The following is a 144,179-nucleotide window of genomic DNA, read 5'->3' on the forward strand; positions in this document are numbered from 1 at the left end:
CTGTACTACAACCACATGACTCCAAGCTCTGACAGAAGGGGTATATTGTTTCCTTATTGATTCCAAATACTGTTCCACAACCAACAATTGCCAATTTGCTTTGCAAAAAAAAAAATGACACTAAAATGAATATATAAATTACTTTTACATTAATAAAAAATATTGCATTGGAAGCTCAGGCAATAGTCCTATCTCATTGACAGGCATCGCGTCGGCTGCTGAATCGTACATGTTGCAGGTAGTGACATCATTTCCCCACTGTTTGGATCCCTGTAGTAACCACAGGGATTTACAACCTTGAAAACATCATTAATCGTTTCCTGAATGTAGAAAACAAGACTTCTGGGGCTGGTTTCTATATTAGTGAGGCTTCAGGCAATGTGCAGCTCTGGTAATTGGAGTCATTTCCTGAACACTATCTGCTGATCTGAACCTGTGAATAAGCAGAGGTGGCTGGATTCTAATTAGGAGCACATATTCCACGTACTGTAATTATATGGGCAGAGAAGAGAATTCGCAGTTATGTGGCTGCACAGTCAGATAATGCAAAATATCCAACTGTGTTTAACTTCCTTCGGTAATGTTCAAATAACTTAATTACAACTATAAGGCCCCATACATCTGCTGACCGTTTTATCAATTCCCGATCCGACAAGAACCGCTGGTTCGCTGATCACTGTCTATCGATGATCGCCAAGCTGTTGGGGAATCGGTGAAATTCTTCATGATAAGTATCCCTGATTTGTTGATCACGATCATATTTTGATCGTGATCTGCAAATCAGTGAAATCCAACATGTTGTATTTCACGGCTGCCCCAACCCCAGCGGATGGGGATCGGGGATTGGCATAATACATCGGCAGTGCGCATGCGCAAATCACGGGAAAATGGCGCCATGCCATTTTCACAGTGATTTCAGTCTGCATAACTGGCTGATGCGGGACTCTGGAGAGGTAAGTATTCTAATTAAATGGGTGTAGGGTGTGGGCCTGTGTGGACTGCCCATCCTGCACCCATTATATATACACCAATGCTCACAGCTAAACCTAGAATCAAATTTTATCCAACATTTCCTGCATCAGATGTTTGCAACCGCAGGTATCAAAGTTCAAATTATACCCCTTTTACACCAGAGCAAAAACCTGGGTTATTGCTGATTCTACCCGGGTCGCAGCTCAGTGTAAAAGGGTCCCTGAAAAATAACCTGGGTCGAGTGACCCTGCAATCCAACCCAGGTAGCTACCAGGGATGGACACAGGTAATGGTGCAGTGTAAACGGATTGGTGGATGTCGAGCATTCACCTCCCACTTTTTATGACCTCACAGGTTTAGCAGGGCAGACCTGAGTTCAGTGTGAACAGGGCTGACCTGGGAGTAACCCAGATCAAAGGTGCAGTGTAAATGGGACTGACCAGGGTTGGAACCATGTCCAATAACCCAGGTTGGACCTGGGTTTTTGGTGGAAAAGAGTCTCTCTTCTCTCTTCTCTCTTCTCTCTTCTCTCTTCTCTCTTCTCTCTTCTCTCTCTCCCTCTCCTCCCCCCGCAAGGGCACATGTTGTTTGGTCATTAGGGTTGCCAGATCATCAGGATCAAGGATGTATGACATACAGCAAGAGTCTTCAACCTTTAAGACAGTGTGGGCCACATTAAAAAATTCAACAAAGCCAGAGGGCCACTAAGCTACACAACGGTATTTAGACTCTGCCCCCTCCTCACACAATTATGTCTCATAACTACCCCTTCCTACAATTTTAATTAGGTCCCCCCTCCTTCCAAAATTATAATTATGCCCCATAACTGTCCCTCCTCCATCAATTATATCAGATAGTTGCCCTCATACTCAAACAATTATGTCCCATAACTGTCCCCCTCTGCAGTGTCCCTTATATAATGCCCCCAGTAGTAGTCCTACCACCTCCTATGCAGTACCTCCAGTAGTGGTCCTCCCTATACAGTGCCCCTTATATAGTCCCCCCTATGCAGTGCCCTCACCCCTATGCAGTGCCCCTTACATATATAGGAACAAAAAAACCCACCTGAATGCCTGCGCCTGCCGGTGTCCACTTCTCCATCCTCCCTCATGACTGAGCTCCAGCCTGGCTCCGGCCGTGGGTGCAGCAGCCAATGAGAGTCTGTCTGACTCTCATTGGCTGCTAAAACAAACACACTGCCGCCTGGTAGTATGAGTGGGAATGTATTCAGGAAGCCGGCGGTCGAAATGCCGACCACCGGCTTCCCGACAGTGAAATCCCGGCACGGGACTAATGATAGGCGTCTAAATACCGACGCCTATCATTATCCCACGCCAAAATCCCGATGCCCGGCAGGGCCGTAGCTAGGGTAGTGCGGCCGGTGCCATCGCACAGGGCACCGCAGGGCAGGGGGCGTTGTTTGGGCCTGTCACATTTCTATTTATTATCATTCTCACTTGTAGCTTCCTCTAATTTCATCCCCAGCATCTCCTGGCTGCCCCTGGCCCTTCCCCATGAGGCCATTCCCCTTTTTTGGGTGCATTATGTCCCTTTGAAAAATGAGGGGGGTGGCAATGCTCTTTCTGGCACAGGGCATCAAAAAGTCTAGCTACGGCTCTGACGCCCAGCATACCGAATGTAGGTAAGCCGGGCGTCGGGAGGTGATAGCCGCTGGGGGGAGGGTTAGGTTTAGGGACTCCCAGGGGGGTCTTAAGATTAGGCTCCCCCCGGAAGGGTTAGTGTCTGGCTAGGGGAAGGGGAGGCTAGCGTCAGGCCCCGGGAGGGTAAGGTTTAGGGTGCGGGGGGGGGGGTTAGGTTTAGGCACCCCTAAGGGAGGGTTAGGGGTCTTCATGTGCCGGTAATTCATACCGATTCCGTACGAGTGTACTACCCGGCGCCGGCAGCAGTGTTTGTTTCTGTGTAGTGCGGACCGCACTTACTAACCACCAACGGGCCACAGGTTGAAGACCCCTGACATACAGTAAACATGTTGTGTTGTAGTTCAGTTCGGATGAGTGACACTTGTCTGTGTATTAAAAGCTTAAGGTGGAGAATGTACCTTTAGTAATTCATTCTATTTTAATTGCACAATTCCTGCAACGATAAGCCCCACGGCTAACTAGTGGTAAGGCAAAGATTCTGTGTTAAGTGCCTGAAGCTATGTCATTACTGTGCGCAGTAAGCCCCCGATAAGCCCTGAGGGTGCACTTAGGGGGTCTATGTACTAAGCCTTGGAGAGTGATAAAGTACCAACCAATCAGCTCCTATCTGTCATTTTTCAAACAGGCTGTAATGTGACAGTTATGAGCTGATTGGTTGGTACTTTATCTCCATCCACTCTATCTTACATAGACTCCTTAATGCGGATTTTCTGTTCGCACACTCCTGTGGTGCGAACACAAATCTGTGTTAAGTGGGGCTTATCGCAGGCAGTAATTGAATAACTACAGGCTCTAAACCCCGCAGCAAAAAATCTGTGGTAAGTCTCGCAGCTAATTGAATTTCCCTCTTATAGGTATCAGGCTGAAGGCTTAGAAACCATCAATGGTCTGATTGTGATGGTTAATGGTTTTGATAGCGAATATCTGTGGCTGATCCCCACCAATCCACCGGTTGGAAAAGCCTACCGTCGAACCATCGATGATCGGGGCTACGTAACGCGATTCAGTGCAAATTGTGTCATCTGCCACTCAGACCTCCCACTTCACCAGGTAAGTAGGTGGTTGGGGGTGGATAACGCAGGCTCTGGATTACTTGCCCACTTTTCCGAGCAGTCGGGAGCGCCACCTGATTTTCAGGAGCCTCCTGGCCACTGCTGGAGAGTAGGCAAGTATGACTATAGATTAGTGGTTCTTAAACTCGGTCCTCAGGACCCCTCACAGGTCACGTTCTCAAAGTCACCCAGCAGGTGCACAGGTGTAGTCATTACTCACTGACACATTTTAAAAGATTCACAGGTGGAACTAATTATTCAACTTGTGATTCTGAGGAAACCTAGAAAACATGCACTGTTTGGGGTATTGAGGACCGAGTTTGAGAACCTGTGCTATAGATGGTCTATAGCATAGGTTCTCAAACTCGGTCCCCAGGACCCCATACAGTGCATGTTTTCCAGGTTCCCTCACAGAATCACAAGTGAAATAATTATCTCCACCTGTGGATCTTTTAAAATGTATCAGTGAGTAATGAATACACTTGTGCACCTGCTGGGTGACCTGAAAAACGTGACCTGTGTGGGGTCCTGAGGACCGAGTTTGAGAACCACTGGTCTATAGCATTGTTTCCCAAACTCAGTCCTCAGGGACCACTAACAGGGCATGTTTTGCAGGTCTCCTCAAAGAATAAAAAGTGAAATAATTAGCTCCACCAGTCAATCTTTTCAAATATGTCAGTGACTAATGAGTACATCTGTGCACCTGCTGGGTGACCTGGAAAATGTGACCTGTGTGGGACCCTGAGGACCGAGTTTGAGAACCACTGATCTAATATAATATCTGATTTTTATTGACATTTCTATTTTTCCCTGATGGACTGTTCATAATATGTATTAATGATGTGAATGATAGAGATCTGGAATAATAAAACTCAAAAAGCTGTACATAGATGACGTGTGTATGACCAGCATCACATATATTTCCTGTAATGATGAGGGAATACAGGTGATTGACAGGCAGTACCAAATACTACCCCAGAGGCAGGAGAGAGGCAGAAGCCGCTGATTGGCTATGCGCTCTGAAGGCGGGTGTATTGTTGCTATGGAGACGGCCGGGTCGTGTAGTGCAGTCGTTGTCAGTGATCAGAACTGAATATACTCCCTGGCTCAGCCTCAGTCAGTGGTGCTGCTGCAGCAGAAGAGCCTGTCAGGACTGTGCAGGTAAGAGGCTGGCATATCCCTGGTATATACCATATACAGTACATGCACTGCTGTGCTATCTATAATAACCTATCATTGCAAACTACATTCTGTGTTAGGTCATTTCCTTAGTATGACCATATGCTTTTAGTGCATGCATGCATACTGGTGTGTGCAATAATAACCCTCCAGTCATAGCCATGCTACATAGTGTTCCATAGACCTGGTGCTGCTGATCAATACATTATTAAGATACCTATTACATTTTCCGATAAAAGCCAATATGTACATCAGTCTAATGCTAATAACTCAATTATGTATCATCTCAGTGTTGCCAAATAATAGAATACTTTCATTGTATTCTGTGATCTTCGTTCATAACAATGAATGCATTATATTATTATTGTATGTGTATTTTAATACAGGTCACACATGCTACTCTAATATATTTTCTAAACTCACTCTTAAAACTTAGAGAATGGGCAGATTGAGTCTCTATTAGTAATTGTAGTGAGGCTAAACATTTGTCAGTCTGACACAAATAGAAATCGGTAAGAAAGTGAATTCCTCATACATTACAATATTACATAGTACCTCAATGATTTTTGTCCTATATTACTGTACTTTCTGTCCTGTGTTTGCTGTATAATTCTGAAGAACACAACGATGTCAGTACAAATATTCAGGTTGTCGGAGACCGTTTATAAGATTAACTGACTGTGAAATGATTGCACGATGTTTGGTGACCCTTGTTGTTTTGTTAAGTGCGGCAGAGGGCAAACCTGATATTTATTGTACTATGGCAGAGGGAATATTTGCATTACAGCGAAAGAGGGCATCGCACAATCATTTGCATTACAGTGACAGAGGGCACTGCACATGGCACAATCATTTGCATTACAGTGACAGAGGGCACTGCACATGGCACAATCATTTGCATTACAGTGAAAGAGGGCACTGCACATGGCACAATCATTTGCGTTACAGTGAAAGAGGGCACTGCACATGGCACAGTCATTTGCGTTACAGTGAAAGAGGGCACTGCACATGGCATAATGAAGATTCTATGTAATTTATCGCTGTATATATTGCATTACATATTTCTTTCATGCCATTTATTTTTAAAGAAAATATAGGGGTATCATCCTGTGAATGAACGGTTAAGGGCAGCTCATATTTAAGGGGATGGTGTATGTAGAAGACACCTAAAACTATTTTGAGACATGTGCCATCATTATTACTATGTACAATTTTAAAATAAATTTTTGGCTTAAAGATTGAAAGAATAGCTAAAATTTTACAACCAAAAAAGAGAAGTGTAGAAATTGACAGTGAATGAACGCCCAATAGAGGCGATTCAATCCAGCGCGATTTGCATAGCGTTGGGAAGGAGTCCTCGGGGCTATTCAATTCACCAAGCTGTTCCCAGCAATTAGTTGGGAGATGCTGGTTACCGCGCCATCAGCTGGGTGTTAAGTTGCGGCAAATGGTATACTCCAACTTAAGCGCCGGCTGTAAAGCTGTTAGCATAGGCGCTAAGCCGGAAACCAGCATTGAGGACCAAGTTTAGTCTGATTTCTGCTCGTGCCTCATTAGGGTGCGAGCAGAAATCCTCTGGTCGGTAGATCTCAGCGCAGTCAATTGAATAACTCTGGAAAATCCTTCCTGGAGCTATTCAACGCCACGCTAAATTGAATCGCATCAATAAAACCATAGTCAATAGATCTAATGTAATGCCGCGTACACACTAGATGATATTTTGAATGGTAACGATATCGTTCAATCGTTGTTGATTGCTGTAAAGAAAATCAAAATCAAACTATTTCTCTCTCTAGAAAAGTATGGACACTCCGCAATGGTATTAAAATCAAGCTTCCATTAGAATAAAATACAAAATGCAAAAATAACAAGGCACTCTGGAAGTGATGCAATAAAGCAACAGGTTTATTACATCACTACTACAGTACCTTTTGTTATCTTTCATGTAAATACATACCATATCCTGATGAAACCAATGTGACATGCATGTTGGAGATGGGTTATTAACCGTGTATCGTGGCTGACTTGTATTTTTTCACTATGCCTGATCAAAGTACAGTGCGGCAAGAGGTCCAGCATTTTTTCTGACTTATTTGTTTTTGACCGTGTCTGCTACAACCTTGCAGTCTATTATACTGATACTGCTGTTGATATGAAATGTTCAATTGCAATTAGCATAATAGCTTCATAGTTACATATAGGGGTCAATCCAATTATACGTGATGCACTTGCGGGTGCAAGTCATCGTGACAACGGCCGCACTTGACGGCAGCCTGAACTCGCTCAAAACTGTGCACAGCCCCATAGGGCTACGTACAAAATTGAGTGAGTTCAAAAACGCACCCCTCGTCGGACGCCTGTCTTAAGTCCCTTGTCAGGATTTAGATGTCTGTATTGAGACGAGCGGCATCGCGGCCGCCGGTCTCATAACTACATCCCATTATGTATAATACTGTGACAAATATACTATAACATCTAGAACCCAGTGTAAAAAAAGAAAAATCAATATATAACAACAAAAGTACAATGTGCAGAGAGAATAAATAATATCTTGGGATAGATAATGCACTTAAATTTCTGCAAAATAACAGCACCTATAAATATATATAAATAAACATTTCATAGGACTAAAAAAATGTATAACAGCAAGTTTTATTAAGACAAAATCTAAACACAAAGTGATGTGCACATATAATCCACATATGCATATAATAAATAGTATTTTTGTTAAACTATACAAAATACATAAAAACATCACATGAGATAATAAAACGGCTTATGTGGTTAAAAAATGGTAAGTTCATGACAGGTAGAGCGAGAAGAGCCCCCAATGCGTTTCGTCTGGTTCTCAGACTTCTTCAAGTCTTCACTAGTTAACAGCCCATCAATATGATGGGGGCATTGTCCCGCCCGCGAAAAGTCCAGTTTGAGCGCTGTAACGTGTGACCTTTCCATCATTTCTGATCGCCAGGGCGCTGCGTGCCCAAATGGAGCAACAAATTAAATTGCTACGTCGGGCACCATCTAGTACCCGCCGACTCACAACTCCTCATAGAGATGAGAAGAACAATTCATTTTTTCTCTGTCTCTCTGTGTCTCTCTCTCTGTCTCTCTCTCTGTCTCTCTCTCTGTCTCTCTCTCTGTCTCTCTCTCTGTCTCTCTCTCTGTCTCTCTCTCTGTCTCTCTCTCTGTCTCTCTCTCTGTCTCTCTCTCTCTCTCTGTCTCTCTCTCTCTCTCTGTCTCTCTCTCTCTCTCTGTCTCCGTCTCTCTCTCTCTGTCTCTCTCTCTCTCTGTCCTCTCTCTCTCTCTCTGTCTCTCTCTCTCTCTCTGTCTCTCTCTCTCTCTGTCTCTCTCTCTCTCTCTCTCTCTCTCTCTCTCTCTCTCTCTCTCTCTCTCTCTCTCTCTCTCTCTCTCTCTCTCTCATGTAATTTAAATTCCTCTTGTGCTGACAAAGTTTATAAATCTGTATAGAATATTGGAGTGACTGAAAGATTGCAGGACAGTGATCACCATATCAGACTGATCTTGTTACCTGGATATCTTCCCTTTATCAGATTAGTGAGCCAGAAAAAAGCCCAAGTGTCTGTGCTGATCATCCCTTTCTGCTGTCCTGCCCAGACTGTGTAATGCGCTTGTGTTGACAGGTTGCTGATTGAGAACTGGTTGCTTGGCAGGTGCAGTCACTATGCATTTAATGTCGGACAAGTGTCCTGGCTCAATAACCAAATCCATTGCCTTCGGGTAGAGGGGTTATAAACTGTGAGTGTAATCACCCATACTCTTGTCAGTAGCTGTAATTTGTCCCTTCTGAAGTGTTTTCTTGTTCAGGGCTATACTGACAATTTATAAGCAACTCCTATAACTTGCTTGCTCCCAACATTAATCGCTATCCCTGTAGCTCTCCCGGGCGGGTAGAATTCACAGACTGAGGTGCAGTGCTTTGCACTTTTTGTTCACCAAGGGACTGATTCAGTAAGGATCGCTATTGCGAACGCAATAGGGGGATCTCACTGAGAAGATAGGCTCTGACGGCATTGCAGTCATTAGCATATCATAAGGACGCCCCCTTTATCCTACACACATTTGTAATACTTAGCAAGACTGCAAAACCATCGGTAACATCGAGTACAATCGCAGCCTCATTCACACTGTCTGACCTTACTCGGGAATTGCTAACCTCATCGCACACAGTGAAAGCCAAAGTTGCGTATGGCATCGCAGTGGCTAATTTATGCATGCCCCTGTAACGTCGTTCAAACTCACTGCCACGTCTCCATTTCACCGACCCTCCCCCCTATCACCACCCCCAAAATGGTCACTTCCTGTCAATCACTCTGCGATGGGTCTGCGTAGTCACAGTGGAGTGTTTGCGCACTGTGATACATGTGCAGACCGCAAAAATCGACCGATTGCGTGCCTAATGTCCCTTACAACACATTATGCCACAATAATGCCCCTTATTCATTATGCCACAGTAATGCCCCCTTTACATTATGCCACAGTAATGCCCCCTTTACATTATGCCACAGTAAGGCTCCTTACACATTATGCCACAGTAAGGCTTCTTTTACATTAAGCCACAGTAAGGCCCCATCTCCCTTCTCTTACCTGCCAGGACCGTGCGGTGTGTGCTCAGCGTGGCGCTGGATGGGGCTGCCACACGCTGGGGAACTGTCAGTACTGCCGTCATTGTAATGTGGCGCCACTCATGAACCAATTGGAGCTCATGGACCAGCAGCCTCTGCTGATTGGCTGCCGGTCCGCGAGCACTGATTGGCTTGCGACCGGCACCACATGGTGAAGGTGTCTCTGTGCCTCTCAAGGCCGGAATGCGGCTCCAACCCACAAGAGCAGCAACCTAGCCTCCCGGCAGCCTCTCCCCGGCACCCCCTCAATTCCAGCACCCGGGTCACATGCCCCCTTAGCCTCCCTTAGTTGCGGCCCTGCGAATGGCTGCTCTACAGATGACGCTAGGGCCAAGAGTAGTCTCCTGCTGACGTAGATGACGCCATTGCATACTTGCCTACCCTCCCGATTTGGCCGGGAGCCTCCCGAAAATCGGGTGCCGCTCCCGACCTCCTGGGAAGGCAGGCAATCCTCCTGGCCCTGGCGATGTGACCGCACCCCCCCGTGCTTTTAAAAAAAAAAAAACCCGGCAACAGGGGGGCTGGTAACGCGATTCGCGCTGAATCGCGTCATTGTGGCTCTGCCCCGGATGCACAATGCCATTAATGAAGGCATTGTGAAGAGGGGGCGGAGCCACGGTGAGGCGATTGCGCTGTCACGCCCCATGCACCGCCCTCCAATGCCGCGTCAGGTGCCGGGCCCCGCCCCCTTTGGCCGTGTCACGCCCCCAGCCCTGTAAGCCCGACAGCTCCCTCCCGGAAGGAGGGAGCTAAATGTCGGCAAGCCTGCGCCATTGTATTGCATCTCCCATATAGATGTTTAATTTGTAAAATACTCCAATGAACTGAACCAAAAGTATAAGATGAAATATGTATGTGAGCATGGCCAGATTAAGGACCACATGGACTGAAAATGATCAAGGGCCTACTGAGGACTTACCAACATTTCCTTTCTCCTCTCCGCGAAAAGCCCGATGACGAGATGCAGCTGACCACATCAGGGGTGGGTCCAGGCTAATTAGGCCCTGCCCCATCACAATAAATTTGTGCGTCCATAGGGAGGGGCTGGGGTAAAATGACACGATACATGTAATCTTAACCCCTCCCCTGCTGACAGTCCTGTGATTCCTGGTATTATCTACCCATTTTGCCCACTTCACTAGGAATTGGATGGGATGCAACAGATCCACATACTGCCTGGGGGACTACCTGAAAATCCTGGAGTCTCCTGCACCTACCAGGAGAGTAAGTAAGCATGGAGGAGCTGTGACCAGTGCAGTGTGGTGTGGTCACTGCCATGTGAGTGTACAGTTTGTACATACCATCAGCCCCAATGTCTCCCTAAGGGCGGGATGCATCAAGCATCACATTTTGGATGCCATGCTTTCCACCACTGATCGCATGCATATAGCAACGCCATGTGCATGAACATTTAAGCCAAGGACAGCTCTTCGATAAGAGCTGTCCATTGCGGTGTGGGGTTTATTACCCAGAAGTCCATCTGGTGTCCTTCTGCGCATGCTCTGCCGTTGTCCAGCGCAGGCGTGAGCCGTGGGGGACCCTGGGAGGGATCCAGTTGGTTCCCTCTCGGAGAAAAGTCCAAAAAATAAGTCCATAGGCTTCTGTAGATGGCATTGCCTACTGGGACCAGGCTCCGGAAGGTTTCACTTCCCGGACCTTGGTGCATATGTGAAATGCCGAAAAAACAAAAAAGGTTTTGACCGCATTTTTGCCTTTTATATTTCCCGCCCTAAATGGGTAAAAGTAGAAAAATTGCATAATTTTTGGGGAGATGTATCAAACTTTGGAGAGACATTGGGGGGAATTCAATTCAATGTGCTATTGAATAGCGACGGGAGGGATTTCCGAAGCTATTCAATACACTGCGCTGTTTGGGCGCGCTAAGGATTTCTTCTCTCACCCCCCTGGGGATGCAAAGAGTAATCAGACCAAAGTGCCGGGTGCGCGGCTATTTTTCTAAATAGCGCGGCGATAACAACCTCGCGCCCGGCATTTTGGTCAGAGAATGCTGGTTACCATGCCTTAACACCCTTGTTAAGACGCGATAACCGGCATTCTCCAACCACACAGCGCACTGAATGGAATAACTCTGGGAGCTCGCTCCTGGCGCTATTCAATTCGCGTTGAATTAAATCGCCCCCAAGAATACCAACCAATCTGCTTCTAAATTGCCATTTTACAGGCTACGGGGGAAATTTATCAAATCTTAGAGAGAGATAATTTGGAGAGCGATAAGGCACTTACCAATAAGCTTCTGTCATTTAAATTTTATAGGCTGTGTTTGAAAAATTAATGTTAGGAGCTGATTGGTTGGTACTTTATATCTCTCCAAGCTTGATACATCTCCCCCAAATGTAAAGAAAATAGAAATACAATTTTAACTGTTATGATTTATGGCGGACTGTGTGGTGTGACCAGCTGGAATTACTGGTCATCATCATAAAGTCATGGCAATGGGCCTATTTTTATGTGGAGGCCTGGGGCTGTAGTCCCATATAGAGCCAGATTATGGGGCAGTTGGAAGTATATAATATACTGTGTCCTGGGTCGCTAGTCTTTCTCCCTCACCCGGCCGCGATCTCTGAAGGGTGACCTGCCCCAACCATCCCAGCAGTTGCAGAGTTGCCCTGCCACCCACACCCCATGAGGAAGACGGGGCAGCTATTCTGATCAATGCATAGACATGTTCACTGCAGTGCTCTTCATTAAATAGCATTTAGATATTAGATCATTTCCATAAGCACATAAATAAATTCACGTTAGGAATAAATATGTACTATAATGTCATATTCTTTTACATTATGTAAGCGTATGTCTACTCTTAAGCATAATTTGTGTTGTATAAAACAAAAAAATGACAGTGACCTGCGGCTATACTGTGCTACAAACAGATTTAAGGAATAAAAAAAAAAGGAAACAAAAAAAGAAAGTGAGAGGAAACTAGAAGCGCAGTGTACAAAGTCGGGGCGTATCGGGTCACCAGCGAGAGAGCGTCTAATGTCACCGCTGGAGCCGGATGGTCTGCAGCCTGCAAGAGTCCCAAGGCCTCTGTTTGTTCTGAAGCATTAAATTACACCTCAGCTTCACGCTCTGACAATGAGCCAGTAACCCAGGGGAAAGAGATCCTACTTTATATACGGAGGTCTGCCCCAGGGAAAGTAGCCATGAAATCCTGAGACAGCCATCTTGCAGTGTACAGCACAGTGCACATCATGTTACATCGTCCTCTATGGTCATTGCAGCCTATTGCAGGCCGGCGATCTGTCTTTTGCTGCTTGTTTTGGATTATATATTCGCTACATCTTAATATAAATTATGATGCTGCATAACCAGTACAGTTACATTAATAATATATACATATACTTGCATAATGTATGTATGGAAAGAAGTTACATAAATAGTCTTCGGGACATATTTCAGTTTATTTTGGTTATTTAATCAGTCATTTCATTATTTTTGAAAGTGGAATGATTTATGAAAAACTGTTCTGTGTGTATGTATATATCTGTGTCTCTCGCTCTCGCTCTCGCTCTCGCTCTCGCTCTCGCTCTCTCTCTCTCTTCCCCCCCCCGGCGGTAAGTATGAGGGTTAGGGGTTGGTGTTAGTATACTGTCATACATGACTACCCTCCCGGAATTCGCGGGCCCCTGATTTTTCGGGTAATCCCCCGCACCCCTGGAAGGGTAGGTACTTCTCCTGCATTCTGCCCACTTCCTAGTGAACTGGGCAGAATTTCCGCGGCGATCGCGGGTCCCCGTGTAGGGGGCGGAGCTTAATAACACCATTCTCCATTAATCAAGTAATTTAGCCATGCCCCCTATTTAAATTAGCAGCGGCTAACATTAGCGGCCGCTCATTGGCTGGGACCCACGTGGGCTTAGCCAATGAGCGGCTCCTCCACGTGGGTCCCAGCCAATGAGCGCCCGCTAATGTTAACCGCTGCTGATTGGCCGGCGGCCCGGGACTGAAGTCTGCTCGTTCCCACGAGCAGACAGTAGCGCAGTGTAACAGCATGCAGTAACATGCTGTTACATTGTATCTGGGGCCCCTCTTGGATTTCTGTGGAGAACATCGTGGGACAAAAAGGTGAGTATTGGATCTTTTTTTACAGGTATTTCGAAGGGATACTTTACGTTGACAAGTGGACGTGAACATCTGGAAACAGGTGAGTATGTATGTATGTAATAAAGCTTTATTTTCCAGGTGTGTTGTGTTTTTTTTAACCATTTCTTTACAGGTGAAGTACAGGTACCAGCGGGCCCTTAATGCCCGCGATTGCTGGTACTTGTGGTTCGCCAAGTACCAGCTTGCGGGGGAGGCTTGCTGGGACCTGTAGACAATGATGATAAATCTATTTTATTACACTACACCAAACACTATCAGCCCGCCACCCACCACCCTGGGGTGGCGGGGATAGCCCCGGGCTATCAGCCTAGGCCACGGGTGCCCTGGAGAGGGTGACCCTTTATTGGGGGGGTCACCAACTCCCCAGGGATCCCTGGCCTGGGCTGACTAACGGTCAGGGATGATGCTGTGGCTGGGGGGCCCGGTGAAAGGGCACCCCTGGCTGTGGCATCAGTCCCCCATTAGAAAGGGTCCAGGGCTGGTTTTAAATATACGGTGGAACTCATGTAATTTATTTTCTCCGTATATTTAAAACCAGCTCTGTCCCTGCTGCCTTTAGCTGGTTCTTAAATTACAGGAGATCCCTACACATTTTTTTTCCCTGTAATGTTAAGAACCTGGACAGGCTGGCAAGCCCGAGGCTGGTTAGTGGTTTTGGGGGGGACCTCACGTCTTTTTTTTTTTTTCTTTTTCTTTTTACAAATTATCCCTATTTTTTCCAGTTACAGAAAGAATCATACACAAGTCACAATGATTTGTGTATGTTTCTGATCATCTCGCAGCTCAGGGGATTGAGAGTTTGAAAAGTGATTTTGACAGAGAGTTTGCTCCTATCTCACCCGAGCTTGTCATCCCGATTTTTGGTAAATTTGAGAGATGTATGTTTTAGGTGAAAAGTACTTCCGATTTGGCCCGATGGTGATAAGATTCGAGATTGCTATCTCACCCAAGTTTTACGAGTGAGATGAGAGAAATCTCTCTCTAACTCACCCGACTTTGCCTTTAGTAAATTTGTAAGCAGGGAAAAAATCAATAAATCACCCGAGATGGTCATCTCGACCTATCTCGATTCTTAGTAATTTTACCCCCTACTTTTATATAATGATGTCAGGGGCAGTTCTTAGAACGATTCCAATCCTGGCTGCCTGAAGTAACTGCGTTCTTGGAATCACTTGGAGAAAGTCCATCTCAGCTGCATGATGCTACAGTTATAACAGATTTAACCAGTCACTGCAATGCATTCAACCTTGAACTTCTGGGCAAGGATAAAAGCATTATCCAATGAATTAGTTACATAAATGCTTTTGAATTAAAATTGCAGTTTATAAACTCAAAGCTCATAAAGGGAATTTTGAGAAACTTCCCAGATTTTTAAATAGTGATAGAGTATCTTGACAGCAGCGGCATCTATGATACATTCTGTGCTGAAATACAAAATATTTTTTCAGGATATTAAGCAGCCTGAGCCAATCTTAGCCTTCATGACCTTTCACCTTGCTGATGTTGATAATGCTGAAATGTCTGCTAATATATATTCTATATTCAATATGAAAACTTCAGATTCAGTGGCGCAGAGTTGGTGAGGGGAGCGAGTACTAATTACTCAGGCTTTGCGGCTAAGCAAATACTTTTTCTTTATTTCTACTGTAAGGAGGCGTGGCAACACTACTTACATTAGGCCACGCCCCCTTACATTACCGGGGCTAAGCCCATCTCTCTACGACCCTGATCAGATTGAGGAAGAAATATTAACGCTGCAATCTGATATCCCTCTAAAAGCAAAAGTGTCTGACATTCATTTCTGGAAATGACCCTGTAAAGAACTGTGCCCAGACTTGAGGTCAGTAGCTCTTCATTGGACAGCATTTTTTGGATGAACCTACTGTATCTTTTGTAAATCCACAAACAAGAATTGGAAGTGACACCTTGTGCCAATTTTGTCACTATACCTACACAAACAACTTTGCCCCCATAATTTGAGTTGCTGTTATGTTTCACTGGTGGCCTTTTACACTTGGCAAGGCAATACAGTAATGCTATGCAAGCACAGTGGGTTGTGCCCGATTTTTGTCTTGCGATACATGTTCAGGTATATTTTTGCTTATACTTTGTTATGATCAACTCTTAGGGGGGAATTCAATGTTTTTTTTGGGTGCCCAGCGGAGCTATTGCATTGTTTCGATGAGACGTGAGCGCCCGTTATCTCTGCTTGCTCCCTCCAGAGGTAAATTCTCCAGAACGTTTGAATTCCCCCTTAGTCAGACACTTATTTATAGACTCTGTACTGAAATTGTATGCGGGTCATAGGGATCCACAGGGATACCATGGGGGATATTATGGTTGGAAGACCAGACACCAAACAGTTAAAGCTTTGTCTCCCAGAATGCCCTGGGGCCTCCTCCATATATATGCCCCGCTCCTAGCTATAGGACTTCAGTTTGTTGTTTGGTGCGGCAGGATTCAGACACATTTTTGTAACAGGGGACTGCACAGGCAGTCCTAAGCTTTTTATTTTATGTTTTATTTAACTTAAAAATGTTTCAGTTGGCAGTACCAAGCGTCTGTAATAAGACTCATGTACTGCGACTCCATCTACATCCCCTGGGCAGCAACATCAGTAATTGTGCTGGTGATTTCGGCGGGTCATGGCTGAGCTTAGCTAGCAGCGAGGCTGCGACCTGGACTGCACCGCATGCTCGGAAATTTCAGATAAGGCGATTCCTCGCTCACGGGGAATCGCACATGGCAGTCCTTGCTCCAGGTGTCAGAGACGCACCAGAAGCCGCCGCTGTAAGGACCAGGGATTGTCCGCATCCTTACTACGCCAGCCGGGGCCCTATCGTCTGACGCCGGGGATCGGCGGCAGACGCATATCTGCTGCCATGAGGCCAGCTTACCCGGTTGGTTAATGCAGGTTAGGGGCGGTAGGTGCTCCATCTGCAAATCCTCCCCCGACCCATACGCAGTCCCTACGAAGAGTTTTGCGCATCTGGGTTGCTCTGCCCACCCTCCACGTGTATATGAGACTTTCACGGTCCAAGCTGTAGCTCTGTAGCTGTTGGTCTCAGAAGGGTCTGGGTCAGTCTCCCTGTATACCTCTTCCTTAGTTAAGGTATACGGTGCTCTATGTCCTACCATTCGTTTTGCGTTGCTGTAGTTGATTTAGAGACAATTGTAATTATATTACATGTGCATTGTATGTGACTGTTTGCTAGCTGCTGACTGATACTGTTGTGTTTTTTATTTTTTTTATTTCTATCTGTCAATTATAACTATCACTGTTATTTCTTTCTGAGTACTTCACATTCATTGAGATTTTTTGAAGGCTGTCACATAACTTTGTGATTTTGCCATTACTTTGAATATGTCAAAAGATAAAGGGAGACAGGAGGGGGAGCGACCTGTGCTGGTTTAATTTATATCATGTACGACTTGTGTGTCCTCACCGGACATAAAAGAGGGTTTGTGTGTTGACTGTTATAAAGTGCCACCTTACGTGAACGCGCAGCAACCCGGGTTACTGTGCAGTGCGAAAGGGCCTGGTCACGAGCAGGGTTGAACGCGGGTTCAACCCGGCTCGCGATGCAGTGTGAACGGGTAACCTGGGTTGATGCGTCCCATTCACAGCATTGGAAGAGCCAGCTCAGCACATGATGTCGGTTACGTCCTTGACCCGGCAAAAAGCTGGGTCGGGCCACCAGTCTGAATGGGGTCTCAGCCGGGTCGCACCTAGGATGGACCTATGTACAAAATCCCATGTGCGATCCGGCATTGTGATGTGAAAGGGGTATTATTTAGATCCTGGTTGCAAAACTTGCATTGCGATCTGCTGGTTGGAAAAATTTCTTGATATGCGATAATTAATTTTTTTCCTATTATGTAAATTGCATGGTTTGAAAACTGCATAAAGGATACATTTTAAAATGGGGTTTTGGGCACATAAAATGCATTTTTATTAATTATACGCCTTGTTTCCATTTCAATATAGTATCAACTCTTTTATGCAATACTTTTGGCTTTTTATATACTTGGGTGTTATTACTGCAGTTCATTTGCAACAAAGACAAATAATATAGACACTACACATGATTGTATACAGTTCAGCCATTTATGGGACGATTCTGAATAAAAGTTTACATGTGCCTTTTTATTTATTTTTGTTCTCTAACATCCTATTTCCAACTCCTTTATTATGTCTCCCGCTGCTCTAATTGCCGATCTGAGAGTTCATAAGCATAGGCTGTACACTTCCAGCCTATAGTCTATTGTGCAAACCTACGGCATGAATCACATCGAATGCGGTTAACAGAAAATGAAATGTAAATTCTTTTAAAAACTCTGCTGGGAAAAATCTACCGAAACAACAAATTTGATCTATTTCTGCTGAAAAATAACCACTTTTAACTAAATCTTTATATCACACTAGACTTTATATCACACTACACTTTATTATCCTTCTAACTAGAACTGTTCTCAGTCATTAAAGGGTCGTTCTTCTCTCTGTACTTTTGTTACTCAATTTACCGATGGTCTGCAGGCCTCTCCAGTGAATAGCGTGCCATTGACATAAATTATCCCATTACATCACGCCCTCCTCTATCTGTGCATTGGGTATTCAAACCAAAGCCTACTCTAACGGGAACGGGTTTGTTTCGTTTCTAGGTGTTACCCAAAATAAACTCCACATTGGCGTTTGGAGAAAGAATCGGATTTCGTAGATCTGCGTCTTATGCTCAGGCCTGAGCCTCGAAGCATTTGATTAAAGGTCGATCTAACCAGACGCTGTCTTCATGGACAAATATGAGAAGATCGGGAAAATAGGGGAAGGTTCCTACGGAATTGTCTTCAAATGCCGGAATAGAGACACGGGGCAGATTGTGGCAATTAAGAAATACTTGGAATCTGAAGATGATCCAGTCATTAAGAAAATTGCGCTGCGTGAGATTCGCATGCTTAAGGTATTTGCCGATTTATAGATATGTATAATGGTTTCTTACAAGGAACAAGTTTGCCTGTTTCCTCTTTAGAACTTACCTCTAACCATTCTATATTCTGCCTGCAAATGCATACTACTAAACTAGCAGACTAAAATAAGACACCCAATGCCTATTTGTAAAACTACCTACCCAAATGTATTTATTATTTAGTGCCAACATATTACTCGGCACTTTGACGATAATGTTTTACATTTGCCCCTGCTCCAGTGGAGTTTGCAGTTTATATTCTCTTCCACACACCGTCACGAACGTTAACCTACCAGAGGCATTATGAGTGGAAATCCCATAAAACATGGGTAGAACATACAAACTCCACACACTCTCTGGTCAGAGGAGATCCCAGTGCAACGCTGATCACTTCAGCACTGTGCAGCCCCCCCATGCCCCATTTTGACACCACCATGACAAGTGCTGTCTAGATGAGGGACAGAATGCTGTTAGAACTTTTCAGTGATTGTCTCCACCCTCTATGAATTTCACTGCAGGGTCTATTCTTCTTTAAAGGCGTGAAACCTTGCAGAATAGTTAAAGAGGAGAACATTCCCAGTGGCATCTGCTGCTCCGATGAGCCAGACCTGACAAACGGCAGAGACTTTAGCCTTTTTAAGATTCTTATTGTATTTATTTTTTTTTCCTTTAAAGCCGTTTCCAAATTCAGACAAATTTTTTTTTTAACCTCGTATTTTACAAGCTAGTACTTTAGCTGGTGTCCCTACACTGTGATCCCTACTAATTCAGCAGGGTTCCAGAGTGTACAGCTAGTTGGAAACCCATACTGTCTACTTCGTGACCTCTGTAACGATCTCTGAGAGTCCGTGATAAAGGGTCCAATGCACGGATAAAAACGATAGCCGGCTCGTGGCTGGAAGACCATGTTAGCCATATACTGAGAAACCCATTGTCACTTTACCCGTGTTCAGAATTAATATCAAGTCTCCGTGAATTAACATTTTCTCAAGCAAACATAATCGGATAGCTACAGGTGTCTCCTGTTACACATTTATTCTAAAAGTCCTGACTTGTTTAGTCAGCATGTAGTTTTGATGTAGCATTGGACTGTAAATATTCACTCCTTACTGGCTAGATTTTGCGGTCAGAGACTTCCATACTTACCTACGTCTTCATAAAGATCTGTATATTTGTAAACAATAGATGACCATTAATAAACTCTAAGTGCAAATTGTAAATAAATCTGGTGTACCTGAACACACACCCTATGTAGCAGCCCTTGTATTATCTTGGTTGGTACACTTTTAAGTTTACACCTGTTTTATAGGGATCCTACGTATCTAACAAGAGTTGTAGCTCCCCTTAAATAAGGTCTTTGTTACATAAAGGATAAGATATGCTTCCATATTTTTTTAAACACCCCCTCCCCAGCCATTCGTTTTTCTTCTATAATTTATTTTATTTTTTAATTGTACAGCATTACTATTTATAACTCAAACGTCTTTTTTTTTTTGTATCTTTAAATTGTTTATTTTGTTACTTATAACAATGGATGACCCACATTGTTCAGGTGAGAGTAAAACTGGGTACACACTATACAGTGTATCACCCAATTACAAGCTTTCCGATTGTACACAGTGTATAGTGCGTATGCCCAATCCGTTGTTCACTGCTTCGTTCATTGCATTACCCCATCTGGTGTGCTGCACGTCAGAAGGAACGGTGCAATGAAAGATGTGGTGCACATTGTATAGTGTGGACACACAATAGCCTGACCAAGCAATATATTGGTCCAGTCTTTCCTCTGAAGACCTCACCTGAACTGTGATTAAGCTACACGATGATTGCATAGTGTGTACAGGAGAAACGATTAGTTGGATACAATCCTCTGACATGATAGATCGTGTTATCGTTCGGAAGATTGCATAGTGTGTACACTCTCTTTATTTTTGTGTGAAATTGGGATGACAGCATACCTGCCGACATTCTGGCTGCTCCTTCCGGGAGGGAGCAACCAGATCGGCAGGACGGGGTGGGCGTGGCTGAGACAAGGGGGAGTGACCGGAGTGACGTCACTTGTGGGCGTGGCGGGGGCGGAGTCACACAATCGCTTCAGTTTGGCCCCGCCCCCGCTACGCAATGACGATAAAATAGGGGGGCGGGGCCAAAATGAGGCGAATCGCGTCACCGCCCCCCCCCCGCTGCGGGGGTTATAGGGGTTATAGTGGGGGGGATAGGAGGGGTGAGCGGCAGCCGGGAGAATTGCCTGCCTTCCCGGGAGGTCGGGAGGAAATGTTGGTAAGTCCTCAGTAGGCCCTTGATCATTTTCAGTCCATGTGGTCCTTAATCTGGCCATGCTCACATACATATTTAATTTTATATTTTTGGTTCAGTTCATTGGAGTATTTTACAAATTAAACATCTATATGGGAGATGCAATACAATGGCGCAGGCTTGCCGACATTTAGCTCCCTCCTTCCGGGAGGGAGCTGTCGGGCTTACAGGGCTGGGGGCATGACACGGCCAAAGGGGGCAGGGCCCGGCACCTGACGCGGCATTGGAGGGCGGAGCATGGGGCGTGACAGCGCAATCGCCTCACCGTGGCTCCGCCCCCTCTTCACAATGCCTTGATCAATGGCATTGTGCAGCCGTGGCGAATCGCGTTACCAGCCCCCCTGTTGCCGTTTTTTTTTAAAAAAGCGCGGGGGGGGGGTGCGGTCACATCGCCAGGGCCAGGAGGATTGCCTGCCTTCCCAGGAGGTCGGGAGCGGCACCCGATTTTCGGGAGGCTCCCGACCAAATCGGGAGGGTAGGCAAGTATGGATGACAGTCACGTCATTTGTTACGTTGTACAGTGCAGGGGTGGGGAACCTTTTTTCTTCAGAAGGCCATTTTGTTATAACATTATTTGTGAGTCCAGTGCAGGCCACGCCCCCTCCAAATGATGTCACACAGGGCGGGGCCACAATCGCCAGTGGTTACAGCAATGCCTGGAGAATCCTGTGGCTGCTCCATGGAGCTGTAAGGGCAGTGGTGTGACCGTCTGAAGCATCCTGGCTGCACTGCTGTATAGATTCTGGCTGCGGGGTGCCATTCTAGGCTAGCAGAAAAAATCTCTTAGGGCCAGACCAAATGATTCTGAGGGCCTTATACGGCCCCCGGGCCTGAGGTTCCCTATCCCTGGTATTGTGTGTACCCAGCTAAGTTTACATTAAGTTCGTCTAATAGTGATAGTAAAATATATCCTTTATTTATCAACTGATGAAAAAGATAAGAAAGACTAAGGAGCATATTTAATTGGACGCAGAAAAAGATGCGGGTATCACAATCAATTTTAAATTACCGCGGGTATGTGACCTCCTAATACCCGTGGTATTTAGTTGAAAAAAATAAATAAATTGGTGGCATATTTTATTTGTTGCCAAAAACCATGAAATGTAAAAAAAAATAAAAAAATAAATAAAAAAAAAACTCTTGTAACCTTTCTCTTATGCGAATATTCTACTTAAAAATTGTTCCTACATACAACATAACTACTAATTACAGTACTTAAAAAAACTTACACACTTTGACACTGATGCAGGGGTCTGTTTGTGGAGTGTAGTGCGTGTTTTTTGCACTACGCATGCAGTTGAGGGTGCACTAGTCTGGGCGATGCAGAGTCGCAGGCTATTCATTTGTAGCTACACTTAAAACTGAAGAGGTATAGCTGCACCGCAATGGGGCGTTCCCACGTAGGCCATGTTCATTGAGGACGTGTCTTTGCAGCTGCAGGCTGTGCACAGTTTGACTCAAGAGCATGATGTGTATAGGCTGATGCAAGCGGGTACTGGTGATGACGATGACTGGTATTGAACCAAGTGTATGGCAGAGGAGGCGATGCACCGCAAATGTGCACACGGGCGAATATGCACGTTTATTTTCATGGTAGCATCTTTTGGCGATTTTCTTTCAACTCTGCATAATGCCCTTTTATGTTCCGGACAATTATTTTACTTTTTTCCCAATTATCTTCATAGAGAAAAAATGTATATTAAGCTGCGACTGCACATTGTAGTATTTATCATACTGACACATTGGCTCATTGTTGTAAACAGACCTCTGTCCTGTCCAAAATGTACACAACCCTGGCACAGTTTCAGGACGAATTTGAGGACCTGAATATTAATAGTGAATATTTGATGAGTCGTGGAACCCTGCCAACGTAAAGCCTTACAAGTATCTAATACCCCTTTCAGACATACGACCCAGGAAATTTCCTACTCAGACCTGGGAATTTCTCCTGTGCAAATTCCCGGGTATTTGGTCGAGACCTCCCTTTCACACTACAGTGTCTACCCAGGAAATTCCCAGGTAGACCCCTTTCAGACTTAAGCCATTTTTTTCTGCTTACCTGCCTCTCCTCTTCCGTCTGCTCCTCCTAGCCTACCTTCCTACCCTCTCCGGCTGCTGCTGATTGTCATCGATGTCATCATTGGGCTGCCGGAAGCCGGCCAATCAAAATGCTGGATTTTCTTTATTTAATTATTTGTTTTAATTCTTTTATTGCCCTGGTGGTCCCAGCAGGAGTGCGGGTGGCCCGCTATTGCTGAGACCAGTCGGTGGTCTCCAGCGCATGTGGGTTTCTCCAGCGTCCGGTTGGGGTCCTGTGTCGCTGACTACAGCGACACAGCCACCGGCACGGGGGGGTGGTGAGAGGCAGCGCTGAGCGTCCTATAGGACGCTCAGCGCTGCCAACTCAATGTAAAAGCTGCTTGGTGCAGCCCGGGAGTAGTAAATTCCTGGGTAGCACCATTCAGACATGAGCAGGGTAATTTCCCGGGACTTAAGTCCCGGGAAAAACCCTGGTCGATTGAAGGGTCGGCTACCCGGGAAGGTAGCTTTCAGACATACGCGGCTACCCGGGAATTTGGCTGAGACAGGCCAAATTCCCGGGATTCTCGATATGCCTGAAAGGGTTATAAGACACTACTACCACGACTCAAACTCTGTATTTCTCTGCCTGTGTTCATGCAGTTATTATGTATTATTATTGTGCTTATTATTTTATTAATTTACAGTAGATTTTTTAAGGCAGCAAAGTGCTCTGCAGTGTTGGACACTGGGGACAGGAGGACACACCTAAACCTCTTTCGTACAGTAACAGATAATTTCCTTGCTCAGCTCACTCTCTTATGGCCAGTCCACTCAATCCAACCACAAAACAACAACGTTTCAATTGAAGGAGCTTTTGTGAACCAATACATAGGCAATAATGAGGCCCAGTTTAACCGAAATATCCAAATGAGGGATTAAACTTCTTTCTCTGTTGGTTGATGTGTCATTGGGATATGGATGATGATATAAGCATGTAAAACAGAGATCTCCTATATATCGTACTACGGTCACTACAAGAAAGGAACACCCAGTGAGGACAACAAATATAGTATGATCTGCTTTCTTTTCCCAGAGATGGTACGTGACTGGTAAGTGTAACATTTCCGGGGGATTACCCCTCCTAGTAGTACACTTACTAGATTTTATATAAAGATAGGATGATCAGGTTCTCTTTATCCCCCTTATATGACCTCCCCCCCCACCCCTTCTGGCTGGTGGTCTACACTGGTATTAAATGACAATATCACCTAGATATCACTTAAAGATAGGCTCCTCAATATGTCTTTTTCTTTCCTTGTTGAAAGATATATAAAAACTCCATAGAGTAATACCATTAAAAACATCCAAAAATGGATATCGGCAGTAAACACATAAATGGTAAAAGTGGCTGCTTACTAGATGTTGAAGAATAATGCACGTTATACAAGTGGTGCAGACCCCACAGAGGAAACAAGCCCGGTCAGACGCAGGAAACCAGAAGCCACAAGTAGTAGGAGGTCAGCTCGCAGTTTACCATCAGACACGCGTTTCGATCAGTTTGGCCTGTTTCATTGTCTTCTCTTTCCTGAATTTCACACGGCTGACCATCACTTAGCTTTGCAAATGTTTATTTCCCTTGATACCTGTGATATTTCCCTCTTGTTTTTTTGCCAACTCGTGTATCTGATTATTCTGGATGTAGTTTGTTTTTCTAAAATTTTGAATGCAACATTCCATCCTAGTAATGGCTTAGTAGTCTTTCATTTACTATTTTGCACTGTGAATTAGGACCCTCAGTGGGGCCCCTAAATCTGTTTGAGTGTCCAATAGGCAGGTTGTTGTATTGTAAACACTTATTTTGGTTCCCAAACATTGCACATGAGCAATCAGTACTTCTGTCCCATCAGTATTCAAATGAGGCAGATTACACATTACAATTGGACCACTGTTAATAATATTATACAGTAAATTCCAGTTATTCTTTTTGATTAAATGTTTCCTTTAAATGCATTTTATACCATACTTTCCAAATCTCCCTCATTGTCAGAGACTCCCTGAAATAGTAGCATTCTCTCTGTCTCCCTGAAGAGTCTAGCAATCTCCCTCATTTCATCCTTACCCCCATTATTAAGCTGTTATATAAAAAAAAACAGAGATATATATACATTCAAATGGGATCATTAGTATAATTTCCCTGCATTGGTTATAAGGTACAATGATCCCTATGGCTACATGTATTATCTGAAGAGTATCAGTGTGTTTTCATCAACAAGTAGATCTTACTAACTGCTTTGGGATCATTTACATTTGGATGTAAGTCAGGTTTATGACACGCCTCTCAGATGTAGCAGGACACGCCCACTTTACTGCCACGCTCATAGGTGCTGCTTTCACAATTTCCCTGAAATGCTTTTTCAAAAGTAGGCAAGTATGGTTTATATTATCAGGGCTTTGGAGTTGGTAAGCGAAACTTTCAACTCTGACTCCACAGACCTGCATATTATCAGTTTATTTTGGGCATCTAAATCTGATTGTACTGGATTAATTGTCTCTAATGATTAAAAAAAAAATCAGACTGTAACGCACACGGTTAGTTTTAGAGTAATTCCTTACCACAGGTATAGAACCTAGGGCTCGATTCAAAGCCGCTCGCAAGCGACTCGATGTTAACGCTACGGGGCTCGCTACAAGACGGGGCGGCTGTCGATGTTGATTGACAGCTCGCCCCATTTTGTGGGTGGGTAGGGGGGTGGCCAGACAAACGCAGGCGTTCCCTTAGGAATGCCTGGCGTTTGTTGGGAGGTGTTACTGACATCACTAGTGATGTTAGTAGAGGACTTCCTGCTCTATTAGAGCAGGAAGTCCACTTGGGCTTGCGGTAGCTAGAGCCTACCCCAGGTTCTCGTCGCGACGGTCTCCTGGCCGCTCGCACAAGTTGTGGGTGGCCTCCCACAGCTTAGCAAGCAGCTGGAAAACAAACAAACAAGAAAATGCCCACATTCAGAGCAAGCGGCTCTGAATGAGGTCCTTAATACGATATAATCGAAGCACTTTTTTTTTTTTTACTGTTTTTGGCAGTAATTGTTTGGTGCTCTCGTTAATTGGCCAATTAATTGAAGTGAGGAAGTCTAGGGCTTCACAATATGCGTGAAATGTGTGTGACACAGCTTTAATAATTCCCAATGCAAGAAAGTACAGCCAGTCTTTAGAGATTAATAAAGCAGATCAGAGTTACCAGGTCTGTTTCTCAAGGGTCCTCCACAATCCGATTATAAATTATCTCACTGCTCAGCTGTGTACATGAAGGTATCCAGCACTTTTAATTAACTCATCAGGGATTCATCTCCTTTTTGAAAGGCTTTAAGATACAAGATTGTACATGTCTGACTCAAACTGAATGTCAAACTAATATGTATTTTTACTTAATAGCTTTTGCAAACATTAAATATACTGGTGCACAGTTGTGTGTGCTTTTTTTTTTTTTATATAAATGGCGCACATGTAACATTTTACCCTTTGGGAAGGGATGGCATGTTGGAGCTAGTGGAAAGAATGATGGTGACATAAAGGATGATGGCATTGGATGTAAAAACAATAATGATGGGGATATTGGAAGGATGATGGCATTGGAAGGATGATGACATTGGATGTAGAGACAATAATGATGGGAGATTGGAAGGATGATGACATTGGATGTAGAGACAATAATGATGGGGAGATTGGAAGGATGATGGCATTGGATGTAGAGACAATAATGATGGGAGATTGGAAGGATGATGACATTGGATGTAGAGACAATAATAATGGGAGATTGGAAGGATGATTACATTGGATGTAGAGACAATAATGATGGGGAGATTGGAAGGATGATGGCATTGGATGTAGAGACAATAATGATGGGGAGATTGGAAGGATGATGACATTGGATGTAGAGACAATAATGATGGGGAGATTGGAAGGATGATGGCATTGGATGTAGAAACAATAATGATGGGAGATTGGAAGGATGATGACATTGGATGTAGAGACAATAATGATAGTAGATTGGAAGGATGACATTGGATGTAGAGACAATAATGATGGGATATTGGAAGGATGATGGCATTGGATGTAGAAACAATTATGATGGGGAGATTGGAAGGATGATGGCATTGGATGTAGAAACAATAATGGTGGGAGATTGGAAGGATGATGGCATTGGATGTAGAAACAATAATGATGGGATATTGGAAGGTGTTACGGTTGTCTGGGGGTCCAGATGACCAGAATACCTTAAGGAGAGAGACACCAGGAGACGTAGGATGAAATCAAAGTAAGTTACTTTATTGTCACAAAAAACAGGCAAGAACATATAAAGCATAGTCCAAAGTACGAATGGTGCGGCTAAGGAGCCGATGGTGCAGCTAAGGTGCCATTATTGCGGAAAGGTGCCGATGATGTAGCTGGATAGCCAGTAGAGTGGCCAGTGTCACTGGTGTTGGTGCGCCGTATAGCGTACTAACGTCACTGGAGTGCGGTCTGTACCGCCGGGTTGACACGAGCAGCTGAGATGGTCTTGGCAGGATCCTAAACAGGAGGCAGCGAGGTGGAAAACACTGCAGGTAACAAGCTGAATGCAGACAGACAGGACTGCAGTATAATAGTGCAGGACTGAATGGAGACAGGATACAGATTCATTAACAGAAGAACTCAGTAGACCGGCAAGCACTTAGGAACTGAACACAGCAAACATACACTGGTAATGATACAGTATAACCAACATGGAGTGAAGGGCTGGCTGTAACTTAAAGGAAGCAGGGTCCAATCAGAACCAATTCCTAGAGAGAGCACTTCCTGATCAAAGGCATGTGTGCACCTGCTCTCCACACAGACAGCTAGTTAATTAGTGAGCACATGAGATCAGCACACAGACAAGCAGGAATGAGAGGCTATGAGCTGTACACAGATAAAACAGGATTAGATGCAGTATCCCAGTCGCACCTATGGCTGGGACCTGCCACCAAGATGAATGTAGAGACATTCATGATGAGAGATTGGAAGGATGATGGCATTGGATGTAGAGACAATAATGATGGGAGATTGGAAGGATGATGGCATTGGATGTAGAGACAATAATGATGGCAGATTGGAAGGATGATGGCATTGGATGTAGAGACAATAATAATGGGAGATTGGAAGGATGATGACATTGGATGTAGAGACAATAATGATGGGAGATTGGAAGGATGATGACATTGGATGTAGAGACAATAATGATGGGAGATTGGAAGGATGATGGCATTGGCTGTAGAGACAATTATGGGAGATTGGAAGGATGATGACATTGGATGTAGAGACAATAATGATGGGAGATTGGAAGGATGATGGCATTGGAAGGATGATGGCATTGGATGTAGAAACAATTATGATGGGAGATTGGAAGGATGATGACATTGGATGTAGAGACAATAATGCTGGGAGATTGGAAGGATGATGGCATTGGATGTAGAGACAATAATGATGGGATATTGGAAGGATGATGGCATTGGATGTAGAAACAATTATGATGGGAGATTGGAAGGATGATGGCATTGGATGTAAAGATAATAATATTGGGGGGATTGGAAGGATGATGACATTGGATGTAGCAGTGATGATGGGAAGAGCCATTTGATGTGGAAATGATTATGTAAAGATAGTAATGGTGATGGTAGCAGGTTTTTAAAGTATTGATATGGGGGAATTTTAAGGTTGTTGGAATTAGTTCTAGATACTATAATGAATGTAAATGAATGTATTGAGTTGAAAATGATAACATTAGCCAAAAATTTCAGGTGTGGAGAATGTCTCATTGACTGTGGAAAGGCTATTGGGGTAATAAATCATGTGGAATGAATGAGTGAGTATGAGATAACTAATTTTGGATGTTGACCTGGAGATATTGGAATGATGCTGCCATGAGATGTGCATGAGTTGTATGGAGATGATCAATGTGATGAGATCCAGAAGTGGACATGGTTTGTTGGGAGAAGATCAGATGGGTAGTATATGGACATTGAACAATGTTAATGAGTTGTGTGATGGGACCATGACTGCCTGACTGCTTCGGAATTCTTTTGGATGGCTGTAATGAATTATATGTGATGGGACCATGAAAGTCAGTTTGGAACTGCTTAGGAGTTCTATCGGATGAGTGTAATGAGTTATGCATGTGGTTGGAATGGTAGCATTTGAATGGAAACACTTTTATTTCTGTGAGCTATTGACTGTTCCTGTAGTTTTTCTTAAAATCTTTTTGTTTTTTAACTAATAAGGAGCCAGCACTCTCACAATTGTAACCCTACTTTCAATGTTTATTGCACATGGCTAACTCTGTTACTTATAGGCAGATGCTATGCTTTGGTTTCTGGCAGATGCTTCTTTGCACAATTTGCTGAGAACGGTGAATACATTTGGACTTTATTCTGGTCTTCTGATTAATTGGAGTAAATCCGCTATCTTGACTCGTATGCAATTACTCCGGCTCATTCTCTCCAATGGACTGATTGTTTTAAATATTTGGGTGTCTTGGTAACGCGCACGCCTCAAGACTAAGGGCCTGATTCAGCAAGGATCGCAACTGTGATTACACATGCAATTGGCCGTTTGTTGCGTTCTGCGTATGCATCGCAGTGCGCGTGCGCAAACACTTCACTGCGTTCGGGACTGAGATCGTGAGTACGTAGACCCATCATAGAGTGATTGACAGGAAGTGAAATTTGTGGGTGGTGACAGGGGTTGGGTCGACAAAACACAGGCGTGCCAGTGCTTTCTAACGCCGTTGCTGGGGCGTGCATAAATTATCCACTGCCATGCCATACGCAGCTTGAGTACTCACAGCGTGTGATGAAGTTAGCAATTCCTGAGTGAGGTCAGACAGGAAAATACACTTGTGGAAGAAACTATCCTTTAATTTCACTGGCAGGGTAAATTTGTAAAAAATGATTATGCAACCCAAATATCTTTATAGACTGCAAGATTCCCCCACAAACTGTATATCCCCAAGCACGTGTTTCAGGTAAATTCCCTACTCCCCTCTTTTGTTTGGGATGACCAGGAAGGCTAGAATTAAACTCTCTACTCTATGAAGGCCCAAGGGTGATGGTGATGTGGCCTTGCCTGATCTTCGCTTGTATTATCTGGCAGCTCATTTGGCACATTTAGTCATATGGGTCCTTTTACATTTCCAAAAAATGAGAAACTCCAACGGAGTTAATACAGTTTGGTTTGTTCACCTAAGGGAGAGACCCCCCACCATTATATCATTAAAACCTGAACTGTTAGGGTGCCTTGAGGACCAAGTTTAGGAACCCCTACGCTAAGGCCTCGATGAGAAGCCGATTTGTGGATGAACAGCGCCTGTGTTCGCTACCAATAGCTTCATTTTTTTTGTTTTTTTTTATAGAATATATTCTACTCCACCCATTCTTTTTAATATGGGACTTTGGGCAAATTCCAAATGCCGTAGATGTGGGTCGGCTGAGGCAACTTTCTGGCACCTCCTCTGGGAGTGCCAGGCTGTGCACCTTTTTTGGAACCAGATGTGGGACTATGTCCATACTACTCTACCTGATTTGTCCCCCCTTGGCCAGCTTATATCTCTTTTTGGTTTCTTCCTTGAGGAATTGTTTAAAATCATAACCTGTAAGTATATTTGTAAGTTGCTATCCCCGGCCAAGGTTGTTATAGCAGGGCCATGGCTCAGGGGTTGAGCCTCCTCTTTTTCACAGCTGGGTCTCCTTAGTCAATGATACTGTTACCCACGAGAGATTTTTGTATACAGCCAGAGGAACTTTGCCCAAATTTCACAAATTATGGTCACCATGGTACACATCTCACTATGGTGGGAGAGGTAGCGCCTTGTCACTGCTTGGGTGGGGAGTGGGGTGGCTGCCAGCACCTGTTATTGTGTTCCGTTATTCGCTGCTACACAACTTTAATGTTTTGTTTAATACTGTATTCGGAACATATATATATTTGCTGCTGTATACCCGCACGTATGTTATGTTCTTTTAATGTGATTCTTTTTATTGCCCATTCTGTGTTTGCTCTGATACAAGAAATAAAAGAAAAAATAGAGAATAATTAGATGTTTGTAATACCTTGTCCTTATTATCAGGCCACCGCCTGTCCTGTCTATTGCAGCTTGTAAAATTGTCACCGGTCTGTCGTCTTTATCCCACGCCAGAGAGTGGCAGCTTGGAATGCCCAGGGGCTTTTATCAGTATTAGTTTAACATGTGGAGACCTGCTTGAGAAGTGTTTTCCCTGCGCTCAGTAAATAGTAACAACCTCTGTTTATTGATCCTTGGAATGCCAGGCACTATCTGCCAACGTGTTTGTGTAGCTAAGATGCTCTGATCCTCCCTTTACAGACCTGTAAGAAAGCAAATATTTAGTGAACGCTGAGTTGTAACCAACAATACCTGCTGGAGCAGCGTTTGCTAGAGATGGAGAGAAATCCTGTTTGTATGTCCTGCGAGCAGCAGTAAAGCCTGGCCTTTCAGTCCCCTGTTTGTGTTTTGATTATGGAGGTATTAGTTGATGTTTTCCTATTGCCTCTGTGACATGGGTCATGTACATCTCTCCTTGCATTATACCATGAAATCCTAACCTACTGTGCGACTTTTTTAGTACACAGTATTAAACCTCTTCCCGTGATGTAGGAATAGAAGTGAAATTGTCCCACCGATGTATGTTTTTTTTTTTTTTATTTATTTTTTTCGTAACGTCTTTGTTCAGTAGGAAAAACATAATGCATGGCACAAGGAAAATACATGGGTTTTAATTTTAAACTCTTATAGTGTTTGCGCAAACACAGAATTTTGAGTTCCACTGACTAGTTTATTTTAAAGGTATAATGTGAATATTATAAATGTATTGAAACAAAAAATATCGCAGGAATTCTTAAAAAAAAAAAAAAAAAAAAAAAAGAAATAACCTGAATGTTCTGTTTCCTGGCAAGTAACAAATTATAGTCTAAAAGTAAACCAATAAAGAAATGCATAATTTCCAATACGAAAAAAATATCTAAAGTATATTTTGGGTGTGTGGGTGGGGCTCGTGCTGAAGTCTAGTTTTTTCCTTTGACCATAGAAACTAATGAAAAGCTGCTTAAAATCTGTTTGAAATCAAACTTGTGTTTTATTACAAGGATCGGGTGTGGTATGTTAGGTCGACAGTTATCATGTCAACTTGCATCAGGTCTACAGCCGTGGTCAAAAGTTTTGAGAATGACACAAGGTTTGGTTTTCACAAAGTTTGTTGCTTCAGTGTTTTTAGACCTTTTTGTCAGATGTTACTGTGGTATACTGAAGTAAATTGACAAGCATTTTATAAGTATCGAAGGCTTTTATTGACAATTACATTAAGTTTATGCAAATGTCAATATTTGCAGTGTTGACCCTTCTTTTTCAAGACCTCTGCAGTTCGCCCTGCAGATCACTGAAAAAGATCTGTAATGTATGGGCGCACATTGCTAAATTGGGAAATCCTAACATCAGGCAATAAATCTTCAAATTGTTCAATTGTGGTTTAGTCCCATTGAGAACTTGTGGTCAATCCTCAAGAGGACTGACAAACGCCAAACATTGATTAGGCAAGAATGGGCGGCCATCAGTCGGTATGTGGTCCAGAATTTGATTGACAGTATGCCAGGGCGAATTGCAGAGGTTTTGAAAAAGAAGGGTCAGCACTGCAAATATTGACTCTTTGCATAAACTTAATGTAATTGACAATAAGAGCCTTTGACACTTTTGAAATGCTTGTCATTTTACTTCAGTATACCACAGTAACATCTGACAAAAAGGTCTAAAAATACTGAAGCAGCAAACTTTGTAAAAACCAATACTTGTGCCATTCTCAAAACTTTTCGCCACGGCTGTACACGAGAATGTACACATGGCCGATATGTCAGCAGGCTTAGCATGTTGACAATCATGTCTACATGGCTGATATGTCGATATGATCGAATGTTGTCCTAACGTCCCCGGTGGCCCAGTGGTCACTTACCTTGTCCCATCGGATGCTGTGGCTCCAGTTCTGCTTCTGGGTCCCAGCGGTCATGTGACCATCACTTCCAGTGCAGACGTTTGATGGCGTGGTGGTTTGGGTGAGTATTCTCCCCCTATTCCTAACCCTAACCCTCCCCCTAGCGCCTGACTCTAACCTTCCCCCCTCCACACAGCTTAGCTCTAACCTCCAACCCACAGCCTTTACCTAACACTCCCTGAGGTGATTTGCAAACCTGATACAGAAAGCGAAAATTTTTGCACAAGTAAGAGCATTCAAAAAGAAATCTGTTTAGTTTCCAGCATTTATTTGTTTAGCGCCATAAATACTGTTGTGGAATAACACATTTTGAACTGTAGTCTTGAGGCTTAATAAATATATATATATATATATATATATATATATATATTTATATATTTTTTAAATGCAAACCGAATATGTTTTGTATACAATGATGATTAGTAGAATGCTTGGTATGGCTCTGTGTAAATGATTGATGTAACAATATAAACAGGGCTGTCTTGAGGAAGTGCTCTCCTGTCTAAAAAAAATAAATAAAAAATAAAAGTATATTAAGTGAGAATAACTTTACAAAGTACCTGGCTAGTCCACAATCTTTTTCGACCAGGTCTGTGAGATGTTTTTTTTGTGCGTGGCCAAAAGAAAAGTGGGGGAGATGTATCAAACTGTCTAAGGAGAACAAGTGGAGGTGTTTCCCACAGCAACCAATCGGCTTCTAGCTATCATTTATCTAGTACATTCTATAAAATAACTAGAAGCTGATTGGTTGCTATGGTTCCTTCTCCAATTGTCCTCTTTAGAAGGTTTGATATATCATAATATCCCCCACTAAGTGTCAACTAAACTTCGGAAGGTGCATCACTTGCTCAGGCCTGCCACCTTTTATTGCATGTTACTGATCATCACACATAGTTAGGATTTTTGTACTGGCACAGCCTGGCCCCATAGCAAAGTATGTGTTATGGCCTGGGGATTCTGGGGCACTCCTCGGATGATGAGCTGTATTATGAAAAGAAGAGGTGGGTGTGACTTGGTTAAGCCATTTGGAGTGCAGCGTATATTCATGCCAATTGTCATCACGCCCCCTGCGACTAGTTTTCACTAAATCCTCACCTACCTTCCAAGTGGGTAAGTGGTTTTTTGTTTTTAGGAAAATTGCATACGCTCCCTAGAGCACCCTAATCTGAGAGACTTCCCATCGAATAGGGAGGACAAAAAATTGCAAAACAAGCCTGACTGTGGCTCTTCACCTATGGTAAACAAAATAAACCCTGTATGCCCATTATCCACTTTACCTCTATCCGTATGCTATGTTGCCTTATTTTCTTTTTCTTTTGTACAGCAATTAAAGCATCCTAATCTTGTGAACCTCCTGGAGGTCTTCAGACGGAAGAGAAAGCTACATTTGGTCTTCGAATATTGTGACCACACCGTCCTCCATGAGCTGGACCGCCATCCACGGGGGTGAGTAGAGAATAAGGCTTACACTGATGACGTACATATACATCCTCAGTCTGACCTGCCGGCACACACAAGCAATAGAGATTTATTGGTGGAATATTTGAGTATAACATTAATCATGACTAGTCTACTACTTCAATTCATGTAGAAGGGAAACGTAATATATACTACACTGGTTGGAAAGTTTGCTGGGAGCATCGCTGGTTTTGCAAACGGCCTATCTCATTCAGTACCCTCTTCATAGTAGATGAGGGTTTTCCATCTCCTCTTCTCCCCAGCAGTTCAATTAATTTAGGAGAGCTAGTGGTTCCTCTCCTCCAGAAAGCAGAACCGTAGCTTTAAGGGTCGGATACATTTAGCCGCTAGTTCTGTACTGTAAAGTCTCATCTTGATATTCTGCGCATATTTCAGGATAATTTTGGCAGTAAAATTGGATCTGCTCACGCTATTCACTTAGAAACATCAAGTAACTGGCACCACTCTGACAGCGCATGGTAATTCCTCAATGTCTGAAGTGCACGAAAGAGTGGGGAAGTCACCCTGAACCCCCCCCCCCCCCCCAAAATGGCAAATAAGATAGCTGGATAATGTAGGAGGCTATTAGCGGCCATAGGCACAGTATAGGAGGCTGTTATATGCTGTCACAGGGTTGAATTCTGCAACTTTTTTTTAATGAAGAAAAAATGATAGCCAGCAAGTGAATGTCAGCAAATAAAAGTGCTTGTAGTATTTGTAAATGTATAGCCTGTAATTTTATAAGTGTGTATATACAAGTTCTTAAAATATTGGTGAAAAAGCACTTGTCACTCCCATCCGCAAGTTAAAAAAACCCATTTCCATTAATTAATAGCATTTTAGATTTATTTTTCTAAAAAGTGACATGAAAAGTTACATGTCTTTATTGCCCATATTTTACAATGTAAACACATCTAAATACCTTATTATTATTGGGAGGGTGTGGCCAGCAACAAAAGCCACACAGCTAAGATGGCCACCAGTTCTTAAACTTTCACCCTGCGGCGCTGTCAAATGAAAATGGAAGATGTAATATGTAATTTTTTTTGCAGCTAGCTGTGACATGTGAACAGTGGGTCTGATTTACTACCGATCGCAACCGCGATTCCGCACGCAATCGGCCGATTGTTGCGTTCTGCGCATGCATATGCATAGCAGCGCGCGAACCAGCCACTACGATCGGGACTATGCAGACCCATCGCAGAATGATTGACAGGAAGTGCCATTTGTGGGTGGTGATGGGGGGGTGGTCGGCGAAATGCAGGCGTGCCAGTGCATTTGAACGCCATTGCAGGGGCGTGCATCAATCAGCCACTGCGATGCCATACGTGTGCGATGAAGTTAGCAATTCCTGAGTAAGGTCTGACCTTGGGCAAGTGTGCGTGAGGCTGCGATGGTACTCGATGTTACTGATGGTTTCGCGGTTTTGCTAAACATTACGGATGTGTGTGAAGTGGGTATCCTTATGTTGTGCTGTGGAGGCATAGCGATTGCAATGGAGTTGCATACTATCGTAGTGAGACTGTGGGCATAATCGTTATTGCAATTGCAGTTGCGATCCTTGGCCAGAGTTTTGGAACTAGCTCCACCAAATATGGCTTGGCGTTGTAGTTTGTCCAGGATTAGGTTTTTGCCTAGGTTTGAACTTTGTCAGGGCCACACACTGGCACACAAGCCCATAAAACTGGGACACTTTTTTTAAATACGGAGATTACAAACAGCAGGGGAGATTGATCGCAGCCACACCGTGCCCTTCTGTCCGGGAACAGGACTCCAGTCCCAGCATTTTCCTCCCTGATAGCAGCCCTGCTAGACTATCAGGGGTATTCAATTTGGAGCGAAAATGTTGGAATCGGCGATAAATTATCGCTGATGACGTCATTTTCGCCGATTTCGATTATCCCCATATTCAATTTCAAAGACTTTTCACAGGTTTGAAAAGTCTTTGAAAAAGAACGGGGATAACTTTTCACCACTGAATAGGTGGCGAAAAAAAGAGCATAATTGGGGTTTAGAGGTGCACGCTTAAAAAAAAATAGCCAGCACCCCTGGGAATGACATTTTAAAAATAACTGTGTCAAAATAAGTTTAAAAAAAAGGGACACCCCAAAAAATGAATTTAAAAATTGGGGTGAAAAAAAAAAAAGGAAAAAGTGTTTAAAAATAGGGATATAGGTTCAGGGCTATTCTGCAAGTATGCGGCAGGTGTATTCTAGAATAGATTATTAGCGGCAGGTGCATTTTTGCAGATTTTTTAAAAAATTACTTGGGGACATAAAAATATGCTAGTACCCATTTTCATGTACCCCAAATTTGATGGGACCACTTAAAAAAAAAACAAAAAAAATAACCTAAGTGCTCTTCTGCATCACTTCTTCAATGTTGAGAAAAAACACCTGCAGCCGCTATTTAAAACCCGACTTTCATTTGCAGGCTAAGACGGGGTTACCCATAATGATCCCCCATGTTTTGACAGATTTATGGGAGTCCTATAATTTATTCCAGGTAAATCCCGTTTTTTTTCGCCGATCCTATTTCACCGGCTCCCGTTTCCGTAGCTTTTTAATTGAATACGGGGATAAAGCGGGCATGCGCCCGATACTTGATCCCAGGAAAAGCTCCGATGTGGAGCGAAAAGTCCAGCATGGACTTTTCACTCCCATATTGAATACTCCTCATGGTCTTCGATTGTTGTCTGCAGAGTGATTTCATGGGGTGATTCAGTTGCGGGTGCAGAAACAAGAATTACGCAGGTTCACGATTATTGGGATCTGAGCATGCGACTGACCCCTACTGCGCATGTGTAGTACAGGTCTGCGATCCCACACGGAGTACAGAAGCAGACCGTCAGTGATTGACAGTCTGCTGCCATTTCGGGGTGGAGACTGCCTCTATTTCCTAGAACAGAGGCTACTCTGCTAGTGTCTGGCGTCTTCCTTTTTTTTTTTTTTGCCGAAAAACGTCTAAGCCGCAATTAGATGAGTTTATGGTGCACCAGCAGACTGTGCTAACTAATTTGATATGTGACACTTGTTTATCTGTGCACACCTGTTTCTGTATATGAACCATAATAGAACTTGGAATGGAAAAAGCTGCCGCCGCTACAGACTCGTGCTGGGTACACACCAGGCTTTCCTACCCTCTCGATTTTCGGGTGCCGCACCCGGCCCCCCGGAAAGGCAGGCAAGCCTCCCGGAAGCCTGTGACCCTCCCGACCTTCGCCCCAGAAAAAACTAGAAAATAACTGCATTGTGAAGAGGGGGCGGGGTCACGATGACGCAATCGCGCAGTCCCGCCCCGGTTCCGCCCTAAATGTGACGTCAATGGCCGTCCCCGCCCCATGCTGTTAGCCGACAATCAGCTCCCTCCCGGAAGGCTGGAGCTGATTGTCAGCAAGTATGGTACACACTAGGACGACGGATCGGCCGACCGGCTGACCCGCCATCCTATCTGATAATTGGTAAGTGCATACAGACTTCACAATCGTTGGCCCGATGTGTTGTGCCTGACATCACAACTGGGCGGACATTTAAATGTGCCCGCCCAACTGTGATGTCAGTCACCGGCTGCCTCTGCAGCAAGTGTATGGGCAGTCGGGTGACCACCTGTAGACACAGCACAATGTGCCGATATATCGGCCATTGGCTGTGCCACACAGCCAATGCTATATGTCTGCGAACAAACGTTGTTCAGACATTTACCTGGTACACACCCACGACACGCCCATGATATATTCGCCAGCGTATACCCAGCATTAGTTGCACACAGATATACAAGTGTCATATAGCAAATTAATTAGCACAATCTGCTGGTGTGTCCTAGTCACATCACAATGCTACTTAAACGCATTTAAAAAAAATTAAAATGACGGAACCTTGTGCGCCGAGCGAGGCTTTTTAGCGCGACTGCAGCAAAGATGTGTAAGGCGTAAGGACACATCTGTATGCTGTATTTACTAACTTTATACTAGTGAATAAAATTAGGAACCTGAGAGAATAAATATACATGCGTACAGATCAAAGGGATAAGACCATTCCTAAAGTTAATTATATTGATATTAACAGTCACTGAGGGTGGAGGCCAAGGGGACTTCTACTATCCATGATAATTTACATATTCCTTATAATATACAATTTTGATAATGAAGACTAAAGCAATGACATGAGAATACTGAAAATAATCCCAGGAATTTATAAATCTAGTAACATCCCATATAGTGCATCAGTATTCAGCAAAATTGTTCAGTATGACATTTTTGCGCTCGTCATTGGGGGCCCATTTTTGACCCTCTCTGAAACGCCCCCCTGTTAAGTAACCGGCATTTGTAGGGCTGGCTGTCAGCGTTCATTGTTTGCTGTTTGCTTTCAGCATTGTGCTAACGATACTTCATTCTAATTTATTGGCCACAGTCCGGCAGAGTGACTTGGTGCTATGGTAATATTTGATACATTTCCTCAGAAGGTCTTGTATTGGATGAAGGTCTTGCATGTGGCTGATTAATTGAGGACGTTGTGTAAACAGCGGTGTGTCCTTATTGTTGACTTTCCTTTATCAGTGTAATAAATGAGCATGATAAGGAGTGCGGGAGTGGCTGCGTATATTGGAGATTAAAGCACAAACCAAAAATCACATTCGGTTTCCTGTTTCAAGTTTTTCATGTCTTTCTTGTGGTTGGTGTCCTGTAACCCTCTTTGTCCTGAATGACCTGCACATTCTGATCCGTTGGCAGGTGGAGATGCATTGCAATGGGAGTCAGAGTATCAACCCAAGCTATATATTAATCAGTAACTGATGTGTGACATATTTATCTACATATAGGAAAGATTGGCTGTTCTTTATTGAGTTTGAGTTTAAAATGTATCCGTCACCTATATAAAATAGAGGAAGCCATTTGGTTGGATAAAACTATTTTCCTGACGCAGTCTAGCTGGTTCAGCCCAGAAAATGGCAGCATCCACTTATTTTTTTTGCACCGCCAAAGTCACGGTCTAATGGCATGGATTGCATCATCATCCAGGAGGTGGGCCTACTTTCCCGAGAGTCGGGTGGACTCCCGAGAATTCAGGAGGAGAATTGTTCATAGGCAAAATGCCCAAATCTTCACTTGTGTATAGTTACAAAATTTCTCAAGTTATGTAAATGTTTTCAGTGCGAGTTTTAGCTTAGCTCCTAACTTTGTCTACGGTAAATCGGGACAAATAAACCCTAGTTTGTTATAACCACACCTACAGTTCACTCAAAATATAACCTTATCTGCCTGAAGCATGGCCACTCTCCGGCAGTGGACCGAGAATGTCACTTTAAGCCCCTCTCCCTTCTGGGTCCACAAATTAGGACTGTAATGCATTGCAGGCTACTGATGGCTCTGGGAACAGCTGCTACAGCAAAGGGCCTGCATCATAGAGTACTAGCTCCTATGGTATGCAAATTTGGTTAGTGATGTAACCTGAAATCTCCAGAAGATGTGGCTAAATTGGCCAATTTATATGTTTAGAATTGGCTACTGTGGAGAGGGAGAACAAACCAAGCAGACAGCAGGATCTGGATCCCAAAATGCCAGAAACAGTATCTTTGAGGAGCGACAAATCAAAGACTAGATGTAACAGACTTTGATTTCCCCATTTGGCAGAGTCTGCTTCAGGGAGATTGTGGAGCGATGGGTGTCAGAACCTTGAAAATAGGGTATTAGCCTGCTGGACACCCCTTCTTCTCCAACTGTATTTAGCATTTTATTGCATTGTGTTAAACCATTTATATATGTATTTTATGTCCATTGTACAATTCTTAAATGTGGCAGGTGGTGTAGCACATACCGCTATTATTGTGTAAACATTCTTCTGTTTTGGGCACTGTAAAATACCTCCAGGCTATTGCATCTATATACAGCCAGTAGCACACCATTGAGCCACGTATTGCTTTAGCAGAAAAGCTGGAGCCACACACTGCAGGGTTCCTGCAAGGGAGCCGAGGCCGGGAGAATCTAACAACTCCTGCAAAGTGTTTGCTTTGAAATCAAATCATGGTGGTGGCAGTTTGGACAAAGATAGAGAGTGAGGGTTAGCATTTGGAGGAGGGGTGTTTAATCAAAGATTTTTCATCCAAGGCATAGTCTGTGCAGAATCAACTGGTAAACACTATTTAGTGTGAAATCCCTGAATGTAAATTCTAGTTCCTTATTTCTATTTTCATATGAGCTGGAGATGCTAAACCTCTGTTGACCTCCCTCATCCTGTTCGTATGTATCTGAGCCTACAATGACGGCGAAACAATGCAGTAACTCTCTCTCCGCAAACCTTACGTTAATTACATATCATCCCACAACACGTGTCTAAACATATTGCACGTAACAGTTTATCTCCAACTGATCCTGTTCTCATAAGATTATATGATTCAGTGACATTTAAGACTCTTGCGCTGCTTAAAACACAGATGAAGCCAGGAAATCCTTATAGTAAGTAGCTAAGGTTCAGCTAAATGCAGGTTAAGTGCTTGTTAATTTGCTGAACAAGCTCTGCTAATCTTAAATCTGAAGTAACAGTTACCAAAACAAACAAAGGTATTATAGGGAAAGGAATATTCCTCAGAACTTCATTGCTGCACCATATGTATATTAAACAATTACAACATTGATTCCCCCCTCCTCTTGCACATAAATAGCATTTAGCTACCTGTATATAGAGCTTTATTGCAGACGTTACGTCTGTTTGTGGGATTTCCGTAAAACTGTTTGACACAAGTCCAGGCTTGCCGATACTTCAAGTACCAACAGCCCACTCTGCCACTAGAACTGTAGGCAGTGCTAGGATTGCAGTATGATAGCTTAGAATGAGGTGGAGGGAATGAGTCTTCATTTTGGATTGGCGTGGCTTTTGTCCAATGTCACTACTCACTATACACTGCCAGCCGCCTGACAGCTTGAATGTCCCTTCCAGGACTCTGCTGCATGGACAGCTCCTCTCCTTCCTTTAAAAAGTGTTGATCCTGCGGTTGAGTTCTGATAATGGGGGACGCAGAGGAGGGGGAGTACCACATTTCTTCCGAAAGAGTAACCTTTTTCCATCCATTTACCACCATTTTAAGTGTCACCCTAGACTTGGCAATGCTTAGTCTCTAATTGACAATTAATCCCCATTACTGCAGCGGGTTCCTCCCTTGTCTGGTAAGAGAGTAGTCAGTGCAGTGGATGCAACCATTGACGCAGATGTACAATGCTGCTTTATAAGTGCTGACTGTCAGCCTAGCTTTGGGCCTCTCACTGCGGCCTTGTTTTTGCACCCTAGACACTTGTGTCCCAGGTAAGACTGAATATTCTCTCACAAATGTTTTGTGTAAGCCTCTGAGGAGACCCTTAAAGGGATTGTTGCTTTTATGTAGAGGAGACATAGGGCCTGGGTGGCTGCAGGTGTGTATTTGGAGCCCGCAGCCCTTGAGAGACGCATCGCCGCCGTGACGTAATTCTAATGTGGCGCCGGTCGCGAGCCAATCCGTGAGCTCCAGTAGGTTTGGGACCAGCGCCAGATTCGAATGACAGCGGCGCTGTGTCTCTCGAGGGCTGCCTGCGACTCCATATCCACACCTGTTGATGCAGGGACACAGGGGGACAAGGTGAGAGGCTGCTGGAGGGACACGGGCGGGGCGGGGGGTTAAAATGTAAGAGGCTTTAATGTGTGTGGCCTAATGTGTAAGGGCATTAATGTGGCATAATTTGATATAAGGGGCATTACTGTGTGGCACAATGTATAAGGGGCATTACTGTTTGGCGCAATGTGTCATAAAACCACATACCTCTTTCGGGAGGACGTGCGCAGAAAAATGTCCTATTTGGGGGGGGCAGTGGTTCAGAGAGGAGGGGCCCTCTCCTCTCTTAAAATGCCCCTGGCTGTAACTAAATGTCTACCATACTATACTGCCATAATATACTATACTCTTCTGGTTGCTATGTTAGGGGTTTGGGAGCTTATCTAACCAAACAGTCAGAGAGTGACTGACATCTTGTCAGTTTTGTTTTGGGCCATTGATGTCTTCACTTTATTGCCCTGAATGAGATCTCATCGGGAATACTCATAAAATTGCAGGAGGGGCCTCCAATGCCTGTAGCGGAGATGTGGGGGTCAACTGTTTCTTTTCACTGAGCTGTAGTAGAAATGTAAGGGTGACACTAAACCAACCGTATTTCACCACTATGATGTGTATTTTGCAAATAAAAATATGGGGTTTATTTCTACTTTAAGGCTGTTTCTATACTGTGCATTCTAAAACTTACGTTCATTATTTATTTATTTGTACAGCCCTGTATACAGCAATTTCACCATTTATCTTTTTTAATGAATATGTGCCTTATTAATCCCCCAGCATGTAAGTGGTTAAACTCGGAGAGGAGGCCTGCGGTATTTATGAGCCAGGCTTGAATTGACGTCTGCTTTACAGCCCATCCTGTGTGCAGTTTTATGACAGGAAAGGAATTCATTTCAGCCCTCTCCTTTTGTCTGTTTCTGTGGCAGCTCAATTCAATAAGTGGCCAGAGGTCAGGAATGGGTTAATATAGGGGACACTTGCCTATATTCTATTACCTCACTGCCAGGCTTCAATCTACTGTGTAATAATAGTCACTTGTGTCATCATTTTTTATTTTTCGCACCCAAATTTATACAACAATTTTCCATTAACAAAAATCTGTCGCCCACATTAGTAAGGAAAATGGGAGGTAATATAAATGTTCCACAAACGCCTCTTGCAATAACAGGCAGCACGCCTGACGTAGTGGTTAGCATTACTGCCTCACAGCACTTAGCTTGTGGGTTCAATTCACACCCAGGCCCTCACAGTGTGGAGTTTGTATGTTCACCCCGTCTGAGTGGGTTTCCTCCGGGTACTCGTGAATCCTCCCACAATCCAAAAACATACATGTAGTATAATTAATTCTGAAAAAAAAAAAGTAACCCTAGTGCGTGTGCATGTACATGGGGTGCACGGGATCCCGGCAGTCAGTGTTTTGACCGGATCCCATTGTAAGCTCCACTTGGACAGAGGCTGACTTGAATGAATATATATTCTCTGTAAAGCGCTATGGAATATGTGTGCGCTATATGAATAACTACATGAATAAATATGATGGCTCATTAGACTCCAGATTCTAAAACAAGGGCTCACTGCATCCCTGAGGTAAAGCCGGCCTAGGGTTGGCCTATCGCCCATCAGGTTGTAGTAATAATACCTACAGCCGGCAACCCGGCTGACAAAATCCCGGTGCCGAAATGCCACTGTCCGGCCAGAAGACCGGCACCGGAATACCGACAGTAGTGGACATCTCAGCGTCGGAATCCCGACAGCCGGGATGCCGATTGTAAGTATAGCGGGGCTTGTTAGGTTTAGGCGTCACGGGGGGAAGGTTAGGGTTAGGCGTCACGGGGGGAAGGTTAGGGTTAGGCTAGGGGAGGGAGAGGTTAGGGTTAGGTACCCACGTGGGTGGGTAAGACACCAAGAGGGGAGGGTTAGGGTGCAAGCTGGGGAGGGTTAGTGTTAGGCTGCAGGAAAGGAGGGTTACCGGGAGAAGGGGGGAGGGTTACTATTCTTACCAGACCCTTGTTGGGATCCTGAGCATCAGGATGCCGCTGTCAGTATATTGACAGCAGGCATGCCGACTGCCGGGATTTCATACCGATTCCCACCCAGGGTTAGGCTAGGGGAGGGGGAGGTTAGGGTTAGATACCCCCGAGGGTAGGTATTTCATACCGATTCCCACCCATCATCTGACATTAGTGCTTTACACTGACGTATAGCCTCTCTCTGTCTAAATGTATTTAAAAAATTGCTGAAGTAAAAAAAAAAAAAAAAAAAAAAATCTAATTATTTTTTTTATCGACACATTTGTTAGAAACCTTGACTTACAAATCTCTTAATGTTTTTGTTTCCTGGAAGATTTTATGGGCTTAAGATATAAAGAGGTACCAGGGCTGCACCCTCCATTGATAATCTTGCACTGTTTGGCACTCCATCCGTTGCTCAGCTAGCTTAGCATGTTGCTTTACCTGGTGTATTATCCAGCACTTTCATGATGTTGAATTCCCAGCCTTATGGTCATTGATGCACTGAGGCTACTTTTCTTCTCGTTCGTGCTAACCAGCTCGGTCTCCAACCCTCACCCCCCAATCATACCCCGTTAAGCTGATCTATCTATTCATACTGTTACCTCCTATTTTTTTGCAGAGTGCCGGAGCATCTTGTCAAGAGTATAACCTGGCAGACAGTGCAAGCAGTCAACTTCTGCCACAAGCACAACGTAAGTATACAGCTGTCTGTGTGTAATGTTACTGTATTCTGAAACCTAAATCTGGGACAGAACTGATAGGTTTTTTTTTTTTTTTTTCACTTGCGCTGTCCAAGTTTTTCCATGAAGAAGGCCCTAAAAACTATGTGATTGCAGGAGGAATGCTGTTCAAATAGTTATTTTGTTTAACGGAGTCCATACTGGGCGGCCCAAAAACATTTGCTAGGCTACTACTTGGACCACCATGTTTTAAGCTCCTACTAAGCCACAACTGTTAGGACCACACTCATTGGGAACTTCACCGAAATGGGCTTTGGGCTCCCGTAAATTTTCACGCAATTGCAATAACATAGCCTGCAATGATCAGTCTGCTATTTTCAACAATCGCCAGCATATTATTCCCAGCATGAAGTGACAATTCTCAGTATTCAGTAAGAACGCCTAGTGGGATTTACAGTATATCCAGCGTGCAAAGTAAGAACAATATCATTGAAGTTGTGCCAAGGCTCAGACTGTACAGTCTGCCCTCACATCATGCAGAGTATGTTGGCACGATGTGTAAGTAAGTGGTGGCATGGAGTTGTTTGTGTGCCTGTGGCGTATTAGTGCTGTTGCACGCTGTGGGTAACGGGGACCACTGTGAGTATTTGTGGAAAGTGTGGTCACTGCAATGAAGCTATAAATGACTGCATGCCCTAAGCATGGTGATGTACTTTTCTAGACTCTGAGTTATATAGGTTGGGCATGGGGCATACTTGCTTACTTTTTATATATGCCCTCCAGGAGATGTGGAGGGCCCTGGGCAGGTGTGAAGTAAAGGTGTAGGATAAATGTGTTGTCATGCCCCCTGCCCAATCAGAGTTCACTGAGGTGGGTGTGGCTTGGTGACAGGATTTGCATCATCACAGCTTGTAGCTCCTCCCACCTTGCAGGCAGGTGGTACTCTTGAAGGAGAAATTAACGCTTTCATGGAAGTCCAGGAGGTTTTCCAATAGTTTGGGATGCTCATGGACATTCCGGAATAGTAGGAGATTATGACATACTGTATGGCTGAACATTTACGTCTGATGTATTGTTTATTTATATATACTACTATATCACCAGCATGCTCCACATTGCTTTTCAGTTGGGAACAAATACTGTAATAAAACAACTTGCAGGCTTACAATCCATAGGAGAAAGTGTTTGATATGTGTGATTATGGGGCCTATTCATCATCGAAGGCCGCATGGCCCCCGATTATGAAATATCCAGCTCGCAGCGGGGAAGCGTGACATCGGAAGAATTCATCATTGCTCTGGTGTGGGGACAGATGCTCCGAAAAGCAGCTGTCCCCATGGTTAGTGTCCCCGTCGTCGGCTATGCATGCATGATCTCTGGTCACGCATGCGCAAAGCCGCCATGGAGGTAGTGAGGAGGCAGCGGAGGGATACACACGGATCCATCTTTGCATCTCCGGAACTACTTCCCATAAGAAGGAACAGGGATCCGAGAACAAGCGCTGTCAGAAAGTTTTCGGAGTTTGTTTCCGAGAACAAGCACCATCTTCAGTTTTCGGAGTTTGCTGAATATCGGACCCCTGTTGATGAATAGCCCAGTAACCTATATGTGCGGAAAGGGCCATTTATCGTATGATGAATAGACCCCTATGTGTCAGAGATTGCAAATTGGTCTGGTCAGATTGCAATGGGATGAAGTGGTTAGTAGGGCTAAGTGATCAGTCACACAGCAATGTTGGTTTAGAAGTCACAGAAAGAGAATAAATGTAAGTTTTGTGTGAACTCTATAGAGGGCTGGTAATCCAGGGGGTGTATTTGCCAAAGTGAGAGTATTTAGAAGTGGGGATGTTGCCCATAGCAACCAATCAGATTCTAGCTATTATCTTCTAGAAGGTGCTAGTTAAATGTTAAGTAGAATCTGGTTGCTATAGGCAACATCTCCACTTCTAAAACTTTCACTTTAGTAAATACACCCCCAGGAGACAAGCCTAGGAAAGGTATAAGGGATTTGATGAGCTTGTCTGATGAGGTGAGGCATCGGGAAACGCTTCGAGGCTAGGGGAAAGACTGTACGAGATAGGTAATTCAACAGAGGGGATGCAGTCTGGAATGTCCTGTAACTGGGAATTTGAGCTGGTAATGAGTGTGGTATAAGATGAGCAGCTCTTGGTCAGAGCGGAGTTACCTGGGGATATGAGACAAGTGAAGAGAAGTATGTTGTGGCAATATTAATGACTTGGTAAGTTAGTGGAAATATTTTATATTGCACTTTGTAATGTACAGGCCACAGTGTAGAGACAGACAGGGTGGAGCAGCAGCAGACGCGTGGAGCAACGCTTTGTGGGGAAAAGGATAGTATAGTTATGTTGAAGCGAGACAATACATATGTTTTGCACCGAGGATGGGGCTGGGCAAGTGTGCTCAGTTGATGATGGCGGGTATCAAACCAAGCCTACAGATGGGTAGATCCAGCCAGCGGGGATGCGTACAACTACGTCCCGGCGAGCTTGGTTCCGTGCACGCAATGTGGGAGCAGTTACAGCAAACTTCATTTCAACTTTGCAATATTTTTATTTGTGCTCCCAGGGGCTTGGGAGTTATATTCATATTCTGGAGGTGTTTTGGTTATAGGCTTTGGAGACCAAGGGGTCTATTTACTAAGCTGTGTTAGGAGATAAAATTAACTGTGATAAGGTACCAGCCAATCAGCTCCTAACTGCCATGTCACAGGCTGTGTTTGAAAAATGGCAGTTAGGAGCTGATTGGCTGGTACCTTATCACCGTTCACTTTATCTCCTAACACAGCTTAGTAAATAGACCCCCAAATACCTAATTTATACTATACCACATGTTCTAGAATTTTAAATCTTTTTCACTGCACAATGCTCTATATGTATTTGCTTTCATGGTGCAAAGTGCATAGCCTTTTTTTTTTGCCATACCAAATATCTGTGTCTTACTGTAACATGCTCTGCTATGCTGTATTTTTCAATGCTCTCATTAAAGCCTTGCTCATGTACACTGCAATACATTTTCCCTTCATTGTTTTCCCTTCATTGCTGTGATTTGCCCCAGAAAGTCTGTGTATGCAGGGCCTTGTACTGTGTGCCTGACTGAGGCTGCTCTGCCGTTGAGGTGTGTGTGTGTGTTGTGTTGTGTCGTGTTGTGTTGTGTTTGTTTTGCTGGCTGCTATCTCCATGTGATAAATGGTTCCTTCCAAATGATGTCTTGCAGCCAGGCTCTCAAGAGCCCCTTTTAGGGAAGATACAATTTCATGCCTGTCCTGTGCTTTACACACCTAGAGGGCCCATGACAGCCCTAGTGCAATCTGCTTTTCATCTCCCTCCCAACAGCCATTACATAGCCAAATATAGAAGCAATTAGCATTTCTAGGTAGGTTACACCAGTCTTCTGTCTCATCTTGCACTAATCTCTCCTGTGACACTCCTGTCTCTGGCTTTGATCATTCCAATTGCTGGCTTCATGTTTTAGCTAATTGTTCTTCTAGCTTTAGGTCCGTCAAAGGCTTAACTCCTCTGTTGCTGAGGTCAGAGGCAATTCCCCGATGTTGCATAGCAATGGATTATTCGGCATTTATTTCCAGTCTAGTTGATAGGCAGTAAAGTTCTGTGCAGCGCCATTGGTCTCTGATCCTAGTGTTAAATGAAGATATCTTGGTGAAATGCTATTTCTGGGCTTAACAGCTTTAAAAATAAAATGTATTTGGACTCTTTATGGTGATATAATGCAATGCTTTTTTCCTACAAATACTGGTAAAAAAAATGGATTTGGGAATAGCGATTGCATATTAATACAGATGGAATTACATACTGCGCTGAAAGACGCATTATCCGTATAGCAAAGGAGCGGATGGCAACAACTAGCCCAAACTTAGGGTCATGGCTCTCGTTGGGTAATACAGTTGCTGCACATGAGAAATATGTATATGTGGCTAGAAAAACAGAGAAGAAATACTTTGACATCTGGGCAAGATGGCCTTACAATTGTCAGGAGGGAGGGGTATCTCGATCTAATATGTATATTACTGGTGGAGTAATGGTACATACGCACGGTACAATCTGCACAACTAACAATATCGCTGATAGATTTCCCTTCAACTTTGTGTAGTGCAGAGCAAACGATATTGGGTGTACACACTGATAGATATCTATGATAGATATTTCAGTGGTCATCTCTTAACATGCAAATCATGTTGAAATCGTCCAAGTTGGCCTGCATGTACGGACGACCATAGATATCTTTATCGTCCATGCGGGAACGCGCATCGTTAGTCGTTCGCTACATAAAAATGAACGATCTGAATGATTTATTGTTGATCGATAAAGTTATCATTCATTAAAATCGTACCGTGTGTACGCACCATTAGGTAGATATGTCTTTGCATAGGCAACATCATTTTTCTTCTATTTGTAAATGATTTTCTAGCTGAATGTCCCTATATTTTACCTGGATTGCAAGTCACACCTGTTGTAATATGTAATGACTATGATTTTGTATTGAACTTTGACACTGGAGGAACTTCACACTTGTTGATTGTGTAGTAAAGAATTGAGACCACACATTATTTCTATTTATTTCATACCAATTTGTTTACTGATATTTTTATTATGTTTTTTTTTTTTTTTAAATTATTGTATGTATGTTTAAAAATTAAATAAAGTATTGGATAAAAAAAAAAAGACTCATTATCCCAAAACAGTTTAGTAATAAATGTGTTTTTGTTTTTTTTTCCAATTAAATAAAGTACTCATAAGATTTAATTTGTTCTATACTATTCACCACAAACCATAGTGTAGTGATTAGAACAGGCCACAGGACTAGTGGGACCTATGGTATGTAGAGCCATTCTAAATACTGATTGGATGCTGAGCGCATCCATCAGATCTATGGGAATAGGGTTCAAATCTCGACAGTGGCTGCCCGACAGGATTAAAAACCAGATAGAGACAGACAACCCTAACCCCCTCCCCCCCCCCCCAGTGCCTAACCCTAACCCCACTTACTGCTCCCTAAACATAACCCTCCCAGGGGGGTGCCTAACCCTAACCTCTCCCCGGGGGTGCCTAATCCTAACCCCCCCCCTTACCACTCCCTAAACCTAACCCTCCCAGGGGGGCGCCTAACCCTAACCTCTCCCTGAGGGTGCCTAATCCTTCCCGTTAGGGGTGCCTAACCCCAACACCCCCCCCCCAACCTAACGCTAACCCCGCTAACTGCCCTAAACCTCCCCCCTCCCCCGCAGCTAACAGGATGGGCGCCCTGGACTTGCCTTGTTCAGGCATGCGTCGTCCTGGATTCCAGTGTCGGGGTTATTATAGGCATCAGTAAATCCCTAGCCGGCATTCTGCTGTCGAGATTGTGACTCGCATAACTACGTTATGCTGTGGCATTAGGGGCACTACAAGCAGCTCTGCCACCTCCCTGCGCTGCTATTCTCGTTTGCCTGATATTCCGTACAATCAGCAGGAGAGTAGAAGAATGCCCACTTCTGATTTGTTCAATTTCCCTCAAAAGAGAATTCTCCAAAGTTCCCAAACTGGATTCCTGTAAATGGTTTTATACATGAACTCTGGTCTCTCCGTAACTAGCAGTTCATTCTGGTGATCTGGGCATAAAAGCATGGCAGGGGGAGGGGGATTCAGTACTGTGCAGTGGCTGCTGTATGCGTTATGGAATGGTACATTGCGACCATCAGCATCAGAGCGTGCCACGCAATCCATAAAGGTGCACAGGAAAATCAGCAGTGTTTGGCTACCATAGTACACAGTAATGCTGATCGCAGAGCCTGTGTGTATGTCATGAGGTACTAGCTACTGGGAAGACCCTGACAGCACCACTAACTCTCTAGATACAAATTCATAGAGGAAACTCATAAAATGCGGTTATCACATTGAACAATGACCCTTTTTTTTCCCACCAGTGCATTCACCGGGATGTGAAGCCAGAAAACATCCTCATCACCAAGCACGCGGTCATCAAGCTGTGTGATTTCGGATTTGCCAGAATATTAAGTGAGTACTAAGCCAAAATGAACAGAGTGGTGTGCCGGGACCAGCCTATTACTGTATTCACAGTTCATGTTTGTTACCCGCCCCTTCCTCAAATTCTGCTCCCGCATGAGAGGGGGATGAGCATCATTGTGTTCTTGCAGTGTATTATGTATAGGTAGATGCTGTGGAAGGCTGGAATAAGGGGGGGGGATTTATTAAATCGTGGAGAGATAAAGTACCAGCCAATCAGCTTCTGTCATTTTTGTAGCACAGTCTGTAAAATGGCAGTAAGAAGCTGATTGGTTGGTACTTTATTTGTGTTTAGCCAATAGGAGACCCCCCCTGCATATAGCGTACTCCAGATAATGCATGCGGGGGGCTCTCCTATTGGCTGAACATCATTCCACCAGTAACCTTAGTAACATTTCAAATAGCATGACCAGTATAGGTCCACTTTCCACCATTCCTCTAACATTCTCTTCCAGCCTTCCAAAGCATCTATCTACACATAATTACACTACAGCCAAGAACACAAAGGGGTCAATCCAATTAGGTGCGAATTGCGAGTAGGGAGTTTTTCTCTTGAAACTCGCAGACTTCGCATCGAAAGCAGGCTCCCGAGGATTCTCCTTTCCAATTAAAATTGCCTATTTGCGCTACTCGCAGCGGAGGGGTGCGAATTGACTGCCAAATGAGATTTAAGAGAAATGCATGAAAATGTGGGGAGACCATCCTGGACCCCTCAAAATGGATAATTTTGTTAGCAGAACTGTATAAAACCGTAAGAAAATTATAAAAAAAGAAGAAAAACTTTTTTAGTTAATCTCAAACAAATTAAATGAAAAATAATAAAAATTAAAAAAGTAGGAAAAAGGGTGATTTTAGGGTACTTTGAGAGCCCCTTAAAAAAATTATACAATGAAAACAATTATTTTTTAACTAAATTATTGTAATTAAATTTAGGGTGCCTAAACGAGTGAAAAAGTTGATTTTGGGGTAATTTGAAGCCATTTTTTTTTAAGCCCCCCAAAAATGACGTAATTATTGGGCTAATCTAGCTAATTGGAAACTTCCAATTGCCTAATAAGTCATTAGGGGGGGGGTGTCCAAGGGGTACAGCACAGTGTCCCGACATTTTAAGCTTAAAATAAAGATTTTCCTTTCCATCTCTCACCCTCACGGAGGTGCGATCGGAAAGTTGCTAATTCAGTCTGACCGATTCAGTGCGAGTTGCTAATTGGATTGCAAAATGAATTCGCTGTGCGAACTCGAAGTGAAAATAGCAACTCGCACCTCACAAATATGCACCTAATTGGATTGACCCCAAAGACTTGGGGAATGCTGACTGGGCTCCTACATTTTAGCAATTAGTTGTATGAAAAAAAACTAGAATGGATGTGAGTAATGTAGTAAAAATCAGTCTCATGTCACCACTTCTTTTAGTGGTATTATTAAGGGGTATTCGTGGCATTATATAGTTGTGTATTATCCCATGACATTCCTACATCATTTTGTCTTTGAATAACCAGCCGGGCCCTGTGACTACTACACTGACTATGTGGCTACTAGGTGGTACCGTGCCCCAGAGCTGCTGGTGGGAGACACACAGTACGGCCCTCCCGTGGATGTCTGGGCCATCGGCTGTGTGTTCGCAGAGCTGTTGTCGGGAGTACCACTGTGGCCTGGGAAGTCGGATGTGGACCAGCTGTATCTGATCAGGAAGAGCTTGGGTGAGTTACATGAGTAGAGATGTATAATAAAGAATTAGTGGCTTTGACCGGCTCCATGCTTATTGTGCTTTATATTTCCCCTACAGGTGATCTCATTCCCCGGCATCAACAGGTCTTCAGCACAAACCAGTATTTCAGTGGGGTCAGCATCCCGGATCCTGAAAACATGGAGCCCCTGGAACTGAAATTTTCATATATATCCAGTCAAGCCCTGGGACTTATGAAGGTAAAACATTCCTATTGCACATAATTATGTATGATCACAATACCAGATGTGCTGCATTCATATGATCTAGATTTTGCTTTTCATAGAATTTTATATATAAGAAACACAGGAGGCATTACATTACTTCTTAGGGAAAAACAACCAGGTCATTTTATTATTATATAGCTGCATTCTCAGACCTATCACACCTTTCTTAAAAGACCATTAAACACAGACATATAAATGTTCTTATATGCCGTTCAGCCTTGTCCGAGATTTCTACTGCAGTTTTAATTAAAAATGAAAGTGTAATGGAGTATTATTCCCTTCATCACAGACAGAAAGAGACCTGATTAATTAGTCATTGTGGATGATTTGTTGGATGCTGCCCAATAGTGCAGAAAAGTCACACTTCTCGGACCCCAAAACACTCTGGCTTAGAGTCTGTGCGTCATGCTCGGGGCAGATTGGCCATGGTTTGGTTGGATTATTGTTGGTCCTATTTTGCACCAGTGTTATATAAAATTTTGGGGGTTGTTGTAATTAGGGATGTGCAGGCTCGGATTAGTTCGGATTTTCCAGCCAAATTCAGATTTTTCCCGCCAAAAATCGGGTCTCAGAAAGATTCAAAACGTCATCTTTCATGGACAAACATCATCATTCATTGACTTTTTTGTCCAGGAATGATGAAGTTTGTCCATGAAAGATGATGTTTTGCCTCTTTCCGAGACCCAATTTTTGGCAGGAAAAATTCTAATTTGACGGGAAAATCCGAACTAATCCGAGCCTGCACATCCCTAGTTGTAATAGTCTGGTACTATAGGAAAAGAGAGCCCCACATTTGGGGTGTCTAGTCTCAGAAAAGTAGGGGATCACGTTGTCCATGATTATAGAATAGCGTTGTTGGCTGTTAATAATAGAAGTCTTCATAATAGAATGCTGGAGGTGCCGACTTCAGTTCATACAGAATGGATTATTTATTATTAACACGGTTTATAGTCAGATGAATGAACTTTAGAGGACACCAGAATCTTCCTCCCATTAGTTTGATAGGAGCGTCATATTATATTGACATGCTTCACTACATGACTACACGTTGTACTACTCGGTCCCACTTCAAACTTATCTACACCTGGACACACATGCAGTTTGTTGAATTGAAATAGTCATTGGTGCTTATTTCCTATGAATACAGTTACCGGTACTCAGAAAACATGTCCTGGCACTCACCTACAGTCACAGGCTGATACAGTCAGGACTACAGGCCTGATTCACTATGGATCGCTATTCTGCTAATACACACGCAACGCAGTTGCTAATATCAGCGGTGATATGTAAATGTGTGCATTCGCATTGTGATCGCAGCCTGACATAAGGACGCCCACTTCCTCTTACTCCCATCCGTATACTTGTTCAACATAGCGAAACAATCGGTAACATCGGACTCAGACGCACAGGTAAGGCAGGTCAGACCTCACTCAGGATTCGCTTACTTCAGCGTACGCTATGAGGCCTCAGGCTGGGTTTGGTATCGCAGTGGATAATTTATGCACGCCCCTGCAACGCTGATAAAATGCACTGGCACGCTTGCGTTCGCCCGACCACCACCCCCAAATGGCATTTCCTGTCAATCACTCTGTAATGGGTCTGCATGGTCACTGCGATTGCAGTCCCGATTGTAGCATCTGGTTCGCGCAGTGCAAAATTATCAGCCGATTGCATGCGTATAAGCAACTGCGATCCTTGCGGTATCAGGCCCTCAGGTCCATACTCTGGATAAGGCTTCAGACACTTATTTTACTCCGTTTTTTTAAATGATTTCACCATTGAACATCTGGGCAAACTGGCTGCTCGGGATGTCCGTTGGAAGTCAGCTGCAGTCGCGGGCAAAGACACGCTCACGAAACGTTCGGGTTACTCCTGTGTTTGTCTGGCCACCCCACTGTTAGCTCCCATAAATGCTCACTGACAGTCACTCACTCTGCGTCTAGATTCTCAGTGCGACCATCTGTAATCACTCCCGGCACATGCCTCCATAGAAAAGCAAAACCGCTCAACCTCTGAATGAGGCCCTTTGTGTGTGATTGAGAATAAACCCCTCGGTGCTCAGACCCTTCCCAAGTTCACATACAACTTGTCAATATTCACATAAAGTTATTCGGGAACAATTATAATTTTCCTCTGGGTATTCCTGTGTGTGTGTTGTCCGGTATTAGATCTTCAGTACGTCCTGACTCATGTGGTGCAGCTGGCACAACCACTGACCCATCTCTGTGCCCTATAAACTACACTGACCCACTCTCTTCCTCCTGTCTCCCTGCACAGTGCTGCCTCCATGTGGACCCCGCTGAGAGGCTGACATGTCAGCAGCTGCTGCAGCACCCCTACTTCGATAGCATTAGAGAAGAGGGGGAAGCCGCAAAGGACTCGGAAAGAGTCAGCAGAAAGCAGACCAGACTGCACAGGAAATACTTCCCGGGGGTACGTATTGCCGGGGACACCGAGAATCCCTATGGTTCCTCTGACCTGTATATGTATGTGAGTAGGACCCCGTCTTATCTCATCGGCAGAGATAGGGGGAGATGTATCAAACCTTGGAGAGAGATAAAACGGAGAAGTTCCCAAAACCAACCAATAAGTTTCTTATGGTGCGTACACACGGTACGAGTTAAATGAACGATAACTATATCGTTTATCGTTAATTTTTATACTGCCATCAATCGACCAACGATGCGCATTCCCGCATGGACGATAACTATATCGATAATCGTCCATGCATGCAGGCCAACCTGGACGATCTCTATCAGTGCCTGCAAGAGGGAGGGGGCGTGGGTAATATTGTTGGTGGGTGGATGAATATCATTCAACGAACACACCGGGAATTTCAAAGGGAGATCGTTCAGCGATACCGATGGCTGATCAGATCGTCCCGTGTGTACGCAGCATTACTGTCATTTCAAAGACTGTGCTAGGTAAATAACAGTTAGATGCTGATTGGTAGGTTTGGGCGGCAACTTCCACTTTATCTCTCTCCAAGGATTGATACATCTCCCCCTCAATCTGATAACCGGTAGAGGAGAGCCACAAACTCATTATGTATACTGATTAGATTTTTTAATTAGAGGAAATATTCTTAAATAAGTACCTTCCTCTAGGAGTCGTGAAGGTTACTTCATTGTTATGCGCAACATGCCCAGGTAGAATATAGATTGCTTTCTTTTAGAAATTCCTGAGATGGACGACAAAATAGTTTATTCTAGGTCAGGTTAAGCCCCTCTAGGTGCAGTTTTTGATGTCTGTACTTAGCTCCTTTTATTAAATGTATGTGTGTATTTAAGGTACACTTGAAGGTGTGAGACCCCTTCTCCCACCTAGCACGCCTCCTACCTGCCCCAGGTGATAGTAATTAGTATTGGTCCTTGCATTGCAGTACACACATGTAATGGGCACTATTACAGGTAAGTCCTAGATACATTTATACATTGTGTCAGTATTAGGGATGTTAGGGACCCACCTGATGAGGTTAACGTGACGTGGTAGGTGGGCAAACATTTTTGGCCAAACATGTACTAAGAACCTCTATAGAAAAGTATGTTAATTGATCATTTATTATATATATTTTTGATATGTATTATTCTTGGTACTTAGAGTGTGCATCAGCTTCCCCCATTTTAAAAAAATTGTAATACACTACCTTCAGCAGTATTCATAGAATGCAGCCTATTAATTACTATATCGCTATTATGCTTCAGGGATGTTGTTGGTTCCTATTAAATTGTTAGGCTGCATTATTTGGTATATTCATACCTCCCAACAACTCCTTAACCCCCCCCTTTCCCCCCCCCCCAAAAAAAGGGTGTGTGGCAGGAATCTGACGCCCGCTTAGAGAAGCGCTACAAAGCCCCTAACCCCCGGCAAAACACTCTGTTATTAAAAACGCACAAGATATAATATTTTATGGCTTTAATAAAGACAGTTCAGTCTTTAGCGTAGCAATAAGCCAACGTCAGTTCTCAGGTAGCTGCTGAACTACATGTCCTGGGCTGTTCCTTTAGTGACATGTACTGGTCTTCTCGGCATCATGGGAATATTGCTGCTGCCCATGCTGGGGGCGAGTAAACATTTCTATTGCTGAGTTAAAGATCTGATTGTGACTTTCCTGCACGTCTGCCCCATCTGACTGTTCTCTCTCTCGCTCTGTCTTCCTCCGTTACAGCTGCAGCACCTCCCGCAGCTCACCAGCAGTAATATCTTACCAGCACCGGAGAGCAAGAAATATTACAACACAAGAAAATTCAACTATCGTTTCCCCAACATATAATAAGAGAAAGAGACTAGTTAAATATTTATTGTTCCTGGAACAAAGCGGCAGGAATTTGTGAGCAGAAAATGAGATGCGGCACTTATTCCAGTAAACAGCGAGCGTGGCCTTTTGAAGGTTGTTTATAGGGTTCGGCCGTTTAAATGCTAATAAACCCACACTGTTTCTTTATATGTACTGAAGCAGGGAACATCTGTGTTTGTATTCCAGAGACGGACAATTTAATTATACTTGCACATTCGTTGGGGGGGGGGGGCTTGGAGCTTGGAGCGAGATCAAGTGGAGAGACATTAAATACCAACCAATCAGCCGCTAACTGTCATTTGACGGGCTGTGTTTGAAAAATGACAGTTAGGAGCAGATTTGTTGGTACTTTATCACTCTCCAACTGTCATTTTTAAAACACAGCCTGTAAAATGACAAATAGCAGCTGATTGGTTGGTACTCTCTCTCCAAGGTTTGATACATCTCCCCCAGGTTCCACTAATCCGGCTTTGTTTGTGTATCTCTACCATGGTAGAATTCACAACTATTTAACATTTTTCTTTTACAGTTTATATATTGCTTCACTTTTAAATACATTTACTTGTGAGTACCAGGCTCTACTGAAGCCGTGATACTTTTTGCCTCCCAGACTTTTCGCGTGTTTTGCAGGCGGAAAAGTATCGCGTGCGTGCCCGCGTATCGCCGTATTCAATTTGAAAGTATGCGAAAACGGGACTCGGCGAAACTCAAACAAGCGGAAAGTACTGACAGATTTTGGGAAATCAGCCTGACACCCCCCAAAAGATGCTCTGACATGAGGGTTAGCTATGGTACCCCCCGATTTGGCTTGCTGAAGGTATTTATTGTTTTTAAACGGGCTCAATAGCGTTATTGTATATGTGGTGCAGAATAGTATTCAGGAGTATTTCTTGCAGAAAATAACTTATCCCAGCAAATTTGGGGTGCTTGAAAATGGGGGTCAGCATATTTTAAAGTTTGCTAAAGTTAAGTTGAAAAAAACTTGAAAAATCCACCTGCTGCAAGCCCCTGCAATTGAAAAAAACACCTGGGGCATACTTGGGGATCCCCCCCAGAGTCTAGCTCGCAAGTTTTTAACTTTGAATTTGGGGGCAAAAAAAAAGTTGGGGGACAAAGTGATTTTTTGGGGTGTTAAGTGTTTTTTTTATTTCTTTGACACAGTTTACCTTTGGGGGACTGTCTGAAGGCTGCACGGGGGTTCCCGCAACGATGCACCCCAAAACCCCAATTCTGCACTTTTTTCCGCCTGCTATTCATAGGCAAAACTTTTTTGCCTATTACATTGCATTGACTTTCCGCCTGGGTGGAAAGTCTTTCAAATTGAATACGGCGATACTTTTCCGCCTGGCGAAATGACGTAATCGGCGAAAAGTTTCCCCCCAAAACATGCGAAAACGGCTTCTTGCTCCAAATTGAATACGGTCCACAGCAGGTATACTGGGCACAAAAGACCTTTTGCCGTGCCTGAGCTATGTACAACACAGGCCATGTTGGCAGTATACCTGTGGCCTACGAATGGTAGGTGAGACATTTTGTGGGCTGAACTACTAAGCATACCTCCTAACTGTCCCGATTCTGGTGGGACAGTCCCTACTTGAGGTCTCTGTCTAAGCTTTGGTTTGCTGCACACCCGACCCACGATATGTATGTGAACGACGTCACAGACCTATCGCCTGCACAAACTGGACGACGCACACCATATATCGGCCAGTGTGTTTTTGCATATGGGATCGCAGACGCAGGATGTAACACACCACTGACATGGTTGCAACACGTCCACGTTCTTTGCAGCCACTTCCCGTTACCTCCCCCCCAAACGCTCTCCGACTATCAACTTTGATTAGTTGCTGTGAGCGATGTACCTTGACGCATGCGCTGTGCGATTTAAATGCATGCGCAGACTACCAATAATGGCTCAAGTGCGTAAATATTGGCATAGTGTAGAACGATCAGGCAGAAAAAAAAAATTGCCTTTATATAGCCGAGATGACTGTCCGCACATTAGGGACAATTGTGACATACTATGTATAAATTGTATACAAACTACAAACATATTTTTTCACTTGATAAATCTTGAACGATGGCCAGCATTGTTACTAAGGTGTGCTTGTCTCATTCGCTCTTTCATCAAACCAGCTTGAAAAGTGGATAAATCTAATTTCACTGCATGTAAAATCCAGAAAACATGGTGTGTAGATCACACAAGATGTTTCTTTTGAAAACCATTAACCAAAGCCACACAATTCACATGGACAAATTTACATGCAAAGTTCAGCAACCCAGGCTACTGCCTAGAGCCCAGGGGTCACTGAGGGGCCTGGATCACTCTAACCCAGGGTTTCAAAAACTCGCTCCTCAAGGCACCCTAACAGTCCAGGTTTTAAGGATATCAGTGCTTATGCACACATGGTTTAATCACATTGACTGAGGTACTAAGTAAAGCTGGGTACACACTGACAGTTATTTTGGCCGATTAATTGATCGGCCAATATATCTGGTGCCCATCGGCCAGTGTGTGCCAGCGATATATCTGAACAACGTCGTTTACAGACTTATCGTGTTGGCTGTGTTGCACAGCTGATGGCAGATATATCTGTCCATCGGCAAGTGTGTACCGGCGGTCAGCCAATCGCCTTTACACATGCAGCTGCGGGGAGGGGGGCGGACTCGCCCCCCCGGCCAGCAGGACCCGCGGCTGCCTGGAAGATGATGGTCGTTCAGTGTATATGAACAACCATCACTTACAGATATATCTGCTACTGTAGGTGTGTACCCACCTTCAGTAACTTGTGCATAAACATGGATATCCTTTAAAACCTGGACTGTTTGAGTGCCTTTAGGCCCAAGATTGGGAATTACTGTATGTTTTAATGACAGAAGGTAAAATAGAGCCCAGATCCGTATCTTGCCTACTCCCAAACCACTACACAGTAGGAAGCCCCTCCGGGTCATTCACGAAGCGCAGGACAAATGTACCTAATGCCGTTGTAACATCATAAAGGTACAGATGTGTCCTGTTACATCTTTGCTGTATATGCGGCAAATCGCACCACGCATGGCACCCGCGAACGGACACCCGCACTGCGTTCACACACGCATCTCCATTGGATTTCATGGTGCGATCGCAGTGCGTGCCATAGCATATGCGGGTGGCGTGATGCGTGCGCACATTTGTAGCGCGATCAGCAAGGATGTAAGAGGACACATCTGTATATGTCCAATGTGCGTCTATTTCTACCGTACAGGGATTTGATATGGGCGTGCAGTGCAGTGGAGGACCTAGCTATGCACAGATTCATGGTGGGACCTGTGCACTGATGAAGGTATCACTGATTTACATGGCACAATGTTCCAATGATACCACTGTGTTTATCAAATGAAGATAAAAACAGCACTGATCTCTTACTGTCAGATGTTATATGAAACGTATGTTGAAATTAACAAACAGCTGTGAGATGAATATAGGTAAGTGGTTCTCAAACTCGGTCCTCAGGATCCCACACAGGTCACGTTTTCCAGGTCACCCAGCAGGTGCACAGATGTACTCATTACTCACTGACACATTTTAAAAGATCCACAGGTGGAGCTAATTATTTCACTTGTGATTCTATGAGACCTGGAAAACATGCACTGTATGGGGTCCTGAGGACTGAGTTTGAGAACCTGTGCTATAGATGGATGGCAGGGCATGCTCAGTGCTGACCTTTAAATTTGAGTGAAGACAGCGCTGTGTGTGCAAAGGGATGTGAATAAGGACCATGAGCTCAATGGCGAAGGAAAAACCCTTCTATGTGCTGATCTTCAAAAGAATGTGCACTTACTTATCTCTAGCAGTGTTTCTCCATCCCGGTCCTCATGGAACCCTTACCGTGCATGTTTTCCAGATCATCTAGCTGTAGCACAGGTGTGTTAATGGTCTGATTTGGATGCAAACCCGATGGTTTACATATAAATCCGGTTTGGGGATCTGCACATGTGCAGAACTGGTCCTGTGTGATGGGGCGTGACTGACATGCTGCGGCCTATGGGGGGCTGAGACTGGTACCGTTCTAAACGGGGGCATGCCAAGCCCAGGGTCTGCGTCGTCGGATGCAGACTTCCTGGACCCAGCTGACTAGTTCCGACGGCCATTCTGAGTACGTTTCTGCTTACTTAGACTGGCTGAGGGTTGCGACCATCAAGACCGTCTTTGGCTGCTGCAATCGGATCGCAAATCTATTTCTGAATTTTTGTTGTACGGTATTGTATTGCGCAGCCACTTCCCTCCGGCTGTGAAACACTACAAATAGGAATCAGGTCCTAAGACAATAGGTCAACAGGTGGTACTAACTATTCCTGAGGATATCTTGAAAACCTGCACTGTTAAGCTAATTACACCCTAAACAATTATTGGGCCTATTTGCCAATAATCGGGTGATTGCCTGTTTTCTCACGTAGAGTGTAGGCATGAGCGTTTCTGCATTTCGCCGATGAAACGGTCAGAAACCGCCCACAAACACTTTCTTTTGATTATCGGATTGGTCATATTAGCCAGAAGTTATCGGCCAAAAGACCCTGATATCGTGCAGTGTGTGGGCATTCACAATAATCGGACCATAATTCTCGCAGTTTTTTTTTTAATGTTTACCTCTTCATCCTTGTGGGCGGACATATGCAAAGTATTCACCCATGAGCCAGAAAATCGGCAGATTGCTCATTTAAATTGTATTATTGTGTAACACAGGTATCGGGACCTTCCACCTGCAGAAAAATCGTGCCGATTGTTGGTTTGACCGAAAAAAATCATATAGGGTGTAGCTGGTTTTAGGCTTCCAAGAGGGCTGAGTTTGAGAAACATTCATCTATAGGTATTCTGCAGTGTGTTTCAGTCTTGTTCTTGGTAACATCGACTATGCTATGTAGGATAGTGTGTATTTGTATGTATATAAAGAGTGTGTGTGCATATATATATATATATATATATATATACCCCTGATGTCTGTCATAAGGTCCATTTCATATTGCATAACATTATATTTTACACTTAGTAACCATTTAAATAGAAAAATTATTCTGTATATAGTGATATACTACATAGATATAACGACCTGGACTGTTATAATCTCCAATTCTCTTGTGGAGTATACATTTTTTTTGTAAACTCTGATCATTGCCTTAGTGCAGCCCCTGGTCCATGTGCGATAGGAAACTGACATGTATAAAACACAGGGTGCCCCCACTATACATAACACATTACACCACACCACAGAGTCTTGGGGCCGATAAATGATAATAGGTCCCAGGGAAAATACAGATAAATCTATCACAGCTTGGCACTTATATAAATAAAAGAAAATGGGCATTTTTTTACTAATGAGTGCCAAATGGTGTCCAGGGTTTTTATACAATTCCCCTCTCGATAATATTAGTAGGGACAAATTAACCCTTTGCTGTACCAATGGCAGTTCTTGGCTTTGCAGTGAGTGGCTGGATTAGAATAACTCCCTTCGGTGCTTTATAGAGTACAGTAACTTTACACCTTGTACAGAATATTGGCATTAACTGAAGTGTTTTATCATGTGACTGTTGTTTTTGTGTTACTTGGTTGTTTCTTTTGTGTACTCTTTTCAACAGGCCGTATTCTGTGTTTTAATAAAACTAAAGACTTTTCACCATGATTGTTGTGTGAATTATGTATATCCACCATAATGGCAAGTACTAGACCCTGTATTATTGAGGTTACATCTCTGAATTTCAGTGGTCCTCTGTGACTTTGCTGTTACTAATGTTGATTATTAAGTGAAGCGTGACATCGTTCATAGTCTGAAAATGGCTGAAAAAAATGGCTTGGATCGTTTGGTTATCAAACCTGTCCGCTCCTCCCGATCATCGTTTTACCAACTCCGCTTTGTGAATGGTAATAGTAATTCCGCTCTATCGCTTTGCAATAGGAGTGAGAATATACTGTCAATTAGAGGCGTATTCTTAGTTGGAAACTAAATAAAGTGGCAATATGGATGTTTCTTACGAATGTCCGTATATTGTGCATGCATCAAAGATAGAAATCCGCGCACATGGACAGAGGGCCTGATTCAGAGCCGGACGCTCTGAAAGAGCGCTCGCTCTGAATCAGGGCGTCCCTTTTTTTTTTTTTTTTTTAAGACTGCCTCCTGGCCGCTCGCATAGCTGTGGGTGACCTGCGAGCGGCCAGGTGATGGTCAAGACCATCGGGCTTGCGACGAGACCCTTGTGGTAGGGTAGCCTGGCTGCAAGCCCCAGTGGACTTCCTGCTCTAATAGAGCAGGAAGTCCACCTACTGACATCACGAGTGATGTCAGTAGGGCCGCCCACAAACGGCAGGGGTTTCTTTGGTAACACCGCCGTTTGTGTAGCCACCCCCGCGCCCCGCCTACAAAACGAGGCGAGCTGTCGATCAACATCCACCCCTTTTGTAGAGCCGGCATGCGCAGTGGGGGACCATCGACCCGCTTGCGAGCGCTGTGCACTCGCGACCGGGTCTGAATCAGGCCCAGAGATCGCTAGTGCATACGGATTGATCTGTCCTTCAATGGACAACATTAGCGGTGAAATGGGCATTTCTTGGCAGTAACTGGGAGGAAACCATGCAATTGCACTGAACTCTTCAGTCTCATGGGTCTGCCGGCTAGCCTCCGTGCTCATTCGTAGCGCGTGGACGAAGGTGGGACGCCTATTTCAGACTGATCTTTTGTACCCAGCACGTGGCTGGTGTAAATCCTGATACTAATCACGCCGGCTGAGGCTACGGATGTAAGAGCAGTGGGCGGGAAGGGCTTCCACTTGTAGGCGCTTGGATTTTGTTTACCTGTGCGGCTTCCCACATTACCATAATGTAGTAAAGCAGGCAGCCACCGCCAGACGGAAAAGTGACTGTGGATGTGTCAGACTCCAATTCAGTTTTCATGTCTTAAGCTAGCCATAGACTGCACGATTTGTGCGGATGGACGGGGGGGAGGGAGGAGCGACAGCCTGATAATCTGAGCGCCTTCATACACTGCGAGATGTATACTCTTGTGGAGTATACATTTTTTTTTGTAAACTCTGATCATTGCCTTAGTGCAGCCCCTGGTCCATGTGCGATAGGAAACTGACATGTATAAAACACAGGGTGCCCCCACTATACATAACACATTACACCACACCACAGAGTCTTGGGGCAGATAAATGATAATAGGTCCCAGGGAAAATACAGATAAATCTATCACAGCTTGGCACTTATATAAATAAAAGAAAATGGGCATTTTTTTACTGAGTGCCAAATGGTGTCCAGGGTTTTTATACAATTCCCCTCTCGATAATATTAGTAGGGACAAATTGATCTGTCCTTCAATGGACAACATTAGCGGTGAAATGGGCATTTCTTGGCAGTAACTGGGAGGAAACCATGCAATTGCACTGAACTCTTCAGTCTCATGGGTCTGCCGGCTAGCCTCCGTGCTCATCCGTAGCGCGTGGACGAAGGTGGGACGCCTATTTCAGACTGATCTTTTGTACCCAGCACGTGGCTGGTGTAAATCCTGATACTAATCACGCCGGCTGAGGCTATGGATGTAAGAGCAGTGGGCGGGAAGGGCTTCCACTTGTAGGCGCTTGGATTTTGTTTACCTGTGCGGCTTCCCACATTACCATAATGTAGTAAACCAGGCAGCCACCGCCAGACGGAAAAGTGACTGTGGATGTGTCAGACTCCAATTCAGTTTTCATGTCTTAAGCTAGCCATAGACTGCACGATTTGTGCGGATGGACGGGGGGGAGGGAGGAGCGACAGCCTGATAATCTGAGCGCCACCATACACTGCGAGATGCATGGAGAAGATCACCATTCACAGCGTGGAGTTGGCTGAACGGCGGTCGGGAGGATTAGACAGGTTTGCTAACTTAATGATCCGTTTTCAGGTTAGAGATCTTTGTCCTTTGTTCACTTTGGGAGGATCTCCCCTCTGAGTCTCTCCATCCTGGGGATTCCATCCTGGGGACAGGATAACCCCAGTATATTGTGTCCACAGATCATATGTGACGCCCAGCTGGGTACCTTTGAGGAGGAGAGTGTCCCAAATCTCATTGCCCAATGTGATCTTCTACCATTTTATCTTGGAAGTACCCAATAATTAGACGGAACCGTAACCAGTTCTCCAAGTGTACCTGTGATGTGATAGGCTGTCTGGTTCCACTAGATGCTGTTTGTCTTTTGTGGGGAATAGAAGAATTGGGTCTCTCCTACAATGAGTGAAGTGTGTTAAAGGTCGCTGTCCCTGGCAAAAGGAAACTACAGCTGCACCTCGGCTCTCCTCTAATTTGCCTATGTAAGCAGATCTCTCCCTTACAAGAAAGTGATCTATCTACACTGGGGATGCCCGGATACATTACAAAAAGTGTAGCTGACACGGCGAGACAGGACGGAGGACGCTGCACCTCTGTGCTAAGCCTCCTCCTAGGTATAAATGATGGGTCTGCAGCACTCACTTTTTGGCTCGTCCTCCTAGCTTTCTCTTTCAAGCAGGGGGCCCTATTCTACAGTCCCTTCTATATTGGGCTTCACTATACTGTCGCTTGGGATGTATTATTACACCCAATGTGAAACTCCGGTTGATTTACAGAGTTATTTCAAAAGATGGAGCCAGAATTCAAATACATATCGTTCTGGAGTGCACCATGTTACATTTCACACTTTAAAGAATAAAGTTAAAAGAACTGCCACACCTACAATATAAAATGTGTATGATGCAAAAGTGCACAAGTGTGACCAAGAGGCCATGTTTAGTGGATGTCTTCAATCATGCACAGGTGCGTTCATCTATTTTGCTGGTCAGTAATTAGCCCTTTTGCTTCCACAAACAGTAATCCTCAAAACATGACATGATGGGAAAACATGAGGGTTGAGTTTATCCTGAAAACATGACCTGTTGGGAAACCATGATGGTTGAGTTTGTACTTTTCTAGATAAAGCTCTCAAACACTATTTTACATTGTATTAATGTTTACAGTTATATATAGACTTTCTTCTTGGTTTCTGCTAAGAGTTAATGCAAAATATAACAATATACATCTGTCCAAGTGCAGATGGCATCTGACAATATTTTGCAGACTGACTGACACAAATAAATAAAAAATGTGCTACTTTGTAACCATTAGTACATGGGCTGAACCAATATACCAAGAGTTCACTAGCATGATTCAATTCTTATAATGTGAAGACATTTAAAAAAAAAAGGATTTTCCACTGCCTACAGGAACATACGGGACAACCTAAACCTCTGTCAGATGTTCAAATACATACCCACAACAATACTGGTTTTTTATGGGACAGTGGAGGTTATTGAATGAAAAAAAAAAAGTGACCAGTGGTCAATATTTGGTCTTATTTATTTTGGAGACCGTAAAAAATAAATTTAAGCTTTTAAACTTCAATCATGCATTGGTATGGGCGCCATTTTATATACTCTATCCAGCTCTGATACCCTGCGTTATCACATGTGCATGGAAAGAAGAATTCCATTTCAAATGACCTGCACCGTTCATACGGGTCTCCCAAATCCATAGCTTAAAGCTGGGTACATACTAAACGACGTGTGTACCCAGCAATGCGACACACGACCCGGCTGCCGACATATCGGTCCGTACACACTAGGCGATCCGGTGCCCGACACGCAGCACCCCCCCACCCAATAACGCTGCATGGAGTCGTCAGCTGCATCACCTGATCTTACATGCTGCACATGAGATCAGACGATGAGGCTGATGACCCAAAGGGCGCACTACACATTTTTTTAACGATTTGTCGTCCGATGTTTCGGAATCGGCCAAATCCTTAAAGATATTGTGTAGTGTGTACTCAGCTTTACTTTAATAATGGTGTACATTATAGGCACAGAATCAGACTGAGGCTCCTAATCCAGGTCTAACTCTATGTGTAGTGAGTGGTTGGATTTCTGAAGAAGCTCCAAGGTGACATCTTTCTTCTGGATCCCCGGAAGATCGCTCAAAAATAAATACTCCAGATGCCTGCAAATGACAGGGATCACATTAGTAACATTATATAAACTCCTACTTATTATCTGTGCAAAGTGACGTTGTCCCAAACACAGTCATTAGGACCACATGGAAATTAATTTAATCATCAGCGATCCAAAAATAAGGTGCAGCTCTAAACAGCGACAAACACCAAGCACAAATGGTACATAAGCAAAAAAAGCAAGAATAAAGCGCTCCTTCACTAAGGATAGGGAAAATAAACAAAATTAAGAATTATGAATGTCATAAAGTGTGTATAACACCCAAAACTCAAAAAAAAAATAAAAAATGGGATTTTGGTACCTACCGGTAAATCCTTTTCTCTGATTCCACAGGGGACACTGGAGGTTGCTTACGCTGGGGTATAGAGGCGTGGATAACTGGAGCTGGCACTTTAAATAATTTAGAATTGTGAAGCTCCTCACCCTCTATGCCCCATCAGCCCTCCAGTTTAGAAAATGAAGACCGAGAGGAGATGGAGAACAAGCTGAGTAAAAAGGAGAGAAGAACACACAATAACCAAATCATACGGAAAACAATCCGGACAGGCAGGCTAAGAGCGCAGAGGTGGGCGTCCAGGGTCCCCTGTGGAATCAGAGAAAAGGATTTACTGGTAGGTACCAAAATCCCATTTTCTCTTTCATCCACTAGGGGACACTGGAGATTGCTTACACTGGGGACGTCCCAAAGTTTTCCCCACGGGCGGGAGCGCTCTGCGGAACCTGCAGAACAAGGTGGCCAAAACGTGATGCCGAAGCAGCAACGTATCAAATCTGTAAAATTTTACAAACTTGTTAACCGAAGACCACGAGGCCGCACGGCACACATATGACGTAGAGGCGCCCTTACCGGCAGCCCATGACGCACCCACAGAACGTGTGAAATTAGCCAAAAAGGACAAAAGAGGCCTACGGTCAGCACTAACATCAGTGTGATGAATAGCCAACCTAATCCAACGTGCCAACATCTGCTGAGACGCTGGCCAACCCCTCCGACCAGCATCATAGAGGTCAAAAACGACTCCGACTTCCGGAGGGACGCTATCCTGGCAACATAGATGCGGAGAGCCCTAACCACCTCCAAGGTGGAAGAACCACTAGAGTACCGCAATAGGCTGATTGATATGGAAAACAGACACGACCTTGGGAAGGAAGATGGCTACCGCCCTGAGTTCCGCTCAAACAGCATGAAACACAAAGTAAGGTGGCTTTTAGAACAAAGCACCTAGTTCAGAAACTCTACGAACCGAGGCTAGAGCCAGGAGGATGACAGTCTTCCAAGACAAGTCCTTAATATCAACCTCTTCCAAAAGGTTCAAACATTGGCGACTAAAGAAACAGAAGCACTAAGTTTAAGTCCCAGTGAGCGATCGGAGGTACAAAGGAGGCTGTACACGCAAGACCCCCTGAAGGAACGTCTGCACCTCAGGAATGAGGGCCAATTCCGTTTAAAGAAATTGGGAAGGGCAGAAACCTGCACCATTATGTTCTAAGGCGAGGCCAGAATCCAGTCCCGTCTGAAGAAAAAACAGAAACTGGGACAACCGAAAAGTCCTAGACGGAAGACCCGACTGGAACACCCAGAGATATAAGAACACCATATGCGATGATAATGCGCAGCCGAAACAGGCTTCCTGGTGCGCTGCATGGTGGGAATAACAGAGTCTGGGACGCTCCTGCGTCTTAACATATGTTTCAAGAACCACCTCATTAACGTTAACGCAGTTGCGCTAAAATGGGGTGGACGAAAGGACCCTGCTGAAGAAGATCCAGGCGCAGAGGAAGGGGTCACGGGTCGTCTACCGATAGGGACCAAAGGTCCGAGAACCAACTTCTCCAAGGCCAGTTAGGAGCCACGAGAATGACAGAGGCCGACTCGTGTTTTATCCTTTTTTGAAGACGAAGAAGAAGTGGAATCGGAGGAATAAGGTAAACAAAGTCGTAGATCCACGGAACTGTCAAGAGTGTCTACTGCCTTTGTCTGCGGATTCCGAGTGCTTGACGCGTGTACTGGGAACTGATGATTCAATCGTGACGCCATGAAGTCCACCTGAGGACACCCCCATCGACGTATAAGAGCGTTGAACACTTCTGGATGAAGCTGCTATTCCCCGGGATGGATATCCTGGCGACTTATGTAATCTGCTACCGAGTTGTCCAGACCCGGGATGAATACTGCCGACAGGATTACCGACTGGTTCTCGGCCCACCGGAGAATGGGAGTTACTTCTCGCATGGCCATGCAACTTCGAGTCCCGTCTGGGCGGTTGATGTAAGAGACAGGCCGTTGCGTTGTCGGACTGAACTCTTACTGGACAAGACTTTAGAAACTCTGTTGCTTCTATCAGAGAATTGTAAATCGTTCTGTGTTCCAACACATTTATGGGCCACTTCTGTTCTAGAGTGGACCATCGACTCTGAAAGTCATAATCGAGGACTACTGCTCCCCATCCGCGAAGGCTGGCATACGTTGTTACAATGATCCAGTCTCACACTCCGAATCTTCGGCCCGCTAACAGATTGTTGGATTGTGTCCACTAGAGGAGGGCCACTTTGGAAATCGGGTTCAGACGGATCTGACGATGTAGAAACAGATGAGACCCTGACCCCTGTGATAGCAGGTCTAGCTGAAACACTCAGGAGTGGAAATGCCTGAACTGTAGTGCCTTGCAAGCAGCTACCATCTTCCCCAAGAGAGGCAAACAAAGAAGTAGGAACACCTTCTTTGATCTGAGGACCAGCTGAACTAACAACCGGATAACCCGGGCTTTGTCTATCGAAAGAAAAACCGTCTGTGATGCCGTATCAAGGAGCATGCTCCGAAACAGGATGTTTCTTGAGGTTAATTCTCCAACCGTGTTGGATTAGAGTTTGATATGACAGTAAGGCATTACTTGAGAGAAGGGATACCGATGGAGCCTTGAGTAACAGTTCATCTAAATAAGGGATTATGTTCACTTCCAGATGACCGAAGGCGAGCAATCATGACTAACACAAGTTTGGTGAAAAAACGGGGAGCCGAGGATAACCCAAACGGCAGTGCCCGAAACTGATAGTGGTCTTGCAAAATGGCAAAACACAGGAAGGCTAGATGCGGTTTCCAAATGGGAACATGGAGATAGGCATCCTTGATATCCAGGGATAATAAGAACTCCCCTGGTTCCAAGCTCGCATTGACAGACTGCAGAGGTTCCATTTTGAAACGATACATCTTCAGATACAGGTTTAAGGACTTCAGGCTTAAGATGGGCTTGACCGAACTATCCGGTTTAGGTACTACAAACAGGTTTGAGTAAAAACCCCATACCTCGTTGATGCGCCGGAACCAGAACTATCACAAATGATACTATTAGAGACTGGATAGCCTCTTGTAGAACCCCGACCTTGTCTGCATGTATTGGCAGACTTGTAGTAAAGAACCGAAGTGGAGGGGGGACTTTGAAGACTATTTGGTACCCCAGGGAAATTAGTCTGCGAATCCACGGTTCTGAAGAGGTCTGGTTCCCAAAACTTGTTGAAATTTTTTTTTATTTTTGTAAATTGGCTCCCACTGCAGGAGACCCCAGGTGGAACAGAAGGCCATCATGCCACCTGTTTCTGAGCTGGTTTAGGCTCCTGTCGACGTGCAACAGGGTGTGGGCAACCTCCAGTGTAAGGAGCTGGAGTAGTAGACGGGAGGAAAGAAGACTTACCCCCAGTGCTCCATTTGTCCAATTCCAGGCAAAAAGGCATGTCACGAGTCAATGGTAAACAGTCCACCGCACGCTAGGATACTGCGTCCACTTGCCAAGAGCGCAACAAGAGGGCTCTGCGCCAGAAATAGCAGATGCAGATATGCGAGCACTAATCTGACTAATATCCTTAGAAGCTTCTCCCAGGTAATTTGCAGACTCACAGATGTGTTCTGCTAGAAGATGTAATACTGCTTTGGAAGTACCTGAGTCCAGACCTGTAATCAACTGGTCAGCCCAGCAAACCACAGCCTTGTTAACCCAGGCAGTAACAAGGATAGGTCCGACTCTCCAACTTACGATCTGAAGGTCTTTTAGTACAGTAGCTGCCGATACTGTATGTGACATTTTCTTAGAGAGACGGGAGACAGACGCATCTACTGGGAGGAGGAGTTTCCTACTTCTCCATTAAGGATGATAGAAAAGGATAGCTAGACGGAACCTACGTCTACCTCTGCCACCTCTTGCTTGCGTGGGAGCACCTCTGACTCTGCCACGAAAGGAATGTGTGGAATTTGGAACCGCATATCCGGCTGTTTCCAACCCACTGAGAGCTGCTGCTGATTTTGAGAATGGAAAAACAGCCGAGCTCTTTGAATGTTCATGAAATACTTCACACTCCTGGGATGCATGAATAATATCCGCAGGTAATTAAGGATATTTCTGACAGCCAAAATTAGAGACTCCACCCCGGGAGAGGCAGACTAACTCTTGAGGGGTACAGGATCAACTCACCCTCTTCGGTATCCTCCGTTGTGAGGAATACTTTGTCCGACTGTTCCGCTGGAGAAAAGTCGTTAGAGTACGCTTTAGTAGGAAGTGGAGGGTGCAGATACTGCTGCACCCATAACGTGTACCAGGGTGTCTAGAGACTTTGTTAACCCAGCTACCCAGGGAGGTTGAGACATGCCCAAGCTAACTCTGACGTCAAGTCTGTCATAATTCCTATCATGTCAGCGGCCCATGGGGGGGCAGGTGAGTCAGTAATAGCCATAGATGGAATCATTGCTATACAAGCATTACATAGCGTGGAGCCAGTGTCATGTGGCTTGGTTTGTTTGGTATCACACTTCAAACAGACAAACATCTTTAAAGACTTTGTTCTGTTTGACATTGATATACACAGTCACTCAAAGGGACACAGTATACTGATTATAGAAAAGAATCAGAACTGAGACAGAACTGAAAACAGAAGGCTGGTTTGGGACACAGAGGAGGAGGTACACCCCACTCCCTTCCCACAGATTAGATTCCCTGCACTTACACCCCAGTGATTTCTGTACCAGGGATGTAGTCGGGAGAATCGGTCTTGTATGTGCTGCACACTACAGCACTTTGGAAAAGTTCTTCTATAGCCTAGCAGCTGCACTCTGCCTCAGGAGGGAGAGAATACCGGCAGTTAGCACAACAAATGGCAGACACGCTGTCTGTAACAGCTCTGTGCCGCTAGTGTGGAGTGAGAGAGCCCGCGCTGTTTAGGCTCCGCCCCCGTCTTCATCAAGTCCCCTGCTATCGAAACTGGCTTCCCCCATCTAACGGAGGAGCCTACTGACAGCCCCGCTATGCCTCTGTCCCTCTCCATTAGCCGCGAGCTGGGACTGAGGAACAGATGAAGCAGCGCAGCAGCAGCGCTATGTACACGCCGGGTGGCCGGGCGTCGCAGGGGGGTGGTGGAGCGGGGAATGCGCAGCATACTCACTGCGCTCCCTGGAGGCTCTCACAGTTGCAGCACACTCTTCTTCTTGTTAAGAGTTGTGCTGTGGCGATAAGGAGCGGTCAGTGCTTTTAGTATAAGCGATGTGCACTCCTTCCTGTTTTTCTAAGAAACAGGGCGCCAGGTACCCGGACCCCACCTTTAGAGAGGTGGCGAAGGGTACCTAATATAGTGTAAAAGATGTAGGAAAAAAAATAAACCTAAATTAAAATAAAATCCAATGTATTGCTGGAGAACAGCAGATTGTGACCAGCTCCATGAGGAGCATTTTCTAAACTGGAGGGCTGATGGGGCATAGAGGTGGAGGAGCTTCACAATTCTAAATGATTTAAAGTGCCACCAGCTCCAGTTATCCACGCCTCTATACCCCAGCGTAAGCAACCTCCAGTGTCCCCTAGTGGATGAAAGAGAAAAAACTTATTTGACTTCCTTTCCAGTGTTGGATGTTATACACACTTTATGGACATTCATAATTCTTTATTTTGTTTATTTTCCCTATCCTTAGTGGAGGAGCGCTTTATTCTTGCTTTTTTTTTTTGCTTATTAGGACCAGATGGTTACTAGAGGTTAACAAAATAGATGGTTTCATTATATGCATTACTCTTCTCTTATTCAAACCGCAGTACAGTATAATATAAAGTGCATATATAGACAGTAAAAGCAACAAGGGCACCTGGGGAATAAAATTAATTTCATCACCTAAAATATGTACGGTGGAGATAGAAAGTGTGTGAACCCTTTATAAATGTCTAAATGTCTCGCGTGTTTAGATCTTCATCTAAGCCATAAGATTAGATAAAGAGCACCCAATAAACCAAATAGGATTTATATTTTCACTTATTTATTGATCCCACACTACATTTCTTTGTCAGAAAACGTATGTGAACCTGTAGGATTATTAACTCGGGTAAGGGAAGTGTCAATCAGATAGTCAGGTGTGAGTTTGGGTGGCCCCGCCCTATTTCAAAAACATTTTCCGAAGTTTTGTATACACAGCACAGGATTGTGAACGGAGGCTGTGCACTGATCAAAGGAGTTTTCTGAAAGACGTCTATGCCCATAAAGCTTGGAAAGGTTACAAAACAATTTCACCAATCCACCATCAGGCAGTGTAGACATAGGAAAACAAACCACAATTGTTATTCTCCCGGGGAGTGGTCATCAAAAACCACTCCAAGAGCAAGGCACAGAATATTTTGGGAGATCAGAAAGCACCCAGGGTAATGCTACTGGGTCTGCAGACCTCCCTTGCACTGGCTTACGTCAGTGTTCATGAGTCCATCATCGGGCAAACACTGAACAAGAATAATGTGCAGGGTAGCAAGGAGGAAGCTCCTACTCTTCAAGAACAACACTGATGCCCGTTCAAAGTTTGCTAAATTCCTTCCTGGATGAGCCAGAGGACGACTGGGAGACGCTCTGTGGATGGATGAGTCTAAGATAGAACTTTTTGGCTTAAATTAGACATGTTACGTTTGGAGAAAGGCAAACACTACATTCCAACACAAGAACCTCATCCCAACCATGAAACACAGTGGTGGCAGTATCACGGTTTGGGGCTGTCACAGGACCAGGACAACTTGCCATCATTGCTGGGACTATGATTTCAGGACTGTAGCAGCAAATTGTACAGGAGAAGCTCAGCACATTATAGCAATACAATAGCCATAAACACACTAAAAATCAGTAATAAAAAAAAAGAAAAAAAAATTGAAGCAGAAGATAATTTTGATGTTTGGGGGGTCTGAGTTTAAGTCCAGACCTTACTCCAATAGAAAAGTTATAGCAGGACCTGAATTGGGGTGTTCATGCCAGACAGCTCACCAACATCCATGAGTTGAAGCAGTTTTACAAGGAAGAACGGGACAAAATACCTCCAAGCGGATGTGCGAGACAGATCAATTATCGTCAATGTTTGGCGTAATAAAGTCACTGAGGTTGACATACTTCTTCCGACAAATACACCTTTTCATTTATTGAATTATTCCGCATTACATGTATCCTTTTGTGTGTTATTTGATTTATTGTGTTTTCTTTGACTATTTGTATGACTCAGATGGAGATCTGAACATATTTATGCACAAATCCTGAAGACTCTTCATATTTCCTGAATAGACAACTTCCTCAGACTTCCTCTCTCTAGCCTCATTGTGGCCATTTCACACGTGCAGACAGAATGGATGTCTGTATACCAGGGTTCAACAAATTTTTCTAAAATCTAGTAGCCAGCTTAAAAATATAGGAGCCAGACCATCGTCCCAAACCAAAACCTTGCATAAACTACCCCACATGCTTGGGGTGGCCCACTTATATGCCTTTTAGTGACCTGGGCCTAATGCCCAGGTCACTCACACCTATTTAGGGGGGGCAGATACCCGGGCCTTGTGCCCGCCTATATGCACACAGGCCTATTGCCTGATTTACCCTGCGGGCCTAGTGACTGACAACGCTGGTAGTCTAGGGAGGGGTTAATAGTAGGCCACACAGAGGGCCTACCTGCTACGGTGGAAGAGGCTGCGGGGGGGAGGAAGCTTCGTTAGCTCTTTAACTTTCCACCCCCGCAGTCCTCTCCGGTCCTCAGCCACATTCTTCTGTGCCGCTGGCCCGTCCTGGCCAGCGGCGCCGACTCTTCTTTCAGCTGGCGCCTGCTGTCTTCTGTCTTGTTAACGCTTATGCCCGCAGGGGACACATCTCCTTTGCCTGCCCCGGGCAGTTGTGCCGATGCTGGGATCAGCCACTTGATCCCAGCACGGCTTTGCAAAATCCAGTCGCCAGGTCTGAAAACTTGGTCGCCGTGGCGACCGGGATTTGTCAAGCCCTGCTGTACACTAAATAATTGTGATGCCTGAAACTTTAAATAAATAATACATAATAAAACAAACTACAACCACTGTGTCTGTGTATATATAATACCGTCGTACGCAAACATTTTTATGTTTGACGTAGAAAAGGACTTGTTTCTGACAGAACCCTGGATCTCTGACCATCTTTTACTGTTACAAGATTCATAGACGATATTTTGTTAATATGGTCAGGCACGAGAGTCCTTTTGGAGAAAGCCTTGGAATACATCAACAGAATGGACCATAACATCAAATTTACGCATGAGGCTAGTGAATCTGAAATCAACTATTTGGATGTCCGTATTTCCATCAAAGAAGGCAAATTAGGTACTTCCTTGTACCAAAAACCTACGGACGGTAATACTCTCTTACGGGCATCGAGTAGCCATCCTCCTGCTCTGAAGTATGGACTGCCTTTCTCTCAGTTTACTAGAGTGAGACGTATCTGCAGTGACGAGCAGGACACTATTAAACAAATGTAATTAGTGTTATCTAAATTCATTGTGCGAGGTTATAATCCCAAAGCTTTGCATAGAGCTATGGATAGGGCTATGTCCATACCCAGATTGTTGTCTAAACTGATAGTGGTAGAGTCCCAATCTGATAGAAGTGTAAGAGTTCACCCAAACCACTTTAAGTGTGAGAGTATGATTAAAACGGCCAGGCAACATTGGTCTATAGTTTGCAAAGATCCAGAATTACCAATGCTTAAAAACTGTGCCATTCTTCCTAGCTACCGACATGGCAGGAATATCAGAGATAGTGTCATTCGTAATGATATCACTGGTTTGAGTAGCAGTAATACTGCACATTTTATGTCTAGAAAACCAGGTAATTACAGGTGCACAGGTTGTGAAACTTGTGGCTACTTGGAGACTGGTGATTTCTTTTTACATCCACAATCAGGTAAATCCATTAAAATACATAATGTGCTGACATGCACTAGTCGTTTTGTTATTTACATCCTTAGGTGTCCTTGTGGACTTGTCTATGTAGGTAAAACAACTACGCAATTTAAGGAGCGAATGGCTCGACCATTCGCCAAGCCTTAGAAGGTAAAAGTAGTGAACAGCCCGTTGCCCGACACTTTAAGGCATGTAATCACAATTTAGCGACAGTCAGGTATAAAATGGTTGATCATGTCCGGGTATCCCCAAGAGGAGGGGATCGAGAGAGAGCCCTTTTGCAGCTTGAGGCCAAGTGGATTCACCGTGTAAATATGGTGCATCCTTTTGGCCTCAATGAGTATTTGTCTTTCAATTGTTTTTTTATAATTATTATGCAGTATAGGTTGTCATTCATGTGAAGTTATCTGTTTTCATGATTTATATTTATGGATCTCTATCTCCATTTTTCTTTGTTGGGGGTATTTCTCTATTTTTCACCGTATCTTTGTTATAGTTTCCATGGCAGCCCCAGCCGGGACGGACATGTCACAACTAGGACGCACTGACATGACGTCAGTGTTGGGTGGCGATCCCGGAAGTGGACTGCCACGTATCGCTTTGCACTGGGGGTGTATGCTCTATTTAGGGTAAGCTCATTTTGTACTTATTTAGTCCTTGACAAAGGTAATAAAACCGAAACGTTTGACTGACTGCGAGTGGTAGCAGTGTATTACACCGACTACAAGATCTGGATAGCCATCCAGCATCACCCTGTATTATAACCATTGCGTTTGGCAGGGCACCCAGGCAACTTACCATTTTTATACAAGAGTGCCAGTTCTTTACCTTTTGTTGTGTGTGTGTGTGTGTGTGTGTGTGTACAATAGCATAACTAGAATAGATTGTGCAATCATCCTTAACACTTTGCCATACGTTACTGGGGATAATCACACCTTAATTAGACTAATTAAAGAGCTCTGGGGAGAGAAAAGGATTCTGGGTGTGTAAGCAAACAATAGCCCTGTAAGCTCCGCAGGCAAACTCACTAAACAAGAACATGGGAACGCACCTACATTTTGTATGGTAACATCGCACAGAATTCTCATAATAATTTACCTTTTGATGGACGCCCTGCAGCGCATGGTACAGTCAGGAAGGAGAGACGAGGTGTAGGGTAAACCTGGGAAGCCCAGGTAAGCAGAGAACCCAGATACACACTGGGACCTATAGATTTGCCGCCGTCTCTGCGTAAGGTAAGCAACTCAACTTCCTGAAGTACAAGTACCTTCATTTTAATCAGACCCACAGCATTGGCTCACATAACACTGTAACCTTTGCTACAGAACTCACATTGCTATCTAGAAGTGATCCGTTAATGTTCACTACTCGGAGCCTTACTGACCTCACACCAGTGACACAACTAGTCGTTTTCACTAAACAACATCCTGCAGCTCCACTGTGAAGTCTTTTTTTTATTAGGCACCATAATTCCAAAAAGAAATGTAAATTCTGGTTGAAAATAACTGCACGGACCCACTACAATCACTGCAGGATGAGGCGTAGACACTAACTGTCATACAGAGACTTTGCAGATGACAAGTAAGCGTGAAGCACGCCACGCCGGTGACCTACCTCAGAGAGTTAAGTGAGAGGACGCCTTTATCAGTCACATTTCCACAGGTGATGATCTCCAGTCTCCGGAGACTTTGCTGTAGGTTCTCTACCTTGCTTATTCTCTCCAGACATGCGTCCTCGATATATATGCACTTATACAGCTTTATTTCTTCGAGGTGTTCCAGACCGTCTGGAAGGAAGAGATAATAGTTCCTCAGAATATTTACATTACTTATGGACAGGTCAGGACCTGCGTTACTCATTCATTTAAATGCATTGTAGGAGGCACTCAGTTACACATTAGGCAGTATGACCGGGGTAAGCTGGGGCAGCTCCAGTAACCAGCCTGGCTCAGTGCTGCCACTAGTGAATTAATAGGCTGCATTTTATGAATAGTAGATCATTCCAGAAAATGGCTGCCACCACTGTGTAGAAGCAATTAATAGACTTTAACGTCCTTCAAGGCCCCAGTTTACACCCCTATAACCAGACCCATTTACGTGTATTTTTGGTTACACTGGTTTTACTGGGAATTTCTTCATCTACAATTTTTTTTCTGCCATATTTTTTCTCCTTTATTGAAGCATATCAATTACAAACATAAGAAATATCAACTACAGTACAGTCAATGGAAATACAGCATTCTACATTTTCTGGCATATTTTTCATTTTAACATAGTGTAGTCAGATATTACAATAGGACGAATTCCCCTTTTATTTTTGGACAACAGCAGCAATATTGAATCTATGTCAGCATGGCTCTACTAGCAATGCCTAGAATGGGAAAGCCAATTCAATGGACTGTGACGTTCCTGAAGCACAAATCCTGTGTCAACAACCAAACAAAAGAGTTATTGGTTACAATGGTGCACCTGACCCAGGTGCTGTCAGGCAGAAGATGAAGAGCTTTGCATCTACACAAGACGCCAATTTCTTGGGCTACCCTATAAATACAGGTGCATTCATGCAAGTAGGATTAAAAACTACATGCACCATGGGATGCCCATATTTAAATGAACCTTAAAGTGCTGCATTTATAGTTAACAGTGTAGAAAGATGAGGAATTGTCTATAGGAACCAATCAGATTTTAGTTTTCATTTTTAATTGCAGTTTGGAAAATTAAAAAATTTGTCAAAAGTCACTATGAGGAGCAGTGCTAAACAATGAAAGAATGTCATACACAAAGATGGGATGACTGGGTGCCTCCCCTACAGCCACTGTGAAGAGCAATGTGAAATCATTTGAAATCGTACACAAGGGCTTACTGCTACTTAAGGTAACAAGGTCATCTGCACAGACTTTGGCCCCCATTCAAGAAGCGAGCGCTTGTTCTGAATGAGGGCGGCTGCTTGTATGTTTAAGTGTGGCCTCCTGGTCGCTCGCTAAGCTGTGGGTTACCACCTACAGCTTTAGCGACCGACCAGGTTGATGGTCACGATGGTCAAGACCATCGCGACTTGCGACGAGACCCTAAGGTTGGGTCTCGGCAGCCGCAAGCCCCAGGGAGCTTCCTGCTCTGATCGAGCAGGAAGCTCCCCACTGACATCACTGCTGATGTCAGTGCGGCCGCCCACAAAATGGTCTGGCGTTCCTTAAGCCTCTGTTTTGGAAACCACCCCCCCGCCACGCCTACAAAACGGGGCGAGCTGTCTATCAACATCGACAGCCGGCCCTTTTGTAGTGAGCTCTGGAGCGAGAGAGTTTCTCTCTCGCTCCAGGGCTTGCGCACGCGCAGTGCGGCCGCTGCGCGTGCGCAGGGCCTAAACATCGATCCGGTTGCGAGCGGTCAGCGCTTGCGACCGGGTCTGAATGAGGACCTTGCTTATTAAATATCCCCTCTTAAAGACACTATGAGGAACCCTGCTAAATGATTTCATAAGTAGGACAAACTCAGGCCCTCATTCAGAGCCACTCGCTATTTGCGGTCGTTCGTTCTAAAACAAGGGGTGGCTATTCAAATAAACTGTTCGCTGTTTGCGGTCTGTTCACGCCTCTATGTCTGAACGAGCGAACAAAACTTGCGTTCGTTTTTTTGAAAAATACGCCCCCTGGCCGCTCGCATCCTACGTCATGTCCGCTATTTATTAGATTAATCGAGTACATCGACAAGGGTATGAACTGCTCGCTATTCTTGGGGTTGGTGTTTGCTACCACAATTTTGCGAGCAGTTCTGACTATAAAATAACCCAGTGACGTGGTCAATGACGCTGCTGTTTTAAATATGCACACCCATAAAACGCCCGTTTTGACCTTTAAGCACGCCTGCGTTCTGATTTCCACTCCCCATTTTCAAGCACCTTACCCTGTTACCACCCACATACACCTCTTTCTGTCACTCAAAATAGCAGGCATTCGCTATTTTGCGAGCACATGAATTTCGGCCGCACTGACTGGTTAGCGCATGCGTATAACGATCCGTACGCATGCGCAGTTGGGCTAACATCACTCGGAACGAACGAGCGGCCGCTTACGAGCGGCTCTGAATCAGGCTCTCAATCAGATGTGATCGCCTCCTCCTACAGCCTACAGTCAGTATGTTATACAGTTACCAACATCCAATTGCACATTATTACTTGTTACTGTCTATGGGCCTGATTCAGAGCCGCTCGTAAGCGGCCGCTCGTTCGCACTGAGCGATGTTCGCACAACTGCGCATGCGTACGGATTGTAATAAGCATGCGCGAACCAGTCAGTGCGGCCGAAACTCGTTTGTTCACTATATAGCGAATGCCTGCTATTTTGAGTGACAGGAGGAGGCGTATGTGGGTGGTAACAGGGGAAGGTGCTTGAAAACGGGGAGTGGAATTCAGAACGCAGGCGTGCTTAAAGGTCAAAACGGGCGTTTTATGGGTGTGCATAATTAATACAGCAGCGTCATTGACCACGTCATTTGTTTTTTTTTTAGTCAGAACTACTCGCAAAGTAGCCGTTGAAAAAACCAACCACAAGAATAGCGAGCAGTTCATACGCTGTTCGATGTACTCGATTAATCTAATAAATAGCGGACATGACGTATGATGCGAGCGGCCAGGGGGCGTATTTTTCTAAATTTCGACCGCAAGTTTTGCTCGCTCGTTCAGACTTAGAGGCGTGAACAGACCGCAAAGTGCGAACGGTTCATTTGAATAGCCACCCCTTTTTTTTAAACGAACGACCGCAAATAGCGAGCGGCTCTGAATCAGGCCCTATGTTCCTCTTCTTTCCAATAAATGATAATAATGTACTGTAGGTCCCAGCAATTCTCCTATACAGCAGGCAGATACCGGTCCCGTTCGTGTCAGCCACTTGTTAGCTTAGTAACCCAAGTAGTCCAAGTCCTTACCTAAGTAGTCGAACCCTCTGTACATAATGCAGGACTCGCTGGCATCTATAGCTTGTATCTTGTATTTCCCCAGAGTTCCAGTTGGGAGCCCATTATAATCCTGCTGCCACTTCTCAAATCCCTTATAACGTACTTTGGCCCCGCAGCGCAAGAGCCATTCTGAGGCGGCTCGGTCAGGTCCGACGTCCTTTATACGTTCATAGTCAACTCTGCAGGTGTGGAAAATATTATATATGCAATGAAAATGATAACACCTTTTTCATAGTCCCTCTAGCCTGACATAGACTGATCATCCCACACCGAAATGTAGGACCACAATCATTATCAGTACACATAAGTAGGGTCTTGTTGATTGCCCTGTTCAAAGATATCTTAAGGTAGTCTAACACAGTGAGCAAACTCAGACTTTACCAGATAGAGGGCCCGTTTCAGATGCGGACGCTAACGTAATCACAACTAACGCTGTAGCCGCCTGGAAATGTATTGAGACGCCGACTGGGGGCCTTGCAGATCCAAGCAAGTGCAGAATGGGCGTGGGAACTTAGATGCTGGTGCCATATATTCAGCGTACGGGATCGCAGATATAGTCAGATAGACGTCCCGGAAACGGACACGACACATCTGCCTTTTTTGTGCCACTTCTTGTAACCGCCTGCAAACGGTCCTTGAATGTCAATCACTTTGCAAAGAAATCCTCCCTGCGAGCGGAATCGCTAAGGTACCTTGGCGCGTGCACAGTGCGACCGTAACGTATGCGCAGTGGGCCGATAATCGCTCAACTGCGTAAATATCGGCACTGCGCAGAAATCTGAGTAATGGCTTCAGAAAATATACTTATTCTGGATACAAGAGACGCCACAGCCTAAAGGTGCCTACACACATGGCGATTTTTACACAATTTGCCAGATTTCAACGAATCGTGACGACAAATCGTTTAGAATATGGCCAAATCGTGAGTTTCTACTTATGATCACGATGCCGATGCGCGTCCCCACTCGTCGTACATCGCTTCTTCAGATCTGCCCTGCTGTAGGGCAGATTTGCCAATCTGGGACACAATGCACTGGCTGCATGATAGATCTTAAGTCAGATTGGACATTTTTTACTCCAAATCGTGTGTAGGACTGCCTGGGAGCTGCCTGGGGAGAGTTCAGGGGAAATCGTGCCTCAGGTCGGATCATGAGCACATCGCTATGTGTGTAGGCACCTTACGGGATTGAATATAAAATACACAGATACCTTCTTGTTCAGTTCATACTTGGAATAGATAAAGAGCTTCTATATACAGTATATTACTGATGTCTGATAAATGCCTCATTTGTAGTTTGTTTTATGCACATTTATGTCCCTCTGATTAGATACCGAGGACTTGTTATGGCTATCCCCTCTCCAGGTAACACTGCAATATCAGATCCATCCAACAACATAGAAACCCAATGTAACAAGTATCATCATATTATATGTATTCTAGGCAGCGTATCCCAGCATTTTGGTTTTAGCATAAAATTATGACCCCTCGTATTAGGTTTAATTATTTATTATTATTTATTACCAGTTATTTATATAGTGCACACATATTCCGCAGCGCTTATACAGAGAATATGTGCCCATTCACATCCATCCCTGCCCCAGTGGAGCTTACAATCTATGGCCCTCATTCAGAGCCACTCGCTAGCGGCAGTACGCTCGTTCCGAGCGATGTTCGCACATCTGCGCATGCGTACGGATCGTTATACGCATGCGCGAACCAGTCAGTGCGGCCGAAATTCATGTGCTCGCAAAATAGCGAATGCCTGATAATTTGAGTGACAGGATGAGGCGTATGTGGGTGGTAACAGGGGAAGGTGCTTGAAAACGGGGAGTGGAAATCAGAACGCAGGCGTGCTTAAAGGTCAAAACGGGCGTTTTATGGGTGTGCATATTTAAAACAGCAGCGTCATTGACCACGTCACTGGGTTTTTTTTAAGCCAGAACTGTTCGCAAAATTGTGGTAGCAAAAACCAACCACAAGAATAGCGAGCAGTTCATACGCTGGTCGATGTACTCGATTAATCTAATAAATAGCGGACATGACGTATGGTGCGAGCGGCCAGGGGGCGTTTTTAACAAATAAACGAGCGTATGTTTTGCTCGCTCGTTCAGACTTAGAGGTGTGAACAGACTGCAATTTGCGAACGGATCATTTGAATAGCCACCCCTTGTTTTTGAACGAACGACCGCAAATAGCGAACGGCTCTGAATCAGGCCCTATGTTCCCTACCACATGCTCACACACATACACACTAGGGGTAATTTGTGTTGGGAGCCAATTAACCTACCAGTATATTTTTGTAGTGTGGGAGTAAACCGGAGCGGAATTGGTATGAAACACCGCAGGGGTTCGATTCCTGGCAGCGGCAGCCCGACATCAGCAGAGATCCCGGCAGCGGAAGCCCGACAGCGCTGGAAATCCCAATCGTGGATAGGTAAGTATTGTCTAACCTAACCCTAACCTCCCCCCAAGTGCCTAACCACCCCTTTCCCCGCTGCCTAAACCTAAGTCCCCCGGGGGGGGGTGCCTAACCCTAATTCCCCCCCGGGGTGCCTAACCCTAACCCTCCCCCTAGCCTAACCCTCCCGGTGGGGTGCCTAACCTTAAGTCCCCCCCGGGAGCCCTAAACCTAACCCTCCCCCCCCGCGGCTGTCCGCTCGCGGCACCCGGCATCACTACGATCAGGATGCCGGGCGCCGGTCTCTCGGCGTCGGGGAAATGCCGGGCGTCTACATCTAGACGCCCGGCATTACACCCTTGCCGGGATATGACAGTCGGGAAGCCGGCTGTCGGTATTTAGGCAGTCGGCTTCCCGATTGCATACCCCCGGGGGAAACCCACGCAAGCACAGGGAGAATATACAAACTCCACATAGTTAGGGCCATAGTGGGTACCGAACCAACGACCTCAGTGCTGTGAGGCAGTACTGCTAACCATTACACCATCTGTGCTGCCCAATTATTGTGAGCATCATTATGTCTGTTTTTCACTTTTTCGCTTCCACAGGATTATTTTACATTTTTCTTGTGTATTTAGTGTATGTCTTAGTGTATTTAGTGTATGTCTTAATGTATTTACTGTATGTCTTAATGTATTTACTGTATGTCTTAGTATATGTCTTCGTGTATGTCTTAGTGTATGTCTTAGTGTATTTAGTGTATGTCTTAGTGTATTTAGTGTATGTCTTAGTGTATTTAGTGTATGTCTTAGTGTATTTGGCCATGTACCCACTGGTGTTTAATGATGTGTAACACCTTTTAAAATGCAAGTAAAATGTATATTGGGGGATAGAAACTTTCTAAAGAGGACAGGTGGAGAAGATGCCCATAGCAACCAATCAGACTGTAGCTATTATTTTATGAAAGGGTGGATATCAAGTCAATGTGGCAATGTCCAGTAACAATGTTGGTGCGGCAGGTGTTTGTCGTAAAGCCAAAGTTGGTAATGGGTATTAACAGTACCCGGGATGGTCTATTCCGGTATTCAGAGTCTCCAATATTATATTATGATAGCTAGAAGCTGATTGGTTGGTATGGGGAACGCCTCCACTTGTCCTCTTAGAAGGTTTGATACATCTCCCCCACTGTTTGATAAAAGTTTTAACTTGCGCTTTAGGGGTGAATGTATAGTCAGCCGTAAAAACTGGCACAGGGCTGGTGTACGTTGCGATCGATGGCGGTGTATAGGGACGCACCAATCGGTATTACCGCCTATAAGGACGCTGGCAACGGGCATCTCGCTCACATGGAACATTTGGCCGCACAGATGTACACGAGGAAAGGAGCGCGTAGCGGCATTTGTATGAAGTCGTAAACGGGCAACCGCCAAATAAGCACTGCTGCGTGCGACTCATAGTGACCGATAATGTCACTCGCATCTCACCTGACACATCAAGTCCATTTCCCCACTTTGATTTCAGATTCATCAACCTATCTTCATAAGGAGCATTAGCCTAACACACCCGCATCTCAGCAACTGGACACCAGACCATGTGAAAGCTAGTCCTATGTTAAGAATTGGAACATGTAGCATCACAAACACTTCTGTGAGAGCGTATGGCGTGCCCTGCAGGGAAGGGCAAGAGGTTGCGCACTTTAACGCTCACTCGTTTTTTACCGTTCGCCCTCGTATGCAAATGGCCAATATTCAAACTCATTTATTTTAATCTTACAACTTCTTTCTTTAGAAATTGTCCACAGATCCGAGTCCCATACCCCCATTATTTGGTTCCCATAGACCCAAAGGGGTATAGATAGCGCTGCTTAACTCCTGCTCTAAGATCTGGACTTTGAGATGTCATTGTATTTATTTAAACTTTCATTTTATTTACAGTATGTGGAGTTATGTCATTTCAATTATGTTCTCTAGCATACTCGTAATTGTATATGTCTGATGTGGTTGGTTACTCTACAGCTTAGCGTGTAATCTCATGTGGGCAGGACCATCCTTAACTTTTGTTTCATATCATCTTAGCCTATATAATGTTTTTGGTGTAATTCCGCGCCGTTTGCTTTTATAGCCGTCCTCATTATTAGTGCCCACTTACACCAGGCCTATACCTGCAAGAAATCACTCTGTGATAATAAGGATCTCTGCATGTGCACAACTGCCTCTGTGTAGGCTCAGATCCATCAACACGGCCTTGCTAGACATGGTCTACGAGTGAATGCCCCATTGCAGCAAAGTTACGCCCCTTCAGCAGCAAGTGGAGATGCTATTACGTTGCGAACTCTGAATTCCCCTGGGATGTGTGCGCTCAGATACAGACTATACGGAGTGTGAAAACACGCCAGATCTGTCTGCAGAACGGGCTTGCATTCAACTTTCCATTATCCCCAATTTGATTCTGTGATTACATGGATACGCCCCAAATTCACAGCCATAGGTGTATCTATAATGAGTGCGGTGCACACGGGCCCAGGGGGCCCACAACACACACCCTGCACCCATTCAAAATACTTACATCTTTTATTGAGATCTGTGCACGCGCACTACAGAAATCACTGGTAAAATGGCGCCATTTTCCTGGAGATCGGCACATGCACAATAAACTCTGGCAAGTGCCAGAGTCTACCGCGGACAGAGGCAAAGAGAGAGGGATGGGGGGGCCCGAGCAGAGGCTCTTCTGACCCGTCCCTGTTCACAGCATAACCCAACCTCTTGACCCGTCTCTGTTCACAGCTAAACAATGCGTAATTCAGTCACTGTACCTCGATTCATTCGGTCATCACAAAAATAGCCTTTTTTTTTTTTTTTAACCTATAACACTTGTGTGATTACATAAATATACCCAATATGTCATCCCGCATGTGACTCTGCCATTACAACACACGTCTTTCCCAATTTCACAAATCTACTATACATCAAGGCACGTTCATGTAAAGCCTTGAATAATGAAATTAAATGTTGACAGCAGCTGAGGCGTCAGGCTCTAAGGACTCCAGGGAAACACACCCATGGATATCAGATTGGTTTTTAATCTTCTATATTCCTAATTACCAAGTGTGCTCTCAACTGTAACAATGTTTATTTGCCGTTGTGCTGTATCCCGGATTAAGTTTAGTGATTACAGACAGGGTCTGAATAAGACTCAGATTTGATTACCTCTGCGCACCAGATAAGAGGCCCAAAGTATCTTATTGCTCTGAAGAAACAGACCAGGTACAGCTGCTTCTAGAGCTGACTGACTCCAGATAAAGGATAACTGACGTGACCTATACATGAGCCGCTGCAACAATAATCGGACTGTATTAGATCTCCTTGCGTGTTTCATACTGTGCATTGGAGAGTGGGAATGGGGCAGCAAATAGTTTACTGGGAGTTTATCGCTCAGCACATCTAGGTTTATGGTGTCGTGCGGTGAGGATAGGCTCATCTGCGTACAGGCTTCAAGGGGGGCAGGACAAAAAAAAAAACCTAACAAAATGGCAGCCAAGTAATGCTGAATACAGGAGCCGGCCGAGATCTTTTTAGGAGTCTGAGGAGAATATTATTCTTTTATGTGTTAATATTTATTTAAATAGTGTCAGTATATTCCGTCGGGCTTTACAATTAGGATATAGAAATGAGTCCACCAGAAAAAATAGGCATCGGCAGTAATCGTTTAGGCACATTGGTTACCTGGCTCCTGCCCTGAAAGCGGTGCCTGGGAAACGGCCAAACAAAGTGAATGAAAATAAATACAATATACTGTACTAATGCGCCCTGTGCTACAAATGCTGTTATTGGTGGGTTGCGTCAATGTCGCATTGTAGAACAGTTTCCCTTTAATTAAGGTCAGTCCAAATGCTGCTAATGAGCGACTGCACTTAGAGAGACAAAATGGGCGTAAATTAAAAATAATAACATAAAAAGAAAAACTAAGAAAAAAAAAAAAACATTTTTGCCCTTTGATAAGTCAGCTCTTATGTTCTATACCTCAAACCACTTTTAAGGTTAAGTCGCTGTTCAAGGCTCAGTGTTGTGTGCTTGTCCCCCAGGCTAAAACTTGCCAGCCATAAGGTCAGCACTTTGTAGGGTACCTGCAGGTCTGGTTCAGTCACATACTGCCGCTCCACCCTCTGCTTCATGTTTTCTACAGCCTGATAGCTGTCAAATACAGCAACCAGGAGAGTAGGTTTAAAAGCACTGCTTAACAAATGTGACAGGTTCTCTCTCAATAAAGCAGCGAATGATAGGCCTTACCTGTTAAACACTGCATTTAGCCACCCCCAGAAATATCTGCATCCTGAGGAGGGGGGTTTTTTGGTACGGAGAGATGGACCCAAAAGGTGAGCAAGGATCATGGTGTATTACTGGAAGAGACAAAAAAAAATCATGTACAGATGTGTCCACATACATCTAATATCTTGCGTGTTAAACAGCCCTTCTAGTTGCGCAATGCCGTGGAGCAAATCGGTAGCGCAGAGCATCTTTTCGTGCGACCTTTCCCTTAAAATGCATTGTATTCGCAAAGCCATACCAATATAATGCACACGCAGCTTCTGCTGATTAAGATGATATGTGGCATTCCTATGTTCTGTGTGCGACTGCTGCTGTATCTATATGCGAAATGCTACGTTACAGCATCACAGCCAGATGCTACGTTACAGCGTCACAGCCAGATGCTACGTTAACAGTGTCACAGCCAGATGCTACGTTAACAGTGTCACAGCCAGATGCTACGTTACAGTGTCACAGTCAGATGCTACGTTACAGCGTCAGTCAGATGCTACGTTACAGCGTCACAGCCAGATGCTACGTTACAGCGTCACAGCCAGATGCTACGTTACAGCGTCACAGCCAGATGCTACGTTACAGCGTCACAGCCAGATGCTACGTTACAGCGTCACAGCCAGATGCTACGTTAACAGTGTCACAGCCAGATGCTACGTTACAGTGTCACAGTCAGATGCTACGTTACAGCGTCACAGCCAGATGCTACGTTACAGCGTCACAGCCAGATGCTACGTTACAGCGTCACAGCCAGATGCTACGTTACAGCGTCACAGCCAGATGCTACGTTACAGCGTCACAGCCAGATGCCACGTTACAGCGTCACAGCCAGATGCCACGTTACAGCGTCACAGCCAGATGCCACGTTACAGCGTCACAGCCAGATGCCACGTTACAGCGTCACAGCCAGATGCCACGTTACAGCGTCACAGCCAGATGCCACGTTACAGCGTCACAGCCAGATGCCACGTTACAGCGTCACAGCCAGATGCCACGTTACAGCGTCACAGCCAGATGCTACGTTACAGCGTCACAGCCAGATGCTACGTTACAGCCGCTGACACTGTAACGTAGCATTTTGCATTAAGATATAAACGCAGTCGCACACAGAATATAGGTAGATGGAAGGTACTAGATAAATGTACTTTGGGCTGCCAAGCTCTCCCCGCAGTGTGAATAGATGCCATGCGCATGCACACAGTATCTATTCACTCACCAGTGATTTTTACCTGAACTCTCCCCACCCCTGGACCGCAGTGTCAGACAGGGATGTAGCTCCCCACTGAAACCTAGCCTAGCAGGAACACTATGATTGTTTGCTATGGGGAACATCTCCACCTTTGTAAACCGACACTTTAGTAAATATGTCCCCAAGTTTCAAATCAGCATATCGGATTCTCCACATCTCCCAAAAGTAAAATAAAGGGTGGAAGGTAAGCATTCTTTCACCTGGGCCAAAAACTTAGACGCTGATTCAGAGCTGCTTGCTAGATGCAATCGCTCGCACGATGTGTATGCAAATTGCGTAGGCAGTGCTACCGCACAGCAATGCATTAGCATGCCCAGTATTCCTTAGAGAGCGATCACATAGTGTATGCAGACACCCACCACCCTGTTTTAAGACGCCCACTTGTGCACGCCATGGCCAGGAAGTGTATGCAACCATCGGTACATCAGATGCGATCGCAGCGCTTGAGGTTGACCATACCCTGCCACAAGCACTGCGAGCACTTCAGTGTAAAAACCAGCCAGGTGACGTGTACTGTGATGCGGTCTTATAATTATACACACCTCTAAAACGCTGTTGAGATGCTCAGGCACGCATACGTTTGCACCACCACTCCACCGTTTTTAATGGCCATCCCGTTACCATCTACAAACGGCTTGCCCTGTCACTCACTCTGCTGGGCTGTCTATGCGCAGCGAGTGAACGCATTGTGAACTTTCGCTAAGGTATGCGCATGCGCACAATGCATACACAAAGCATACCATCGGCAGCAGCGAGCGGGTCAGAATGAGCTCCTGAGCACGGTGGCCCCCTCCCCAGATTGGAAACTAAAAGTTACACTTAAAAAATTATGAGAGTGGTCAACAGAAGTAGGGGCCTATACAAAAGTAGGCGGGGTCAGGGGCATTACTATAATGGGTGCAGGGTGTGCGGGGAACACCGCACCGCACACCCTGCACCCATAATAATACTTACCTCTCCGGAGTCCCACGTCGGTGCGGGCGTCCGGCGCTGTAAAACAACGGGAAAATGGCCGTGGAGGCCATTTTCACGTCGTTTGCGTATGTGCAGTACAGGGAGAATGGCCGCCGCGGCCATTTTCCCGGTTACCTGTGCATACACTATAGACTCTGGGCACACTCTAGTACCCAGAGTCTATAACTCCGGCGCTGGCTGCGCACAGCTCAGTGCGCTGCTAGGCGGAGAGGAGGGGGCCCGTGTCGGGGACTGCACGTGGGCCCCTTCCTCTCTAGAGACGCCCCTGGGTGGGGTGAAAATAAAAATATTCCCTAGCAGTGTAAAAGAAAATAAAAATAAATCATAATGCCTCTGCCTGCCTGTACCCTAAACGTAGAGCATCCTAGTGACATGCACAGACTATCCAAGTGATCTATATACAATACATAGAGCATCCTAGTAAATACAATACAGGGAGCATCGTATCGACCACCATATAACACAGATTATCTCCTAGTGACTGATATACAATACAGAGCAGAGCCTTAAGTAGGGGTGTGTGAGGGTAGGTGGCACTGTCTCTTCCCTGGTGGCAACTGTATTTGGCTTGCAGGGTGCCCGGAACAGTATCCTGCAGCTGGGAAAGTCATCTGGCTTTTTGGGATGGGGCACAGCTTCCTTACTTTTCAATTTCCTTTTAATGTGATCCCCTCTCTTGGAGCCCCTGCCAGTGTCACCCACCACTGTCACCTGGGGCTCGTGCCCAGCCAGCCCCAGACAACGTAGGTCGTTCCCCAAACCACGCTCTGATCCACTGATGCCAAATCTATTTATTGTGAAACAACGGGAGTCATGAAATGTGTTGCAAATCCTGCTATTGCTTTAATCTTTAAACGGGATTTAATTTGAAATACTAATGACAATCCCTATGTTATCCCCACCCAAGTACTTTAGTGGGATGTACTCTCTAGATTAGTGCAGTCAATTCAGTACTCAATGAGCAGGCAAACAGTGGGCCGGATTCAGAGGTGGACGCTAATGCACACGCAGCCGCAATTTATTAATGCTATAATAGTTTCAACCTCCCCCTGGTGTACTTGCAAACGGCGAACATTGCAATCCCTGAGACGTCCACATTCAATGTCTGTGAACAGTTCAAATCCACCCGTGGACTCAAACACTCCACCATCGACACTTATGACTCCCCCTGGGTTGGCGCAGTGTCTCCTTCTGGGCTTTCTCTAAACATGTCCTCTGCGGCTGCAGCTCTGCGTTTGAGAACGCAGCCACGGTCACTGAAACGCCACTGGTCACCTTCCAGGACCACCCATGGCTTCCCACCATCAGCTCAAATGGGAGCGATCGCGTACGCAACAGAGATCTCTGCGTGCAATCAGGGGTACGCATGCACTGTAGGGGTTTTCAGGACTTCCCACGCATGCGCAGTAGCAAATAATCGTTCAACAGCGTAAACATCGACATGCCTGCACCTCAGTATCAGGCCCAGTGTTAGAGCAGGGATGTCCTACGGAAACCGACGGTTGCCAATTATCGATGTTCCCGAACCAATTGTAATGTTTTTTTTCCATTAGATGTCGGGATTACGATGGATGCTGCCCTCACATGCTTCTTTCCGATGGCTGGTGATGTCCATTCTGCTGTATACACCAAGGAGGAGTGTCTACAAAACGGCTCCTTTGTGTATGCTCAATCTTCTGGTGTCCTCTGTGCATGCGCACTAGCTAACTGAATGGTTACCAAGGTGATGGCTGCATGACATCGTAAAGCATGTTGCGAAGGCAGCAATGGCACATTCCTACGTTACAGTTGCTAAAGGAGCATAGGAGATGAGGGGGCAGAGCACACGTGGCGTGAACAGTGTTAGCTGGGCCACCCACCCACAGGGTCGGTCTGACCCACCAATTGATGAGAGCAGGTGCCCAGTGGCACCTGTTCCCAGATGGTCACGGGGCTGCCATGCTGCTACTTCTGAATGCATAGTTCATACAGAGCGACTCACGAGTCCCTTAAGTGTTACGTCACGGTCACAACGCTTCTGGTATCCGGAAGCCGCTCTGTATACACTACGCAGCCAAAATCAGTGGCAGCCCCGTCTGGATGCTGCAAAATCATGAGCCCACCACAAAAGGTAAGTACTTGGGGGCTTTGTGTGCCACACTGTGGGTTATTATATTAAAATTGGGTTTCACTGTGGGGCATATTAATACTTGGGTCATTGTGGGGCACTGTAGGGCATACTGGGGCATAATATTAATACTGGGGTCATTGTATGGCATAGGTAGGGCATATTAATACTGGGGCATTGTATGGTATACTGGGGGTGCTGTGGGGCATAATAATAATACTGGGGGCATTGTGTTGGGCACTGTAGGGTATTATTTTAACACTGGGGGAACTGTGGGCGTAATATTATTACTGGGGGGTACTGTGCAGCATATTTTATATACTATGTGCACTGTGGTATACTGGGGGCATAATGTTTATACTGGGCACACTGTGGGGCATGTTTATACTGGGGGCACTGTGACATATTGAGAGCACTGTGTGTAGCATGAAGTAATTTTATTGGTAGGAGCCCCCACAAACCTTACTCCGGCCCTGAGTGCTGGAGGGAGCACAGGAGGGAAGAGGGCCACCAGATGATTTCCCCCCACCTTAGCTGCTCCTCCTCTGGTCACTGGTGCGTCGGGCAGCTCTGTACACTCTATGCTACGGGCCTGCGTCCTGCTCAGGTCACTAGAGAGAAAACTCTGACTGCAGCTCAGCCTCAGCCATGGAGGATGGAGCCACTATTACATACATGCAGTCACACCGCCACCTAGTGGCCGTCACCGTCATTATAGAGATGCGTGGAATATAACACCCGCAGCCAGGAGCACCGCCGGGTCTTTTATTTGTTATTAAGATTAGTGTTAGAAACAAGACCCACGCGGAAACACTTATTATTCAGGTGCCTGCGCGAACGATAGCGCAATACTGGCACTTGGTAGCATGTGCCGGCGCCATGTTTCCGGAGCCCTATTCGTTCGCACAGTTGTTTAGGAAATGGTATGTTCCACCTAAAGAGACTCCGCCCACGTGCTTTCGAATTTCACAATTCAATTCGGGGGACTGGTCCCTGTCGGGGAGGGTCTGGGGAGTGCTGCTGCCAGTGCTCAATGCTCACAGCTCAGTGCTGTGGATTCGTGGAGGAGCCAGCTAGAAGGACCGACAATATAGTTGTCAAAGGGGTCTGCAGGGTTGGATTAAGGGGTCTAGTTACTAAGCAGTGTAATGGCCCCCATACATCAGAGATTGATTGCAGCAATCGTGCAATTTACAATCGATTGTGTATAAAAATCTTTCCCTTTTTCAGTCGATTGTGGCAATTATGCAATCGATTGAAAAAGGGAAAGATTTTTATACACATCGATTGCAGATTGCATGATTACTACAATCAATCTCTGATGTATGGGGGCCTTTAGGAGACAGAGTGAAAAGTGATAAATTGCCAGCCAATCCGCTCCTAACTGCCATCTCACAGGCTGTGTTTGAAAAATGACAGTTGGGAGCTGATTGGCTGGCACCTTACCACTTTTCACTCTGGGCCTGATTCAGACCCGGTCGCAAGCGCTGAGCGCTCGCAACCAGGTCGATGTTTGCCCACTGGGCATGCGCACGACCCGGCTAGCGATGGGTACTCCGTCGCTCCGGGTCTCGCACCAAAGGGGGCGAGCTGTCGATGGTGAGTGACAGCTCGCCCCGTTTGATAGGCGAGGCCGGGGGGTGGCTTCACAAACGGAGGCGTTCCCAAGCGAATGCCTGCCATTTGTGGGCGGCCCCACTGACATCACCAGTGATGTCACCAGTGATGTCAGTGGGAGAGCTTCCGGCTCTATTAGAGCCAGAAGCTCTCTGGGGCTTGCGGCCACGAGACCCTACCACAAGGGTCTTGTCACAAGCCCGATGGTCGTGATGGTCTTAACCATCGCGACCATCATCTTGGCCGCTCACAAGAGCTGTGGGTGGTCACCCACAGCTATGCGAGCGGCCAGGAGGCCGCACAAAAAAAAAAAAGCCCAGATTCAGAGCGAGCGCTCTTTCAAAATAGTCCAGCTCTGAATCAGGGCCTCTGGGCCTAATTCAGACCAGCTCGTGAGCGATCGCAAGCGGGTTGATGTTGCCCAAGTGCGCATGACGGAGGCGGCTCCGTCGTGCGCATGCGCGAGACCCAAATAACGACGGCCAAGCCGTCGTTATGGGTCTCGCACCAAAGGGGGCGTGCTGTCGATGGTGATTGACAGCACGCCCCCTTTGGTGGGCGTGCCAGCCCAAACGGAGGCGTTCCCATGGGAACGCCTACCGTCTGGGGCCGGCCCCACTGACATCACTAGTGATGTCAGTGGGAGTGCTTTTGGCTCTGATAGAGCCAAAAGCACTCCAGGGCTGCGAGACCCTACCGCAAGCGTCTCGTCGCAAGCCCAATGTCTTGACCATCGCGACCATCATTTTGGCCGCTCGCTATAGCTGTGGGTGGTCACCCACAGCTATGCAAGCGGCCAGGAGGCTGCTCCAAAAAGGAGGAGGGACGGCCCTGATTCAGAGCGAGCGCTCTGTCAGAGCGTCCGGCTCTGAATCAGGGCCTCTTTGTCTCCTACATTGCTGTAAATAGACCCCTAAGGCTTGTGGGGGGCCCCTTTAAGCCACACGGAGCCCCCTCTTCTTCCTACTCCTAGCCACCCTGAGCCTCCCACCCCAAAACCACACGGAGCCTATTGCTCCGCCGGCGCCGCTGACTTACTTCAGTGAAAGCGTCCGGGTGGACCTCACGGCAGAGCTGCTTCCTAGTCCTCTCATCAGCGTCACGGATGTAATGTGTCACGTGATGCCGATGAGAGAACATGGGAGCCGCTCTGCGCTGTATGCAGCAGCACTGACTGTGCTGCTACATATAGTAACACCGGGGCGCAGGAGTGAGCCTCAATCCGGGAACAGGTATCAATGGACATCTGTTCTCGGCAGGGTTACACTGACCCTGTGTGGAGACACCTCCGTGTGTGGGGGCCCAGGGACGACCGCCCCTGTCGCCCCACCCTTAATCCGGCTCTGGGGGTCTGTGCTGGACAATAGCCCAGATAGGTTGTTGTCACCCTATATAAGTCATAATTAGATGCTGCCTGCTTCTGTGGCATCCCTGAAAGTAGTATTGATAGTGCAAACACTAATGGAACCATATCTCACATGACTGGACAACATTTTTTATATGTCATTGCTTATTCCTGCAAAAACTTCAATCAAACCATATTTTAAAACAAATATAAATAGCATTGGATAACCTATTGTTTCCAACCCTATACCAGGAGTTGTGTTCGGGTAATAAGGAATCTGAAGTGAGCTGTCTGGCCGGCTTTGTATTGAACTGCGTCATTGATGACGCACTTGCGTCGCGATGACCCCCAGCACCACACTATGTGGCTCTCCCCCCCCTACCCCCTGTTTCAGCAAGTATGGTCTGCACATTTTTTCAGTCATTCTTTGTGAAATGAGCAGAAGTTCCCAAACTCCGCAATTACAGTCCAGGTTTTAAGGATTCCCATGATTGAGCCCAGGTGGTTAAATCAAATTGACTGAGGTGCTAATTAAGTCAAGCATAGATATCCTTTAAACCTGGACTGTCATGGCGGATGTCTTGGGGGGAGATAAAGTACTAACCAATCAGCTCCTGTCATTTTAAATGCTGTGCTTGAAAAATGACAGAAGCTGATTAGTTGGTACTTTCTCTCCACTCTAACTCTCTCCTAGGGCCGTATTCAATTAGAGGCAAAAAGCCACGATCGGCGGAAAATATTCGCTGATGCGATACTTTTGCCACATTCCAAAGTATCGCCCTATTCAATTCCAGCATGTTTTTGCATGTGCTAAAACTCCATAGGCAAAAACAGGCGAAAAAGTTTCTCCACCCAAAGCCAGAAAAGATGTGCAAAATCTCTATTTTTGTCTAAAAATGTGGCAACAATTTAAAAAGTGTTTGAAAATGGGTATAAAGTAAGTACAGGGTCAGGTATTTTGGGGTGCTGTATGGATGGGACAGGTGCTTTTAGGATTACAGGCGGCTGCAGCAGGTGTATTTTTAAAACCTTTTTATATTGCACTTTATAGAAACAATAATATATTAGTACCCATTAAATGTACCCTCTATTTCTTCTTCAGGGTCCATAGGGGGTCCACAGGGTTGACCTTGGGGGTATAGGTTGGGAACCAATTCCGGGCACCACGCAGTTAAAGCTTTCAGCTCCCAGGATGCACTGGGTCCACTCTCCCTATAACACCGCCCCCAAGCCAGAGAAACCTCAGTTTGTAAGTAGCCAAAGGCCAGAGGAGGAAAGAAAGAGAGAAGACTGGAACACTCAAGAACCATACTCACAGAGGAGAAGGGAAACCGGTGACCAGTAACAGTCCATATGAAGCCAGGTGCGTCAGGGCTGGTGCCCTGTGGACCCTATGGACTTCAAAGAAAGAGAGATAACAAGGGTAAGTTCTTACCATATCTCTAATTTTCTTCTTCAGGGTCCACAGGGTTGACCTTGGGGATGTCCCAAAGCAGTCCTTGTAAGAATGGGGACGAACCTCAGTTTAAGTTGGTGCCCGGCCGGAGTCAGGTCACCATTAGTGTAGGGGGGCTGATTAGCAGACCCTAAGCTTTGTTTTATTTTAAGAGTTTTAATTTAATTTATTTTTTAACTCTTCAGAGCGGCAGCGTCGGACTGTCCATTGGACGTCCAAGCTGCTGCTCCTACACCCAGCCGGCACCGCAACGCCAGTACAGATCTGGGGATCGCGGCGGGTCCCCAGAGTCTGTACTAGCCGTCCTCTGGAGGTATCCCAAGGCTGCAGCCGAATCGACGGGAAATAGGTAAGTCGCAGGTTGCCGCTTGCAGTGACCCGCGAGTGCATGAAGTCTCCTGCCTCCGGTCTCTGGGGACAGACCGGAGGCGCTAGCAGCGGCGGCGGGCTACCCCACTGCGGAGGCATACCCCGTGTGACCGCTAGACCACCAGGGAGTTATGCCAGCAGCGGGAACCGGCGTCCTGGGGGTTAATTGCTAGCCAGTGGAGGCAGCCTTCCCTGTCTAGCAGCTCCTCAGCTCAACGCGCCTTTCCAGCGTGTGATCTGGCGTCCCTGAACTGCTTCCTCCGTGGGCCATGCTTCCTCTGAGGTCTCCAGGCAGCCATTTTATCTCTATGGTGCAGCATCAGATCTCCTAGGATGGCAGCTGGTCCAGTCCCCCTGCGTACCTCACCATTTGGGTCAGTGTACACAGCGCTATAGCCTTCCCAGTGTCAGGGTTCAGCCTAGGATCGGCTATCTCTCACCTCTGTGCTGGCTTCCCCTGACTTTCCTGTGGTCAGACGTCTGGTGCAGTGAGGGGTGAGATGCTGAGTATTCTGCCTTGGGTGCTTTTGCGGACTTCCATGGTCGGCTGTGTGTTTTGGGGATCGGAGTTCCCATCATGGGCGCCGCCATGACAGTTCCTCTCGTGACAATCCTCCTAACCAATGGTAGCATGATCTCAGTCAGTCGATGCTGTGCTCCAATAATCTGCTACCCCTGGGTATAAATCCGCCCCCAGAACTTCAAGTAACTGCTGTTCAACTTCTTTGTTCCAGTGCCTGTGATACTATGTTGCTCTGTGCTATTTCCTTCAGAGAGTTGCTCAGCCTGTTCACAGTTCTCTAAAGTTTCCAGTATTAGCTTCCATGCTATTCTCAGTCTGAGAGATCAGTTCTCTCCCAGTATCCTGTCTTTCTACTTCAGGGTCCATAGGGGGTCCACAGGGTTGACCTTGGAGTATAGTTGGATCTGGATCCATGGGCACCACGCAGTTAAAGCTTTGCTGCTCCCAGGATGCACTTGGGTCCGTCCTCCTCTATACCCCGCCCCGGCCACAGGCACCTCAGTTTTAGTTGGTGCCCGGCCGGAGTCGGGTCACCCTGCGCAGTGGGGCTGCATAAGCAGCCCCTAAGCTTTATTCTTTATTTTTAAAAAAAAAGAAGAAGATTTTATTATTTTATTTTTACTGTCTTCAGAGCGGCAGCATCAGACTGTCCATCTGGACGTCTATGCTGCCGCTCCAACAGCCCCGCTGGCGCTGCGACGCCGGTACTGATCCGGGGATCGCAGCGGGACCCTGGAGTCAGTGCTAGCGTGGCTCCGGGACCACCCAAGGACTGCTGCCGGACTGAAGGGGCCAGGTAAGCCGCGTGCAGCGCTGTCAGCGCTGCACGCGGGGAAAATGCAGTCTTTATGCCGCCGGTCTCTGGGGACAGACCGGCGGCGCTAGTAGCGGCGGCGGGCTCCCCCTCTTCAGGCATACCCCGCGTGTCCGCTGGCCCCCGGGGTGTAAGTACCGGCGGGGAACCGGCTTCCCCGGGGGTTTAGTACTAGCAGGGGAGGCAGCCTTCCCTGCTTCAGCGCTCCTCCCCTCAGCCCAGCGCGCCTTCTCTCATGTGTGCTGGCGTCGCTGGGCTGTTCTCACTCGGCCACTCCTCAGAGCTCTCCGGCGGCCATCTTCCTCAGGCAGCATAGCAGAGCTCCCAGGCAGGCTTCCAGTGGACCAGTCCCCCTGCGTACCTCTCCCCCTGCAAAGGACAGTGTTCGCAGCGCTATAGCCCTCCCAGACACTGAATCTGGGAGGTTGATTGTAGCGGAAGGTGCAGTGAGTATAACTTCTCTGCATGGTATGTGACTTTTGCTAGTGCTGCTGTCTGTGCTTATTTTCTACTTACTGTCAGCTTTTTACCTATCCCTTTCCTTCTCCTACGGCCCACAGGTGCGTGGGGGAGGGGTGTTCTTTCTGTGTACCTCACTTATATAAATCTACGTATTTGTGAGGTCCGTCACATACTGCGGTGTGCTCCTCAGTACCATATTGTGGGCTGTTTGGGTTGCATACTTGGGAGTGCGTGGGTGTTATACGCCTTACCTCGTTTCGGTGAGACATTTTTTTTTGCAAAAAAGTTTGTGTCATGTCTGATGAGGGGAATGAGCGCTCCGAGGCTCCTGTGTTGTTTTCCTGCCGACGCTGTTCGGCAGGGGTTGACGGGGCAGAATTGTCTGAGGACGGTCTGTGCGGGCGGTGCCAGTTGGTACCTGGACCCTCTAAACCCCCGGTGGCGCAGGATCCTCCGTGGGCAATGTTTACGCAAGTGCTGGCGTCAATCGCGGACCGACTTGCGGTCCCGACTGCGGCCCCTTCTAGGGCGTTGCCCCAGCCTACCATGCCCCGTTCCCCGGGGGTGACTCGTCTGGTGCAGTCTCCTCCCGGGTCTCAGACTGTGGGTCCTTATGCGGGTTTGCCGGTATACGTGCAAACCCCCACGGTGCCGCAGCAGTCGATGGTACCTTTTCAGGGGTATCCTCAGGCAGTACCCCCGCCTTGGGTGGACGTCCTCTCCAGCTCTGTTCAGAGTCTGGCGGCTTCGTCATCGGCTTTTCAACATATGTTGCACAGTGATTTGCCCCCATGGGCGTCCAAGCGTTCCGTTCCGTCTTCACTGGCGGCTCAGTTCACGGACACGGACGTGTCTTCGGATGACGGGGAGATCCATGAAGACTCTGACTCGGATGCTGGGGCCCAGGAGATGGAGGCTAAGTCTTCCATTAATGTGCCGGCATTGGTTAGGGTGGTGCGGGCCATCCTTCACATTGAGGAGGATGTGCCCGCCCCCAGGTCAAAATACCCAAATTTGAAAAAGGCCAAGGTAGCTTCGACGGTTTTTCCCCTGTCCGATCAATTGATGGATCATATGGCAGGGGCCTGGCAGTTGCCCAGCAAGAGGTTCCAACCGCAGAAGCGGTTGGCTTCGAACTATCCGTTTCCGGAGGCTCATTGCAGGAAGTGGGAAACTCCTCCAGCGGTGGATTCCCACGTTACCCGCTTAATTAAAAGCGCTACGCTGCCTTTGCCGTCGATCTCCTCCCTGAAGGATCCCACAGACTGGAAGGTGGAGACTTGTTTGAAGTCTATTTACTCTCTCTCGGGGGCGGTGGCCCGTCCGTCCATGGCCATCTCTTGGGTGGCTAAGGCCATCGAGAGCTGGGCCAATGCTTTGGAGGATACCTTTCCGGAAGATGCTCCGGAGATCCAGAGAGCGTTGATAGGTCAAATGAGGGATGCGGCTTCCTACATTGGGGAAGCATCGTTAGACGCAAGCCTGCTAACCTCTCGGGTGTCGGCTGCAGCTGTGTCGGCGCATCGGTCCTTGTGGCTGAGGTCTTGGAGAGCTGACGCTGACTCCAAAAAGGGACTGGAGGCCTTACCTTTTAATGGGGAGTTGCTTTTTGGTCCAGACTTGGACAAAATTGTGGACACTCTGGCTAAGTCTAAATCAGCCTTCCTCCCTTCGGCTTCTGCTCCTACCAAGGTACGGAGCTCTGCTTTTCGGTCCTTTCGGGTTCAGGGCAAGGCAAAAGGTCAGTCCTTCCCGAGGCAGTCGACGACCAAGGCCGCTTCTAAGCCCAAGAAGCAGCCCTGGAGTGCCAGGCGCCCTTCTTCCAAGCAGGAGGATAAACCTTCTGCCTGATGGGACGGGCCTCCCTCTGGGGGACCCCAGAGTGGGAGGCCAACTTCTTCTATTTGCCCAGTGCTGGCACAATACCACCACGGATGCCTGGGTTCGAGAAGTGGTCTCCCAGGGGTTCGCCCTGTCTTTTCGGCACAGACTGCCCCACCAGTTTTTCTGCACGAGTCCTTCTCAGGATACGACGAAGTCTTTACAGATTCAGGAAGCTATAGAGTCCTTGCTGACAGCAGGGGTCATTGTTCCCGTTCCTCAATTACAACGAGGGACGGGGTTCTATTCTCTGTTTCTGGTGCGGAAACCCAATGGTTCTCATCGCCCTATCCTCAACTTGAAGTCTCTGAACAAATTCCTCAGAGTTCCCAAGTTCAGGATGGAAACGTTACGTTCCATCATTCTGGCGATGGAACCGGGGGATTACATGGTGTCCCTGGATATCCAGGATGCCTACCTCCATGTTCCGATAGCACCTTCGCACCAGCGGTATCTGAGGTTCGCTATCCTTCAACACCATTACCAGTTCCGGGCGCTACCCTTTGGTCTCTCCACGGCACCGAGGGTGTTCACGAAGATTATGGCGGTCATGGCCGCACATCTTCGGAACCAGAATGTACGGCTACTACCGCATCTGGACGACCTCCTGTTGCTGGCGAGTTCCCCGGAGGTACTGCTTCATCATCTCCACTTGACGGTCGCTTGCCTGCAAGCGCACGGGTGGCTGATAAATTGGAAAAAGTCCTCCCTGATTCCATCTCAGTGGATGGTTAATTTGGGAGCCCTGCTAGATTCTCGGCAGCAAAGGATCTTCCTGACCCCGGAGAAGGTCTCCTCCCTGCAGCTGAGGATACACAGTTGCCTGAGCAGTTGCCGCCTGTCGGTCCATTCGGCTATGAGGGTTTTGGGCTCCATGGTGTCAACATTCGACATGGTGGAATTTGCCCAGTTCCATTCCCGGCCTCTGCAGGGGCTGATTCTATCGGAATGGAACGGGTTACCTCACCGGATCCGCTCTCAGTTGCTGGTGTTGTCCCCGGAGGTTCGGCAGTCTTTGGCTTGGTGGCTTCAGACAGCTCATCTGGTCGAGGGGCGTCCCTTTTGGATCCCGGACTGGGTCCTGCTCACGACGGATGCCAGTCTTCGGGGTTGGGGGGCAGTGACCGGCTCGTTGTCACTTCAGGGTCGTTGGTCTGCGGAAGAAGCTCTTCTTCCCATCAACATTCTGGAACTGCGGGCAGTTTATCGGGCCCTGCAGTCGTCCGGTCCCGCTCTTTACGGACGACCGGTTCAGGTGCAGTCCGACACCGCCACCACGGTGGCGTATATCAACCACCAAGGAGGAACTCGAAGTCGGGCAGCAATGTCGGAGGTGTCTCGCATCCTTGCTTGGGCGGAGTGTCACATTCCAGCGATCTCGGCAGTCTTCATTCCCGGAGTCCTCAATTGGGAGGCGGACTTCCTCAGCCATCACGACGTGCATCCCGGGGAATGGTCGCTTCACCCAGAGGTGTTTCAGCTACTTGTGGACAGGTGGGGGCTGCCGGAGCTGGACTTGATGGCCTCCCGTCACAATCACAAGTTGCCCGTTTACGAGTCAAGGACAAGAGACGCAGGCGCCAGTCTGGTAGACGCGCTGTCGGTGAAATGGACGTTTCACCTGGCGTATCTGTTTCCTCCGATATCCTTACTTCCTCGGGTTCTGCGGAAATTCAAGCAGGACGGCGGCACGCTCGTGCTGGTTGCTCCGGCGTGGCCCAGACGTCCTTGGTACTCCGATCTGAGGTGTCTCTCCATCGACGCTCCGTACCTTCTTCCTCAGCGTCGGGACCTGTTGTCTCAAGGGCCCTGCCTTTACCCGGATCTGGGTCGGCTGTCTTAGACGGCGTGGCTCTTGAGACAGACGTCTTAAGGTCTAGGGGTTTCTCCAGTTCAGTCATTGGTACCATGCTTAGGGCACGCAAGCCTGCCTCCGCACGGATTTAGCACAGGGTGTGGTGCACTTACTTTCAGTGGTGTGAATCCAGAAACTATGATCCTCAGGTGTTCCGGGTTTCCAGAATCTTGGAGTTCCTTCAATCAGGTTTGGACCTCGGCTTACGCCTGGCCTCTCTGAAGGTTCATGTGTCTGCATTGTTCGTGTGGTTTCAGCGACGGATTGCTACACTACCGGATGTTCACACCTTTTTCCAGGGTGTTCTCAGGATACAGCCTCCCTTCGTGCCTCCTGTGGCTCCTTGGGACTTGGCAGTGGTGCTACGGGTCTTGCAGGGTCATCTTTTTGAGCCTCTTGAGGCGGTGGACCTCAAGTGGCTGACGTTCAAGACCGTTTTTCTCCTAGCAATTGCTTCTGCCAGGAGGGTGTCAGAGTTAGGGGCGCTTTCCTGTCGCCCTCCTTTTCTGATTTTTCATCAGGACAGAGCGGTGCTCCGCACTCGTCCTGAGTTTTTGCCCAAAGTGGTCTCGAAGTTCCACATTAATCAGGAACTTGTTGTGCCAGCTTTTCAGTCGCCTGATCTTTCAGCTGGTGAGGCTTCCTTAGATGTAGTCCGGGCACTTAGAATCTATGTGGATCGGAATGCTTCGGTTAGGAAGTCGGATTCTTTGTTTGTCCTCTTCGGTTTTCACAAGAGGGGTTGGCCTGCCAACAAGCAAACGTTAGCCCGTTGGCTTCGTTCCGTTATTTGTGAGGCTTATGCACAGGAGGGTTTACCTGTGCCAGCCTCTGTTAAGGCTCATTCCACTCGTTCTGTGGGTCCCTCTTGGGCTGCTAGACGTGGTGCCTCCGCTGTTCAGCTGTGTAAGGCGGCCACTTGGTCTTCAATTCAAACGTTTTTGAGGTTCTATGCGTTTGACACCTTCGCCTCTCAGGATGCATCCTTCGGGCGCCGGGTACTCCTCCTTTCAGCACAGGAGCGTCCCCGCCCTTAGTTGAACTGCTTTGGGACATCCCCAAGGTCAACCCTGTGGACCCCCTATGGACCCTGAAGTAGAAAACAAGAGATATGGTAAGAACTTACCTTTGTTATCTCTGTTTCTAAGAAGTCCATAGGGTCCACAGGGCGCCCGCCCTGACGCACCTGGCTTCAAATGGGCTGTGTGGCTGGTCACCGGTTTTCCGTCTCCCATTTCTGTGAGTATGGTTTCTTGTGTGTTCCAGTCTTCCTTCTCTCTGTTTAGTCTCCTCCTCCGGCCTTAGCTGCTTACCAACTGAGGTGCCTGTGGCCGGGGCTGGGTATAGAGGAGGACGGACCCAAGTGCATCCTGGGAGCAGCAAAGCTTTAACTGCGTGGTGCCCATGGATCCAGATCCAACTATACCCCAAGGTCAACCCTGTGGACCCTATGGACTTCGTAGAAACAGAGATAACAAAGGTAAGTTCTTACCATATCTCTTGTTTTCATGTTTTTTATGTCTGTGTCTTGTTAAGTGCTGTTAGTTCTGTGGCTATTACCCTGTGTCACTGAGGTGTCAGATTACCTGCTATTACTATTAGCTCCCAGCTGCACCTTTTAGCAATCCCAGCCTGTCTACATCTCTGTGTTTTTCTGTGCAAATCTGCACCTGCATATGTAACTATTCCCAGTATATGCATGTGCCCAGTCTGCTCTATGTTTGTCTGTGTAATCCAGCACCTGCACATTTAGCAATCTTCAGTACTTGCCAGTGTCCACGTCTCTCTGTGTTGCTGTGCGAATCAACATCAGCATTTCTAGCTTTCCCAGAATAAGCCTTTTTCCACTCTGCTCTGTGTTTGTCTGTGCAGCCAGCACCTGCATATGTAGCAAACTCCAGTACCTGCCAGTATCCACATCTCCCTGAGCTACTGTGCTAATCAGCACCTGGATTTCTCAGCGATTCTCAGTACATTTCTCAGTAATCTCATGCAAACCTGTGATCAGGATTTGTAATTGTGTTCAAGTATTCTGTTCCATTATAATATTCAAGCATTCAGTTTATCTTCAGTGCTCTAGCATTTGCTTCATTTAATATAGTTTCCAGTTTCCTAAAATTCCCAGGTACCTGTCCAGAGGGCCACGACCTGCTCACTTGGTGCAGCGGAAAACCAAATCCCAATTGGAGGGGTCACAGGAGAAAACCAACAAGTGAGTTAGACTCCGCGCCTCTGGGCAGGTCTAGCCAAACCTGGGTTCGGCCGCAACTAGGAGACCTAGCTACAGTCACTTCCCTAGTCACCCGAACCCCCCGACTTACCGTCCTACACAGAGGAACATTTGCACCGGATCGTGACACCCAGACACTGAATCTGGGCAGTTGAATGTAGTGCCATTTGCAGTATCTTATATGTAATGTTTATGTATATATATGCATTGTATGTGACTTATGCTAGTGCTGACTGTCTGTGCTTTATTCTCTCACCTGTCAGTGTATTTCTATCCCTTTTCTTTACAATCTGCTCTAATACAGGTGTACCTAGAGTGGTTCTGAGACCTCACATGTATATACTATATACTTGTCAATATTTGTGAGGTTTGTCACATACTGTTGCGTGCTGCACGCTGATAATGGGTCCCTGCAGCTAATATTAGCATCAGTCAGGACTGGTATAGCACTGCTTGATATTTCCACAATGATTGTGTTATGAATGTACCTGCACTATTTGCATGAGACCCCCTAGAGCTCGCAGCTGGGGCTCATGCAATAGGCAGGGATCCACGGAAAATAATTTACCTGGAGTAAAGCAGCAAGCAAGGTAGGGGTTAATAGCTGATGCAAGTGTGTGCTGGAGACTGCTGCTGGAAGTAATCAACTGGCAAAGGTGGATATGCACAAAATCAGTTATGCTGGGCATACACTTTACAATTATCTGTCAAATCTGGCTGGTGGGAAGGAAAATCTGGTCCATTTTGTAGTGTTTGGGAGCAAATTTCTATTGTTATTTGCTCCCATACATTACCAGGTTTTCATTCCAACCAGCCAGATTGGACAGATATCTGACAGATAATTGCATAGTGTATGCCCAGCATTAGGATGCAGACCTGGACTTGTAGCAGGCCAACTTTGCAAGATGCAGGCTGGAACAATGTAAAAGCAGCAATGCTGGATTTGGGCTTGGTTGTGGCAGGCCAGCTACTCAGGATGCAGGTAGGAATAATGCTGTAGAACACAATAATTATCAAAACAGTGATGTCTGTATCATGCGCAAAGGTACTATCACAAGTCAATCTTTGCGAGTGACACCTAACACTCGTGCAGACACAATTGCAAAAGAGAAATAAAGATGACTCATATAAGTGCCTTGGATTGATAGGAAACGTCAAGTAGTAAAATATGAAGATTATAGTTTAAAAGTTTATAGTCATTTATATATCCTTTGATCCACAGGAACCTTTCTGTTGTTCTCGGGCTTAATGTTGTCTCTCAAGATTTCCAATGTAGGAAGTACCACTCCTAATGCATGTATAGCAAATTAGAGAGAAAAGCAACATAGCATAAAACCTTTTATTAATGTAAAAAAAATCATAAGTGCGTACAATGCACTCCTACCAGATGCTGTGTGAGAAGAGTTTTTTCTCCAAAAAGTGGGCACAGCCATGGGCACTAGGTTCGCCCCTAGCTATGCCAACATATTCATGGGACAATGGGAACGGACCATGGTATGGCAGAATAATCCATTCAGGGCGAACCTAGTGTCCTGGAAACGTTATATAGATGACATTTCCCTCATTTGGAGAGGGAATAGAGAAAGTTTGGAAAACTATATTATATTCCTCAATAACAATGATTGGAATTAAAAATCACTTCTTCAATAAGTGAGTCAAATATTGACTTTCTGGACATTACAATCTATATAGATGGAGGCCAAATACAAACAAGGAGCTATATAAAACCCACTGATTCTAGGACATATATAAACACTGAGCTGCCACCACGACAATTGGCTTAACTCAATACCAAGTGGCCAATTTAAATGTTTAAAGAGAAATTGTACTAATACGGACGTTTTTAGGAATCAGGCAGAAGAAATGACAGAACGGTTTTTGTCATGTGGTTATACGAAGGCAGTAGTTGAAAAGGCGGTATTGGATGCAACAATAATCGAAAGGAAGGACCTATTCATTAATAAGGAAACCATACCAACACCAACTAGAAATGCAAAATTTGACTGGGCATTTATAACGGACTTTAATTCTCAACACACACTACTAGAGAAGAGTCTTAAAAAATATTGGCCTATCCTACAGAAAGATCCAGTGGTTGGTCCTAAATTACCCTTGAAACCAACCTGTATATATAGAAGGGCTCTGAACCTGAGTAATGAGTTAGTGAAGAGCTTTTTGGCTCCTGAAAAAATCAACCATGTGAAATCTACAGGTTTTTACAGGTGTGAAAATTGTATGGGGTGTAGGACTGTCAAAAATACCAGCACACAAAAAGTAGACAAGTTTGAGATTAATGGGAAAGTATGTGAAATTAAAGACTTTATCACATGCAATTCCAAAGATGTGGTATACGCTAGGGAGTGCAAGTGTGGAAAATTCTATATAGGCCGAAAATCGAGGCCATTAAAGGTCCGCATAGGTGAACAACTTAGAAACATTAAGAAGGGCCTTGAAACCCACTCTTTATCCATGCACTTTAAAAAGATTCACAAATGTTTGGTTTCTGAAATAAATAATTTTTATGGGATACATGCAATAAAAAAACAGGACAGAGGACAAGATGTACCTGAAAAATTAGCGAGAACAGAAATTAAATTAATTTATTGTTTTAACACTTTATGTCCCATGGGTCTCAATCAAGATTTTGAGCTAAAATGGTTTTTATAGTGTTTTTACTAGTATTTATTGCGAACTTTGCACGTTTCATCCAACCTTTGCACCCATACAATAAAACCTGCCCAAAATTACCTATTAGAAGGTCTATATGGTATGTGGCTGTACATATGTCATTTGCCCTTATTAAAAATGGCCTTTTCTATGTATTCCCTTTCTAAATATTTCCTCTTTAAATTATCTTCTGGAACACAATTTATCTTAGAATGTTTTTAAACTGTTTATTATACTTTTTTATGATGCCTAAAGATGATGGCTTTGAACTAGTAATAATCAATACCGCGTTTTTAATCTGCTAAATAGATTACACTTCCGGCTCCATGGGGCAAATAATGCAAGGGAACTACAGTTCCCAGTAACCAACGGGATAGTTTGTAAGCACGTCCACTTCCGGTCCCTCAGGGGATGAGGGATGTGGTTACTGGACGTGAAAGACGCACACACTTACTTCCGGGTCCGCGAGGCTAATACATGCGAGCGCCGGAAGCAGTGAGGACACGGGGATGGTAATGAAAAAGTTACACCCCGGATGCCCATGCAGACGGACTAGGCTATGTATTCAAATGATTGTCTCTTAGTTTCTGTCCAAATCAGATTGACAGCTCTAACAGCCTATGACTGATTAAACAGCTCTAGCAGCTTTTTACAGATTGACAGCCAGATTATTTGAGGATCATTTTAAATGTTATTTTTTATTCATATGTGTAAGGAAAGTGCATTCCACTTGTTTTTATTGATACATAAATACTGTTGGATGTTTTTATATTATAATGTATCTTTATAATGTGTTTTGTATATTGCATTGTTAATGAACACCATTTGATAACTATGTGACTGATTAACACTGGTATAAATACCAGTTACTTCAGCATTCCCCTGTACCTTGATAAACACCACAGGATGGTCGAAACATGTTGGTGAGGGGGATCTCTGCAACTGTTCTGTGACATATAAGGAGGACCAAACATTCCAGCTGGTGGCATACCCGGGTTTATTTAAAAACCACTGCTTGAATTGAGGCCCTGTTTGTCTCACACCGCATCTTGTAGGAGTGCATTGTAGACACTTATGATTTTTTTACATTAATAAAAGGTTTTATGCTATGTTGCTTTTCTCTCTAATTTTCTATACATGCATTAGGAGTGGTACTTCCTACATTGGAAATCTTGAGAGACAACATTAAGCCCGAGAACAACAGAAAGGTTCCTGTGGATCAAAGGATATATGAATGACTAGGAATAATGTTGTACCTGTAATGCTATATATGAACTTGGTTGTGGCAGGCCAGCTACTCAGGATGCAGGTGTGAATATTGTTGTACTTGCAATGTTGGATATGGCCTTGATTGTGGTAGACCAGTTACTCAGGATGCAGGTGGGATTTTGTAACAGAACCAGTACTTTATATGGTTAAACTGACAGGTGAATGCAAGTTGGAGTTTGTAGCAGAATCTGTACTTGAAATGGTTGAACTGGCAGGCAGATGCAGGTTGGAGTTAGTAGCAGAACCAGTATGTGATGTAGTTGAACAGGCAGGATGAAACCACAGGTACACGCTGGACTAGACACAAAAGGTAAGCTGGAGAGTCTTGGTAAGGCACAAACACGTAGCAGGAATGGACACGGGAACAGGCAGAATCCAGCAGGACACAGGAGTAGGACTGGCAGGGACAGGACACAGAGGACAGAGTCTATGAGCAAGGGTATTCAATAGCAGGATACTGGACACAGGAGCTAAGAAGCAAGGAACTGCACAGCATGCAGCGACCACGTGAGCCTCCACTAGGTGCAGGAACTAGTAATATCACCGGCAGGCAGGATCAGACTCGAATCCTTAATGAAGGGAGAGGTCTCCTGTGATTGGTCACTCAGGCTGAGGTCAGGTAACGAGACTACCAACAGGTGAGTAACTGCACGTAGCAGCCAGAGTCCAGGTAGTTAGGATAACCACTGAGAGCCAATCAGGCAGAGAGCCGCAGCGGCACATATAACAAATTGTTAGGCAGATATGTCTGAACAGGAAATAGAGCATGATACTGCACCCATTTTTGCTATCCTGCAAGCCATGTGCTGCAGGTGTGAGTACGGAGGATTTGACTCAGGAAGAGTTATGTATGAGGGGCCGGGCCCCTTACATGATCCCCCTTGGGTGGTTTATTTCTCAAGGCCCTGGCCTCCATAGTTGTAACCCACTTGGGGTTGCTTCAACATGCTACCCTTCACTCTCAGGGTATCTCACAGTTCTTGCGGTTTACCCCTGTGACACAGACTATTGCTCCCTACCAGGGTTTTTCAAATTCCCTCAGGTACCACAACAGTTTGTCATTTCCCTTGCAGGGATTACCACAACAGCCACCATGGGTGGATGTCGTTTCTAAGAAACATAAGATGGCGTAATAAACGCCCTGCGGTTAATTCCCAGTTTGCACTGCTGTCTAACACAGATCGTCAGCCAAGGTGGCACTGGATGATGTATCGGACTCCTATCCCTTTCACACAAGGGGGGCCTAAAACAAGTATTATCCCTGCTTGGGTGCTGGCAGTCATGTCCATCCTAGTTATAGAGGATGTTGATCCTGCACCTATATCAAATCACCCTCAGTTTAAGCATTAAAGTGTCTTCAGCTGACCAGCGGGTGGATCACATGGCGGGGGTCTGACAATAGCCAGATAAGAGGTATCACAAGAGCGTTTGGCCTCATGTTTCCCATTCCCTGAGGGTCATTGCAAGTAATAGGAATCACCTCCTGGGGTGGATTCTCATGTTATTCATCTGATTAAGAGCACTACTACGCCTCCCATCCCTGCTCTGACTGACTGATTCTACAGGATATGGAGGTGGTAGCTTTGCCTGAAATTAATATACTCACTTTCAGGGACTGTTGCCCATCCAACCATGGCTATCGCATGGGTGGCTAATGCTATTGAGTGCTGGGCTGATGCATTTGTAGACCTTTTTCCCTCAAAAACTTCTGGGGATCAGAGGCCTTTTGCTGCTCACATTCAAAATGCAGTTTCATATGTTGGAGTAACAACATTGAATGCAAGTCTCCTAACTTTCAGAGTTTCGGCTGCGACTGTATCCATCACCATACCCTATGGCTGCGCTCATGGAAGGCAGAGGTGGACTCCAAGATAGGCCTTGAAATGGATTACCCTATACTGGGAATATCTTGTTTGGTCTTGACCTTGACAAGATTGTAGCATCGTGGGCAGTGTCACAAATGGTAAATTTCCGTCTTCAGCTACTTCCACTGCAAGGCCTCGGACTAAATCTGTTAAGTCTTTTTGTCCTCGGGGAAAGCCTAAAGGCCAGTCTTTTCCTAGGCTGTCAGCCTCCAAGAGGGCTGCCTTACCCAGAACCAAGCAGACCTGGAACTCCAGATGCCCTGCTTCTAAACCTGAGGATAAACCTTCAGCCTGATGGGACAGGCCTTCATCTGGGGGATCCCAGAGTGAGATACCGACTTTTTCAGTTCACCCAGTGCTGGTGTCAAGTCACCACGGATGCTTGCGTAAGAGATGGGGTCTCACAGGCATGCCCTCTCATTGCTCAGATGATCTCCCCACATGTTTTGCTACACAGGCCCTTCTTCAGACCCGAACAAGGCCTTACTAATCCAGAAAGCTATACAGTCCTTGAGGTAAGCAGGGGTAATTATGCCAGCCCCACTATCTCAGCGAGGGACTGGTTATTCTACTTTCTTTCTGGTCAGAGGCTAAATGGTCCTCATTGGCCTATCCTTTATCTCAAATCCCTGAACCAATTCCTAAAGGTGCCTAGGTTCAGGAGGGAACCCCTACGCTCCATCTGCTGAACTAGGGAACCTGGGGACTTTATGGTATCACTGGATATTCAGGACGTGTACCTACAGGTACATTTAGAGCCCTCTCATCAGTGTTATCTCAGGTTTGCTTTGCCACAGCAACACTTCCAATTTTCAGGTTCTGCCCTTTGGGCTGTCCACAGCCCCACTGGGGTTTACCAGATTTAAGGCTTTCTTATGGTATCGTACCTGTAGCTATGATCCTCAGGTGTTTTTCGATTTCCAGTAGTTCTGGCATTCCTTCCAGCTAGCTTAATTCTAGCCCTCTGCCTGGCCTCCCTGAAATTGCGGGTCTCTGCTCTGCCAGTATGGTTCAGATGTGTGAGTTGCTCCACTCCCGGGTATTCAGACCTTCCTTCAGGGTGTTTTCTGGATTCTACCTCCCTTTATACCCCCTAGGGGCTCCTTGGGTTTGGCAGTGGTTCTTCATGCCCTCCTGGGGCCTCCATTTGAACTACTAGTTTTGATAGCCCTTTACGTGGTTTTTGGCTTAGACTCTCTTTCTTTTGGTGTTTGCATCAGCCAGGAGAGGGTCGGGATTGGGAGCATTCTCATGTGGCTCCCTCTTCCGGATATTTCACCAAGACAGGGTTGTGAGTCGCACTCACCCTGTGTTTCTTCCTAGAGTGGTTTTTCAGTTCCATATTATTCAGGAACTTATTGTAGCAACATTTCAGTCACCAGTCCTCTCGGCTGGTGTGGCCTCGTTGACTGTGGTCCGGCCTCTCAGGATTTACGTGGTCCATACCAGTTCTTTCCGGAAATCAGACTCCTTATTTTGGATTTCACAGGAAAGGATGGCTGGCCCATAGACAAACATTGGCTAGATGGCTTCGTATGACTATCTCAGGGGCCTACCCATAGGAAGGCCTTTCTGTTTCGGTTTCTGTTGATGCTTATTCTACTTGGGCTGTGGGCCCCTCATGGGCGGCTCGCTGTGGTGCCTCGGCTATTCAACCTTGCAAGGTGGCCATATGGTCTTCTGTCCAGCTCTTTCTAAGGTTTTATGCCTTGCATTTCTTTGCCTCTCAGGATGCTTCCTTTGGGTGACAGATTCTCCTCTTAGCACAGGAGCGTCCTCACCCTTACAAGGACTGCTTTGGGATATCCCCAAGGTCAACCCTTTGGACCCTGAAGAAGAAAATTAGAGATATGGTAAGAACTTACCCTTGTTATCTCTCTCTCTTTGAAATCCATAGGGTCCACAGGGCACCTGCCCTGACGCACCATATGGGCTGTGTTACTGGTCACCGGTTTCCCATCTCCTCTGTGAGTATGGTTCTTGAGTGTTCCAGTCTTCTCTCTTTCTTTCCTCCTCTGGCCTTTGGCTACTTACAAACTGAGGTTTCTCTGGCTTGGGGGCGGTGTTATAGGGAGAGTGGACCCAGTGCATCCTGGGAGCTGAAAGCTTTAACTGCATGGTGCCCGGAATTGGTTCCCAACCTATACTCCCAAGATCAACCCTGTGAACCCTATGGACTTCGAAGAAAGAGAGATAACAAGGGTAAGTTCTTACCATATCTCTCATTTTAACTACAACAATTATATTTCACAAAATAAATAGTTTTTTTTTTATCATTTATCCACACTTATGCAAATATGCAAATAACAGCCCTATGACTCAATTTAAGAAGCTAAAATACTTTCATTAGGTCTATGAATACACTTCTATATTTATTTCCAGGGTCAGTGAGGCTTTTTATGGGGTACAGACTGATTTCCCCAAAATAAGCTGTCCTTTTAGCTCATTTCGCCATTCGCTGCATTCACACATCTGCCTGTTTTGGAATTGATTAGGACAAAAAGCGAGAACACACATTGTGAAAGTATGCATTAACTTTGCATACAAACAGGCGAATGAGGCAAAAAGATTGCAGCAGGGAATGCATTTAGCCGGCAGCGACTTTTCACCTGTATTTGAATCTGGCCCTTAGTACATCTCCCCCTTGGAGAGCAAGATAAGTGGAGAAGTTGCCCAAAGCAAGCAATCCACCTCTGTCAGTTATCTAGCACAGTCGTTAAAATGACAGACGCTGATTGGTCAGTTTGGGCAACGTCTACACTCTCTCCAAGGCTTGATACATCTCCCCACTAAGTGATTTATTTATCATATTTGCTTATCTAATAGTGTATGTTTTGGCATTCTGGTTATGGACATAGGGCCTGATTCAGAGCCGCTCATAAGTGGCAGCTCGTTCGCTCCGAGCGATGTTTGCTCAACTGCGCATGCGTACGGATCGTTATACGCATGCGCGAACCAGTCAGTGTGGCCGAAATTCATGTGCTCGCAAAATAGCGAATGCCTGCTAATTTGAGTGACAGGATGAGGTGTATGTGGGTGGTAACAGGGGAAGGTGCTTGAAAACGGGGAGTGGAGATCCGATCGCAGGCATGCCAAAAGGTCAAAACGGGCATTTTATGGGTGTGCATATTTAAAACAGCAGCGTCATTGACCACGTCACTGGGTTATTTTATAGCCAGAACTGCTCGCAAAATTGTGGTAGCAAAAACCAACCACAAGAATAGCGAGCAGCTCATACCCTGTTCGATGTACTCGATTAATCTAATAAATAGCGGACATGACGTAGGATGCGAGCGGACAGGGGGGGTAGTTTCCCAAAAAACGACCGCAAGTTTTGTTCGCTCGTTCAGACCTAGAGGCGTGAACAGACCGCAAACAGTGAACGGTTCATTTGAATAGCCACCCCTATTTTCTGGACGAGCGAGCGCAAATAGCGACCAGCTCTGAATCAGGCCCATAATTATATAAAAACATTCAAAAGCTGCAACATTTTATCCTTTATATGAAATCAGTAGGTAGAATTACACATGGCAATACAAAATAGTGGTTGCTCATATCAGCTTAATGGTTTTTGACAGGTGCTTGGAAAAGGAGGGCTTTACTCTGAACTACAGAAAAAAATTAAATAATAATAAAAAAGAGTTTCCCTCCAGCACGCTGCAAATGACCAGACTAAAGTCTTGATCACTATATGATAACCGAAATCCAGAGGTCTTTGTTGCATATATCTGCAAATACACGATTAAGCGCCGGGCCTTGTCAGTACTGGCGTCCCTAATGCTACATAATAATAGCACCCACTCTGGGTCATGATTCCATATAGTTGTGCCACATGATAACAGCACATACGTAAATATACTGTATTTAAGTTGACAGCCAACTCACCTAGAAGTTACCCCAGAAATCTCCAAATAGCACTACAGGAACCAGCACACCCTCCCATTGCTGGTCCCATCCATGCCTCTCTGGCAGGGCTGTAGCTAGGGTAGTGCGGCCGCTGCCATCGCACAGGGCACCACAGGTCAGGGAGCGCTGTTTGGGCCTGACAAATTTCTGTTTATTATCATTATTGCTTGTAGCTTTCTCTTATTTCATCCCCAGCATTTCCTGGCCTCCCCTATCTCTTCTCTGGCCCTTCCCCATGAAGCCATGGCCCTTTTTTGGGTGCATTATGTCACTTTGAAAAATGAGGGGGGCTCTTTCTGACACAGGGCACTTAAAAGTCTAGTTACGGCTCTGCTCTCAGGACAGCAATACAAAATAGTGGTTGCTAATGTCTTCTTAATGGTTTGTAAAAGGAATTACAGATGGTCCATGTGGCAGGACTTCTTTTGGTCTTACTAACATTGCAATTCTGGCATAGGACAAGTGAAGCTTGCACGGAGAGGTCACAATCCTTCCGGCTATTAATTAGGGTTACACATTGTTTGTGTGCTTTGGCACACCTGGGATCAGCCGTGTAATTCCTGGGGAGACAGGAATTACAGCTACTATAATGGTTTGGTTTCTATCCGATGTCTACGAATCATAGAGGTTTCAACTTCAGAATTTCCTCCTAGCGCTACTGAATACCAGTAAATTATATCGTACAATGAGTGCACTCTAATAGGGCTGCGGTAAAACCAGAGACAACGAATCACAATGAATGAAAGCCCAAAGTACCATCTACCAAGAATGTATCATTTTTGTCTCTAGCCAAAAATGTTCACAGATTTAAAATGTTACCATTAAAGACAGATACTTTTCTAAGGGCCCCATACCTTTCCCATGATTCCCCATTCTGCCTGCGCAGACTCGATCGGCACATCGATGATCGGCGATCCATTGGCGGATTGGGAAAATTCAGCATGTTAAAAATTCCCAACTGGGTTGGAATCGGGGAATCAAGGTATTTCAACATGTTGAATATCCCCAGTCTCATGGCCCCCACCTCGGCAGAGGGCCGGATTCAATTAGATACGAAAAGTGCAGGTTGGAGATAAGTTTCCGCCTGTTTTCAAAATATCTCCATATTCAATTCCAGGACGATTTCGCTTAAGCGGAAACTCAATGCATTGTAATAGGCGGAAAAGTATCTCCTATGAATAGCAGGTGAAAAAAGTGCAAAATCATTATTTTGGGGTGCAAACGTGGGGAAATGACTTGGGACAGCCCCCCAAAGGACAAAACAGCAAAAAAATTACCTCAGAACACCCCAAAAAAAGGCATTTAATTTTTTTGGGCAAAAATTTTAAAAGTGGGGGGACAAGTATAAAAACTAGCGAAATAAGGTTCTTGGGGTGCTGTAAGGAGGGGCCAAGTGTTTTTGGGATTGCTGATGCATGTATGAGGGTGGTTTTTCACGTTTTTTAAAAGCTCACTTTAGAGACATAAAAATATGTACCCATTTTCAAGTACCCCAAATGTGACAGGACTACTTATTTTCACCAAAAAATACTGTTTATGCCATTCTTCACCACTTTTTCAAAGACGCTAAAAAGAAGCTATTTAAACTACTTAAGTACCCCAAACACTTTTATTAGGGCTATTAGTACACATCTACATTCATTCCCTATGTTAGTGCATCTTTTTTTGGGAGTACAGACTGATTTCCCCACTTCTGACAGTACTTTCCGCCTATTCCGCATTCGCCGCTTTCCGTTTTCGCCTGTTTAGGAATTGAATAGGGAGAAAAGTGGGGACACGAGCGTAAAGTTTTCGCCTCTGAAACAGGCGAAGGAGGCAGAAAGTCAGACAGGCGAAACTTTTCCAACTTTTCGCCTCTTATACCCCTTTTACACCGGAGCAAAAACCTGGGTTTTTGCTGGGTCTACCCAGGTCGCAGCTCAGTGTAAAAGGGTCCCTCAAAAATAACCTGGGTCAAGTGACCCTGCAATCCAACCCAGGTAGCTACCAGGGTTGGACCCAGGATGGACCCAGGTAATGGTGCAGTGTAAACGGTGCAACCCGGGTTATCTGACCTGGATCATGCCTAAAATGAGCGGATTGGTGGTTGTGGAGCATTCACCTCCCACTTTTTATGACCTCACAGGTTTAGCAGGGCAGACCTGAGTTCAGTGTGAACAGGGCTAACCTGGGAGTAACCCAGATCAAAGGTGCAGTGTAAATGGGTCTGACCTGGGTCTGACCAGGGTTGGAACCATGTCCAAAAACCCAGGTTGGACCTGGGTTTTTGGTGGAAAAGAGGTATAATTGAATATGGGCCAGAATGGGGAATTGCAGCAATTCCTCGCATTTGTGTGGGCCTCTTTACTGTCATCATCTTTACTTAAACAAATGTATACGAGCGCCATCTTGTGGTGTCAAATATATTTCTTCTTTAAACAAGATAATTAGTTTTCCAAAGCTAACTGGTACTCAAACAAGTACTGCAGGCATTCCAGCTGCACATTAATCAGTTTATTCATCTGCCATTGGATGAGAAACCTCTTGTTCCCATCAAATAGCAGTTTCATGACATTGCTGGTTTCCCGCACGTTTGGTATTTAGTGGCGGCCCCTACCTATAACTACCAGGGGGGGGGGGGTCTGTTCTGTGCCGATCTATGCAGCCAGCAGAGAGTAAATTAATCCTGAGGTTAAGCAAACTCTGGGACAGCCTTAAAATATATATATATATATATATCCAATAGTGCGGCACTCACAGCGCTTGATAGAAGAAATAAATAGCACATACACAAGATGTATATCAACCTTTCAATCTATTTTGATTTTCTTCAGGACATATACAAAATGCAAAACATCTTACCTTTTATCCCACAACCCAGCACATGTCACAACAGCCCGCCGGAGCCCCGACCAGGCGCACCAAAATGACGTCATCGCGTATCCACGCGACGCATGTCAAGTGATCACCATCACCATGACAACAGAAAACATTTCTTTCGTAGACGTAATTATCCTCGGACAGCTATGGATACTGATACGTCAGCAGAGAGCAACAGTAATACCAGTGACACTGATGTGTCAAGTAGGAGACAAAGGGGCCCTACCATCCCTTTAGGGGTGACTACACAAACCCAAGGGGGCCTAAGAAACGACCAAACAGAAGGGGCAGCCAAAATAGGCGTCAGCGGACGTGGAAGAAAACCTCCCGCTCAACCCAAGAAGAAATAATTGTCAATTTTTCTTCTTATATATTGTCTGATTGTGAACGTACTGTACTTTCTAAGGGTTTATCTTTTGTCCCTTCTAATAAGTTTAATGATTTGAAATGGCAAAGTGAAAAGCATAATCTTCATCAAAAACTTAAATTAAAAGAATTTTTTTCTAAAACCGATAACGGAGTGAACCAGCCGGTTGATGTTATTCCGGATAAGTTGAAGCATTTGAAACCACATTTGACCCACTTTCCAATAATCCATCGATTAAGACTTTTATGAGAGTCTTGGAGCGAGATGTCTCCCAAATTGTACAGAATCAAAAATCGATATATCCTAATCTCACTATGGATGAAAAGAAAGCGTTATGTCGTTTGAGGGATAATGACCAGTTAATAATTCGACTCGCCGACAAGGGGGGAGCTATTGTTCTCCAGGATCTCTCAGATTATTGTACAGAAATTTATCGTCAATTAGGTGATACTGAAGTTTATTGCAAATTGAGGGGTGACCCTACTGTTGCATTTCGTAAATCCCTTGTGGAGATATTATGTCTGGCTAAGGATACTTCTCTTATCAATGAGGAACTGTGTACCATTCTATTACCGGAGTTTCCGATTACACCGTTGATATATACTCTACCGAAGATCCATAAGGGGATAATCCCCCCACCTCGGAGGCCGATTATCTCAGCTCGTGGATCCCTGTTTCAACCATCTTCCATATATTTGGACTCCATTCTACAACCATTGATACGTGGACATCCACATTTTCTCTTGGATACTACTATGTTTTTGAAGGAGCTTAGAAAATTGGATAATCTGCCAGAGAATTTGTGGCTGGTGACAGCAGACGTCACAAGTCTGTACACTGTCATCCCACATTCAGAGGGTTTAAGATCAGTTAAGCAGTTGTTAGTGAATAAAAGTTTGTTTGATGGGGTACACATTGATATTTTATTAATGTTACTGGAATTGATTTTGACCAAAAATTTATTTTTCTTCAATAATGAATATTATTTACAAACTAAAGGCTGTGCCATGGGCTCTTCCGTGGCACCAGCCTACGCTAATATTTACATGTTTGATGTTGAAGATAAGATATTTTTTGAAAAACAGGAGATTTGTGATAATATTTTATAAGAGATTTATTGACGATCTATTTCTTATTTGGTGTGGTACCAAGGAAAAATTGGAAGAAGTCTTTGTGTCACATAATTCCTCAGATAGTCCTGTAAAATTCACATTTAAGATGGATAAAAGCCAAATTGAATTTCTGGATGTACAAATAGGCCTTACTAAATCTCATATTGATACTTCGGTGGTTAATAAACCAACTGATCAGAATACGTTTTTATATGCTAGTAGTTGCCACCCTAGGAATATGAAACTTGGCATTCCCTATTCACAAATGATTCGGGTTATGCGTATTAATAGTGATCCTATTAAGGCAGAAGTACAAATTGATAACCTTATTGATCGCTTTGTGATGAGGGGTTATGACCATAAATACCTAGTGGGGTTAAAACATAAAGTACTTCGATTTGACCATGAGGCTTTATTGGTTAATAAACAAATGAAGGAGTTTACTAATAAATTCCCTTGGGTGACTCAGTATAATATGGTTTCATCTAGTATTAATAAGATATCAAAAAAACACTGGAATTTGATTCAGTCGGATAAAGATCTTGGATTATCAGAATGTAAACTTATGCCATGCTATTCTAGGTCCCGAAATTTACGTGATTTATTGGTTAAAACTGATGTCTCTGGTCTGGTTAAAAAACCCACAGCAGTTAATTTTCTTGCTAAGAAACCTGGCTGTTATTAACTGGTGATGTTTTTTTCCATCCACACTCAGGTAAAAAACTGTATATTAGACACCATCTTACCTGTGATTCAACCTATGTTGTATACCAGATTTTATGCCCTTGCGGCTATGTGTATGTTGGCAAAACATCTAGGAAATTTAAAGAGAGGATGGGTGGGCACCGGTCATCTATACGTGCAGCCTTACTGAATGGAAGTAGTGACCAGCCAGTTGCCCGCCACTTCCTGGAGGCTGGACACAGTTTGGCCACTCTTCGTTACAGGATGATCGACCATATCCCCCTACTTAAGCGAGGGGGTGATCGGAATAAGATCTTACTTAAAAGGGAAGCGTTTTGGATACATTTTCTTGATGTGATTTATCCGAGAGGTTTGAATGAGGTTCAACCTTTGACTTGTCTGTTTTAAATTTGGTGTTGAACATGATCCCTGTATATTTGATATCCTTAATGTGATGATCTGTATATGTACTAATTTCTCTTATGAGAAAGCTCTCTTATAGCTTCTCATAGTTTCTATGTATTGTGCAGGGTTAATGTATGGCATAAGTCTATGCACAGCTTGTTTTAAACTACTGTCTTGTGTTTTCATAATCTATGTGTTCGTGAGATGTGTTTATGTGTTAATGTTTTCTGTTGTCATGGTGATGGTGATCACTTGGATACGCGATGACGTCATTTTGGTGCGCCTGGTCGGGGCTCCGGCGGGCTGTTGTGACATGTGCTGGGTTGTGGGATAAAAGGTAAGATGTTTTGCATTTTGTATATGTCCTGAAGAAAATCGAAATAGATTGAAACGTTGATATACATCTTGTGTATGTGCTATTTACTTCTTCTATCAAGCGCTGTGAGTGCCGCACTATTGGATATATTTACATGCGCGATCACTATTTGAGGGCATCGGGCCAAGCTACTTTCTTTTGTGAGTGCCAGACTCTCTTGACTACTATATATATAATATATATATATATATATATATAAAAATTAGGGGGGCATCCAATTAGGTGCAATCATCTCGCACTCACAAGAAGTGCAGCTATATGCCGCAATTATGGTACCTCTGGAATGGCAGATTTTTGTTTCAGCGTGCGAGTCCAAGTTGCGAGGGAGGCGAGTTCCGATGCCGTTGCCAGTATTTACATGCTGTCGCAATGGAACCTTGCCACCCTCGTTGCGGGTGCGAGATAATTGCACCTATTTGAATTCCCCCCTCAGGGTGTTTGCAGCTCTTGGTTGCATTGGGCACATTGCTTCACTGCAGTAGTACACATAGTGAACTCGGTGCCCCATTATAAGTATGGGAATGTAATCCGACCATTGCTATTTCTGAGGTTGTGCAAAATTCAAGTGTATTTACAGAGTAGGAATGGCTGGGTGCTCCCCCTCATGGAGGGGAATGTCCCTACAAGTGCATGCTGACAACCCCTTTCTGTCACGTTGCAATACAAATCTGCAGCTAGCGTGGAACGCACTTGTTCTGCCAACTCTACCCATTGGACAGCGCAAAATTTAACACATCTACAAAAGCCGCCATCTTGCCCCATTAATCATGCAGCTTCGCAGAGAACTGGGCCCACTAGTAGCAACAGTGCTCATGTCCACATGCATAAAGGGGGTGCTGCTATAGTCTCAATTTAAATTCTTTTGAATTCTAGTTTCTACTTTTTTGCGTAACTTTTGTTTGTCCCAAATCGACGTAAAACTAATGGCGCAGGAGGCATCTTGTGTACATAGATGCTTCCTGCAGGGCTCTGAGATCTGCTTCTGCATCCGAGGATGCAGCTTCAGATCATCTGTGTGAACATCGGCCACCTGTATAGCCCTCAGGTTACTCAGGACAACCGTGAAATCCACGACGCCGGGGCCAGCGAAGCTGCATCAGAAGATGCAGACATTGGCTTCAGGATGCCCAGAAAACGGGTTGACGCCCCCTTTTCAAAAATCGCAGACACCGATTGCCACTTGCGCAGTACAGATCCTGTGCATGCGCTGATCTGAAACCATCGGTGTTGAATGCAAACCATCGGGCTTGCGCACAGCTCTGAATCAGCCCTATGGTCAGAGCAACAAACGATATATATCAGTGGTGCATAGGCGATTATGTACACCCGCTATGTCTGTGAACTACGTTGTTCACAGACATATCTGATCACCCCTGCAGTGCAGCCGATGACGATATATCTATCAGACATTGTTTCATTTGGCTCTTCGTACGGCTGACCCCCTATGTCACCCGCAGAATCCATTGAATATAACATCATAAGTGGTCGGGCATATACAAATAGCTTTGCTGGCAGGCATGTTGTGTGGACAATTGGTAACTGTATATTCACTTACCAGTCGTTTATATAGGTCGGCCGACCTGTCAGCCAGGTGTGTACTCAGCTTTAATTCCCAAAATTTCATGGTTCATTCTAATGGCTCTAGCCAGAGACTCCTTGCAAAAGACAAATATCAGGGATGACAATGAACTGCCCTGCCTGGCACTGAAAGGAAACACGGCAGAAAGGGCGCCATTAATCTAATTTTAGCTGAGGGTTGAGTACACGGGCAGGATCTGGGAGCGAGATACCCTGACCCATATTCTCCAGAACTTTGGGCCTGATTCAGAGCCGCTCGTAAGCGGCCGCTCGTTCGCTCTGAGCGATGTTCGCACAACTGCGCATGCGTATGGGTTGTAATATGCATGCGCGAACCAGTCATTGCGGTCGGTAATTGTGTGCTCGCAAAATAGCGAGTGCCTGCTAATTTGAGTGACAGAATGAGGCGTTTGTGGGTGGTAACAGGAGAAGGTGCTTGAAAACGGGGAGTGGAGATCCGAACGCAGGCGTGCCAAACGGTCAAAGTGGGCGGTTTAAGGGTGTGCATAATTAACAAAGCAGCGTCATCGACCACGTCACTTGGTTGTCTTTTAGCCTGAACTGCTCGCATGATTGCGGTAGGAAAATGCTACCACAAGCACTGCGAGTAGTTCAGACGCCTTTCGATGTACTCGATTAATCTAATAAACAGCGGAGATGACGTAGGATGCGAGCGGCCAGGGGGCGTTTTTAAAAAAATAGCGAGCGCATGTTTCGTTCGCTCATTCAGACATAGAGGCGTCAACAGACCGCAAAGAGCGAGCGCTCTATTTAAATATCCGGCCCCTTTTTCTGAATGAGCGAGTGCAAATAGCATCCAGCTCTGAATCAGGCCCTTTAACCATAAAGAAGCAGTCAATCTGGTCATATGCACTTTCAATGTGGGTTGAGAGCAGGATGGCATTTGGAGGAGTCATCGAGACCTGGTAGATCAGTGTGATCTTGGTGGGACGAATTCCACTTGTTTCTTATAAATAATATTGGGCAGTATAGTTGTAAAGCAATTCGCTATAATCATCAACAGTTTGATGTCTGTGTTCAGTAGAGAAACTGGTCTATAATTGGAGCAGTGGGTGTGATCCTTACCGACCTTTGGAATAGCTAATATGGTCCTCAAGGGTCTGGGGGTAAAATGGTTTAATTTCTGAGACCTCGGCCCAAAGGGGATGTAGCAGTTGCCTCATCTAGATTCTCCATTGTGAGGGGGTGAATTAGATGCATGATTAATATGTTTAGCAGTGTCCCGTTTTATGTCATCTTTAAATGTATGGCTATAAGAAGCGATACTATACATGCAGAACAGATTAGGCTCATTGTGCAATTCAGTATTGGAAAACTGCTCACTCCAAGGTAGTCCCAAAACCAGCAAAGTCGATAGGAGTCAGCAAAAAATAAATAGCTGAATTATGAAAGCAAAGAAGCATGTGTAGTCCAGATCATTTTTCTGAGAGTGCTGAGCGTAAGGGCTATAAACCAAACTATCAATGTAATTGTAGCTATAGAGATCACCAATGCAATATCAGTGCATGACCACCAGAGGGCAATGAAGCCTAACAATTAAGCTGATCTTACTGTATAAACTCACCTTAGATACAGTTTCTGATACACTCACTAGTCACTACAATTCAGGTATATGTCTCTGACAGCTTGTCTTGCAATTGGCTGGTACTTGTAGGCTGTTGACATTTTCAGTAAGTTGTGAGCTTACCTGAGTATAAGTAATCGCATGAGTAGTAAATTTAGCCACAACCTTCTGATCATCTCACCTCAGAACAGGTGGGGAGATCAACACCAGGAGCTTCCTCTTGTGCAGGTAGTAGTGTGGTGACTGGTACTGGCAGTGTTAGACTGGGGCATGAAGGGTCCATCAGGGAATGCTGTGGTAGGGACCCAAGCTTAAGGGTTGGCCAGACATCAGAGGGGGTGTCTGGGACACAGCCAACCAATATGTGGGCCATAAATCTACAGCCCCAATTCTCCATTCTGCTGATCCAATCAATGATTGGATCAGCAGAATGGTGGCTATCGCTGATTGGCAATCCGTTGGCGGATCGGGAAAAACAGCATGTTAAAAATCCCGACTCGCCAATCCCAATATTTTTTTTTGTCAGGATCTGCAAATCGAGGATTCCAATATGGTGGATTTCAACGGCGTTGGCAGAATGGGGAATGGGGGTAATCCATCGCAGATGTATGGGCCCCATTCAAGAGGACATGCAAAGAGCAGGGTTCCTTTATAAAGGAGGTATGTCATGACCACCCACTTTGATTGACAGGAGGACTAATCTTGGAGTAGTTTTCATAGAAACAAGCCAAATGTCATGACTCTAGGAAAGTTGACCTCCTGTGATGAATCAGACTCTGCAGGCTGAGACCATGGTAGCAGGAACTGAGGGGGTTTTAGATAGCTTTTCCTCATAGGAGAATTAAGACTTGAATCTTAGTAGCTTTTGAAAGAACACAAGGTTTTATTGAACAAACAGTGGAGAATTGGGAATGATGGGTAGAATCAGAACAAAAGTCAAGAACGATAAGAACATGAATCTGTGACAAGCATGCAGTAGTAGGAGTGGGACGACTGGTATTAGTGCATGAACTCCACAAAAAGCAGGACACCAGTCAGATGATGCTGACTTATCCTCAATAGACGGATGCAGGAATCCTTGGTCTGAGTCACCGCGGTTCACCCAGTAAGAAGAGATGGGAATCCTGGGTCAAAGGTGTAGAGGGTAAATCCAGCTAGACTGTGACATCTTAGGCTTGTGATGAGTGTGAGTCTTGTGTACACAATGTGGCGTTGAACTCCAGAAATAGTACACTGAGATGTGTCACGGTGATAGGGACAAAATACACAGATGTGCATCAATGGGTGCTACAGGTTTGCACCCAAAGTGGTGTCTTGACACGGAGCAGAACACGAGGATAACAGGAAGTCAAAGACCAAATTATATCAGGAGCCAAATACTAGGACTTGAGAAGATGTTGTACAGGCACTGAATGAACATCCAGGAAGGGTTTAAATAAGCAGTTCCTGTTGCTGATTGGTGGCTGACTCTCAGCTGACTAGAGAATCAGGAATCACTTGTGGACTCTGGCGGCAACAGCAAGATAGCCGTGACCATGAACAGGAGACTCCGCTGGCAATTCTAGAGGATGAATTCACCCTGTACGAGGGATGCCAGTTAGCGTGGAGGAGAGGTCTGCACCTTGCAGTTGGAGCGTCACCATGAAGAAGTCCAGCAGCTGCCCAAGCCCATGAATTGGAGAGCCATGGTAAGCAATGCCGCTGGCTGGGCTGTCCGTTGGGACCCGATGTTGGTGTTCCTATCAATGGTCCTGCTCCACCAACTTACCCTTAGAGGAGGGTGTGGGGCCCTCAGGCAGTGGGCCCCACTGGCGATTTCTCCTGTACACCTGTGGGCTTATCCAACCTTGGCCACAGGTCACAGTATAATAGAGCCATTGGCCCATCAGGATAGTTTGCATGCAAATATTGCCCAAGAACCAATCGACAAAGTGGAGAGCGTTTATTGAGAAGAAAGTCACCTGACCTGGGAGCACATGTGCACTAATGATGTCTAGGAAGGGGAGTCTTTATAGTGGGCTAGATCTTCTCTAGAGGAAGGGGAAGAATAGACCGGGTGGTCTAATTTGGAGTAAAATAGCATCCACAGGAAGGCCAGAGCATCCTGCTCTGTATGCTGTCTGAGCCATACCGGTTGGTATGAAAATTGTCTGTGAGTGTTGAGAGCAGACAATCAATGAACACCGAGACCCCTTTATGTCTGTGTTCTGTTACTCATGGCACACCACTCGTGGGTGCTATAATTCATGGGTGCATCATGAATCATAGGGCCAATGGCCTTATAGGCTGGTCTTGCTGTATGAAAGTTTGGTTGAGGAGCTTCATCTCCTGATGCTCTGTTCAGTCAGCTTGCTTAGACAGGGTGTGCCATGAGACCACGGCCCTATGATTCATGGTGCACCCATGAATTATAGTACCCATGAGTGGTGTGTCCAATGCCCTGTGCATAACCACACCTCCTATTTCCATGTGCAAGCCGTAGAAATGCATAGGCCAAATTCATGCCCCATAAAAGAATAGTATAGAAAAACAAAACTAGGCGCAGTCATATATATATATATATATATATATATATACTGTTAAAAATATCTATAGATACTGTAAATTAACCGCCACCAAGCCAGTAAATCTGAATAACCTAATTTCGCTCAAGCATAAAGGGTATGATTTTAAATCATAGGGGGCACTTATAAATTAATTCAGAACACATATCATATAAAAAATGCAATATTTATTACATTATAAAGATAATAACATGTAACAATAATTCCACAACTTCCACTTGAAAGAACTGTGGCAAAAACCACCTTTATCAAGTATAGTAGCATAGCATATTGATTCCCTTCCGGTTTATATACAAGGACAGGAATCCGGACGTAGTATGCTAGTGTGATCCGACACTATAAGACAGTTCCGTGATCGAGATTGCCACAAGCACACATAGGAGCAAAAAGAAGTCCCGGTATAGGTACCCAGCTCAGTCTCAATACTCCGATTCCTCAGGTTAGTTGCTGGTCCAATTTGCACTGGCTTCAGTTAAAGTTTTAGTCCACAGATGTTGTGAACTCTCAGTGTGCCATCTTAGTCAATTAGCTGTGGTTGCAGATATCACACTTGCCTCGTCACTTGGAAACTGTCACAGGCCAGGGACTCCGGTTAGCAGGATAAGGTGGTAAGTAGGTATAAATATCGGTCCTTAACGCGTTTCTCCATCTTAGTGTTATGACGGTTTCATCAGAAGGTAGATGGATTAATTTATAAGAGCCCCCTATGATTTAATATATCATACCCTTTAATACAAATTTATGCCCCAGTCCATCCCTGCTGGTGGGGCAGCACCATGAGGATGTTGTGTGCTTCCCATTCCCCTGGATAGAGTTGTGGTCCCACAATGTGCAGCGATGTTGTGTAGCTGAATAGGTTGGGAGCTCATGTTCACCAGATGTATGGAGACTGTAATAAGTAACAGCCAGGGCTGTGCACCCACATGGAAGGTGTGATTCAGATCCGCACCCAGTGCTGATGTTTTTCACGTAGGTGAGCGATTATTTGCATGTTCATTAGTTACACAACGTGTATGCACAATGGTGCTGTTGCATTTGGGTCAGACAGTGTTAGAAGGTGGTGGAAAAGTTATAGGTTTTCCTAGGCGGTGACTGGGAGGTGGCTACTAATACACGCAAACATGGGCCGGTCAGTGGGCGGATTATGGGAGTGTTGGGGGAGTGTCACTGATAGGGACTCTTTTCACAGATGCATTGAAGGCCATAGTCAGACGAAGACACTGACCTGCCGTAGGGATGGTGCAAGTTTTGATGGTGCTGTAGAAGTATGCAGCAATTGGTCTTAAAGCGTGCAGGGGCAATAAAGTGGGCACCTCTGTTCTTTCACATTCAGCAGCACAAATGTACACAGGGGAAGGACTTTGTAGCGGCATTTGCATAAACTCGCAGATGGGAGTCCACCAGTAGATGCTGCTCTGTTCGCTTTTGCATGCGACTCACAATCAGCCCCGTAATGTGGTGCTTAGCCATTGCCTCCTTTGGGTTACAGAAAATAACCTGCAGCTTGTATAACACATTTTCAGGAGGGATTTCATTTATCTGAATAATGTAACAAAACTTTATTTAGAAACTTCCCCTCTGCAGAATGAAACAATTTTGTTTTCTACCAATATGCTGTAGGCATATACTTATAGTGATAAAGCCAGATTTATGCATACATGATATTATACTCAGGGAGAGATGTATATGAGAGAGATGTACTAAGCCTTGGAGAGTGATAACGTGAATGGAGATAAAGTACCAACCAATCAGCTCCTAACTGTCACTTTACAGATTGTTTAGAAAAATAACAAGAGCTGATTGTTTGGTACTTTATCACCTACTTCTAATAAGCTATTTATATTCATTAACAGATGCCCTGCTGGATAACTCAGGAGCAGTGTTTCTACAAGTTAATACATGTGTGTGTGTATATATATATATGCTTTCCCCATACAAGATGTTTTGTTTATGATGATATGTATTGTCATGGTGATGGGTCACATGTTCAGTTTAGTCCCTAAAGTTTGCAGGGATGCCGGTGCTGCAGCGCCACCTGATGGCGTCATCAGGACTCCATGGAGTCTGACTAGTTTGGATGCACACGCGGTTCTTATCTATAAAGGAATGTACTTTTTAGTCATCTTGTATGTCTTGATAAAAGAGCAGAGACTCTGAAACGTTGGCAACTAAACGCTAGTCCAAGCGTGCTTATTAGTCATCACCAGGGAGTGCCATCCATCTGCTTTATGGTGCATGCTATTAAACAGGAAGGGCACCTGGGCACAGCTGTTACGACACACAACAGTGCTGGGCAGTGCGTGGGTTATATATATATATATATATATATATATGTAACACCCTACTGGGGGTGTTCTATTCTTGGAGAGTTGTGGTGCTTCCTTACCAAATACTCTGTCTCTGGATCACCTTGGAATCTTCCGGAAGGTAATGATTTAGATACAGGCAATAGTGGCAATTAGATGTGATATTTATTCAAACAAGATCAGTTTAAATTAGTGACACTTGTACATTAGTATTACAGAAGAACAATTCGAGTTGTTCAGCATACTTTTAAGCAAATAAATTACACTTGGATCCGCAAATTTTATTATGACTGGAACTGCACGGACTTTGGGATAACCTACCTGTGGCTTAAGAGGGTTATATCACGACCATAAAATATTGCATGGTAGTTAAATGACATTTAAACAACAACATATATATCTTACAGAGTCGATAGATAAAACAGCAAATATGAGAGTCAATGCACTTTACTACTTGCTGGCCAGCTAATACTGAAGCGATGGTGCACAAAAGTTAAGTTGGTGAGCCTACACTCCTGAGATGAGTGTGGATAGCGATTACTAACTTGACTGTTTCAAACTTGTTAACTTCTCAAATGCAATTTCCTGTCCCTTTCCTAATATGTCGGCTTTAACGTAGTAAGCGCTGGTTAATACTATTCTGTGCTGGCAATAAAGTTGGAGAACTTTAGCAACATTTGTAGCATGAGTAGAGAAGTATCCCAAAGGAAGTACAATTACAGCTCCTCTCCCTGTGTACGTTGCTTGATCCTAATGCTGCATAAACTGCAGAGGTAACCTCACTGTAGGGATAACTTTGGATGGTATCTGAAGCAATCTTTACTGCAGAAGAACTAATGTTACTCTCACTATGTCCTTAGTATCCCAAATGAAGTGGTCTTGCGTGTAGGTAACAGACTTTTACAACAGGGCCTTGCTGTCTCTCACTAGCTGAAATCTGGCTGCAGATTTAGGCAGTTCTTTAAAAGAAGGCAAAGTAATGGCTGGGTACAGTCTAATAAAGCCAGGTGGTGCTAATTTATGTAAAGACCTCTTCTGCTCTATTTGAGTACAGCTTGACAATGAAATGTGCTCTATTTTAATAAGTTCTGGCAGAATGAAGACAAAGAACCCTGTCTGCTCATGTACTCACAGTCTCCTCGATAGTCTCACCAGCAGTCCAGTATGCAAGCTGACAGCTCCAATTATCAATTCAAGGGCAGCCCAACCCCTCTCTCCACAGCAGGCGTACCCCAAGCACTCAGCCACTGTCCTCCGCTCTACCTCAGGTATGGCTGCGATCACGGAGGGATTGGCACAGCTTCTGCGGCAGCTCTCCGGCCCCAGCTGTCAGTTAACTAGAAGGGGAAGGCTCGGGGGTGGCTCCGCACTGATGCTGCTTCCTGCCGGCAAGGCTCTTACAGCTTCCTGGCTGCTCCCAGTGTGTCTCCTGCATCGCGATGCGAAGAGCTCCGTCACCGCGCTCCGGTGAGTCCCGCTCTCCTTCCCCTCAGGCGGCTCCACTCGTCTCTCTCCTCAGAGACTTTTTCTCTCCCAGCAGTCCCCGCGGGAGTCCCCTTTTATAACCTAGCGGTCGCGTGCGGGCTCCTTCCCGCTCACCGCATGCGCCGCTCCACTGGCCACTCTCCCTGGGCACCGTTGGTTTACTTATGGGGACAGTTCTCCCAAAGCTGCAGTTATGTCCTCGGCCACGCGCCAGCTGTCACAGCCTAGCACCGGCAGCCTGCTCCAATGTCCCCTCTATGCGGGGGGTAACACACACTAACAGGCACCTTAATATCTATATAAATGTATATTTTGTATATACACTTTTTAGGGGTATCACATTCCTCCCCGCTAGAATGATGCATGTCCCCATGCATCAGTTTCTCTTAATAGGTTTCAGCAAACTGTATTTACAGTAGGGGTGAGCGGGTTCGGATTTCTGAAATCCGAACCCCCCCGAGCCCCCCCGATCCGAGGCAGATCCGAGTCAGGCTCGACTTTTCCCGCCTGACTCGGATCTGAATCGAGGCAAAACGTCATCATCCCGCCTTCCGAGTCTCGCGGGTTTTGGATCCTATATAAGGTACCCGCGTCGGCGCCATTTTCTCACTCGGCTGTGGACAGTGAAGAGGGAGGGTGGGAGTTAGGGCTGGCTGGGCTGTGTAGTGTAGTGTAGTGCAGAGTAGTGTTGTGCTGTGCTGCGCTGTGCTGCTGTTGTCCACTACTTCAAAGTCCATAGGGGCTGGCTGTGTTGTGCTGTGCTGCTGTTGTTAATAGGGGCTGTGTCCACTACTTCAAAGTCCATAGGGGCTGGCTGGACTGTGTTGTGCAGTCAGTTCTCCATAGGGGCTGTGTCCACTCCAAAGTCCTGTGCAGTGTCCCAGTCCTAAAGGGGTGCTGTAGTGTTGTCCAGGGGGTGCTCTGTCCATCAGGGGTGCTCCCCCCAAGTGCTAAAAAAATTATATTTTTTGTGTGTTTGTGAATTGTGTGCGCAGTAGCCGCACGTGCATCAACAAAGTAGTGCCAAGTGTGCGCCTGTGTCATAAGTAAAGGGCCGGCTGGCTTGACCGTTAAAGGGTGCTGTAACCCCCAAAGTACACTCCAGTCCAAACCAAAAAAAATAATATTTTCTGTGTTTGTGAATTGTGTGCGCAGTAGCCGCACGTGCATCAACAAAGTAGTGCCAAGCGTGCGCCTGTGTCATAAGTAAAGGGCCGGCTGGCTTGACCGTTAAAGGGTGCTGTAACCCCCAAAGTACACTCCAGTCCAAACCAAAAAAAAAAATATTTTCTGTGTTTGTGAATTGTGTGCGCAGTAGCCGCACGTGCATCAACAAAGTATTGCCAAGCGTGCGCCTGTGTCATAAGTAAAGGGCCGGCTGGCTTGACCGTTAAAGGGTGCTGTAACCCCCAAAGTACACTCCAGTCCAAACCAAATAAAAAAATATTTTCTGTGTTTGTGAATTGTGTGCGCAGTAGCCGCACGTGCATCAACAAAGGAGCAGCGCTAAGCGTGCGCCTGTGTCCCATAAGTAAAGGGCCGGCTGGCTCATTTCTTAAATTGTGGTGTAACCCACAAAGTGCACTACTCTCCAGCAAAAATAAAAAAATATTTTCTGTGTTTGTGTGCGCCTTAGCCGCACGTATATATCAAATCGATATAACATAAATGGAGGACCAAACTTTCTCCGATAAAAATAAAATAGAGAAAGATCAAGAACCACTTCCTCCTAGTGCTGAAGCTGCTCCCACTAGTCATGACATAGACGATAACATGCCATCAACGTCGTCTGCCAAGGCCGATGCCCAATGTCATAGTAGAAGCCACATACATTTCCAAATGACAAAGTTCAGGAAAATGACCTTAAAAAAAAACATTTAAATCATCTGAAGAGAAACGTAAACTTGCCAATACGCCATTTATGACGGAGTGGCAAGGAACGGCTAAGGTCTTTCCCTATGACTAGTGTGTGTCATACTAGTATGACTAGTATGTTCATGACTAGTGGTTCAGCTTCACATGACGATGGAAGCCCTCCTCCCGCTAAAAAAATCAAACGAGTTAAGCTGGCAAAAGCACAGCAAAGAACTGTGCGTTCTAAGAAAATATCACAAATCCCCAATGAGAGTCCAAGTGTGGTGGCGGTTGCGATGCCTGACCTTCCCAGTACTGGACGGGAAGAGGTGGCTCTTTCCACCATTTGCACGCCCCCTGCAAGTGCTGAAAGGAGCACCCACAGTCCACTTGCTGATATGCAAATTGAAGATGTCACTGTTGAAGTACAACAGGATGAGGATACTGGTGTAGCTGGCGCTGAGGAGGAAGTTGGCGAGGAGGATTCTGATGGTGATGTGGTTTGTTTAAATCAGACCGTAAGCACCGTAAGCAGTCCAGGGACACCTAAATCCTGTTGTCCTGTTGTATCCAAGCGCCTGCAAACCACACCGTCAACTCCCTCCTCGTCAATTTCCTCCTTAGTCAGGATCGGAAGTAGTCCTGCAGGCAATGTCACTGGCATGACTGACTCTCCTATCCGGGATTCCTCCGGAGGATCCTGCATTGCTACGCCTCCTTCTGCCGCTGTTGGGAGTCATTCATCATCCCAGAGAGGAAGTAGGAACACCACTACTTTTACTAAACAATTGACCCTCCAACAGTCCTTTAAGTACGACAGCAGTCATCCTGAAGCAAAACGTATAACTGAGGCCTTGACTGCTATGTTGGTGTTAGACGTGCGTCCGCTATCCGCCATTAGTGCAGTGGGATTTAGACAATTGATGGAGGTAGTGTGTCCCCGGTTCCAAATCCCGTCTAGATTCCACTTCACTAGGCAGGCGATACCGAGACTGTACAGAAACGTCAACAAAAGTGTCCTCAGTGTCCTGAAAAATGCCATTGTACCCAATGTCCACTTAACCACGGACATGTGGACAAGTGGAACAGGGCAGACTAAGGACTATATGACTGTGACAGCCCACTGGGTAGATGTATCACCTTACACAGCAACAGCAGCAGCGTCACCAGTAGCAGCATCTCAGAAACGCCAGCTCGTTCCAAGGCAGGCTACGCTGTGTATCACCGGTTTCAGTAAGAGGCACACCGCCGACAACCTCTTAGAGAAACTGAGGGAAATCATTGCCCAGTGGCTTACCCCACTTAGACTCTCCTGGGGATTTGTGATATCTGACAATGCCACCAATATTCTGCGGGCATTACATCTGGGCAAATTCCAGCACGTCCCATGTTTTGCTCACACAATAAACTTGGTGGTGCAGAATTTTCTGAAAAGCGACAGGGGCGTGCAGGAGACGCTTTGGGTGGCCCGAAAAATTTCTGCCCACTTTCGCCATTCATCGACTGCGTGCCGAAGACTGGAGCACCAGCAAACACTCTTGAACCTGCCCCGCCATCATCTGAAGCAAGAGGTTGTGACGCGGTGGAACTCAACCCTCTATATGCTTCAGAGGATGGAGGAGCAGCAAAAGGCCATTCAAGCCTATACATCCACCTATGACATAGGCAAAGGAGGGGGTATGCACCTGACTCAAGCACAGTAGAGAATGATTTCCGTATTGTGCAAGGTTCTCCAGCCCTTCGAACTTGCCACACGTGAAGTCAGTTCAGACACTGCCAACTTGAGTCAGGTCATTCCCCTCATCAGGCTTTTGCAGAAGCAGCTGGAGAAAGTGAAGGAGGAGCTAAGACAGAGCGATTCCGCTCGGCATGTAGGACTTGTGGATGAAGCCCTTCTTTCGCTTTGCCAGGATTCCAGGGTGGTCAATCTGTTGAAATCAGACCACTACATTTTGGCCACCGTGCTCGATCCTAGGTTTAAAGCCTATGTGGTGTCTCTCTTTCCGGCCAACACAAGCCTGCAGAGGTGCAAAGACCTGCTGATGAAAACACTGTCAGCTGAAGTGGTACGTGACACGTCAACAGCTCCTTCTTCATTTTCTCCCGCAACTGGGGCTGCCAGGAAAAAACTTAGCTATCCTAAGCAACCCGCTGGCGGTGATGCAGGGCAGGCAGGACCAAGTTTGGACATCTGGTCCAGACTGAAGGACCTGGCAACAATTTCTGACATGTCTACTGTCACTGCATATGATACTGTCACCATTGACAGAATGGTGGAGGATTACATCGGTGACAGCATCCAAGTAGGCATGTCAGACAGTCCGTACCTGTACTGGCAGGAAAAAGAGGCAATTTGGAGGCCCCTGTACAAACTGGCTCTATTTTACCTGAGTTGCCCCCCCTCCAGTGTGTACTCTGAAAGAGTGTTTAGTGCAGCCGAGAACCTTGTCAGCGAAAGGCATAGGAGGTTGCTTCCACAAAATGTGGAGAAGATGATGTTCATAAAAATGAATTATCAACTCTTCCAGGGAGACCAGCCTCCAGAACGTACAGAGGGACCTGTGGTGGTGGAGGATTCCAGCGGGGACGAGTTAATACTCTGTGAGGATGAGGATGTACACAACACTGAAGAGGGTGAGGAATCGGTGGATGAGGATGAGGACGACATCTTGCCTCCGTAGAGCCAGTTTGTGCAGGGACAGATTAATTGCCAGCTTGTTTTGTGGGGGCCCAAACAAACCAATCATTTCAGCCACAGTCGTGTGGCAGACCCTGGCGCTGAAATGATTGGTTTGTTAAAGTGTGCATGTCCTGTTTATACAACATAAGGGTGGGTGGGAGGGCCCAAGGACAATTCCATCTTGCACCTCTTTTTTTCCTTTGAATTATGTACTGTTTGGGGCCTAGTTTTTCAAACTGCCATCCTGTCTGCCACTGCAGTGTCACTCCTAGATGGGCCACGTGTTTGTGCCGCCCACTCGTGTCGCTTAGCATAGTCATCCATCTACCTCGGTGCAACCTTTTGGACATAAAAACACTATTGTGAGGTGTTCAGAATAGACTGTAAATGAGTGGAAATTAAGGTTTTTGAGGTTAATAATAGCATAGGAGCAGAAAAATCAATCACATTCTGTGATTTTAGCTGTTTTTATGCTTTTTAAAAAAAAAATACAGATCCAAAACACAAAACCCAGAACCCAAAACACCGAAGGGTGGTTTTGGCAAAACCAATCCAGATCCAAAACATGAAGAAAGATCCAGATCCAAAACCAAAACACAAAACACGAAAAGTGGCCGGTGCACACCCCTAATTTACAGTATAGTCAAAAACTTTTAGTTACATTTGTAACAACATCACTAGTCACAGATGTTACCAACAATAACTTTACAAGTAACAATTTAATTTGATACTTTCAAGCAGTTACAATTGTTTCTGGACACTCTATTGCCTGCATCTAATGGATCGAGTTCCCTTTACGTCTCTTTGCTGGTTTGGTACATGCCTTTTTCAGAATTGCTGCTACCTCTTGAGAGCTTATCGTGGTGAACTCGTGATCTGGATGGTACCAATCTGGGAAAAGACTTCTCACTGTTCCCTTAGTTGGACTAGGAGTATCGGTAGATATATCAGATTCAAACTTCTGTGTAGCTGAAGCTGAGCATTGGGGTTTAGGCGGTTCAGATTCTTTGACCATGGCCGTGTGAAACTCCATTTCAGGTTCAACGGCCTTTGAATTTTCCTGGTTGAAATAATTTACTTCGAAAGGGGTATCTTCCGCTCTAGCTTCACTCTCAGGTTCTGTAGGAGAAGGTTGTGGCCCGATTATGTTCTGACGACCCTGCCATGCTGTTCCACTCTCCACTTCTTCAGGCTCCTCACCATATTCATGATATTGCTTATGTTGCTGGTAATTACGGGGAGAACGTCTTCGATGTGAACGATGCCAATAATGCTTGCGATTTGCTGCATATCTGCTGCCTTGTACTGGGAAATCACCAGGACCGGTAACATTCGCTGCTTGCAGACCTTTCACTCCTTGGACCACATTCTTTTTGATGGCGGTGTAGTGGACCAATACGTCTTCCTTGGTAGCATCCTGGTTGATGAATCCATACCCGCGTTTCACATGGAACCAGACAACTTTTCTGGAAATTCTTCCTGTAGGTGGGGTGCTCACAAATTTTATTTGGTTCTGTGATATTGGGCCTTGATTCACATCTCTGAGTTGCCTGTCTTCCAGCATTGGGCCTATTCCATCTGTCCCTCCTGAGTGCTGGCCCTCGACCTCAGGATTTCCATGTTTAATGACTCTCTCTGATCGCAATATCGTTCGATGTGGCCACTCTGATTGCATCCTCAACAGATGGGTCGTCCTTGGGCATCGAATCTATCTGTGGCCCTTCTTCTATTGCCTCGAGGGGTTTCCCACCAATCATTGTTGGCACTTCTCTGATCCAGACCCCTCCGCATTCCTGATGAAGTGTCAGGCTTTTGCTGTGTTAGTTGGAGCATTTCTTTGCGCATTTCTGTCAGCTCTGCTGTTAAGTCGGCTATTTGTCCCTTCAAGGCTTGCATGGGGTCTCTCATAGGTACTTGGACCCTCTGTCCGACTGACTCTTTCCCCTTGATACTTTCATTTCCTAATGGGTGGGATGTTTCCTGATAACCTGGCATTTCTGGGAATATGATTTCTTGGCTTGCATTATGGCCAATCACCTTAATGGCTGCCTCCTTGAAGTCAAGGAATGTGTGCTCTTCTAGTTGTATCCTTAGCATTCTCAGTTGACTTCGAACACCTTCCTCATTTGCACCCTCAATAAACTGAGCGATAAGAGTCTCATCTGTACTTCGAATTTCCTGGTTGGCCACAGCCTGTATAGCTTTTAGTGCCTCCTGCAGGCTTAAGGCATAGTCTCTTAGTGTCTCTCCTGCCCGTTGTCGTCGGCCGTAAAATTTCATTCTTAACTCCGAAATGGTGTGGGTTTCGAATCTTGTAGACAATTGTTGCAGAATCTGATCTACCTTTCGTCTTTCCTCCCATGGCCACAATGAGACTTCTCTAAGGGCAGCTCCCTTAAGTTGGCCAATTAGCACCTCAACCTGTTGCTGCTCACTAAGGGGATACAGGCGAAACAGTGATTTGATCTTCTTCTTAAATTCGGTGAGTGTATTTCCCTCTTCACCCTGACCATCACCACTGTAGGTTGGGAGCCATGGGGCCCCGAAGTAGTACAGCATCGTGATCGGGTTAATGCCAGTCATGGTTGGACAAATGTTGGCCGAGTCTCCCGTAGCTTGTTCGTCGTCGGATGACATATGTTGTTCATCCTGTTCGTGTGACACCAAATGTAACACCCTACTGGGGGTATTCTATTCTTGGAGAGTTGTGGTGCTTCCTTACCAAATACTCTGTCTCTGGATCACCTTGGAATCTTCCGGAAGGTAATGATTTAGATACAGGCAATAGTGGCAATAAGATGTGATATTTATTCAAACAAGATCAGTTTAACTTAGTGACACTTGTACATTAGTATTACAGAAGAACAATTCGAGTTGTTCAGCATACTTTTAAGCAAATAAATTACACTTGGATCCGCAAATTTTATTATGACTGGAACTGCACGGACTTTGGGATAACCTACCTGTGGCTTAAGAGGGTTATATCACGACCATAAAATATTGCATGGTAGTTAAATGACATTTAAACAACAACATATATATCTTACAGAGTCGATAGATAAAACAGCAAATATGAGAGTCAATGCACTTTACTACTTGCTGGCCAGCTAATACTGAAGCGATGGTGCACAAAAGTTAAGTTGGTGAGCCTACACTCCTGAGATGAGTGTGGATAGCGATTACTAACTTGACTGTTTCAAACTTGTTAACTTCTTAAATGCAATTTCCTGTCCCTTTCCTAATATGTCGGCTTTAACGTAGTAAGTGCTGGTTAATACTATTCTGTGCTGGCAATAAAGTTGGAGAACTTTAACAACATTTGTAGCATGAGTAGAGAAGTATCCCAAAGGAAGTACAATTACAGCTCCTCTCCCTGTGTACGTTGCTTGATCCTAATGCTGCATAAACTGCAGAGGTAACCTCACTGTAGGGATAACTTTGGATGGTATCTGAAGCAATCTTTACTGCAGAAGAACTAATGTTACTCTCACTATGTCCTTAGTATCCCAAATGAAGTGGTCTTGCGTGTAGGTAACAGACTTTTACAACAGGGCCTTGCTGTCTCTCACTAGCTGAAATCTGGCTGCAGATTTAGGCAGTTCTTTAAAAGAAGGCAAAGTAATGGCTGGGTACAGTCTAATAAAGCCAGGTGGTGCTAATTTATGTAAAGACCTCTTCTGCTCTATTTGAGTACAGCTTGGCAATGAAATGTGCTCTATTTTAATAAGTTCTGGCAGAATGGAGACAAAGAACCCTGTCTGCTCATGTACTCACAGTCTCCTCGATAGTCTCACCAGCAGTCCAGTATGCAAGCTGACAGCTCCAATTATCAATTCAAGGGCAGCCCAACCCCTCTCCACAGCAGGCGTGCCCCAAGCACTCAGCCACTGTCCTCCACTCTACCTCTGGTATGGCTGTGATCACGGAGGGATTGGCACAGCTTCTGCGGCAGCTCTCCGGCCCCAGCTGTCAGTTAACTAGAAGGGGAAGGCTCGGGGGCGGCTCCGCACTGATGCTGCTTCCTGCCGGCAAGGCTCTTACAGCTTCCTGGCTGCTCCCAGTGTGTCTCCTGCATCGCGATGCAAAGAGCTCCGTCACCGCGCTCCGGTGAGTCCCGCTCTCCTTCCCCTCAGGCGGCTCCGCTCATCTCTCTCCTCAGAGACTTTTTCTCTCCCAGCAGTCCCCACGGGAGTCCCCTTTTATAACCTAGTGGTCGCGTGCGGGCTCCTTCCCGCTCACTGCACGCGCCGCTCCACTGGCCACTCTCCCTGGGCACCGTTGGTTTACTTATGGGGACAGTTCTCCCAATGCTGCGGCTGCAGTTATGTCCCTGGCCATGCGCCAGCTGTCACAGCCTAGCACAGGCAGCCTGCTCCAATGTCCCCTCTATGCGGGGGGTAACACACACTAACGGGCACCTTAATATCTATATAAACGTATATTTTTTATATACACTTTTTATAATCTCCAAAAAATGAGGGTGCACTCACCAGGCTTCAAGAAATGTTCATAAAATATTGATTTTATTTAGATCATCATAAAATGTACAGCCGTACGTTTTATGATGATCTAAATAAAATCAATATTTTATGAACATTTCTTGAAGCCTGGTGAGTGCACCTTCATTTTTTGGAGATTGTCTCTTGGCAAGGCTTTTTCCTTGCTTGGGATAGCTACCCCAGCATTGTAATTTAATAAGACGTGAGTGTGGACATTATGTGTTTTATATATATATATATATATATATATATATATATTAGTAATGGCAAAATCACAAAGGATGCAGGCGGCACACTGAGTCTTCTTGATGATAAACTTTATTTCTTCGGTGTCCATAGGGTCCACAGAAATTGCCTTGGGGTATGTGGTTGGAGTGATCCAGGCACCAAACAGCTAACAAGCTCTCAGCTCCCAGGATGCACTGGGTCCTCCTCCATATATACCCCGCCCCTGGCTACAGGCAGTTAGTTTTTTGTTTGGTGCGCAGGAGCGCACCTTGCTGACAGTGGGACTGCTTTTTTTTTTTTCTTTCCATTATGAGTAAGCAGCACTAGGCATCTGGATGAATGGCCGTGCTGCTGCTCCATCTTCCCCCACCGGTGCCGCTACACCAGTGAGGAAACTGGTGATTTTGGCAGGTGTCAGACTGAGCCCAGGACTGCAGCCGGGAACATAGGGGATGCAGGTAAGGTGGTTCCCCGTGGCCACCGATGGCAGGGAACCAGGTGGCAGTCCGTGCCTCTGGTGGTGGTGACCTGCCAGAGGATGCTATAGTGAGGAGCCAGGTAAACTGCCTCCCACACTAGATCACCGGGACATGAGGGATCTTGACTGCCAGGGGCAAAGTAAATGGCGGCGGCCGGGTGGATCCATATAGCAGAGGGGAGGTACGCTCAGCCCGGCATCCCCTCCCCCAACCCAGATGCTGATCCAAAGTCGAGGTTTCCCGCATCTCGGTTGCTCTCCCCAACCTCCCTCTATATGATTTGGCCAGAGACCACTCTCAGGTGCTTTCGTTGGCTGTGTTCTCAGGAGGTTGGGTCAGTCTCCCTGTATACCTCTCCTTAGGTGATCAGGTTATACAGAGCTTGATAGTCAACTATGAACAGCCTCAGGCCAAGTAGGATAAGAGCTTATTGCATATATATATATTCTATTTATTGTATATCTTGTGCATTGCATGTGACTTGTGAAATCTGCTGTGTGTTATACTGCCATTTTGTTCCTGAATGACTGTCAGTTATAGCTATCACTGCTTTTTCTCCTCATAAGTCCTCTACTACAGGTTAGTGGGTTATATTTGAGTGTGAAACATTGTCACAATGCATAAGAACTGCGCATAACACTTGTAATATTGTTATGTCTAAAGAAACTGAGGAACAGGTGACTATCTCAGACCCTAAGACTCGGCCAAAAATGAAAATCCCACAATGCCCCAATTTCTGGTTGAAACTTTAGGTACCTCTCCCAAAAGGATACCCGTGGTGTTGACAGAAGTTGATTCTGGTGCTTCGTTTTGACACAGGAATCACCCACATTTTTGAGCATATGAAAAAAAATTCCCTAATCCCTGGACCTTATAACTCGGACAAAAATGAAAATTCCAAAAGTGCCCCAATTTCTGCTTGAAACTTTAGGTACCCCTCCCAATAAATCCATGTGGTGACAAGTCGATTCTAATGCTTAGTTTTGACACAGAATACACCCACATTTTAGCCCATATGAAAATTTTCCTAAGCCCCAGACCTTAAAACTAGGCCAAACATGAAAATTCCAAAAGTGCCACAGTTTCTACTTAAACCTTTAGGTACCTCTCCCAAATTAATCCCCGTGGTGAAAGAAAACGATTCTCATGCTTAGTTTTGACACAGGACTTTCCCACATTTTAGCCCATATGAAATTTTCCCTAAGCCCTCGGACCTTGAAACTTGGCCAAAAACAAAAATTCCAATAGTGCCCCAATTTCTGCTTGGAACTTTTTGTTCCTCTCTTAAATGAATCCCCATGGTAACAGAAGTTCTGGTGCTTAATTTTGAAACAGTACTCTCCCAAATTTTAGCCCATATGAAAATTTCCCTAAGCCCCGGGCCTTAAAACTCGGGCAAAAATGAAAATTCCAAAAGTGTCGTAATTTCTGCTTGAAACTTTTGGTACCTCTCCCAAATGAATTCCCATGGTGAAAGAAGTTGATTCTGGTGCTTAATTTTGACCAAGTACTCACTTACACCATTGGCCGTATGAAAATTTCTCTAAGCCCCGGACTTTAAAACTCGGCCAAAAATGACAATTTCAAAAATGCCCCAAATACTGCTTGAAACTTTAGGTACCTCTCCCAAATGAATCCCCGTGGTGAAAGAAGTTTATTCTGGTGCTTAGTTTTGACCCAAGAATCACAGACACTGAAAACGCGGTTTGTTCTATATGTATTTATAAACCTTACTTGTTATAAGAAGAAATGAAATAATTCACACCAATACAGATTCTAAAAGAAATTACAATGCTTTTACTTTTAAAGACAACGTAACTACACATGTATTTTGCCAGTGCAGAGTTACAGCAAAACATAACACTTGGGTTATTTTAGCAGCAGTGGGAATACTTGTAAAATAAATTTGTTACATCTAATGCCAGTCATACCAGTCAGCCAATTTCATACATACCGCATGGCAACAGCACCCAGCACCCCCTTCAGACCCTCGATGTGCTCCCTCTCTCCCTTGTCCTCCGACTGCCCCCAACCCTTCTTTCTCTTATGAGCTTTATATTATACTTCCAGTTAACCCAAAGGGGAATATTAATTTATTTAATATTCGTACGTGCTAGACACTAATTGGTTATATGTCTTAACCAAAATATAATATGATGTCTTCTGTCTGTGTACCCAATCTTCTTGTAGGCCAAGGCTATCTTGATTAGCTCTCTTTTATTTATAAAGTCTGAGACTTGTCTGCTGTTTTGCACACGCTAAGAAACTGACATAGATTTAAATCTACAAACATTTCTATTGCTGAAACATTAAAAAACATGGCTGCCTCATCAGTTCTAACGTATCCATATATCCGCAGTTCATCACAGCTACATAGAAATAAACACTAATCTGTATATACTTTTTAATACGTTATATAATATACTTTTAGATCAAACATTAAATAAAATACTGGTGCGACAGGGACTCACTTATTTACTTTGGAGAGGGGAGGGTAGGCCTCAATCCTTTCCAGGGCTGAGCCCATTCGACAAATGCGACCCAGCTGCATCTCACACAACTATACTAATACTAAATATCCTAAATATTTCTATATATTCTACATTGGAATATAGGGAAAAATAAAGGAACATAAGCCTGCATATATTTGTGAATTGCTGAGGAATATGTACCACCACATATTCCTGCATTATCAGTCCATCCTCTGAACATTCTGAACACAACTCAGAAGAAAGTTCATATCTCTCATAAATTGCATCGTCTGATTTCTTCTTAATGCATTGGAAAATCTTCTTGAAACATTTCACTAATATATAGAAAATCAACAACATTATCATGACAAAAAATATTAATGTTCCCAATATATGCATAATACTAATTTCCAACCCATGCGAACTAGGTACTGGGGTTCGACCAGGTGAACCAGCTGTCAGGAACTACAACCTCAAGTTTATTTGGTCAGCAAATTCATTTTTAACCCGAGTAACTTCATTTAACCTTTATTTTATTTCTTCTGCATCTTAAGAATTTGTGATGTATGTATAACACTTTAACCCATATACTGTTTGTAATGTGACACAATATCCAAAGTTGCAGCTGTAAGATAGTGTGTGCTGCATTTTCATTCAGTGTTTTATTGCTTGAAACTCTCTTACCACAATGTTTGCAATATTGTTTATTAATAAGACCCATTCCAAAAGAATTCACCAGTAATCATTTATAAGCTCTATACCCACACATATATAATATAACCCTTGTGGTAGTGTCATGGCTTACTAGACAATGTGTTAAAAAAGCATTATAAGGAACATTACAATGGGCACTCATTTCATCCATGCTTTCTTCTTCCTTGTTCCATTCTGCAATACGATGACTGCTTTATTGTACCCCTACTTTTTTTTTTCTGTTTTTACACAGTTTATTAATGCACTCACGCATTCTTCTTTATTAGGTTTTGTGTATTTAATAATTTTTAAAAGATCCCCAAACAAGTTTAATTCTGTAAGGTCCTCTTTGTAAAATTGTGTTACAAATACTGGTTCCTAAATAAGTACCTTCAGCCATACCATTTTGCTAATACACATGATGTTGTCCTGATCATACCTTGGATACCTTGTTAATTTTAAACGTAGAGAACCTGTGACATTATTATAAGGTTCAAGTATATGAGTTTCACATAGTAAGTGAAGTGTTGTTTGCTTTCAGTGCAATGAGATAAACATTAGTACAACATTTCCTAAATGACATGGTGACTACATACCCAACTATCAACTTTATTGTTCTTCCTATCAGCTCATGATAAGTGTTAAGGGATGAAGTGTCACTTTCTATAGAGGTACTGTCTTTGCACCATTGTATACCCTTTTTCTCTGAATTTAAACCACAGTATTTACATATACACCTTGGAATTGTGAGGCGCACCTTTACCTTACTGTAATGGCTCTTCTTTTTCCATCAGATACATCTTATACCCAGTACCAGTATAAGTGCTTATTTACCTGTATTTTGTTATATATTTTTTTTAAACCTTCTCATCATTTTTATATATGGGTTATTAAGATTTTTTCACCTTGGTCTTTTGACCATCCTCTAATCAGTACCTTATACCTGGGAGTATCAGTAGTAAAATGAGTGTGTGCGTCTTTTATGACTCTTAATGTGATTAAAACCATGGGCCTCATTCAGACCCACTCGCAAGTGGCTGTCCGCTCCCAAGTGGGTCGATGGTGTGCACTGCGCATGCGCACGACGGAGGGAGCTCCGTCATGCGCATGCGCCAGACGCGACGAGCGAAGGACTTTCCTTCGCTCGTTGTGTCTGATCAAAGGGGGCGTGCTGTCAATGTTGATTGACAGCATGCCCCCTTTGGTGGGCGTGCCGGGGGCGTGCCTGCCAGATGGAGGCGTTCCCAAGGGAACACCTACCGTCAGAATCCGGCCCCGCTAGTGATCTAGCCATCACTAGTGATGTCAGTGGGAGTGATTTTGGCTCTAATAGAGCCAAAATCACTCCAGGGCTTGTGGTCGAAAACCCCGACCACAGGCTTCTGGTCGCACTGGCGATGGTCGCGATGGTCAAGACCATCATCCTGCACCCTCGTATGTGCTGTGGGTGGTGACCCACAG

General features: G+C 45.2%; 2 protein-coding genes across 3 annotated transcripts; one reads left to right on the forward strand and one right to left on the reverse strand.

Annotated features, from left to right (window-relative positions):
- Positions 1 to 4,697: 4,697 nt before the first annotated feature.
- Positions 4,698 to 57,166, forward strand: CDKL1 (cyclin dependent kinase like 1). The gene is made up of 9 exons (XM_088455367.1): positions 4,698 to 4,846; positions 18,298 to 18,593; positions 34,329 to 34,450; positions 44,669 to 44,741; positions 50,670 to 50,760; positions 52,269 to 52,469; positions 52,556 to 52,695; positions 55,000 to 55,155; positions 56,891 to 57,166. The coding sequence occupies exons 2-9, from the start codon at positions 18,426 to 18,428 to the stop codon at positions 56,993 to 56,995; spliced, it is 1,056 nt and encodes a 351-aa protein (XP_088311493.1). The 5' UTR covers positions 4,698 to 4,846; positions 18,298 to 18,425; the 3' UTR covers positions 56,996 to 57,166.
- A 9,215-nt stretch (positions 57,167 to 66,381) lies between these two features.
- DMAC2L (distal membrane arm assembly component 2 like) lies at positions 66,382 to 92,889 on the reverse strand. 2 transcript variants are annotated; one of them, XM_088455274.1, is made up of 5 exons: positions 92,764 to 92,889; positions 87,874 to 87,983; positions 81,159 to 81,367; positions 77,854 to 78,025; positions 66,382 to 67,038 (listed from the first exon to the last, which is right to left on the reverse strand). In XM_088455274.1, exons 2-5 carry the CDS (start codon positions 87,972 to 87,974, stop codon positions 66,924 to 66,926), a joined length of 597 nt encoding a protein of 198 aa, XP_088311400.1. In that variant the 5' UTR covers positions 87,975 to 87,983; positions 92,764 to 92,889; the 3' UTR covers positions 66,382 to 66,923. The 2 variants fall into 2 exon arrangements, with proteins under 2 accessions (XP_088311400.1, XP_088311399.1); XM_088455273.1 differs by having other exon boundaries at positions 92,696 to 92,888.
- Between the last annotated feature and the right edge of the window lie 51,290 nt (positions 92,890 to 144,179).

Source organism: Taudactylus pleione, unplaced genomic scaffold, assembly GCF_031769625.1.
Source record: "Taudactylus pleione unplaced genomic scaffold, aTauple2 ptg000652l, whole genome shotgun sequence".
NCBI classification, from domain to species: Eukaryota; Metazoa; Chordata; class Amphibia; order Anura; family Myobatrachidae; genus Taudactylus; species Taudactylus pleione.

Bases quoted from the DNA above. Each gene is read 5' to 3' on its own strand.
- CDKL1 (XM_088455367.1), top strand. From the start codon at position 18,426: ATGGACAAATATGAGAAGATCGGGAAAATAGGGGAAGGTTCCTACGGA. The intron at 44,742-50,669 runs GTAAGTATACAG...TTTTCCCACCAG, and splicing joins ACTTCTGCCACAAGCACAAC to TGCATTCACCGGGATGTGAA. The intron at 55,156-56,890 runs GTACGTATTGCC...CCTCCGTTACAG, and splicing joins ACAGGAAATACTTCCCGGGG to CTGCAGCACCTCCCGCAGCT.
- DMAC2L (XM_088455274.1), bottom strand. From the start codon at position 87,974: ATGATCCTTGCTCACCTTTTGGGTCCATCTCTCCGTACCAAAAAACCC. The intron at 81,368-87,873 runs GTAAGGCCTATC...CCACACCTGCAG, and splicing joins CTAAATGCAGTGTTTAACAG to AGTTGACTATGAACGTATAA. The intron at 67,039-77,853 runs GTAGGTCACCGG...TGTCATTTGCAG, and splicing joins CTCTCACTTAACTCTCTGAG to GCATCTGGAGTATTTATTTT.